Raw genomic sequence first — 144,179 nt, forward strand, 5'->3', positions numbered from 1 at the left:
CTATTGACCTTAATTATTTATTATGAGTTTAATTTAATTTGAAATATCATGGTAGCCGGTAGGTATTAAGACATAATAATAACACAGCTATCCACACATTTTATTTTTCATACACACTAACTATAAAATTATAGTTAACACGTAGAAAAAAAAAGAGTTCTGAAATTTAGTTTTTAATAGCTCATGCTATGGTGAATTTTAACGGAATTTAAAAGTGTCTAACTATATACTATAAATATTTCTGAATTTTTATAATTTTCTGTTTAAACTTTAAAACTAAAATTATTATAGCCTGTGGTTAATTCGATAGTAGGTATGGAATCTTTTACAGTTATATTCTTATACCTGTATGGTTGTATAGCACATAGAATTTATTATATTATTTTCATTATAATCCATTATTATTTATATAAAATTATAATATAAATAGAATAAATGTTTTGTAGGGCGCTGAGAGTTATATATAAAATAAAATCATTATTTCAACGAAAAATATATATAATTATGTATTTTTATGTATTATCATTTCAATATCTACAATCTACGTAAAAGTCAATAGAATTCTATTATGTATACCTATCTAAATATCTAATAATAATCTTATAACACTAACGTATAGATAGGTATCTTCTAATGGCTAATAATTATTGCTGCATTGTTGGTAGATTTTAATGGCAATAAAAAGATTGTATACGTGAACTGTGTATTATAAAAGACATTTCTTTATTCACAATCTGTGAAGAGGTGCGAGCGGGAGGCGGTGATAGAGGCAATAATGCCTGCAGAATCCCCCGTCGTTATAGATTCAAAATGTGGTTTTTGTGTACGAGGTTTTTTTAAATGGTTATTTTACATCATGACGCGTTATTATTATTAGTGGCAGAGAGCATTATGCATCGATAGAGGAATATATTTGTAAATGCATATTTCGCAGACGCGGGCCATGTAACACATAATAAAATAATATCGCGAGTGTCTGCGTACCAATAAATATAATACCGTTAAAAAGGTAAATTCGATGAAATTATATTATAATTCTCACATTTGAAACTTTCAAAAGCATAGTCGTGTATTCAATAACGCTCTAGCACACATTGTGTATGTATATAAATTACGTAGCAGTATCTATATAACATAATATAGATATTGTGTTTTCAGTGAATCCGGTCCAAAGATGAGTAACTAAGTAAACGCGTCTTATATCTATGGTACCTATTATACCTATATTTGTATAAAATAATCAATCCTTTAGATACATCTATTTATACACGTTTTATCTGAAATCAAAAACGATATGGAAATGAGTGATTAAATAGTTTAAATTGATAAAAATGATAAAAAAAAATGTATATAGGAATGCGGCCAATCCGTTTGGAGTACGTGACCGTCATCATCTGTACCGACTAAAGACTTTAATTAGATCAACTTAAGTTACTGGCGTTTCCTGATTTTTTCAATTAGTAAATTTTAACCTGGAATTTATACATTTATTTATCTTTTTATTTTATCACTGACACTTCAAAAAGTTTAATTTAACGCGTCAATCGAGATTATTAATTTTGTTACACATATTACGCAATACTTTGTAATAATTTTAACAGGTCATATTAACAAGGACAATGTGAATCAGAACAATAATAATATGATTATAATATGAATGCAAATTGATCTTTTATCTTATGACGTGTGTGTTGATACGTCTACAATAGGTACTTTTATTTCATACGTGCAGTAAATAGTCTAGTCACTTACCTAATATACACAATTAAAATAGTATAATTTATCTACATATATATATATAGTAGCTTAACGTGAACAAGCCGATGGTGTTAGTAATTTTTAAAATATATATCTTCTATTCTATATATCGAAAGCGCAAAAATCCTGTTTGTTTGTATTTTGTAATATTTATTAAAACTTAAGGAACTCGTAATAAGAAGTGATTTCACTTATCTATATTGTCTATCATTCTTTATCTATATCTTTTATTTATTTTAATCATTTCATTGATAAATATAGTAAAATACATTTTTATTTGATAAATTGTTATCATATCTATCCTATATGCCACGAGAAGAAAATGTTATTTTAGTATAGGTATTTTACCACATTTTTGAAATGTATATTATTAATTTAATGTTTAAATACGCTATATATACTATTTTATTGAATAAAAAAGTAGTTATAGTATTGGTAACTAAATCTATATTATACATATTGATTAAAAGGTTTTTTTTATATGATATATAAGACATGCAGTGGTGTGTACATCATAAACTTTTGGCGTTAGGGAGGTTATACTAAAATAAATGATATACCTATTTTACGTTTTTGTACAGTAAAATTAGTCATTGGAGGGGGGATCTACATAGTTGAACTCCACCCACCTGTGTGTACACCACTGATACATTATATAGGACATAGGTACTTTATCATTGTTATATTATGACCAAGTAATTTTTATATGGTTTATCATACTTATCGTGTGTTGATCCCAGCTATATCTAATATAATATCACATCCATTGAACATTGGTTTATATTTTCTTACAGATGATTTCCCTGAAGTGCATTAATACGACTACAATGCATTTGAACAATGATTCAAGCTTACTGAATGTTGATTTTTCTTTTTTTAATAAAACGTTTTTTAGACTAGTTTTTATTTTTATACTAGGCACACTGCTGTGGTTCCGTCATTTTCAATCATTGTAACAATGAGCATCGATTTTTATTTTATTATTAGTTGTTTCGTTGGCATTGTGTATAGTATAAAATTCAATTCCATGAACCAAATGCACATTATAGCACTCAACAACAATAATAATAGTATATGATATTTCATATGTTGTTGTGTACTAGCTAGTATGTACCAGGTTAGTACTTACCTGTACTGAATAAAGAGACTCCACACACGCCATTATTTAAGGGGTTTGATTAAGCCGATGTAGGATATGTTAATAGTATTTTGAGAAAAATTGAAATTTTAAATTTTAAATATATTTAAATACTAATTCATCGTATGTTAACAGTTACACATAGCAATTTTAATTAAAATTAAGTTTTATCATACAAATAATAGAATCTATCTATGTAATATGGTTTTTCTTATTTAGATATCACTTTTATTAAAAAAAAAAAAAAAAAGTTATGCGCAGATAAATTGCTTTTTCCTTTAATTTTAAAAATATGATTTTAGTGGTTTTTTTTTTTGCGGGAATCGGTATTTAATAAAATGTAGCGAAGAATCCAGAAATCCCTTTAGAATTTATATGTATTTAGATAAAATGTGAAAAGAATTGGAATTATTGTTGCTATATTCAAATCTAACTAGGTATGTTAAAACTTTACAAAATGAATATACTTTCTTATAAAGTTGAATAAAATAAAATTGTATATGTATAGTATAAATATTAATTACTGTTGTTAATAGGTGCAGTCAATGCATATAAATTACAAATAGCACTTTATTGATATTTAAGTTTTCTGTTAAGTTGTAACAGCAAGTCAGAAAAAAAGTTTAGGTATTTATTGTATTTACTTAAGGAATGCATTAACATAATATTTAAGTTTAAATCTTATACAACAGTTATCAATATCATATTTTTTAAATATCACAATATCCTTTTAAAAAATATTTTTAATATTATATAGGTACTATATTATATCGAATTAAAATGTATAACTATAGCAAATAATCGAGATGGATCGATAAAATTATACTTAGAATACGGTATACCGTATACAACAGTCTTCAAAAATAATTATAAAATCAAAATATATCATATACATTCATACATATTATTAAAGTTTTTATTTACCCAAATTAGGGTTTTAAAATGTCATGAAATTTTCATGAAATATTTCATTGCAATGAAAAATAAAATATAAATTATTATATCTTAAAGTTTATAATCACGTCAACTTGCAAGTGAAAATTTTCAAAAGTTGGTTTATTGTGTGAAACAAAGAAAATATGTATAATAAATAATAATAATAATAACCAATAAGGATCCAATTAATAATACAAGTGATAAATATCAAAAATGTTTAGTGCATATTTTTGCATATTTACTATCAATATTTTCTGTATATGATCAATATATTATTTCTAATCAACTATAACCGAACACATTTAAAAAAGAGAAAAAATATTTTTCAATATTTCATTAAAATATTTCAAAAAGAGTGAAATTTTCAAATTTGAAATATTTCAAATTTAGAACCCTAACTCAAATACTAAATATCTCATAAGCATATTATACTTAATATAGTTTATATTAAAATATAGGGATATAATTTAGCTCCCGTGTAGAGTATTTGTATAGGTTTTTTTTAAAAAATATTTGTTGTTAATAATTTTTTGTCTTTCAATGTTGTAGTCGTCTTTTATTTGTATTGGATTTTGAATGACTTCAAATTTGGATAAAATACAATTCATTTTCATTTTTCACTAAACAAGTACCTATATAAACAATTTAACAATTAATTTCAATGTGATACAAGATATTATTAAGTATAAAGTAGTTTTACCAAATTTACTAGCTGTAGACTCAATTTGTTTAGGTAATTATTTTTAAACGTGGGCATGCAGTTATATGCGTGTCCAACATTTTTTTAGTTAACTTTACCCACTTTATATCTTATATTATATAGATAATAATTTACACTTTATAGGTAGGTATACCTACTGTCTCAAGTTAAAAAAAATTGTACATCATAATATAATGTTGCTTATTTATAATATTAACAATTGCACAAACATGTGAGTATTGTATAGTCTTTTATATATCGAAATCGTAATGCAATGTACATTTAAAATGTCTACTCACTAAATACCGACGGACAGTCCCCACCGATCGTGGAATAAACTAATATAATACCTACTAATAATTATTATTAATATAAACACAATGTGTGATATAATTGAATACTGACTAGGCATCTCTCTTCTTTAAATAAAAATATAATTATTTTATACAGATATACTTAATTACTATGTTTGTATTTCTTATGTACTAGTATTATTTAATTATATTTGAATTATAAAATTAATCATAATCACATTGATAATATTATTGTTGAGATGGTTTTCTAGATCTAATTATTGGTCTAAATGTTTTATCTATAACTATTGGATTGGAATTTTGATCTATAAGTATACATGTTTAAACATTTTCTGAATTTTATTTGTTTAACTAGTAGATGTAAATAAAATATAATTATTTGGAGGTGTTAATGATTTACCAATAAGTAATTGATCATTGTATGTGTGTCATTTCTAAATTAATAGTTTTGTCATTCAGTTCTACATTATGCATATTATGTTGTTATTAATATATTTAATAATTTTACCTTTTTGCCATTTATTGTTATTATCTCTACAATCTTTAGCTAAAAAATGATCGCCTACGTTAAATTATGTCCTATTACCACTACTGTTTATTTGTGATAATTTATTGTTGTTTAATGATCATTTAATTTGTATTCAAAAGTAGCATGTCAAATTGTAAACGAGTGGATTGGCCTAATACTTGCTAAGCTGGCGTTTCTCGTGTTGTTGTGTGTGGTGGTACATTAAAATACATTTATTTAATTGAGATTGTGCTGTCAAATATTTTTTTAAAGAAGATTTAATTGTTTTGGTCGCTGATTTAGCACAACTGTTTGATTTTGGATGTAACGGTGTGCCTGTATTGTATTATATACCTAGACTTTAATAAAACGATTTAAATTCAAAACCTTTGAAACATTTTGATCCATATGATGTAATTGTTTTTGGAATACCAAATCATGTTATCATTTCCGAAAATCAGTTTTGTAGGTGGGGCACATACCCGTGTTCCCCATATCACAATCCGCAACTAACGCAAACACAAAAAATGCGTAGAAAACTTATTAACTAATCATGGGTGCAATTTTAAGAGGGATTGGGTATGCTTTGCATTCCCAAATTGTTTCATCGTGTTAATTTAGATTTTAAAAGTAATAGGTATCTACTATCTATAAACATCATAAGATAACACGAAAAAATTAGAGGGGCTTCCTTAGTTTTTTTTTTTATTGAAATTGGGCCCCTGCGTTAATTTATTGATAATTAATAGCCAATATGGTAGAAATACTTAATATTAACCAGGAATATCATTAAGATCTGTTTTCGTAACCATAATATCATAATCATATCATAACTATTGATACGTAATAGCCCATATAGCAGATATATTATATGCACGGGAATGCCATTAGGGCCTCTTTAAATTCGTCGAACTATTAGAAAGTAATAAATTAAATCAGTCTACCTGCACCCTTCCGAGTGTGTTTAAGTGTCTTTTTCATTTATCATTTTATTTTCAGTGTTGAAAAAAATTATTTCATTAGAATATGGGGAGTTCAATTTCAAACAACGTAGCTAAGAAGAAATCGTTTAAATTCTTCCGACACTACTTACAGAACTCATTGACTGTAGTAATTTCATACTCTACTTCACCGACCGTAAATTTTTGAATTTAGGACTTAATCATACAGATAAATTCAATTCCATAATACATATAATCACACCATCGCGAAATGTAAATATGCAGCATTTTATAAAACGAGTTTTTTCTCTTTTGTGGAATATATTTTGTCATTAGTGTTAGATCAACCTAAAAAATATAAAAGAACCTTATTTTTCGAGATCAGCATCTACAAATTATCTAGTATGATGTATAGTAGAAACGTCTAAGTAAAAGAGTCAAGAAGAATACAGGGACAGGATGGATGTAGTGTTCTATTAAATCGTTTAGATTTGATGTAGTTTCAAAACTAAAAGAGTGGAGTATTCTCGAAACAGTTGTAGGAAAATCATCCATCATACAACGAAGCGCGTCTTATGTCAGTTCGAGAGGATTGGTAATTATATCGATGAACAATTTATTTAAACAAGTTAAATCTTCGCCAAAAAACGTGAATGAAAAAAAAAAATTACATATTTTTTAAAATATATTTTATTAAAAATCTAAGAGATGAATGTTTTTTTACTACTATGACGAAAGATACCTTCAATTTTATTAGTCGATTGATAATGTTCGCGACAACATAATTAGCCGAACATTGGGCTCAACAATGGAACGGACTAAATATGTCACCAGAAGATTATTATAATAATAATAATAATATTATTATTATTTTAATAAATATTTATTGTAATTTTATTATTTTTTAGTTATTTATTGAAACCAGGAATTTTCACCCAATACAACCTTCACAAACAGATTTTTTAGTATGTCTCTTTTGCTTTCGCACGATGAAGACGATTTACAACCATCCGTAATTCATAATTTATAAATCAAAATAACACAACATTATTATTGACAAATAATACACGCTATAAAAAGGGAGAACGATAAGTGATAACATTATCCATATTTGATTTTTATTTAACTATTTAATTTCATTGTATATTATCTTATTATTATATACACAGATGATTCACTTTTCCGCCATAGTCAATCTTTTCGTTTACCACTAATACAAATTTTAGTCTAAAGACTTTGGTAACACCTTACTATAAAAACATATGTAGAGTTATTGAAAATTGTAATGATTTTTAAAATGACTTTAATAAAACAAAAATAGTTATTTTATCAATTAAAAGATAAAACTTATGTCTGTATAACGTTAGACGTTAGTTATACAAAATTAACTCAAAAATTAAAATTTAATAATTTAAGTTTTATGGTATTGGACAAGTAATTATATATTTTTTCTAGAATATTGACAACGTGAGCAATGAGTATACAGGATGTTTTTCTGTAATTAGGGCTTTTATGAGGTAAGTTGGAGTATAGTTTAGTACGATTTAGATATTGGTGATTGTTTTAGCACTGGAAGCGTAGTAGATTTCCGTTATTATGGCGAGATCTATTTTATTTTGAATTAGAACCAGAAGGTGCAGTAATTCAGGTTCGTGTTGTTTCAGACCACTCGTGTTCTATAGTATAATTTTAATAGGCTCTAATTTGGAAAGATTAATACTCATTTTTAAAAATTATTTTATTAATAACTGCAGTGGGGAATAATTTAATTAAAGGGTTTATTAATAATTTCATTTCAATTAAGAATTAAGTGATCAGTTTTTATTTTTCTGTTGCTGCTTTATGTAAGATTATGTTTCACGACGACTGTGTTTTTTGTGTGAGGTTTGGGTGGTGGTTTATAGGGGAGAGGAGAGAACTCTTTTGTATCTTGTGTAAATGATGTGTTCTGGAAGGTTCTTACGGTAGGGTATCGATTAATGTTTACATTATTTGTTTTGGTTTTAAATTTTTTTGAGATCGTACATGAGTTTCAGTTTTAATGGCAGAGATTTTTGTGTGTACTGCATCCACGGTAACTGACTAGTTAGTACTTAAAGTAGGTAGTTTATAATTATAAGTAGAAGAAAAAAATAATGGGTTATATATTATTAAAATATCCTTTATATAATTCTTTCATATAAAAGAGACAATGTAGTGGTCGAATCCATACCCTCTAGTTACCCCATTGATGATATTTCAGAATCTTATCACACTTACGACTCACAAGTCACAAGGGAATCTACTGTACACTAAGATATGTCAAATTCAATAGTAGGTAATATCCCAACCAAATACTGTACGATTTATTCAGACTCTATTTAAGAGATAGCTAAGATTAATTATTACTCACTATTATTACAAATTAATTTAGACAAATAATTTCAAGTATTATTAAATGTCTTTTAAAATTATCCTAAAATGAATGATATTCATTTTAACTTTTTATTTTGTCCATAACCAATATTGACTTCAAAGCGATGGAAATTATTATATTATGTAAATAAGTACATATTGAATTGATTACGCATGATACAGTAAAGTTAACAGTTCACTATTACTAACGTAATTTGGCAGCATTTAAAAAATGAAGTTTTTCATACATATGTGTATAATGCATAGGTAAGTATAGTTTATTGTCCGTTTATAAATAATTTGCCCGATAAGCTTTTTAACGCGTAGTGACGCTGTTGTTAAAATAATATAAATAACGTATTTTTTTAGTTTTAGTCTTACTGTATTATGCCTACCAATTAAATAATATATATAATATATAAATATGTTTAAACAGGTAGTGAAATAATAATTAATACGTATATTAAATTGTTATTTGTGTAAAAATAAGTGTTAGGTAGGTTATATACAATTTACCGTAGATTGTTATACATAGGTAAATATAATAATATTGGTACCTAAACTAAAACAAATGGATATAAGTACACTATTTTTATTTCGTATTTTTTTTTAGAATTGTGTTGTTTACTATTTCAATTGTATATTATTATATAATATTATTTGTAGTTTCATAGTATTTTATTCCGAAAGTAATTGAATTGATTTGTGGGGCCTGAGCTTGGATGAGTTGATATTTGATAGTGGTTATAACAATATTTTTAAAATAATAATTGAATTAATATAAAATTCTTATTTATTTTCGTAAATTATAAAAATAGAAAAAATTCAGGGAGATTTTTAAGATTTACATTATACATGACTATAATATGCAATTTTAATAATATACTATATTTTAATCCCTTACGGTTATTAATATTACTGTTATCAATATCAACATTTAAATGGTAACTATTATTTAAATTTTATAATAGAATATTTAGTAAAATTGTCGAAATGTCTATGCTGTATGTACGTTTTGAGTGTAACTTATTAAGTAAGTAGGTCACTGAAATTAATGTATTAAATTTGAATTTTATAATAAATCCATTTTACAGTAAAAACAATTTAAATTATTTCTAAAGGTATATTTTATAATACATTTTCGATATAAAAAAATTATTAGTGATTTATTTTTCTGTTGTGTATTATATTTAACTAGTTTTTGTTGATCAAAAAGTCTTATATTATTTTGTTAATTATTCCATCATTATATCATATATTAATATATTATATAATTATTATTACAATGCATTTAAAGTTAATACTTGCGTATCGTTGAAGAATTGTGTTAATCGATTTCTCGCAAATTTTTGATATTTTTGTGAATAAATTAAACATTATTTACACTTAAAACGATTATCAATTTTACGCTTTGGCAATATATATTTTTTAAAAACTGTATGAAAAACGATGTCTTATCACATTTTATACTATTTTACTTACAAACTATAATTTCAATTCATTATATATAAATCAAAAAAACTTAAAAAAAAAAATGGTAAATGCTTATAAATAGCATAGAAAGAAATAAAATATTTTGAAAATTATTTTATGTATAGGTGTATAAATATATTTTGTGTAGTGTGAATTTCAAGTTTATACAGTTATTTATAATTGAATTTCATGTGAATACATTCATCAACCCACTTTGAATCTAAAAAAATAATTTTTATATTATAGACAGTTGTTTAAATAATTTATTACAGGAGGTGGATTTATTATAAGTACTCAAAATATTAATTCAAATCAAGAATACTAAATATGATTGAATAATAATGATGTATATGTAAGTTTACAAATTCATAGTGAAAATAAAATGTTTTATATACAATTTCAACTAAATACTAAATAAATAACAATATATTTTATCATGTTGTTTTTTTGCATTATTTGAATTATAATACGTCTGTATTTTTTTATATATATATAATATTATATAATTATGTAGCAAATGTGCGAAACAATTTTATTCTATTTGTCATGATGAATAAATACCTGCTAGGTATATTACTAAAAGTAAAATAAATTACTTTAATAGCAATTTAAATATATTATAAGATATACTTAGTATAATAATATAAGCTAACAAACAATGTTCACATAGAATAATTTTTTGTATGCAATGATATATCATTGAATTCGGGTTTAACACATTCATTACAGACTATAGTGACTTACTCTTCAATAGCAAAAGAGTGGTATTCTGCTTTTTAATTATGGGAACATAATATTCTTCTGTGTTTGTCAATAATAGATAAGGTGAGATAAATATAATCATGAAAAGTATGAAACATTTAATATTAGACTTAAAGAATTGGAATTTTTAATACAATGTCATTTATTTTTTTAAAGACTAAAGTTATTGCGACTCCATTTTTCACGAAGGTAAAATTAAAAAAAACTGTAAATCATCATAACTAACCTACATGATATAAACTTTGAATTATTGGAAATGTTTGTGTACATAAAATTTGTTTTTGGATCGAGAGTAAGAAAACCCTTTGTGTTATTTCCTATTTTATCGTATCCGAATTCCGTGCTTGAAATACTGGTTAGAAATAAGCTCTATATTTGGTGTGTGAATGGAATACTGATGTTGTTATTATGAAGTGTTATAACTTCTAATAATATATCAATGATGTTTTACTGGGTATTTCATAAATCTATCATAATTTTATTCGTTTGAACGTATTGTTAGTTGTTACCTCCTTTGACTCGATTCAATGATTTGTGCATTTTTTATTTTAAATAGGTAGGTATTGAAGTTCAGTCAAATTCAGTCAAGTAATGAAGTAAATTGTTTTATTATTGAATCTGAATGGTTAAAATGTTATTTGATATTAATATAAATAAAATAAATCTAATTTTAAATTTATAAAATATATTTATTAATATAATATTGTTTCTAAAGAGAAAAATACGTATATTATAGTCCGTGATACTAAAAAATATAAAAATACCTTAGTTATAGTCTTATAGCCTATAGGTTTGTAAATTTGTAATGATGTATTATGTAATATAAACTCTCAAATTCTTAAACTAATGGGAAAAAAATGTAATATTTGAAGAAAGTTGTAAATATTATATTAATAAAGTTTATTAAAGAATTACGAGTACAAACTAACACGGTTTTGAACAGACGTACAAAGAATTCTCCGTTCAGAATTATTTATTTGTCATTGATTATGCATTATATTTTATAAACGTTAGGATACATTTTAAAGATATTAGGGTCATCAAATATATAATAAAAATAACACTTCAAATACAAAATCCCTTATTAAAAACAATAAGCTTCAATTTATATAGTTGACAACTTTCCAAGCTTAACTGTATTTTATGTACCTGGATTGTGATATTTTATCGTCGTAAATTTATATGAACTACACATTATATTTCGGAGGTGTACTAATCAGCGACTTCCTTAATCCTACTTTTTCATGCCTCATATTACCGACTCGAAAAAAATGATTTATACTATATCATAAGTTTTTATATTTTGACAAAAAAAGAATATGTTTATCATTTCCTTAGATCAATAAATAAAAATACACGAAATATTAATTTTCCTACAAAACATGGTATGACAAGTACTAAGTGATTTCGTCTATTTACGGATCTTTAAAACGATTGAAGTTTGTTGATTTTTACAGGACATTAAACGTATACTTTTGTTTTTACTAACGAACGCCAGAATTCTTTACGGTAAATTACAATAAAAAATAGTATTTTCCGTTAAATTAAAACTAAAGATACTAAAATATATTTTTAAACATATAATTATAATAATAGCTATCGGGAAATTTTACTGGTTATTGTAAGACATCTTAAAATAAACTCATTTCGGACTTTTTAATTTTTAACAATTTTATAAAATTTAAAATTTATTTATAGAGATTAAAAGGTTATATTCGCCAACTGTCGTTGGATTTTAAATTATAAGTATAATTGTAACGTAATTTAAATTATGAATATATTTACTACCTACCTATATTAATTAAGCCTTAAATAAAACTACCTAAATGATCTTTTTTTTTATCTCGTATAAATTTTGTTTTATACATTTTAACTATTAGTTTTACTTATAAGATATTCGCATAAATCCTTCCTTATTTTTACAATAATTTTATATGGGTAGTTGTTTTATTATTTATTTTACTGTTTAATTGACTGCAAATATTTACTTCTAAATCATTATACAAATGTCACAGTAGTGTTAAAGTAATGTAAAATTGTTGTGAATAAGTTATAATAATAATAAAGTTTACACAGTATGCCGTTAAATACATTTTAACTACAGATAATAAAAGTAGATTTTTGGGTGCATGACTAAAAATGTCTAATAATTTAACTGATGAAATATTTACCATCTGTTATGAATTCGCAAAATTTAATGTATTAAAGTACATTAGTTACGTTGTTCAGATAAAAATTTAATATAGATATTTTATGTTTATTAATAAACACTTTCTATATGTAATCTATCACTAACATCTTGTGAAAAATAACAATTGAAGTATTATAATTTCAGAGCTTTAGATTATGAGATTTTACAAGATAATTTAATAGATTAATTTCTTATACAGAGTCTAATTTTAAACAGACATTTTTTAAAAGAAAATCTATAGTATAAAATAAATTTAAAAATGTACCGATTGGAATTTTTTTTAAAACAACATAGTTGTAAAATAACAATCTTTAATTTTTAACAGTTAATATTTAAAATAAAATTAAACAAGAGGTAGAAATTCCAAAATTTAATAATTAATATATCGCTTCTTAAATTTTTTCCTACTGAAAAATTACAACATGGAAGTAAAAAATAAATAAATACATTTAATTGGTATTATATAAATAATAATATAATATTATTAGACATTGTACCTGCATAATAGGTAATATTAAAAATAATTATTTATTTATATAATGTACAATTTTTATTTTTTTTTAATATTAAAATGTAATGACAATATTTTTTAAATATCATTAATTAGTATTGAAGTTTACAAAATTCAATAATATTAATAATTTATAAATAAAATATTTTTGAATTTGAGTTACGTTCGTATTATATTTATTATTTATAAACAAGAAAGAAATTAATAATAAATCATTGCATTTGAAAAACGGTTCCAAGCAGATCTCACTTGAATCACGTCTGATGATATTTTTAAAAAAATATTTTGATTATAGTTGGTACAATTTTTCATGCTTAAAATAATAAGCTATTGGTGAAATTGACAATTTAAAAGTAGGTACTAATTAACATGTATTTTTAATCAATAAATAGGGACTTTGAAAAATAAAATAAAACAAACATTTTGTTTGTACTCCTATCATACAAATATTATATAAGAATAAAATAACGAACTTTTTATAACTGTTTTCATTTAAAATCTATTTAAAATTACTGAATATAATTTGATATTGTACATTACAAAATATAATACATTTGTTTGTAGCAAGTTTATAAAATTTTTCTATGTATACTTAATACAGTTGTTAGTCACATATTTATCTATAAAAACAATAATTTAATACTATTATATCTACTAAATTATTTTAGTTTTTTGTTATAAATTTAAAACTGAATCCATATTATATTAAAATTATATTAGGTAAAAAAAATTATTAAACACATTTACCACTAGAATAAAAAAAAAATGAGTATCAACTATTAAGATATAAAAATAAACATTTTTTATTTAAGTTAAATTAATCTGTTTCAAAACTTATAATTTTCCAGTACCAAGTTTTTAAAAATGTAAAACTATTTTTTCTGTATTTCTTTAAACTTAATTTATTCGTATTAATCATAACTTGTACCTACCACGAAGAATAAAGTTTGAAAATGTCCTTAGTGGTAAATTTGTGTATTGTTTAACGTATTTTAGTTTTAATTTCATTAAAGAAAATTAAATTTAACATATTTTTTTATTACTTATATTTTTTTTTTACTTTCCACATTTAAAAAATTAAATTGTTATTACATAAAAGTATAAATTCTTTTTAATATTTTTAATCTCCTGTATAATTTTCATTACTTTTATTTTTTATTTACGAACCACGATAAACTATCATTGATACTGTATAGTGTTTTCATTTAAATTACAACGAAAACATAAACAAATACTAATGGTTTGTTGTAATAATTATTGTATTTAGTTCAAAATTATTTTTGGTAAAACTGAATTTTAGCTTAAAACATTTTGAACTTATTTTTTAAACATTATAGGTAATTTAGTAAATTATAACACAAGTTATTCTAAAAAGTTTAAATGAAAAGTTTTATTTAAAAAAAGTTTCCCTTTAATACAAAGTAAAAATATTTCTAATATATACCTATAACGGCTATAACTACATAGTATAATATTATACCTAGTAATATTTATGTTTTAATAATTGACGAGTTTCATTAAAAAAAAGCCAATCAATAATGTTCATGTATGTGTGTCTCGTTAACATAAATAATCCGTTGTAGGTACGACGCAAATTACCAAATCAAACTGTTAGTGATCAGGAAAAATATTTTGTTAATATAACGTTTGGTAATCCATCAAACATTTTTTTGTCACGTCACAACACTGGCTACCATGAAACAATTTGTCAATATTTCAATATAATCAGGCGTAAAGTGTATGCAAAAATAAAACGTTAATACGTACAAGGGAATATAATATGGATTTTTCAGGCATTTATTATAAAAAAAGGTTGATATTTATATAATTTCGTTAAAAAAACATGTGTCCGATTAAAAACATAATAACTGTGCACAACAATTATATTTTATATCTTTATGCAGAATACAACTTTGGTTTACAAGATACAGCAACGATATAAATGATATAATGTAGCAAAAAAAAAAAAAAACAAATATAAATTCTAACACGCACTGTTGTACTTCTACATAATACGTGATATAAAATTTAGACCATTATTTTATAGGAAATGGTTTTTATTATGAATTGTGCATATCATATACAATACACAGATGTATACATTTTATTGTGTACATTTTTATAACACAGTTATTTGATAAAAATTATGTATTTTTAATATGAAAGCTAATATTTTATAAATATATCTGCATGGCTCGTTTTTAACATATAACTTTAAATTCATAATATTTTAATAATTAAAATTTTATATTAAAAAAACTGTTATATTTAAATTATTAACAAATAGTGGTAAGTTATATTTATTTTTTGTTGTAATAATTAATAATTATAGAATTTAAAAATTGTATACCATTCTAAAATTAAAGCATTTTATTAAATAATATTTAATCATTTTTCATAGTGTATAAAATATGTATAATAATTTATTTAATTATTTCATACATATAATAAGTTAAAGTAATTTAAATTTAAAAAAAATTATACATTTTGATTTAAAAATAATTCAAACTGTAATACACTTATTACTCGTACATATTATTTATAGTTTTAAGCAATAAATAATTTAGAGGGTTATGATTTGAGTACATGTTTTTGTGACGTTATAATATTTTTATTTATGAAAGCTATTATCGTTTTATATAATTAATTTGTATTTTATTACATACCATTTTAAACAACAATCGAGTTGCGAAACTATATATATATACAATTACAAACATTATTGTATTGCGCAGTGCGTGTATATGAAATATTATCAATAATAGATAACTGGATTGTCTGGATCATTAGACTATACGATTTTATATCAAGACTTAAATTGCCGACTTTCCACTTCCTTAGAATGCATACAATCCCTGGTGATTGTAAACACTTTTTGAGAAATAAAAACTTGTTTGGAATTTACTATTTTGACCCTGCTTTTTGAAGGAAAAAATTTACTATCTTATCTAAAAGTCTCAAACAACTAGGGTAAAGTTTTCTGAGAATTTAATAAAAATATATTTGAATTATTTTTTTAAACATATCAGTTTTCTACTTTTTACTTTACTTAAAAACTTGGATGTTTAAAACCAACTAAAATTATTTAAAATAACTACAGAATGATTGATTAATATTTTAACTAACTAGTTGAATTATATTATTATTCATAACTTTTATACTCATTAATTTTGCTATTTATAATAACTAATATAGGTATAATTTTCATATTAAAAATACGGGGATGCCACTTCGCTATATGATAAGGGCCGAGTGTACTTTATCTTTGGTAATAGGTCACTGTAATGGATGTGTTAATTCGAATAATATTATATGATGTCATTATATACGACGAAAAACCATTCTGAGCCAAAGCCGTTTGTTATTTTATATTTTTAAAGATATTTAATTATATATTTATAATATAGATACCTATGGGAAATAGTAATTTTTTTTCTTATTAGTTATTTGTTTGTTAATTATCTAGGTTCAATTTAATTTTACCAACAATAAATTGCACATATTACATATGTTCATTATTAAAATATTATTCAATATAATATTGCTAGGTATTATTAACGAATAGGTTAATGAATAGGTATGATAGGCTTATAGTATAAAAATATTAAAATTAATATAAATATTTTTTAAATTTAATTGAGTATAAGTACAATCAATAATAATTTACATAATGGCAAAAAGTTTCAAGTCCCTATAAATAATAGTTTTTGAAATATAACAAAATAACTAATATCAATGGTTTTATTTTATTATCAAAATTTGTGAATATTTAAATTTGAAATGTCTTCAAAAAAAGTTAATGTGCATATGCGTTTTTAGATTTTTAGATTTATGTCAGGAAAATGTATGAGAAACATTTTCAACTTAGTAATCAAAATTAAAAATGTTATCCTATTATTTTTAGCTCCGAATAAAATAGATATATATATATATATTTATAAAAATTTGAAACATTTATCTAAAAAATGCTATATCTATGTATATTTTTTAATTACTACAAGTATAGTTTATAGCCCGTTTTTGCAATATTTTCTACTAAAGCAACCTTCAAAGTTGAAAATTGTATAAATTTTACTGATCCGCAGGATGAAACTATAGACACATAGACACACAAAAAAACCCAACTATACACACAGCATCACTCCATTCAGAATATAAAAAATGTTCACTGTATGTTATATACTATTTTACGTCTATAAAAAATATATCATATAAATATTGTCTTTTAAATATTATAAGTTTTTTATAAATTCGTTTTAACAGAACACACGTATATTTATGTTTATTTGATATGTTATTGTAAATATTTCAATTATGATATTTAAAAATGTTTTTACAGTTATACCTTATATAAAATTTTCATTTTTATTTTTTATTTATATATTTATATATATATACTGTGTAATTTACTAATTTAAGATGTTTCTTTACATTATGTAGGATATATTTTTATTTTATGATCATATACTAAACAAAGAAAAAAATATATAGTTGTATGCCTTCAGAAATAATTCTTAATTTGTTGTATAATTATTTATTATAATTCGACTTAACATACTTATAAAATATATTTTATTTTATTTTAGCCGTTTACATTAACTTAATAATAATTATTAAAATATATAAATAACCTTCGGAGGAATGAATTTTCTTTGTCTATTTTGTTTTCATAGTATACATTAACTCGGATTATATTTTGTTTTATGTTTGTTTCCACAATTGATAAGATCATATTTATATTCAAGTACCTATAAATGCAATGTGCACGTATAAAATGTCAACGTCACGCATTTGTATAATATGCATCTTTAGCTATAAAAAAACAACTGGAATAACATTTATTTTGTGAACTGTTTCATATAATACCCCATATCAGTTTTTATTTGAACTTTGATTAGAAAGACTAGAAAGTTATTGTTGTGTATCATAAAGTCCGCTAACGGTTAGTAGCAAAAAGAAAAATAAAACAAAAATCACCGTTGGCGGGTTCCTTGAAAGTTGTCGCCGATCATAGCCGACCATTCACGACCGCTTCCGGCGGCAATTGGCTTCAGTAACGGGATAACCGTAAAATCCGCTCCTCAGTGAATGGTACGCCGCATGCCCTTCGCTATGGTCTTACTGAGCCTGGTGTCCATATCGCGGTGAAAGTTTTTCGAAACTCAATTTTCGATAGGATTTGATTTTTTGCTTCTTATTTTTATTGTGTTTGTTTAACATTTTAATTTTATTATTTAAATTTAAAAAACGCATAAAGATTAATTTAATTCTTGTTCGGAAAAAAAATATTGGAAATAGTTTTTTAGTGTTGTTTTAATTGACATTTTCAAAGTGATATATAACGAGTGAATATTTTTTGTGAATACATTTATTGCATGGAGTATCCAGAAATTCGCTATGGAATAACAGTGAGTCAATTACAATATATACTTTAAATTTTATTTAAAATTATATTAGACAAAAGCATTACAAATGCACTCACTTCTCATTATATATAATATTAAGTTATAAACATACTACGTTCTATAGTTTATCTATTTAAACTATTAATTGAAATGTTTATATTACTATTATACTCAAATGTATTAAATATTAAATTATTAACTACTTTGTAGTACTTATAACTAATTCTAATTGCTAGCGCAGGAAAAATATATTTTTAGAAAATAAAACTTTTTAAACTAAAAATGTTAATATTTAAAAATGAATTACGTTCTACACTTAAAATGTCAAGTCACTATTTATTATTATATTATATGAGTGAAATACATAACCATGTATGTATAATTATTGAATAATTTAAGTTTTAAGACTAATAAATTTAATATTCCCGGAGGGTCAATAAAGAGTTATAATAACTGTTCAATGTTAACCTTTTTATTATTTTTATAATAAACCTGTAATAGTAGAATAATCAACATTATTATAAACAAAAATATTATTATTATTTGATATACTAAATAAATTGTGTGCAATAATTATTAAAAACAAATACGAGCTGTAGTATAAATTTTTTATTTTAAATTTAAAAATTTTCTAGTTGTATAGCATTAACGAATTTTTAAATTAATTGAAGTAAATAAAGTATTATCATCGTTGATTTGATTTAAGTTTTTGGGTTATATTAGATGCTGTTTCAATGATTCACATAAGACATAACTAATGGATAGATATTGTTTGTCATTTTACACTTAATATTTCTAATAGTAAATTTCTTTTACAAATATTTCGATACATTATCTATGATTAACTGTGATTATTAATAGCTATTATTTATCTAAAGTGTTTGTGTTATTCCTACAATAATATCCAGATGGGACAAGACTTGTACAACATATACAAGTACAAGGGTTGGTGATTATTTATATACTTAATAAAATAAAGCATTTTATTTTTAGTGAAAATGTTTAGATATACATTTTTAATCTTTTATATTTTTCCAATTGTAATGAACATAAAAGTAATTCGATTTTTCAGTTGTATTATAATTTTAAAAAAAAATTAATTTTTTTGAAATCTTAAAATATGTTTTGCGTGAATACTTTTTGATTATTTTCAAATAAAAATAATTTAAAAAATAAATAGGTGCAATTAATGTATTAAGAGATAATTACTTTTTTAATAATAATAATTAAAATTATTTAATTATAGTTTGGTACATTTTAAATTGCTTTAAAATTAACTACTGTGTTATTTTCTCTTTTAAATAAAATAATTTAATATACGAGTTTAATTAATAGTTATATGTATATATTTTTACTAATTCATATGAATTTAAAATAATAACCGGGTATACTAAAGGACCAATGACAAACGATACCTATTTAAATATAATGTAGGTATTACGGCCAGGAATTATTACAGAAGTAAAATATTTAACATAACTTAAAATTGTATATCTATATCAATCGCCTAATTTCATCAGATTTTATACTGATATTTATTACTTATATTATAGTATAAATGTATTGTTTTGAATAGATACATATAAATTATAGATAAACAGATGATATTAATTAGATATAACATGCGTATTATATTTTTATAAATGTATACAGAATGAACAAAATATTGTAAACATTATGGAAATTGTGTATTGCATTTATAATTTTTTAACTATAATAATAACCCATTATTTTTGGTCATCTCATATACTGAAGATCACAATAAACTTACTATTTCATTGACTTAATATGTTATTATTTAATTCGTATGACATATTTTTATGAAACTGAAATGCAAAATATGTAATACATTGTTGATTTATCTGTTGAAGGTATATAACAATCATTTTTAACGTATATAATATATATATATATATGTATGTGTGTACATATTATTTTATGTAATATAAGTTATATTATGTAAATAATCATTAAATGATTGTATACGAACACATCTTATAAATGTTTATAATAAATATTGACATGAATAATTGAATACTAGGTATTATAGGTTTAAGTAATTAATTAGTATTATTTATGTTTTTTTTTATTATTATTTGGCCCGAGTGTTTTTATTTGATAGCTTATAGTTTATAGTCTAATCCTTATGATTAAATAAACAAGTAGGTACTCTTAAATTTTGATATGAAACATACAATTTATCTGAATATTATTATTGTATTATTTAAAAATATATTATGTTGTTATATTAGGTATTAAAATAGTTCATTGTTAAGATGATCTGTGTGTGTATGTAAACATTTTGAATTTGATTGAAGGACATTAAATTATTTATTATATGTATTTGCGTAACTTATGTATGAAAACACCTAATAATTTTAAACAATAACCTCAAAAAACGTGATATTAATTAAATGGTTAATTTTTTAAATAACATTTTCGAAGGCCAGAGTTCCGAACAATAGTCAGATTGACCCACTGTTGGTGATTATAATCAAATAACCACCCACCATTTTTCGAACAAATATGGTCTTGTTACTAATTTTATTTAGGGAATGAGCGATGATCAATATTTTAAAATAAATTTTTAATTTGAAATCATAAATCTAAAAAATGTATTTTAACATACTGTGGAAAAAAATTTATTTCAACATTTGTTAAGAAATAAAGTATTGATAACATTTAACATGTCGAATTAATTTTTAATAATGTACTCGAAAAATATACATGCCAATAAACGAATACATATTATATTGATAGTCGAATCAAATTATGATCCTAGACTGAGCTATAATGATTGCAGGAGCTCACTGCCGTTGTTTGCAAATCAACTTTCACCTATATCGTTTTTTTTTTCAATGGCGATAATGACGTAATGTAGACGATAAACACACGTATTTGATTTACGTTGTTGCGTCTGCTCTAAAATATTGACCCTGTAAATTTAATATTAAATTGCAATGTATTGTTAGACAGTAAAATTTAAATAAAAATGTTCATACTATTTTATTCGGACACTTAAGTATATTCACTCTTCCTTTCAAAACTACTTTTACATTATTGAGGTTAAAATTATATTATGCAGAAACGACGTATATATGTTTGGTCTACTTTACAACCATAAATGTATATATGAACCGGAACAAAAATTGATCTAGCAAAAATTGTAAAGAATTTGTTTAATTAATTCATCTCTATACTTTTAACTATATACTTTATTTGTAGCATTATTATTATTATTATTATTTTTGATTAAAACTTGACGAGAAAAAAAATAATTTATATAAATTTAAGTATTAGTGTTTATTAGTTTATAACTATTTTAATATATTTTATAATAATTATAAGAATATAAAATTATAATATACAAGATAATAATATAATATTAATAAACTTATATAACTTAGTTATATTTTTGATTATTTGTAACGTTTATTAATTTTTCAGATTTGATTTATGTGTTAACAAAATGACAAGTTTTATAAAAATGAATCCATATTCGGAGGTTTGGAAATGTCGACTGAGATTAAAGAAATCAGCTGAAGTGGCATCATCAACATTGACCTGAGATTTACTTACTCAGACTAATACTGTTTATAATCTATTAAACAATGATATCCGCGCTGCTAACGGCTTTGTCTTTAATGATATTGTCGCTTGCATCAGCGGACGTAAACTTTATGCAATCTTGTGAGTCTCCTGCACAGTGTCGATGCGATGGCCACGAAGCGACAGAAGTGTCCTGTAGAAATTTGGGATTCACCAGAATACCCGACGACATACCCATCAACATTACTAAGCTGTAAGTAAATTAATGTAATCAATTATTAATTATTATTGCTATTTCTTAAGACAAATTAGAATGAACACGTGGTTGAGTAAAAAAAAAACAAATCAACAGATCAAATGTATTATTTTTAATAATATAATAGCAATTATTATTATTATTATTATTACACGATAATGTGATACAATTAGAAATCAAATCAATACTGTATTATTATTATAAACATTTGTCTATTTTCACGTATATTTTTTATTATTTTAATTATAATGTTATGTGTGCGTAATAATACGTGATTCAGAGATAAAACTAGGAAATGGTTAGTGACGACCTTCGTCCACAGAAATGATGACCTATAAAAACTTTCCTAATGAAATTTCTTGTAAATAACTAATTTGTTATTTTATAATAAAATGTATATAATATTGAGAACGTCATTATAAAATTATATTTAAAAAGCAATTCACCATTTACCATTTATACGACTACAAATTTCTTCTACACTGATCCATATTTAGATCATATTGATTTGTTGATCATTATAATAATGGATTATAATACCACAATTTATTTGTAAATTGATATAATAATTTAAAATATATGCCAACTTCTACCTTAGATTTAACCTGATTATGGTTAAAAATCTATATTATATCTTTAAAAGTATATTGTTAGTTTTGCTTAGTCAATATACTAAACTGCAAGATTTATGTAGGGCATTGTTATACTATAAAACAGTGTCTTAAAATAATAATAAAAACTTGACGTAATTTATATTTTGTTTTTGATATAATGACTTAAAATGATATTTATTTTACAAACAAATCATAATTTTGTTCACGATAATCTAAATGTAAAATTAGAACGTTATCAAATTTTTAAATTCGAATGTCCATTTTGTGTAGTATTTATTATTGATTTTTTTCATGTAAATTGAAATAGGTATTTTAATATTTTTTGACAGAAGGTAGATTCTTCAAGTGTCAATGAATCACATTCCATGCTGCAGTTTAATGATTTATTTTTATTGAATGTCCAAACATATCACATATCATTATAAGACTATTTTACATGCTCATGATTGATTAATGACAGAAATAATAATATAAACCATAGCTGTAATAATATTGTAAAATAATTACGTATGTGTCAAAGGATTGTTATTTTGGCATAATTACAAGTTGAAACTGAATGGAGAATAGAGAGTTAATATTTTGGCAAAACATTTTTCGTATTATAAACTTTAAGCAGAGCGAATTTAGTTAATTTACTATTATAGATATTACAACTTATTTGTAAAAATATGTTTTCTTTTTCAAAAAGTATAGTTTATTTATCAAATATACGTGGTATAGGATACAGTTTTTGTGTTACTCATAAATATGGTTTGAATAGATTTTTTTTTTAAATAATAAAATTAAATGTACCAACCAAACTCATTTTAAAGATAAAATAAATAGAATAATTGTAGATAAACATTGTTATTTTATTTATTTTAAACATATTTTATGAATTTTTATGTGCATTGTGCAACTAGTGTAAATTCAATAGAATTACTGTGGTAGTTTATTAAAATCCACGCTTTCTTCAGTAACAAATTACTGCGATCACATCACGTCTATTCATCCTAAGTCCATTCCTTTTTTTACAGTTCGTTTATTTTTTCAATTCCTAGTATCACATTTATCAAAATCATGTCAAGTAAATGCAGCATCAGTATAGTTGCGTTTTTAAACTATATTTGCAATGTCGTTCATTATTTAATGTGACCATGAATCACGGATGAATTTTATTAATTTGTTTTCAATAAAAAATCAATTAGGTACACTATAGACTATTACACCGAAGACCATCTAAAAATTACAAATTAAATTATTATAATAATAAGCAATTCTATGTTGATAATATTATAATGAGTTGTGTGGGAGAGGGAGGTGTCTTTAATATTATTATGAGCAAGTTTCCTATTAGAATTATTTTTCGTACTCGAAAATATCCAAATATTTGTGTACTTTTATCAGTGTATTGTGGAGTTTTTTTTTGCTCGTGTACTATAATAATTGTGTACACTTGTTTTTGTTTTGGCTTTGTTAATAATACAATTTAAGAGTACATGCCTTTCCCATACTAGTATATATACAGTATACGTATATACCTATATAGTTTGTAAACTGTTGTTATGGTGTGCGTGCATTTATTACGTGCGTAGAGGTTTTTGGGCAAAAAAAAAATCGATCGAGCGACCTTTCGATTTAATTAGCAATAAACGCGTCTGCCTGTAGGAACCCTTAAAATTATTCTGGAACCCCCGAAACAATAAATATCACACATTCAAGGGTTTTGGAATGTTGTGGAAAGGACCAACGCAGTAATACGAGTAGTTGTCAGTTTATACCCATTATCCCACACCATTGCCACTGACTTGTACATAAACAGAATCTATTCGAATAAATTCGAGTTTAGCGTAAATTTATCATTATAATTATTTATCAGTATAATATTTATTATATTAGAACTAAATGATTATTAAATACTTCAGGTAATAAACGAAATCACCTGATACAAGAATTCGGTCAGAAATTATTATTATCACAGCTTAATAGGTAGATATCTGAAAACCATACAGGGTTACCTACTTTTGGGGTTTTGGCGTTTTTTATCGCACCGCTGACTCATTTGCAAAATTCTGCTGGTGTAATGTGTTACTAGTTTCTTAATAATTATTTATTTATTGACTATTTTATTATTACTTATAAATTATTAGATTTAAAAAAATATTTAAACCATGGTTTAGGTACATATTAAATTAACCACACTTGCTGACATTTTTCTTTAGCAGACTTCCAGAGTTGTCATTTGTTTTTCCGTACAGTCTACACCGTTCAAACTATTAGAAAATCGAAAAATTATCCCATTAAAGTAAAAACTAATTAAAATTTTTCTATCAGCTGTTAGTTACGCAAAACATTAATTTTTATAGTAGATATTTATTGGAATCTAAAAAATCATGTCGGAAAAACATAATAATAATAATAAAAGAAAACATTTTTAATTTCAATCAAAAATCAGAATCTACAATACTATTAGAATAAGATTTTTAAAAATAAGTAAATATAATTCACATATATTATACATTTATTAGAATTATACTATATTTTGTATTTAATTCTAACTATATAAACATCAATTTCTTTGAACGTTGCATATATTTTAACACACTTTACAAGTTCGAAACGAAATATTTGATCATTTTATTTGAGTTGATTCCAGATTTGAGTTAATAATAGTGTAATGTATTACATTCGTGTTGTGGGTATTACGTTTTAAACCAATACTAAATCGTTTTATTTTAAAATATGACTCTAAGTAGAGCTCACTTTAAAACAAATGCCTTGGAAATTTTCTTTTGTTTTACTTACTCGTATTTACTTTTTAAGATACAACTAAAAAAAAAACGAAAAATAAAAATAAAGAATAAATTAGGTTTAACTACTAATTCGATTATTGACTACACGAAACTTTTAAAAGACTTCATCTCCTAATAATTAAAGTGTTAAATAAAATATAATCATATATACAACATATCTCTGTCATGCCTTTAGATATAATTAAAAATATTAATGGAAAATGTAGGTAATTAATGACTTGTACGGGGTTACTAATGATAATGTGTTATAAGTTACAATAAAGTAACATATATATATATATAGTAGGTACTTTTTAAAATATTTGCTTTATATTTTAAAATTCAATTATTATATTAATAAATGGAGTAGGTATCTACATTTTCATTTCTGTTTATAAAATCATTGTTTATTAGTTCATAGAATAAAGGTGATATAATATATGTTGCCATGGTCTTTACATGATTTTTTTTTTAAATTGAATTCAAATATTATGTGTTTAATAAAAAAACAGACTACATTAATTTATTACTATTGAAATCGAAAAAAAAAATGGATCGTTTTTTCATATTTTTAAATAATCTTGTCAACGACAAGGTTATTGGAATTGTATGGTAGGTTTTTTTGATTATATACAAACATTTATATGTTATTATTTTATATAATAAGAATATGACTAAAATTTAATCAGTCTGAATACGCTACTAAAATAGGCTAGTTGTTTACATAGGTTGTGGGTAAGCGAAACATTGTCTGATGGATTGTGTTTTGAATAGTTATGATGCTATCAGTGATTATAATATGTCTTAACGTGACTGAATTGGCATATAAATCATATAAATCTTGTTCTTGACCGTTTACGTTTTTGTGTGTTATATGCGTGCGTCTGTGGATAGTAATCCCATGATCTCAAGGTGATACGCAGGACTTTATTTCCTTTAGTGATCATTTATGGTTTGTCTCGATTTTTGGTTACAAACTCGTAATTGTTGAATATTTAAATAAATTGGACGGATAGGACATTATAGTTGATCTATAATTCTGACGTTGGGTCAGATTGTTTTAATATTGATTTTATTTATTTATTATAATATGTTTGGACATTTTAATTAAAATAATATTTAGTTTTTTTGTTTAGTTTAATTATTATATATTTTTTTTGTGATTAACAATTAGATTAAAATGTTTTGAAATATTTTATTACTTTTTAATTTGATTACGGTTTTAAGTGTATGTTTATTTTAATACAAGTGCTATATAATATGGATTACTGTATTTTTAATTTGGTATACATGACGTATATAGTTATCTATTTTATTTCTGGAATTAAAGAGTTTCCAATCCTAAATATTTTATAAATTTATACTTTAAATACTATTTTTTTATTTGAACTTCCATAAATATTTGATTTAATTAAAATATTTAATTTTAAATTTATTTCCTAAAATTATTAGATAATAAAGAATAGTTATCAGTAATTTTGTAATATATTGAAATTAATTTAAAATGTCTGTGCTCGTAGAACTGTATGGTATTTTTCATTTTCTAAGTTTAAAAGTTAATTTAATGTTTGTACCTAATAGGTTTTGAATTCTTGTGATGTCTGTACAACTTTAAATATACATATTTCCTTGTCATAAATAATGATATAGCTCTTTTTTTCTGAATAAATGTATTTAAATTTCCATACCATATTTATGAAAAAGGTGCGAAATATTATGTTTATTTGGAACATTTATTATAAAAAGAGAGCAGGTTAATCAAAAGATAATTTAATTATTAAAATTAGTAATTAGATAAATATTAAACATTTATTGATTTTTGTATAATTAAATGTAATTTAATTGAAAAAAATTTATAACTATCATTCTTAATCATAAGAAAATTATATTATTAATATTTATAATATATTTATACTCGTGCGTGTTTAGTAATTGTTTAAATTTTGATTTATGTATCAGTATACTTTCTTAAAATATTTGTTTCATATTAAATCGCCTGTGTTATTTATTTATTTAATGAATTAAGTCTTCAAGGTCATAACATAATACCTAATGTATTTTGGTATATCGTAGTTACAAAATCAATACCTAATATAGGTTCTATATAATATAGCATTGAGTTTCGAATTTGATTCTGTATCATAAAAGATAATTAGCTCTAATCGAATTAATTAAGCGTATGATGTAGTTTATAGGGTTTAATATAAGGGATTAACTTTCCATAATTGATTATATGTGGGCAATTATTTAAAGACATTAATTATACCTTGTTAGATATTAGATATAAAGTTAATTAAAACTGAAAAAAATGATATTTAGATAATAATGTGGAAGGTAGAACAATTTTAAAAACTAAAAGCGTATATACTTTTAAACAAACGAGATATCAAAAAGTCTTACACGATATTTTACAGTTCATTTTTATTTTTATTTTTTTTTATAATTAAAAATATTTTTTACCATAATTTTACTTTTTTCTTACAGACTAAATAACGTGGAGGTTTTCAATACACAGAATAAATAATATCAAAAACTGTGTAAATTTAAAGTCATTCGTATTATGCAAATTTTTTTTTTTTGATTTACTTATAATGTATTCTAAAGTCGATGCATTGTAACACTTTGTACGTGATATAAGGAAATCGAATACAGTAAAAATAAGTATATAAAATGGGTTGGAAACTTTTAGAATTTTCGATGAGTTCGGCATGAGTTCCTTCAATGTGTTTTGAGAAAACTCCATTTAGGTATTTGGACGACAGGATCACCGGATGTATTAGTTTTTCATGAACGAATAACATAAAATTTGTGCCAAGAAAATCATAAAAACCTATCGTTGTGTTTTATTTGGCACTAAAATGCAATTGTAACGCCTCAAGGAGCTTACGAGTCTCTAAGAACCGAAATGAAAAAAATTGAATTTTTTATGTAAACAAAATATTTTGCGACATTTTGTTGTAGAATCAACATTAAATGAGTTTATTCTTTAAATATGTACTCCAGATAAGAAAACAACGCATTCAAATTTATATAATATATATTTTTTTATCAGCACAAACTTTTGGCTCGACTATAAATTTTCACGTTTTTTTTTTTTTTGGCACTCATATGAAGAATATGAAGAACTGCGTGAAAGGCACTTGATGATGAAAGCAAAATTCATATTTCCTTCGGGAAAAGTTTCCACGTCGGTCGTAAATAACAATATCCTTTGGGTTTTCCCTAACCACCTATATTTCAGTGTATAATCGTGATCGTAAACGACAGTCATCGACTTGAGAGTGGTGTACGTCGAAATCGGATTTGGGTGGACCTTTTTAACGACGCCGTTAAATGTATACAGTTACTAACCATAAAGTAAAAAGTAAAATAATTGCACCATGTTATTTCCTATGTAGTTATGTAGTTTGTCAGCACTTGTTATAAAGAATCGTATAATATGTATTTAAGTCATACAAAGGCTGTGAATACTTTAAAATTGACATTTCTAATTTAAATTGGTAATAATAAGTAAGTAAATAGCTTAATTATATATTCAGCAATATTAAATTGTTGTATTTTATTTATTTATCATAATTCACTTTTGACTATTTACTATTAGAGATAAATATGCTTTATGATTAAAATAGTTAATATTTGAATATTTGTCAATTAATATTATTATTTTTTCAATTTTTTAAAATTTAAGATTAAAAGAAACGAATGAAAATCGAAGAATGTTAGATATTCTGGTGATAGGTATTAATGTTGATCTAATTGGTTTTTTAGAATACCTATGATACATGTACATATTAACTAAATTATTTCATTTTTTAAATAATTATAAATTGCTACTTGAAATAAAATGGTTTAAATATGCACATTATATTATAAACATAAACATATAATAATTATATATTTAAAAAAATATTTATATATATACCTAATTATATTTTTATTTAATCTGTACCTTCTTAATTTATTTTATGAAATTAAATTTTTAAATTTATATACCTTGATGGCATATATCTTAAATTAACTATATAGGTATCAAGGTATAATACTATTTGAATTTAATATGTTACTATAGTTTTTGGATTACAAGCTAAGTGCATAATATAATATAACATTTCTAAATACAATTGTTTTTTTAAAGATTAATTTTAGTTTGGTTATTTTGTTTTACCTAAGAAAGTTTTATATTTAAATATACAGTACCTGAGGGATATTGTTGCTTGTTAGAAATTGTATACTTTTATTATTTTTTAGGTTCTTGAAATAAAAAATAGAATTTTAGAAGGTCTATAATAATTTTGAATTTTTATAAAAATCGTTAACTTTATTTTGATTATTAAATATTTTTCTTGTAATTGTTTACTTTTTCCAATAATCTATAAATATACTTAAATTATTTTAGTTCTTGAAATTTTAAATTTACTTGATTGTTTTCATGCGAATCACGTATTTTGTAAACTTTTAAAAATAACTCAACTTATTTTTTTGATAAAAAAAATAAAAATAAAAATATAAATAATAAATAAATGAAACGAACAATAAATTATGTATTGAAGTAGAGGTTTGAACTATAAAGACTGTCAAAGAGCGTAAATTCTCTCAAAATAATATAAATCGAAATGATGCCATAGTACAAAAACGATGATAAAGAAAACTGTTATGGGGAATAACGAGCAATAATAAATCATTTCATGAAAAACTTGTGTGAGCTCTGTTTTTGGCTACTATTTATCTTGCTCTTAGAGATTCCTTTTCCGTTATGTATTTTTGGGCCGTTTACTATTTTTTTCTGCACCGTTGCTTATGACAGACGTCCGGCATCAGAAATACGATATTATGAAAAAAAGATGATTCTCCTCTTATTGGTTCACAATTTTGTCATGCCAATACCATAAGGTACCAAAGTGGTATTATTAATTTTCAGTGAGAAAGTACACAAACATATAACATTGATAATGTTTAACTTATGTCTATACGTTGTATTACATATTTTCAAGCAAGGTGAAAATCGAGGTTAAAACCACGGAGCTCACACAATGCGGGCAATTAATTATTACAAAGCCAAGGTTTTCTCTACCGAAATTGTTTGGTCCGACACACATATGTCAACCTCTATTACAGTCATATTTGACTAAATAATATTTCTAACTACACTAGTGACAACTATAATTTTGTTAAAAGATATTTTATTTTTATAATAACGATAATTCTGCTTAAAATGTGTATTGATAATGAAAAATAAACTAAATTTGAAATACCTATAATAATATTAAATATAGACAACTATAAATACAAATTTAACGATTCAATATAAAAATATTTTTCTTAGCTTAGTACAACTTTTAAATATTTACTGGGAACCTTAAAAATTAAATCATTAAAACAGCGATTCATTTTATTGTATGTTAAAACAGCATTATCACATTTATCAAACTATGTATATTATGTAGGTAGTATGCTTTGTATAACATGCTATAGAATAAAATTATTAAGTAGTATGTTCGTCATACAATGACAATGTTAAAATGGTTTTGGATTCACAGATATTTTGAGCGGAACTATGAGTGTATTGATGTATTGATTTTACAATGATGTGTGTTTTTTTTTGTATTAGTACACTATAATAGTTGTTGAAAAATGTTTTTCAACTTTGAGTATGGATTTAAATAGCATATTGGATCTAGTTTGTATTTTAAAAAGTTTAAGACTAAAAATTCCCAGTATATTTTTATAATTTGTAAAAACAAACAAAAAAGGAAAAACGATAATTTTTATGCCAAACCATTATAATTCTCAAAAACGAATAATTTTTTATAAATTGTATAATTTTCAAAATATTTTGATTTTTTAAGTTCTTTATAGACAATTTAAATTTTAAATTTTAAAAACAAAATGTATACCTTTTATATATACATATAAAATTAAAAATATATAAGTATATTTTTTTTTATATATGAAGTTGAAATTAAAATTTCGACGAAATTCGTCAAAATCGTAAAATATTGCAAACTATTTTGTATACAAAACTATAGTTAGGAATTTATAAAAACTTGTTTTTTATATCTAAGCTGTGAAAATTGAATACAAAAATCTTCATAAGCAGTTTACACTGAAATCGTAAAATTTAAAAATAAACAAAAATACAATTATTTTTTATAGACATTTTGAGTTTAAATTTGAACAAAATTACCTCTTTAAATGAAAAAATATAACGATTAAAATTGTTATGTAAGAATTCAAAAACATAATTCCTGAAAATTAAAAACTTCCATGTATATTATAATATATGTTATTATTAGGTTTATTAAACACAATGAGATTTTTGATTTATTTTGAAATAATATCTATTATTATACTATGAATCTATTTTGCTGTTGTACGGTATTTACAGAAAGATAAAATTAAATTTCGTGTTATATAAACTTTTACAATAGGATATACAATTATATTATTATAATAATTAAGTTCTACATTATCCAAGAAAAAATTATATCAACCTACCGTAGTACTAAAAGAAAAATAAATATCTATATCGAAAAAAAACTCTTATCACAAAATATACTATGTGATATTATAAGCTGACAGACCATTTTCGCTCAGAATCGTTTTTCATGTACAAAGAGATATCATTGAATTCAAATTTAATATACTATATAATAGCGAACCACTCGACACAGCGGTGAAGTACCCATTAGCCAACCTTTACTTTTATTAAATTAGATTTACTAGTAAGAAAGTGAGTATCCATAGATTTCAAATCATTTAAATGCAATTATAATTTAAATATAATCATTGAGTATTAAGTATTTAATAAAAAGTGTACCATTCAATAAGTAAGTAAAATTGTAAAAAATACAGCGTTACTAACGGATAACAAGTGTTCAAATTTGATACAATCCGAATTGAGTGAATTTTAAAACAAAGATAATAAGTAAAAAGTTTGGATGGATTTCCACTTATTGTTAAAATAATTAAAAAAGTATAGTCATCATGTATTATGATGCAATAATAATCATTGACATTACTACGTATAATATTATGAGTTATGATTAATTATCCAAATCTATTTAGACATTCTATAACATTTTTAGTTTTTTACGTCAGTGTGATCCCAGTCATAATGACTATATAGTCACTCAACGTATGATGAAATGGAGAAATGGTACGAATAATTTGTATTGTATATAGTGTATGCTTAATGCATACATTGTTAACATTTTGTATTGTATATTGTATACTTAATGTATACATTGTTAAAATTGCTTAAAATTATTCGAAAATGTATACAATGTTAATTAATTATTAATAATATCCGTATTATTCGCATTGTCGATAAAATATATGTAGGTACCTACCTATATTTTGAAGATGTAGGTACAGTACTTGAGCAATTGAGAACTAGTGAGTAACTATTTTTGGGTTTTATCCATTACTCTATAAATCTTTGATTTAAAAAACGACCTTGAGAGTTATTATTTGTTACAAATAGGCGAGTTTGTTTGCATTGTTGAATAATATTTTTTAAAAAACCCTTAATTGAGTGTATTTTGATTGTTAATTATATTTAGCACTTATTAATAGATTCGTCTTAACTATAACTCAATTCATTAATATTTGTTTAGAATAAATTGAATTCAACTATGCAACCAGTTTTATCTATAATTTTAATTGATTTATATTTTATTTGAAGTAGGTATTTATGAAAAAAAAACATGAACATTATAATTTTGTTTAAGTATTTTCTTACAAAATGTATACTATTTTGTGTAGTCATCTTTTAAATATCAACGTATAGTATTTATACCTGTATACATATTTTGTTTCGTTCATATTAAATTAATAGTACATTTTTTTAAATTATTTATTTTTTATAATTCCCCCTCAAGGCATATTTTGTAATAGCTGCATTTAAATTAAATATTGTTAGATAATTTGTCTACCCAGTGTTATAATATGCTATATTTGCATGCTCTGTTGATTTTAATATTATGTTATTTTCTTGTTTAAAGGCCGTATATTTCTGAAATTATTTTTTTTAAATATTTTTTAAAATTATCAATTATTGTAAACTGTCATTTTACAAATGTAAATAAATATAAAATTATTTGTACATTAAAAATTATTTTTATTTTACTTTTAAAAGAATATATTTTTATTATTTTTTTTTTACGAGAAACGGAAGCAGCTACCTCCGTTTTATAAGAAAAAGTAACTTTTTGAACTACTTAATGGATAAATTAGAAAATAACTTTTTCGTCAATACAAAAAGGAATATTTTTTATTTTGATTAAAGAACGATTTTATTTTATGGTAGATAGTAGTGTTTAAGTAGTTAACTTACTAAAAAAACATTAATAACTAGATTATGCAATGCGATAATGTTATAAGACAGTTTATATACTTTGAATAATAATATGTGAAATGTGTGTACAATATTATGTTTGTAAGTTTATAAAATATTTTTCACGATCGAAGTAGTTAATTGATTAATGTCTGAATGTTTTTTTTTTTTTATATAATCGCGTTAGGCAAACAATATGAAATAGCATATTTTAATATAAGGCACATAGATACAATACAACCTTAAGTTTTAATTACATAATATAATAAATTATAGCTATTTGATATTTTTCAAAAGTAATTCTTGTAAAATCAAAATAATTTTATAATTTATTAGTATAAGTATAGCTATATAATATTATTGTATTGATTTAAAAAATTATCCGTTTTAATGTAGTGGAATTAAAAAGTTTTAAAAAATGTTCAGTATACCGCTATTTTTCTTTCAAGAAGTGTAGCGTAAAATAAATTCGATTTATTCCCTAATTAATGTTTAATGACTTAGAATTTTTTTTTTTTTTTGTTCAGCTCCATATAATGAAACTATGAGAAGGGGTTTTTCGTATAACGTAATAATGACAATAAATTAATCGGGACGAGAAAAGTTTTTACTCTCAGCAAAATCCGCTTGCAGATTAAATTTCGGCACCAGAGGATGTTGCGGCATTTTTAATTATTACTCTCTCGGTCGCCACTGTGGCCGTTCCCTTGTATATTATACTGACGTTGGTGTTATACGAAGAGAAGGGGACTCGTTATCATAAACAACGGAAACCCTAAAAACCATTGACCCGAGACGTACTGAAATGGGCATTTGGTAATATAATTTTATTGAAGGAAATGTTATACGTGTAGGATTTATCTCAATAACCGTAAGTCATTCTATTATGACTTTTAAGATTTCTTTCTTGCCGTATTTGAATTTGCACGTATATTAAAATATTTTAAATTTATTTTCTACGGACAAAAAAGATTTAGTAAAATAATTTTCTTCGAATATTTTTGTTTATCTTGATAGAAAATAAATATTTCAGGATCCATTATATTATGGACATTTAATATTACATAAATAATAATAATATAATTCCAATACCTACATGGCTAAATATGTTTACAATATTTTATAATGTAATATTACTGATGTAACATCGTTATTATTTTCGAAGTTTTATTCTATTGTTATAAATATTTATAATTATTATTTACTAATCAAAAGTTTTTCTATTTATGACATAAGTATTATTTTTGAAAAGAAAAATTTTAAAATTGTTAGTAGTTATGCTCTTAGTTTTATTTTATTTGCTTATACGAAAATCTGATATTTGTTAAAAGTGCAAAGTTTATCCAATTACAATCAAATTATAGTAAGCCATCGAGACGCCATGCATAGCCAAAGAATCAAACACAATTTCTTGCGTTACATCGTTGGCGTATAGCATTGCAAATAATATTATAAAGGTTAGTGTTGTTAAATTTGTAAACAAAGTGAGATTATACCTACTAAATAGCGGGTATAATAATTTATGTATTGCACAATCTGAGTTAATTTCAAACATAGAATGAGCATTTAAATTTTAAAAATTATAATTTTATCAGTAGTCAAAAAATAATATTATTTTAAATATTAACTAGAGAATTTTTAGTAAATAAAACTTTGTTAATACTTACAATTATTATTAACAAGGTACCTATATCATTGTTTAAGAGTAATTGAGTAAACTAGTATTTTTGTGTGGCTCTAACATAGAAGTTTTGAATTAAAACTATAAGTCTATATTTATAAAGTTTTTAATCATTATTTATCGTAGTTAAATTTTTAATGAACATTACACACGCAAATATAGGTACTTACTAAATTATTTAATGACCACATTTATTATTTGAAAGTAAAGAGTCAAAATAATACTATTTATACAGTGATATTCTTTGATAAACGAATAAAAAAAAATATATATATTGTTATGAATTTAATATTTAACTTAAACATTTTTAATTTCTTAGTTCTAATTTTCTATTAGGAAAATATTAACATAATATTATAATAGAGTTATTAAAATGCTAGTGCAAAATAATTAATATACGAAATTAGTAGGTATGTTCATAATTTGTAAACATAATAATCATTTGAATTAAATAAAAATTTATACAATAACTTATTTTTTTTTTTAAAGTGTATTATTAAATTGTGTAAATTGGACCAATTAAGTACCTGTGTAGAACTTAATTCTTAAATGTATGAAAATGTAAAATTAAATATTTTGAATATTTTATTGTTCTATATAATATATTTTACGAAGTAGATTTTATAATAAATATGAACAATAATTTGTTACGTGTTTCCTATTAAAATTATATTGTAAAAGATAGGGAATTAGTCATTGTATGTAATTGTATATTCATATAATTATTATTTTAGAATTAACTATATTATATTTTAAGTACCTATATTAATATATAATGTACTAATTTAATTTAATTTACAGTGTACCTACTGAAAAAAATTGCTAAGTTTTAAATGTTTAACTAGTAAAAAGTGTGAATAGAAATCTATGTTTATTTCTGATGATTGGTGATAAGTGTCTATGTTTATTTTAACTGCCCATCTTATACAATTTTAGTTAACATTGACAAATGTATAATTTTGCTACCCCCCTGAAATATGCCATTAGTAGACATTTTCTAAAATGAAAAATTAATGAAAATTTTTTTTCCTTGAATTATTGCATATAAGAACAACGTTTTACGTTTCTCCTGTTGTATAATAATATGTTGAAGTAATGTCAACGTTTTAACATTATTTGGGTTACAAAAATAACTCAATAATATTATTTCATGAATTATGATTACAGGATTATCATTTTTTTAAACAAGTATATGCACCTTTTTTTTATAAACTTTTATATACTTAAAATTATATAATGAGATGGTTTTTTTAAAAGCCATAAATGCATTTTAATCCTTGTATATAAAAACAAACAATTACATTATATAGTTTTGATTTTGATGAATAAATTATTTTTCTCCCTCAACTCTAATTCTGTATCCAGTATGTCACTGATAATATTCATATAATATATATGCGAATCTAGTAATTTTAAATGGGAGTTTACCAATTGCTCTTAAAATGACCTTTTAATATACCAATTGCGCTCTGTCTTTTTGGGTCGATATACCAATTGCGTTCAGTTGTTTTCAGGGTTTATAATATTATTCTACATTACACCTAGTATATAAAAATACTTTTATAAAAATATGTATTTTAAATAGATTTATAGGTACTATTATCAGCTTGTAGCTTGTCGTATTTTCCCGTAATTTCGTATACGTTTTGCTTTAAATTAAGTATATTTGAATGTATATTAGTTAGCTATATTTAATTGTGTATATACATATGTAACTTTTTCCGCCGTGTAGTAAATTACATATGTCCATGTAAAAATAAGGAACCTAAAATATAAGTAGCGCAATCGGTGGTACTGACCTAAAATTTAAGCGGCGCAATTGGTATACTGACCTAAAATACAAATATTGTTTTAGGCGCAACTGGTCCATGCCCTTTTAAATAGTGGATACCTAATAATATTAGATTATATTATAATCCAGTTATTATTATAATGGAGGTACTTCATAATGTTTTAGATTTTAAATTAATAAAATTCTTTGATATTACATTAAATTATATGAAACTTGTGTAAATTTGTTTGTCTTTATATATGTATTCTATTATACGTATAATCGAAATAATTCTTATTATATTCGTATGTATTTATAAATGGTACACTATAAATGGCTATCTAATTAATTAATTACAATTTACAGGTAAATTTTGACCGTTTGATATCTACTTTTATAATTAACAGAATGGCAATCTAATAAATTTCATACCAAATACCAAAATTAACTAATATAATTGTATGTTGGAATAAACACATTTTATGGGCAAAAGCGCATTTAAAAAAGCCAAAACTTAAATGTTTAAGATGACTTTGTAGTTACTAAAGAACCTCATTAGTCACTAATAGCTTTTAAATTTATGGGGCACCTAGACCAATTTGTACCAGGGCACACAAATATCTAGCTACTACGGAACTGATGATATACTGAATTATAATAACTGAAAGATAAGCTATTAGGTATCTGTTAATAAATAGGACAGTTTATTATTATTATTTTATTGAAGCACATTTTAATTAGGATTAATATCAAAAAGTGATAAGTAAAATGCAGTAAAATGTTTTTAAAACAAATTAGTTTCTTGAGATATCTATGGAATACAGATCAAAATTCAAAATAAGATAAAAGAGCGAATATTTTTCTGAAAACTGTGTGTGTATCGAATGTTTTTGTATTGATATTTTTGATTCAACAAATTCTCGAGGTCGATAAAAATTAAATACAATTGATATACATTTTAATGTCATCTAGCAGTTTTACTTTTCCTGCGCATAAAACACAATATGCCATTTGCATTCTTATTAGGTACCGAAATAATATTAAAATTAACCCGTTGCCTACTCTCCTCTGTCGTTTATTCACTGGAAATTGAACTGTGGTGGCCACAGTCGCACCGTGCGACGTACGTTTTTTGAACGTACGTGAAAGTCAACAGCGGCGCTAGCACGTTTTCAGCTTATAATAGGCACAATACGGGCGAACGCTTAAAGACGCGGGGCGGGTGGATAGCAGAAAGTTAGAGGTTATTGTACAGAGAAGGTTAAACGCTGGAACAATTAGAGAGCTATCGTCACACCGGCGAACAGGGCGCCCCCTCCTACAGGGATAGGTGTGATGTAGGGATGAAAACGTGGGTAATACCAAAACAGTGCGCGCGTATTGTCGTGCACTTTACGTGTATACGAGTCTCGAATTCACGGCGTACACCCCCTGGCAGTGTGTGTGTGTGTGTGTGTGTGCGCACTATACCTTACCCTTTGCTTCGCGTACACACTCAACAGTATCGTCTGTCAGTAGGACCTGAGGAATGGGGGTGTATTTTGGTGGGGAGGGGAGAGGACAGGGAGAAGGATTTTATAATGGGATCAAAAACGGCTGCGAGTAATTCCGGTTGGCTCGTGGTCTGGAATATTAAACGCTTGTTTCCTGCTATACCGCGTTGTCGCCAATCGCCACGCCGCGCGCCGAGCACAGCGTTGCGGGGCTCTCTTCGTTCAAACGACGACCGTATATATTATAATATGTGTACATATAGGTACTGTTTATAACGTATAATACATTCGCGATACACATACACATATAAGTCATATATTTGTGAGAGGCGTATGTGATTGTGTGCGTCCCGGCGTGTCACGCGTACGTATCGTGTTTATGTGAGACGTAGTTTGCCGTCCTCCCCCGAGGGATCTCCGGCGAAGTTAATACTCTAAAAATAATATCAACCAGCTCGCATGGAAGAGACGACACTGAATATATCATCTATCAGCGACTTTTATACTTAGATATATATTTTGCATATTTTATTCATAGGCACATAAATTATCGTATCCCCGAAGGTCTCCTGCGCGTCGCGCGTCGTCGCCATCGCGTACGTACGTACCTACCTACGTTTATAATGTGTTTTCGGTATATATTTTTATTATTATTCGCGGCGGCGGCGACGACGACGATGATGATAATAATAATAATGATGATAACGTGTGATATTATTGCGTTTGTTCGATGCTCCGCGCGCGCGATGGGTATGGTGATTTTTAGTATCAACCGTTCTTCGCGTGTGTGAATCACGCGTTGAAATTAAAATCGCGAAATTGAATTTTACGTCACGGCCAGGCGGAGTGGTCGGGCGGGCGTGGACGAAACCACCGAGTTGGAAAACATTTAGCTATCTTCTATGCTCCAGTTAAGTCGTTTTAATTGCATTTGCGCGCATTAGACGAGCGACCCCACTGCGACGACGGCGACCACATAACGCGACTGACGTGCCCAAAAGCATGCGTTTCCTTGTTTTGTAAGCTGAAATATATTGTATAAAGTGGCAGAGTAGTAGTACGAAACTCCCCGCAAATCGTCGTCAGAATATTTTAGTATTTTTAGTGTATAAAATAATGTATTATAAATAGTGTTTTTAGTTGACCGTTTATGATAATATTATAATAAATAATGTATATAATAAATAATATATATATATATATATATATATATATATATAGGTAGTTATTATATTGACTATTGTTGTGATAGATTTGTTCTTATGTTTAACCAATAAATTCGTATTTTATGTTGAATATTTTGTTATAAACTCATATATATGCAAACAATTGTATCGACAATTATACAATATTATAGGAAAAACTGAGTAGATAATAAATGTCATAATTTAAATGAAAAATTAATAACGACGTGTTTATTGTAATGCAAAATCAAATCCAGTGAATTATTTTTAAATAATTATAAATACCTGTCGATAATTCAAAAAATAAATAATTTGTTTAAAAGTTTAACGTTTTATATCAAAACATTAAAAACCAATGATTATTATATAGTATCAGATTTAAAGATTGATTAAAAATCAACTTGTATCCAATATTAAATATGTAATTAAATAATTTTATAATATTTTTGTATAAAATGTATTTACTTATATTGGTGTTTATTTTTAATAATTTAAGTTTCTTAATAATCTTTCGATTGAGGAGAGATAAATATGTATACATTTAAAAACATCTATAAATAATTTTAATGAATTGAGAGTAAGAACATAAAATAAATAAAATAATAACATATTTGAGTTATTAATTTGTTTTAGTATAATTAAAAACAAATAGAAAGAAAACAATATTTTTTAAATTTAATGTTATAAATAAATAATTAGAATGTTTATATATATATTTATTTTTTTGTAACACACCTAACATAACTAATAAAAAAGATTCATATTATGACCTGCTATTAAAAATTATAAAGCAAACTATACGTAACGGTATGTAAGTCATGTAATTTATTTTTTGTCATCGTAAAAATTAAATAAATATTAAATATTTTGGTTATAATCCTTGACCTAATGAATGTTGTTTTGAATACAGATGAAAAAAACTAATATTTTTTGCCTTGCATGATATAAATTTAAAATTTTTATCGTATGAAAATGCATTATTATATTTATTAGGTACATATCGTATGACGTCGCATTTCGTTATACGAGTCACTTCGTTAGAACAACGGTATGACAGGTTTTGATACATTAGGCGCTACCGAGGATTACGTATAACTAACCACACGTTGCCGTTTAATTAAAGGTCGAAATTGATGTCAAACGAGTTTATAGATTTTAAAACTTTGTTCTAAAATGCATTGAGTGAATCTATAACAGTTTAGTTGAAAATCTATAACGGGTAGTCGATTTTTTTTTTTTAATCAGTTCTACGTAAATACGGTTTGTAATTTTTAATGTTATCTATCCTTTTTTTGATTAAAAAAGGATAAATAATAAACACAAGGTTCGGCGTGTTTTAATATTTAACGATTTGGAAAGAAATACTTCCTAAAACGAAGATAAAACTGATCTTAAATATAGCAATAGTATTAGAAAAGTATATTTAAAAATATAAAGAATACAATTAGTTTTAATAGAATAATTTATTATTTTTAAAAACACATTAATTGTATTCAATTAACACAATATATTATATTTCATTATTTAGCATAATTCGCTAAGATATTAATTTGATTATGAAGACTACATTCACAGTTATCGGGTGTGAAAAGAATTCAAGTTATCGGTCGCAACTACCAGTTTACATCTGTTTCACCTTATAAGGACTCTATAGTTGCTCGTCTCGTTCTTTATTAAAGGGTACTGACTCCTTAAGAATCTCCCTATACTCACGACTGGTGATATTGCGCCATGTTCAATAGTTGATTCATTATTTTATTAATGATTTCCACTTAAAATTGTATATTTACAATTTAAATCTATTTAAATAAAAACTATTCTTAATAGCTGTATCTGTGTAAGCACTGTAAGCTCTATCCATATGTTTTTATCAATGATGCCTTATTAATATAGCTATGATTTTTCTTCGTGTCAAATAAAATAAACAAAAAAGAGGATATTTCACATAAATTTGGCTCCTTGCTGAGACGTTAAAGTTGTCACCAAAATAAAAGGTCGGATGATAGTTTTAGCCTTTATGCGTTTGCGACATTTCTGGCGGTAGTAGTGGTGGGGGAGGTCATCGGTTTTTATTGCCTTTCCGGCTTCACGATACTAGAAAACCTATAATGGTACAACTAACGCACCGGTGATTTTGAAATTTATCATTATTTGTTAGCAAACAACGACATACATTCAAAAAGATATTTCATAATTATTTTATTTTAAGTATTTTTAAAGCTTTATAATAACATCATTATTTTCGGGTACTATTTACATTTTAAAATAAATTAATTCAAGATAATATTAAGGAAATTATAACTATTAAATATTCAAATTTATAAATATTGGACATTAGTAGCATACCATTATAATAAATATCCCAGTATTTGTACATTTGGATTTTATAAAACAAAATTACATAATCCGATGGCTGCGAAACATATATAATTACACAGCTTTAATTTAAACCCACTGTTTTCTGTAAACTTTGTAGAAATAATCTGCGGTAGCTCGGAATGACCAACTAAATTTTACTCCTCAGTTCTTGTACATTACAATACTTTATACTAGTTATAATAGTACAGTATTCTCAAAAGTTGTTAGGGTAATTTCCTGTTTTCTATAATGTTTAGTTAGTGACATACAAACTGGCACGGTACTTTTCCAAGCTGTAATATCTTTTTGAAATATTTTCAGTCTGTAATTAGATAGTTATAATAATAATAATATTAATAATTATGAAATTATAGTCAGAGTATTTTTTTCGTATTATAAGAGAGGCATTATATTATCACTTATTAAATTGATTAGTATAATAATGTATCTAATATAAGTATAAACAACTATTAGATTTAGAATGTAATTTTTAAGGACTAAATAAATAAATAATTTAAAATGGGAATGTTTATTTTGTATGACAATGTTTTATTCTAATTTGTATTTTTTCAAAAAATATATTTTGGGTAGAAAAAATGTCATATTTTTTATGTTTCTTTTATTTATTAATAATACATTCAATATATTTTTACTGTATCATTGCTTAATTACTTTTTCATCTAACATGTATTTTTATATTTTGTTAATAATTATTATAAAATAAGCATCTCTATTTATGACTTTGTGTTTCTCATACAATATAATATACTTAGTGCATCTTCTATGAATTTATGTAAGATTTTTCATAAAATTTTATCTGCTTTGGCAGTTTTCATAAAATTATTGATATTATAATCAATCTAAATTTATTTTACATTTGAACGGAAGAACATTGGGGCGTTTGAAAAGTTTATAATAGGTTAGCGATTATTGTAAAAATGCCTACCATGATATTATACCGTTAAACTTTATATGGGCATTTGGAAAATATCTAACAGAAAAAGTTTTAGACTATTTAGTATTTATTATTTGTAAACATAATAAGAAATTGATATTAAATAATACATACCTAATAACTGATTTCAGTAAAATTACTCAATATATTTTCTAAAATATAAATTACGAGATGGATATTATTTAAAATCAATGATATAATATTATAAGTATCTAATTTATTTTCTGTAAATTATAAGCAGCGTATAGAATTTATTGATAAATTATTACAATTTGTGACTGTGAATCTTTATAAATTATGTTACATCCATTGAAAAATAAGTGAAAAAACATCGTTTCTTTTATTAACTGAATACTAATGTTTGTTTAAAGCACTTAAATTATATAAATGATAAACAAAATAGTTCTATACCTATTGAAATTTTGAATTTTACTATTATTTTATCATCACATAAATGTAAACTTATAGTTTAATATTTTATTTTGAATTCTTAAAAAAAAATAGACATATTATGAGACATAGAACTATAGAATAGTGCATGATTATGTCCAAATTAAAAATGTTAACATTTATTTTTGAATACAACCAAATTTCTTGGGTATTATAAATTGATCTTGATAAATTGCTTAGAGCCAAAAAGCTAAGAGTTTTGAATAATTATATGGTTATACATCCACAGTTTTGTTTAAATTGTGTTAATTACCTTTCATTATATTATATAAAATAATGTAACGAATTTTCTTCATCCATTAATCATAAAAGGGCTTAAAATGCTTTAGAAATGAAAATGCCTGTCTAGAATATTAACAATAGTACAATAAGATGTATATTGAAATACAAATTGGAAAATAATATTATTAAATTAAAAAATAAAAGTAAACAACACTTATTGTATTGATATTGTAGTGTTGTTTAATATAATTATACGTTATCTAATAAAATACGCGACTGAAACCTGACAAAAAAATCATTCACAGCATAATATTACAGAAAATATATTTCATAGTTTATTTAGTACCAATTCATAGAATGTAAAATATTAAAATATAATATCAAGAATAAAATAAAATACTTATTAAAAGATAATTTTAATTTTGTTTGTTAATTAAATTTGATATAAAACTTTAATTTGAAATGAAAATAGTTATTATTAAAATTACATTATACGATAGACCTTAAACTTTACAAATTATTTAACTTGTACGCAATCAACGGTAAAAAAAATAATAGAAACAGATTTAGAGAGTGAAAAATTAAAATACAAAATGTCCTACATTATTATATTGTAATGAAATAAAAATTATTTTTTATTTAGTTGGTAACTAAAGTGTAGTAAATACATTTTTAATGCGTTTATGGCAGCTATGAGGTATATCAGCATGATTAGAAAGTTAAACAAGCTTTGACCTTAGTCTATAACAATAAGAACAATGAACCAACAGTTCATCTAGAAGAAGCATTCAGAATGTGATTTTGTGAGGCGCAGAAAATTGAAAAAGGTATTATTATCACGTGTTGTGAGTGAAATGTTTAAGTGAAAAGAACATAATATGAGTATTTCGATTCACGTATTAATATAGAATATAACAGTAAACACATTGAAAGTTAACCTTCAAAATTATCTCCATCTTCTCATGGTTAAAATCCAATTTAACCTTAAACAAAAAACAAAAAAAAAAAAATACTGAAATAAACTCATCGACATCCAAACGAGTAAAAATAATACTGTAACAATATAGTCAATGATTGTAATTAAATATTTCTATAGTGTTTATGAAAGACAATAATTATGTTTAGAATTCACTACCTATAATATATTGCATAAGTAGTAACAACTACAACTACAACAAAAGTAAAACTCGATCGTGTCTAGGTCTAGTACATTATTGTATTTTTTTATGCGATGAATATCGTATTTTTTTATTTAGTATTCGTCATTTTTTTATGCGATTTTTTGTAATTAGAAGGGAGTAGAGGAATCTAAGAACTTTAAGTAAATACCTGAAAGTCACTTATTTCTCTATTAGCCCCGCTTTCTTGTGCGTACATGCCCTAAAATTAAGCTAAATGTGCATATTTTAATTGATAAAAAATTCTCTTTTTCAAATAAAATAATAATAAAAATGTCATTTTTAATACGTTTAATTATTTATGATCGAAACAAAAAAAATTATAAAAATATATTATACCTATTCTTTTAGTTAATTTTTATCCGATGAATAAATATCGTTTAATTTAAGTATTAGAAAAATATTGGTATAATATATTATATCGTTTTGCTCAGAAATATATCATTATACAATATTATTGTATGCATTTCGAATAACACAGGTATACGACTACAATACGTATTATGAACCAAACACTGCCTGTAATTATTTTTAAATCATATGATAAAATATAAAATTTAATTTTGATCTTCTCAGTTAGGTATTTCCTATTTTTCATTATTTTTACAAATACTTTAATTATTTATGAATACTATAATATGGTGGATATTGTTTCTGTAACAAAATTTAATAAGATAAAAAAAATATACATATTAATTATATTGAAAATAAGGAAATAGTTTAATTTTTAAACACGAAGATTTTTGTCATTGCTTTCACACATGTTTGCGCAGCTTACCATTGGAATAAGTCGACCGCGTCAGTTGTTCAGTATTTCCCAATTATTATTCCACGATTTTTTCTCTTATATTGAAACGTCATCATTAAAATAGTGACACCTAAAACTATAAATAATTTATTTTGGATACTCGCCAAACAACTAATATTTGACGATGCCTATTTTCAGACACGTCCCTTTATCACATTAATATATAATTTGTCCACTTGTGTATTAATATGTACCTAATTAGAATTGATATTTTAAAAAGTTTGGCATATTGTGTTTTGTGTATATATCTTTGATGCGTGTTAGTCATCGTGTGACTGTTAGTCAAACTCAAACAATTGAGCTGTGCCAGATGCCTAGACATCATACGTCATAATGTGTTTACCATCAGAATTTTCGTCCGGCATTTTACATTACACGTCATTAGCAAGTGTCAAGGTATAAGAAGTTAATTAGACGCAATTTACAAATCCTTTGCTTAATCATACATTTTCATAAAATTATTTTTACTTTTAAAATATTCCACGTTATTTTTTAAATCCTAGTATACTATATTTTTCGATCGAGTTCCTCATAGTTTTTAAAATTACATTTCATCAGCTGACTCAAACTCTGGTGTACGTAATGAACGTTTCCGGCGAATGTGCGCAAGTGTGATAAAAGTATATTGTTATGTTGAAATCCCACAGGAACAAATCTAGATTTTAATCTAAAATTATCTTAAAATTCTGACCACGTGCATCTTTTGGCAATACACATATTATATATTATTATAGTTATATACCTATATTAAGCAATCTAATACACGTAAGTGAGTAAAACCGATCAAGTTAGTCGTGAACACATTATTATTAGTTTCATCCTTTAATCTCGATCCATTTTCACAAAAGTATATTGCACTCAAAGTTTTTGTTTAACTAATAATACTAAAATATACACAATACATATATATTTTATAATATATATATATATATATATATATATATATATATGTATATTATATGGAAACATTATTTTTAGTGTTGTTAATAATTAGGTATATATACATATATATTTATATGTATATATAAATCAGATATCAACAAAAGGATCTAAAGCATTAGAAGTGAACATTAATTTCTTATAGTTGTTTAAAAACTAGGTACTTTAGTTATTATGGTTTTTGTGTTTATCGTGAGTTTTATACTAATCACAGTTGAACGTGATAATCATGACGAAGAATATATTAACTATCAAAATATTGAGATCGACTATCCCGAAATGTTTTTTTTATTTATAGTTATCTTTAACAAATATTATTTATATGTTTAATTATTATTTTTACATATAAAACATAATAATTAATCAGCGTGTTAGTAAGTAGTATAACAAATATTCTATAGAAGTATAGACTGACATTACGCTATTTAATGAACTAAATCTTTTTAAATTTTATTTTAGTTATATATCTCCCACTGATTGTGTTGAATAATTCTAAAGGGAACAAATGCTCAAAAACTACAAAAATTAATCTTCTGCCACCTCAGGTGGCTAGGTCTGAGTTAAAAAAAACTGGAATTGTTTTATTTCCATAGGTAAAAAAAACTAAATTAAATCATTTCACAAATGTTTTTTGATAATATATGTTATACTTTATTTAAATATACTAAATTATTAAAACTTATTATTTAAGTTTTAATATTGTAAAACATAATTAAATTATACATTTTTGACAGTTTTTTCATTTGTTTTAATTTATTAAAAATGTTGATTATCTGTGTAATTTTACCATACTATTTTATTTAACCGCTTTTATAACACGCCATGTCAAATTTTGAAATATATTATTTGCATTGAACGGTTGACTACGTTATTAATATAATATTATTTGTACATAAAATTATACTGTAATGTGTACGAGGTCAAGCAAATAAAATTAACTTTCTGGTAGTGTAAATACAAAAACTGTGAAATACTGTGTTAGTATGGGTGGAGATTCTACATCTCTCTGGAGCAATAAAATAATGATACTCTTTACAGACAAAGGTTAACATTGCCAGTGAACGATTTCCACAGTCGTTTAAACTTTGCGTTTGTTGTCAGTTTTATTTTTTTTCTTGCCCATCTTTTCAACCGTTTCAGTCGTCGACAACGACATGGTACCGTTAAAGTTGTCCATCGTTCCCCGATGGGATATCAATTTGCCATTGTATTTTCTTCTGTAGCTTGTGATTTCCATTTTTTGGAGTTACTCTGGATTTTCACACACAAAATTCTTTGCGCTGTATACAATTTACGATAATGGTTGTTTGGATAAAATACTATAGGAACCTCATTCGGCGAGCCATAACGTTATAATATGTGGCAATGGTAAGTTCGGGGTGGGGTCGGTATACGAATGCGAACAGAAACGATAACTGGTCAAATTTATACTTATTGGGTTGGTATTAGAATATTGAAAACACGGTTTAAAATATATAAATAAATACATGAAAATATTTTCTATGCCATATATGTATAACGGCGCATAGAATTAAGTCTCATGTTTTATGTTTAATATTTTCAAATACCTCCCTACCTTATTTTATTTTTTATCGTCAAATAATAATAATAATTTTTCTTTTTTTAACAATGATGATTCTGTTTTTATATTGGTTAATACTCAATTTAATTTAATTTCTTTCATTTCATGTAGGTATAATATAATATGTATGTATTATTATTTATGTAATTTGTATATGTATCTAAGATTTAAAATATTTGTTTTGAAATAGGTATTTTTAAGATTTACAAAATATTAACATTAATTTCTTAATCATAGTCTTAAAATGTTATCAAACTAGTTAAACATGTTATGCTATGATATATATTTTTTTCAACTAGTATCACAGGTTTTATTTTTTCAAAATTAGTTTTATGTATTACCTTTATTATTATTTTTAATTATTTTTTAATTTTAACAAAATAAAATATGACTTGGAGCACCCGTATGGGAATGAATAATCATATAGTTCATACGAAAGTAATAAACTGATTTGTTATTAAATAAGGAAGCCAGGCTGTAGAGATAACTATATAGGGGGACAGAATTATACTATAATATATATACATAATATTACACTAATGGTTTAAGAGTAATATTTAAAATAAATTTCGTTTGTTCACATTTTGTTCTTATAATTAAAATTAAAAAATATTTTATTTTTTGAGATCCTATTTTGTACAGATCCTTCCTCGCGTTAATCATGTTCTTTTGTTTATAATATTTCAAGAGTAATAACGTATTCTTATTGTTTCACGTAAAAGATTTGTGCATTATATTACTTAAACATTCATACAAAAAAATACAATGTTTAGATCATAAATCATTTGAATTAAGATTTAGAAATTTCTTGACGCAACCACTAAGTAGATACCTATCTAGGTCGAAAGATTACAATTTCCATTTCCAATAAAAAAAAAAAATAACACTAAATGTTTGGTTCATTTTTATTTTCATTTTTTTTTTTTTTTTTATATCCTTAAAGAATGTCTCTAAACATTGCGATACGCGCGTATATAATAACGTGTAATCATACCGATTGCATTGGCTGTGGTTTTACTTTCCTACAAAAAATCTAAAATAAATAAATAATAATAAATAAATAAATAATACATATATGAGCACTTCCGGTTCGCGGTCGGTTCGTTGAAATGCATACAGTCACACGTCGCATAACGCGTAGAATCCGGGGGGGAGGCATGCAAATATGGACGGTGGCGAGAGAGAACGATTGATAGTGAAAGAAGGGCAGAGTGATCATCAATCGTGTCGGTTTTAATGACGTCACTTTCGGGTTAGTGTAGGACTAGGACGACACGCACACACACACGTATAACCGTATAGCTGCTGCGGCGGCGGCGTTGATGGTTAGAAATAAAACTGGAACACAAACCGTGTACGATAAAAATATAAATATAATTATATTACATGTACGTGTGTTCTATAGCGTAGGGATCTGCTGCTAATGCGTTTAATATACAAGCGATATGTACGCGCGTACGGGCGGCGCCGTGGCAACTATATAGCGTTTTCGTTCAACAAATTTTATTAGGTATTGGCCACCGCCGTTATACGCGAAAAATATGATATATCAAAAGCTTCATTGCCAGACGCGCATATTAAAAACGCGCGACTCCGCCGTACGTCAAGCCAATCTTCTAAAATTTCGACGGTTATTATAATATTAATAACGACTTACACAAGACCAACGCGCATATTATTCCTGCGGTATACATTAAAACGGAATAATAATTTAAAAAAAAAATAAATAAATAAATAAATAAAAACGCACATATTTTTCACAGAACGGTCTTTAATCTCTAACGTTTTATTATTTCTACGTATTATTACAGGTTCACCGATGATACGAACCCATGCAGAATTCTATAGAGATAAAAATTACATTTTAATTTATATTTAAATAAGTTTAAATAAGTTTTAATTCGGTGGAATAATAATGTTTGAATTAATAAATTAATTTAAAAGTAGAAAAAAAAAGTTATACATTATAATATAAGATATGTCAGTTTTTGCTCAGATTTAAAGTTATTTTAAATTCAAAATTCAAAGTTCATACAAAATGAATACTTAAATATCAAACATAATGTTTAATTCAGATATAAACTGATTACAATTATTGAAAATGAAACTTATTGCAAAAGACTTTGGGGAAATGGTTATACTTTATGGCGTAAAGAGATTTTTATCTCCTAAAATAATTTAAAAATATAAAAATTCACAGACATTTTTAAAATATTTTATTTCATTAATACAATTATTTACATTTTTTTTCTCTGCGGGGTTTTTGGTTTTTAGGTTAATGTTAGAATATATCACTATAATGATAACCATAAGCTTAAAATATACGGTACATTTAGTGGTTGGGGATTTTTTAAAGTTGCTAATTATTTATTGTCATTGTACAATACGTTTTCCGATTAAAAAATTAAACTTTTAAGTATAAAATTATATAGCTATTTAGCTGAACTATTTAAGAAAATTTGTAATAAATAATCTGTCAAATGGATTTTAATTTAAAGGCAATTATTTTTCTGTGATAATATTAGTTTTTTGAATGATTATTTATTGCTAAACTACCAACCTTCTACATACTGAAAGTATATTCTAAATATAGGACACAATTTCATCGAACGAAATTGTACAGTATTTAGCGATTTTATTATATTATAAAAAATTAATGCATAAAACATAAATTTGGTGCTAAAATAATTTATAGTTAAGCATAAATATTTTCAAATATTACAACTACTAAGTTCCTAAAAATTTCAGTTTTTTGACCCCAACCGTCTGTATATGAATGAAAAATTAGTTTTAAATTATAAAACAAATATAATGGACGTGCATAGCTAGAAAATCCCTTAATTTAAAAAAAAATGGACACGCAAAAAAGCAATTCATTATTTGACCTTTTTTCCTGCTTTGCTAAAATGTTAATTTGAAACAGAGTTTCCGGTTGTTGAGAGTTATTCAAATGTCTGATGAGTTAACCGCTATAATTATATTTATTAATATTATCGCAGACAAAAATATCGTGTACAATTAATTATATTACCTTCTTATATTTTTTCTATTCTATTTTTAGTAGGTATATATTTTATCATTTTAATATATGGGATTTTATCAATGAATTTAATAGGTAATTATAAAAAATAATTGGTCCCAATAAATAAAAGACAAAAATACAGTTAATTTTATCGTTTAGTTGCCTTTAAAAGTGGCATACTATTATAGTTTGATTATTTAGAAGTAGAATTAAGTTAAGTGAGGTTTAAATTCAATCAGATTTCGAGTCAATAGTACTATACAAATATTTTTCATTAGAGTAGAAGTGTTAGCTAATATTGGATATTAATAAAATAATAAATATTTTATAAACTATAAAGTAATCCGAGCGTAGGAATTATGGATGCATTAGTATGATAAACAAAAACACTAGAAAATCAATTTTTGAATGTTTTCGATACTATAGTATATACCATAAAGTATGATAAATAATAAAAAAAAAAAAATCATTTATTATTTCCCTGAAATTTGGCAGGAATATAAAATGCCATTTGAAAGTTTTCAACAATTCATTTATTTCAACGTAAACATTTTTGTTTTAACGTTTAGTTGTAATATATATCTCTATAAATTGAATTAGGCTTTCTAAAGCACTAGTGCGCATGTTCTAATGATGTGTACAAAATACCGATATTAAGTGGGTATTAAACCGTATAACAATAAATAAATAATATAAATAAATAGGATATAGAACACGAATGCCTACAAAATTGTCCATGTCAAGATAATATACTGAAAGCGATTTCCTGTTTTTAGACATCTTATTTGAAACTCTATTAAATTGAGTCTCCGAAATAACTTTATGACTTTTACGCGAAAATGTACTCCGGCAATACAGCAGAATTGGTCTTGTATAGGTGAATAATGACTCTGAGTTTAATGAAATGTTTTTGGCACAAACTATTTTGACCAACATAAAATGTAACTGCATTTAAAGAACTAAAAGGATTATTTTAATCTCGTTAATAGCTTTTAACATTGTTTATCCGAGGTGTTACTATTCAAGATTATTTATAAACAATTTAGAATACACAGAATATAGATCTTTAACTATCAAATTATTTTTTTATAGTTTCTTAGACTTAACAGAACAATATAATCAAATTCACAATGATAAATGGAATATAAAATTTAAATTAAATCCACATATTTTCGATATAATTATTGTGACATAGTTTTATACGCACACATACGCATTGATATTCATGATAAGTTAATAGTAATTATTTCAGTTATAAAATAATGTATCCATTTCTTATAATATACATAATTGATTTAAAATAATATGCATTTCAATTTTACGAAGTATTATTAATATTATTATGCAAATCAGTGAATTCAAGCATACGATTAATCCAATCTTAAATATAATTTATAAGAATAAAGAAGTATATTAAATTATAACAATAATACAATTATATATTATACCTTACATTTACTTATGTATAGGCTTTAATTTATTTTTAGTTACACTCAAAATAATACAATCTAATAAATGATTTACTGGTTGATAAATTTAAAGAAAGATAATAGTTTTTTCGAAAAATATTAACGTTTTGGAAATATTTTTTTTTATGTACCTAGTTTTAAATTGATAAAATAAAAATTTCTAAAAAAATTTGTATCGATCAAAATTAGTTCGATAGAGTTTTCTGAGATAATACGCGTCTTATGATAAACCAATAGTCATATTTACGTTTTAGATTGGTTATTGTGTTTTGTATTAAATATTTTATAACAAAATTCTAAATAACCAAATCAAATATTATGAACTACAAGGACTCTTAGGTAATTGGCTTTAAATGTATTATTAATACGTATGTTACTAATCAGTTATTTATAAATCGTACGAAAAATTTTCTCTCATAACTAAGCTTTCACATTTATTTTCTTTATATTTATATTTTAAATTTATTCACAAGTTTATGAAAGTTTTGTAAACATATATTCTAAACTCTTTTTCATCATTTATTTAAAATTTGTGTTTAATACAGTGTGATTCATCAAGCATGTTCATTACATTATTCTAACTCTGATTTTTGGAATTTTTAAATATACCTACTTCATGACTTTATTTTAAAATAAATACTTAAATTTTGTATATATTTTAAGGTTTGTCTTGCAGCGATGTCAATTATTTTTTTTCAAATAAAAATCACCCTTTTTTAATAAATCGTTGTTAAATTTTTTTTTATCCAAATCAAAAAATATTAATCAGTATTTATTAACTTATTTAATATTTTAAATTCACTATAATATGTACATGATGGTATGTTTTGAAGATATAAGAATAATTTGAAAATTATTGAAATTAATATTATTAATATCAGTAATTTTGTGTATTAATTGTACAATTTTTCTAAGTATTATTAATAGGTAATAGATTAAATATCACATTTATTTTATAGTTTTGTATAACCATTGTTAAGGACTATTGTTCTTAGAGTATACATTTTTATAATTTGGAAACTACTCATTGGATTTTTTAAAATAAATACGTCATAATTAAAAAAAAAAAATTATTTGTTTTATAAATTAATGTGAAATTGATTAAATATCATTTGAAAAAAAAGAAGTTTGAAACACCACAAACTACTTAAAAATTAAAAAAAAAAAAAACAGAATGCTTATAAATCCGTTTAAAAGAAAATACGAGGGTGAACCCCTGTATAATGTTACGATATTGAAGCACTGAAAGTTGAGTGGAAATTTAATTACATTTATATTTTTGTAATTACCTTTTTTTTTTTTTTTACAATTGTATTTTTCTTCGATTAACGACTTATATATTTTGAATTATTCAGGAATATGAGCTGGTTTTCATTCTTATCGCGTCTCTTCTGTCAGTGCTTTTATTCTGCAAACAAAAGCACAAGGCTATGAATTTATTTTCAAAGGTTTCCGTCCCTTGCTACTGTAATATAACTCGCAGTGCATTGTCGTGAATTAGTTTCCTCAACAAAATTACTAACCGATATACGGACTTTTACAGCTATTTCTATCCCAGTTTTCATTAGGTACGGTTTTTTTTTTTTATTATTATTTAATTGTTGACGTGACCTTTTCTACTCATTCGCAATTTGTTTACTCGGTAGAAGGAAAAGTTCTTCCGTAACACCAGCTGCCTTTGCACTATATGCTGTGGCGAGTTATAATAACGGTAGTAGTAGTAGTAGTAGTAGTAGTAGTAGTAGTAGTAGTAGTAGTAGTAGTAGTAGTAGTAATAGTAATAATAGCAGTAGTAGCTATACTAGCATAGTAGTAATAAGAGTAATAGTATTAGTAGATGACCTGCGGTAGTGGCGGTGGCAAGAAAGGTCTACCGGTGGGTACTGAAAGTATTTCACGCGGAACGACCGATAAACGACAGACCAACCGCCGGGCCGTATAAATGTCACCAGGTTTTAAAACTTTGTGCATTTTAGATCTAGTCCTGCAGCTATTTCTATATTATTATGCGTTTGGTTACGTAACCACGAAACTAATGGACCGGATACGGAAAATTGTTCTCTGTCTACGTGTATAATATATAACACAGTTGTATATGTAGCATTTTTGTGTTAGCATTTAGCAATGTCATCATAGTTCCGAGTTATGACTCGTACTGTATAGGGTAAAGACATGGTGCAGTTTTTGTGCCAGTTAAAGGTTTAATTAGTCGTCCCGAATGTTTATGTTTTCTCAGTTAATGGTTTTTCTGAGCGTAAAAGCAAAATCGATCTGAGTTTATTAATTGGTAAATTGTTCATGTTCAAAGATCTGTGAAATTTTTTTTATTATCGAAAATCGTTTGAATCAATATTATTTTATTTTTTTGATTATCCTTTTGCCAATATAAAAACACTGATCAAGTATGTATATTGAGTTGGTGTTACCGATAAAGTTGGAATACTCTATTTTTTCATTAAATATTTTTCTAAAAGCGCTGTAAAATATAAAAGTATTTATCAATGGTTAGGAGGATATTATATCTACACGAACATTGAACATGCATACAGAATTTATTTCGTAAATGCAAACAATAAAGTATTTTTAATGTAGCATGGTATAGTGTTTTAGCCAAGAAACTTAGATTGAATAACATACATAATAATACAATATAATATACTTAAGATATTTTTCATCATCGTATTATTTCCACGTCAGGATACACGTTGTCAAAAACATTCGAGTCTCCAATGGAATTTTAAATGAAAAAATACTTGTACGAAATGTGTCAATAATCTTTTTTCGCCATCGTACATGTTTGATGTTTAAAACTTTAAGAAATTGTTTTATCGTGATTCTTGTAAAATACTTATAAACAAACAATGTATTAAAGCACAATTTATTTTCTTACATAAAAGTATACTCTTTTTTGACAAGTTTGTTGTTATTTCTAATAATATACAAATATAAAACAACATAAAGCGACTTAACATTTTTAGTTTACGAAAGTAACTTAATACTATAACATAAGAAAAGTATTGTACTATAGTTAAATCATATTTTAATTAATTTCTCATTAGCTTATTAATAATAACAGTTTAAAAAATTCTGTGTACAATTAAATAAAAACATTCAAAATAAAATTATCATTTTAGATTTTTCTATTTAATTTAAATTTAAAAACAAAAATAATCACAAGATTCGTCATAAGATTAGATATCGTTAAACAATTGATGATGGTTTATTTAAATTTTATTTTTACTGAAATAATCTGTATTATTGTTTTTAAAATTATCTATCTAATGATATTTATTATTTACGTATTTAACTAATAATTATTTTAATCATTGCATTTCACAATATTTCAAAAAATAATAATTTATTTGTGTGACTATATTTTTATACAACTAAACTATATATTTACTAGGTATGGCTATTTTAGTGAAAACGGCAATGCGTAAATTTGAGAACCGGGGTCTTTACCGAAAAAGATCATTTTTAAGCTTTTATCCTAGATATGCACTGCTAATAACGAGTGACACGGTGCATTATCGTGATGTAAAACCAACCATCTTTCCATATTCCCGACAAACGCGAGACTACTGTTTGTAGTTTTAACGACTAAACCTATATATAGAAAATTACGGCTACTTTTAATCCGAGTAATCAGATTTTTGATAAGAAAAATATTTTTTTTTTCTATAAATAAATGTTGGGAACTTTTTGATCCTACTACGTATAATAGTATTATCTACAGTCTTAAATGTCAATTTAAAAATAATAATTATAAGCTGTTTATCAAACAGTATATTTTGACAACACGTCACCTAAAATCGAAATGATTTATTTTTATATTTATTAAAAATATAAACATATCTACCTACCTCTGAGAAATAAGCTACCCATTAGTTTAAATGTAGTTCATGATTTACCTGATTTAAAGGGTAAACACTTTGCAGGAAGTTTCACCATTTTATCCGATTTTCAGTGCCAAAAAAAAAAACTTTGTTTCATAATATTATTCACTTATTCACATTCGCTACAAAAATGTAAACACATTTATAAACACTTGTATCCGGCTATACCTACAATTTTGCGTTTCCGTACATTTAGCTGATACAACTTCACAGTACATAGTACAATAGTGCACACTCACTATTGCATTATAGTAAATAAACACAAAGAAAATTTGATGTTTTGGAGAAAATGTATATTTAAATAATAATAGTTTCACTTTAAAAATTTGTCCGTTAAAATACAAAGTTAGAAAAGTTTTTTACCAAGGAAGTAATAAAGCAAATAAGTATAGAGAAATGAAAGTTTTAAATAGATAAATGTTTGCAGACATTTTTCATAATTTTACGAAATATTCTTGTATTATATAATTCATGTTATTTTTGTGGAAGAGTTATAAGAAATAAATTATATTTAAGTCAAATTTCTATGGTTTTGTTTTCCAGTATAATTTATATACTTCAGTAATATATATTTTTTGTTCATATATTTGTATTACTTCTGCACAATACAATCAATGTATAGATTATTTCAATGTTATAATTTTTATAATTTACATTAATTATTACTGATTTACTTACTTTAATGTTACATATATTAAAATTATTAATAACCAGTGTAATAGTTTATTTTGATAGTTTTAGATTAAAAATATGATTCCAGGAAAATTTAATATCGTCGCCGTATTCTGTTTTTATAATAACTTTTAATACATTTTCGTGGAGATTACGCCATAACAATAAGTACCGCTATGTTATAAAGTAGGTACTCTATGGTTTTATAGAAACGTTTTTAACAATTTCTCCTGTATAGGGTTGGATGCGCGGTATTATATTTTATTTTCATAAAAACGTTTAAGAAAAAAAAAAGTAAAACTTTTATTACGATAGTTCACCCTGTATACGTTATTACTATAGGGACTTAGGGAATAATATCCCCCTAAGTTTTGAGTATTTGAGTGCATATTGCACAAATAAATATTCATGTATTTATATTGAATAATAAAAATAATGTTCTTTTAGGCGAATCGATAAAAATATATTTATGTCTCAATTATATTCTATACAAGAACAAAATAATAATAATGTATATTGCGCATGTACAATATTAAGTTAATGCACCGTTCGTTTATTTTAAAAAGATTAGGATTTATGTCTTACGATCGAGTATAATATTATATTGTGTAATTCTGTGTTTTAATGTCAACTATACACACATTATACAGTACAGCTAGGTAATATTATTGTTGCAGTAATTCTAGTTGCTTACACAAATATTGACATTTCCATTTAACTTCGAAGCTTTGGTTAAATTTTGACGTTATGTTACCGTGAGATTTGTTGTGATTTCAATTGTATAGGAACATATTATAATATTTTTAGTTTACGACAATTAATAATATTCGACGTGTATATTATATTATTATAGTCAATGTAATGCATCTAATAAAAATTAAAAACAATTCGTAATATTACTTATGTCAGTAATTAAATATAAAATATGAACGATTAGTGATGATCTATATTAATTTGTTAGTTGTAAAATTACAATTATGTATCACGATAAAATTGTTTTTCTCCAATTATATTTGTGTATATAATATGAATACGATGGTTGTTTATTGAATAATCGATGAGTAATAATAAAAGAAAGAAAGACGTTTTCGGTATAAAGATAATAATGACACAATAGTGTATACTACATTTGAATATTATTTAGAGTTTGGAAATTCATTCACATTTATGTTTCTTGCACTATGACATTAACGTAAACAACTACTAGTCATTGGATATTATTGTTATTATTTTGTTCGAGTATATAGTGTATAATATATTGTATATTATTACATAGAGAGATAATAATAATAATATGTGGTTTCAGTGTCAGATAATATAATAATAATTATTATTATTATTATCATGTTAATGACGACGACGACGGTTTGCGAACACTGCTGGTGGGCAGCGTAGACGTCGTCTGTCTGAAATTGAATAGTATTGAGTAATAAATACCGAAACGGTTGAGAACGGCGAAAACACGGCGTGCTCTTTATTTTACTCGTTTTTTATCCTGCGGATGATACCTAGCCGATAGCGAAGATCCCTAAAGTCCACGCAATCCCTATATACCGTGATCAAATTAACTACGACCGTTCAGATCGACTGGTATAATTTATACGGTCGAAGTTATTACCGTGCGAAACATTGGCGAGGCCCTTCTGGTCTGTTCCGATCGGACAGCCGGAGCGCACGCGCGAGCGTATTTTGGGTGCAATAACCTTTTGGGGAGAATTTCGGATTCGGCGGCGGCGCCGGCGGTGGCAGTAGCAGTTGCTGCGTGGCGGGGAGGGAGGGATGGGGGGGAAGGATCATAACATCGCCAAAGGGGTAAGACCGACGAAATGTATATGCACATATACGTACATATTATCAACTGTGTGTACGCTCGTGAACGGGGTAGGTACGTTGAAAGGAGCATTAGCAGTAAATTTGCTCCGTTTCCCGACCGGGCCAAATGTATCGGAACTGATTTGTACGACTGCTGCCGCGACGACTTATCGTCTCCGACCTGCACTACGCCACCTCCGGCCGTGCGCGGTTGTTCGGAAGGACCGCCATAATAATATCGTCATAATAATAAACTCGGTGCGTGCGTGTGTGTGCGGGGTGTGTTCTGGCGATGGGTAAAAAAAAAAAAAATAATAAAAATATATTCCGTTGATATATAATAAAGACGGAAGAAAACGCGCAAACTAGTCTCTAATAATAATAATAATAATAATAATAATAATAACAACAAGAAACAAATCGAAATCGATTTGAAATTCCATATAGAGTAACTGCTGCAGCTAGTGCAGACTTCTGGCGATACTGTGCGTGTGTGTGTGTGTGTGTGTGCGTATCGAATTTCGCGCACGCTCTTCTTCTCACTCACACACACTCACTCTTTTCATCCCCTTCTCATCCCTTTTTCGCGAACGGGTATCTCTACCTCAGCCCACGTATCTATCTCTCGTTTAAAGGGTCTTCCGGCATAACGCGCTATACTATACTACTACTACTACTACTACTACTACTACTACTACTACTACTACTACTACCACCACCACTACTACTACTACTACTACTGCCACTACTACCACTATACTACTATTACTACTATTACTACTACCACCGCCGTCGCCGCCGTCACAGATGTGCCACAATGGCCACACCACCGCCGCCGTTGGGTCTGTATCGATCTGCAATAACCCGAATGTGTTTTGGTCGCATCCCGAAGACCGTTTTGTCGCTTTTGCCTTTTGCACACCCCTACGCCGTATCCTAAACGCGAATAGGTCGTTTAACTTGGCCACACCGCACCGCGTTCTCTCCCTCGTCAATTCTCACCCCCGAGAAAGGTGACGTTTGGTTCGGATCGCATGTGTGACAGCATAGAAAGCAGCTTCCCCTCAGATAAAGCAAAATGCAAATCGTAAAAATTTCTTTTTTCCTCTCCCAGCGCCATAATGTATATATATCGCATCATTAGCAGTTCTGCAGTTTTGTGTAAACTATTATTATTATTATAATATACTGCGGACTTTGTCGGGTGAAAACACGCGATGGCGTTTTTTATGCGGTAAAGGGTATTGTGCTGACGAAAATATATCCTTCTAATAGGTATCTTATGCAGACTAATTATGTGAAAAATAGGTTTTGGAGGGGATAATGACTTAATGTCCCCTATGTTTTTGAAAATTCAGCTAAACTCCCGTAAAGTATACGATGATCCTTCAGTAATTAAATATTTGCAGTCGCCTACATAATAATATTATAATTAAATTTATTTTAAATAACGGCACCTACTTAAAATCGTTCAAACGTACAAAATAAATAAAATAGTATATTTAAGTGTGATGTATATGATATTCTTGTAATGTTTTTTTTATAGAATCTCGCGATTTTTATGAGATCCGAACCTTACAGTTTGAATTTTTTATAATATGTGATATCACGTGGACTTGTCGCTTATAATATATATACATATATACATTAAATATTTATACACCGATAGATATATAAATAAACGGTGTGCACATAATTTATGATTATTAATATTATTGTGTTACCATTAAACGTGTGTTGTGGTGTCGGTAATGAAGTCGTCGGCGAACGTGGCGAAAATACACCAAAGTTCAGGTGCAAAACGATTTGGCAGTCAAATTTTACCGACCGGACCGCCCGAGTCGCCGAATCCGTACGTTTTTTGTTGTGTTGTTTATCTTACACATTATTATTATTGTTATTCTACGTGTACGCCATGTGTGTTTGGCTCGCATAAATAGTCAGTTTACGGTTCTCGCCCAGTGCGTTATTCGCGACGGTACCGACCGCCCGCGCGTACATAATATATGATTATTATGTTTTGTACTTATACAGTTTATATACGCGCATACCATTTTAATATGTTTGCGCACGCGCTCATGCATTATGTATTATTTTATATGCACACATATTTCGTGTGTGATCGATCGACCTGTCTATACCACCGAGCCGAATAATAATGATTAACGTGATTCTATATTATTCGATTTTTGTCGTACACGCGTAGTTATACTGTGCCGCAGTGGAAGCGAACAATCGTTAAATTGTTTGTCCTTTTGATTTTTTTTTTTTTTTTTTTTGTTCCTTTTCCCCGACTGTTGTCAAATAGTGTATAGGGTAATATATTATAATACGCGGTGCTTGAATCATTTAAAATGCTAGTCCAAACGAGAATAATTCCCAACGCCAACGATAATATATATTATATTGCTCTCTGGTTTTTTTGTTTTTTTGTTTTTTTTTTTTTATTGACTACATGATATTTGTTTTCCGTTAAATTTGTCCAAACGGATTTGTCCAAAACCACTTCTCTGATGATAATTTTAGTGCCAAGAAAATTGGATACCCGATTTTAAGTTATAGTTATGTATTTAATTAAAACAATTGTATGCAAAAAGAGATTAGTGATGTTGTGTAACTCGGTATTGTATTGTTAAAAACTTTTTTATCATACTAACATTTCATGATGTCACCAGTTATATATTTTGGTATAATGTAACTCGTGTTACAGCACAGGCTGAATGAAAATGACTATTACTAATTACTAATTACTAAATTATTTAAAAATTTTAAAAACGATTATAACTTTTTTCGTTTTATAACATTTGGCAATGGAATACACAACTATAATAATATTATACGCTATTGTTTTAATAAATAAATTAGCACAATAATATTTAAGAATAATAATATATTGAGTAATAAAAATCGACGTGTTGAAATAAAATATCATAACGTATAACATTATGAACTATTCAAAAACAATTTTCAGTTATGATTTACAACAAATGATATTTTAAGACTGGAACATTCGTTTTTGGTTAAATAAGCATTTCATGTTACTGTTGCCAAGTAAAACTCACCTTAATTTTAATTTTACATCACAGTTGTGGTATGCTTAAATATAAGCTTATATAGTGGGCGAGGGCAACTAGGTAATTAACGCATTTCTGTAACAAAATGTTTTCTTCTAATTATGTTTGTTTTAAAAATATATAGCGATATAGAATTATAAGTATTATATTTCAAAATTTTTCCAATTTATTTTGAACTGTATATATTTTTATGCATTTATTAAAAAATACAAAATAATGATAATAATAGTTTGTGCTATACGAAATTTATTAAACTGGTATTGTTTAACATTAACTACATTAACTATATGATAAATTGTAAATAATATGTATATTATGTTATGCATTGTATATGTATAATTATTTTATCAATACTTCAATTACACAGTTGTCAGTAAATTTGGACATTTATTGTATTACAATAGTAATATATAATTAATGTATTATAATAATCATTAAAGTTGTAATTTAGCCATTTATTACACTTAAGTAGTCTTTAATTTATTTTATCATCGATAGGAATAAATAAAATTAATTCACAAACTAATATTTTTTATAACTGTTATTGGTTAATAGGTAAGTTAAAAATGCATTGCTGTTACACATGATGTGGATATAAACTTATGATATTAGACAATTTAACAAAATTAAATTAGATAATATTTGTAATATACATTATGGGTTCATATAAAAAATTTACGCAATATGGTTACAAAAACGATACTTGATTTCGAAGATAATATAGATTTTCAAATTAAAATTCTTATTAGTAGGAGTTTCATAAGACACCATCTATACAATCTCTTTGTGTATAAAATCTTATTATGCGGAAATAATGTGGAATTTAATAAGTTATAAGCGTAAACACACAGTAAGCAAGTTAACTTTATAAAAAAATAAAATACCTTATCTCAGTATGTTTATTATAATTACAAATTTATAGTTTATAATAAACTAACGGGCAATTAAAAATTATCAAAAAATCTATAAGATGTTGACAACTCATGGTAATTCATAGTTTTTAAACAAAAGAAAATTACCTATATTCAATAGTACAATTTATTGCAATAGTTATTAAACAATAAATTGTTTTTTTAAAACAAGCAACCATAGGAAATACAAATATCCTAATTACTTTTACTATATTGGGATTTTTAAAATTGGTAATGATTCATGTCGATTAAAATGAGATAATCAATTTTCGTGTGCAATGAAAACAAAACAAAAAATAAAAATATTATTTGTTCACATTTTGAATACAAATTATATATTAAAGGTGTTTTCAATGAGTTTATACATTCAATTATAATTTAAATACATTGGTTATTTTATATAGCGCTTTAGTTTTACGATATTTATGAGTTATACGGTATATTATACCGTATAATTTAATATGCAGTCCATATTGTACATTACGTTATCGTCAGATAAAACATACATTTATTAGGTACCTATCTGTAATTGGTAATGTACTGTTTATTTATTCATCAATTAGTAGACAATATCAGTAAAAAAAATAGAATAAACTATTATAATCTACTTAAACTTAAGTAATTTAATGTACAATGGGTTACAATTAATATTTAATATTTTAATTTATACGAATACAAAGTATCCCGTACCTTATTTAGTTTACCGTTATTATTATGATAAAATATGTAATTCTTATGTATAAATGTTTTTAATAAATGGCGAGTAATTTCAAGTTAATACGATATTTCAACGGTTGTAAGACCGAAGTCACAGATCGTACAAAACGAATTGTGTATATGTATTATTTATTCACTCTTGGATACGTATTTATTTTATTTTTTCTTGACATCTAACAAAAAAACTATTGTTGTATAACTACCGTTCAATCTCTACAATATAACTCTGTTGACCTAAAAACGTAATTTATTACAAAGTTGTTCCGAAATATCAAGTTCCATGTGTTATACTTATATTATGCTGAAGAACGTTCATAATATGATAATCTATTTGATTGCTAAACAGATTATACATAATCATGTGGAGCTCATGTGCTTATTTCTCTCAGTTATTTACAGAATTACTCGTAAAAAAAATACAATTTTATTGATGTAAGTTTATGGGTTATTTTTATTTTTGTTAAAAATAGCCTACCTATTTGGTGAAAATAAATAATTTCTTTTTATGTATATTATGGACATTATTATTGGATTATATATGAAAAAAAGAATGTTGTTTGCCTACGTGTTTGGTGTGTCGATTCACTATAATTAAAAATAAATTACAGATGATTTGGGTTAATTATATTTTGATACATAATGGATTTTCATTTTCAATGGGGTATTCATAAAATAATCTCATAAACGTTATTTTTTTTTCATATTAAAATATATTTAACATATGTGTTTATTTAAATGGCTGTTTAATGGTAGTATTATTATTAAATTTAATTTCTATACATGAGATGATTTGATAACATGTATTGTAACACATTTTAAAATCGATATTTTTGCGCGTCAATAAAATCATGATAATTCGAATAATGTTTACAAATGAAATATTTCATACAAATGTTATACAATACAATCAAATGTCATGTTATATGACTACCAATGGTTTTTAGAATATCTCTCTGTTTACTTCGATGTTCAAAAGTTTAAATGTATATAATACTCTGTCTGTTGTGAAATTTATTGCTGTTACAGATGTTTTCAGAAACTTAAAATATTTGATAACTTAGTACAACTATAGATTTATAAATTTTAGTATTATTTTAAAATGTCAAGTTATTATTTCAAATAAATTACATATTTTAAATTTTTTTTAAATCGTGTTGTCGTCTGGAGAAATAATTTATTATTTTAACAAGAAATATTGACGGAGCGTTAAAATCTATTGTAGCATAATATCCTATAACAATATTATTTGCATCATGTCCGATCATATTATTATTATTATTGTAACTAGTTACTGTAATTTATTCTTTAATTTAAAATCATAATTTCCAAATTTAGGTTTTTTATTATCCATCGGTAAGGTTTTAATAACCTAACCTGAGGTTTTAACTAAAAAAAATGTACAAAACACATGATATAATATAACATTTGCATTTGTAACTGTGGTAAACAATGATTTGGATGTGTTAAAAACTGTAATAAAAAAAAACACACTGTAAAGAGATGGATATAGAGGTATGGAATACGATAATATTGTTCAGGATGCACGTACAATTTTGGTGGTTGCCAAGCATAATAAAAAAAATTTGTTTGTTTACCGTACGCAAAAAAATATGCTTTAGTGAGGGAATATGTGCGGAAAAGTAGGGAAAATATAAGTAAAGAAAAAAATATCTGGCCCACCAGCTCAAAATAAGATTACATCCCGGGCAATTTAACCAAAGCGGCTGGTTTATGGGTTGTGGGCTACGAAGAAAAAAAAACCTTTTAAATATTTCAACGGGCCGGAAATTCGCCAAAAAGACAATGGTATAAAGTTCCTCTTGGCTTTTTCACCGTCCCGACCGCGCAAAAACACACCCGAACGCGTATACCGTTGTAAACAATCTGTGTGCATAACCTCGAGATTAAAAACTATTCGACCGACGTTTTAATCCGTTTACCAGGTAATTGGGTTGATTGATGTATTTTCAATGGCATAATATTATATTATCGTAATAGCCGATCTGCGACGCTATACTGCCGGTCGGTATACGTTCCGACCCATTTAACCACTCCGAATTTATCTCTATTTTACTATGAATATATGTGGTGTATGGTATATTATATATTATTATGTACGCGCATGCGTTTTGTTGTGCGTACGTGTGTATGTGAGTGTGCGTGTGTGCCCGTGTCATGTCGTCCCTCTGGCCGGAAATTAAAAATAGTGTAACTCGCCCGGATGATTTACTACGAAAACTAAAGGGAGTTGACGAGTGGAGTGAAAGAGATAGCGGTGGAAAAAAGGAACGGAAAAGAAAAAGGAGAAAGATATCGGAGAGATACGGTGCCTCTGCAGCCGTTTGCGTCACAGTGTAGAATTAAACAAATAAAATTCTTTTCGTTTTTTGTTTATTTTTTTTTCCTTTTCTTCTTTCCTCCGTATTCCACGACGACGACGACGACGACGACGATGACGACGACGACCGTTTCTCTCCGTTTGCGGACACTTATCGTTACATAATGTCTATGTATACGTATATTTTTGTGCAGTGGTTTTGCGGCGAGGTCGTTGGCTCTCCGAATAATCTTAATGGAAAACGCCCTTAATTGGATTTAACGCTTTTGCGTGAGACAGATTTATGGTCGTGTTGTCCTCCAAAGGCTTATAGAGAGGATGGGTGGTAGAACGCCCCCTACCCCTCTTACACACACACACACACACACACACACACACACCTCGCGCGCACACACACATGCATCCCGAGTTTCCACCGCTTCCACGTCCGCCCCGTTTACCTATCGGTTTAAACCAAATTTTTGGTTTTGGCGGGCTCGCGTGCATGCCGAAAAGATTTTTGCGGTCACTGCACGTGCATGTCCCCTGCCCTCCGGCCGCTCACGATGTTGACAGTAACCGCGGCGATTAGCGGTCTCTGCCGAAAATGCAAAACGATTTACTACGCCAATATACACGTGCCCGCGAACCGATCGTCGTAAATATCAATTACAACACGGAGCGTAGACCAGCGCCCGTGTGCAATATTATTGGTCTCGACGGCCGCCGGTCCTCATTACGAAATAATTATTACCCGAGTCCGCCGTTATCTGCGGTCGTAATTCATTTTCCTTCCACTCTCGACACCGCGTTCGACTACGTTGCCGTGGAGGTGGTGGCGGTGGCGGCGGTCGTCGCCGTCGCCGTCGCCGTCGTCGTCGCTTTCCGAGTGTTTCTTTCGCGCCCACTCCGGACACGCCAACCACCTCCTCCGCATCACAACGCTTCCGGTACTACTACGACGAGCCTTAAATACCTGCTACATCCGCCGTCACCGCGAGACTTTACGAGAACATTCCGAAAGGGAAATTCACCCCGGAAATTAGCTGACTCCATTATCGCACGTGGTTGAAAAGTCGAAAATATTTTCCGAATCCAACGTATTTTGTGTCACCGATTTTATTTTTATTAAATCTACAAAACTATTACATTTTTTTCCTAAGAGCGTACCTGCAATTACATATCATCTAAGAGCTGTTAAGAATCGATAAAATAAAATTAAGAAAAGTACACGAACCGAAAATGTGTTCGATCATTTTTTTAGGATTTAAACTATAAAATATATACATATTTTAAACATTTATATTTATTGTATAATGTGTATATACTTTATTTAAAATAAAACTATGGTGTATTATTGAAAAGCGGTTATGTTACCCACCTTTATAATCTATACTTAACATAATATACGATCCATAATATATTCGATTATCTTAAAATAATAATACAAATTAAATAGCCTAATGTAGAATTATGTTTTATTTATTCATGAATATATTTTATTTATTAATTTCATGAAAGAGGATACTTGAATTGTAATGAGGTCAAACTCATAAAACAGATTTTTTCGAACACAATGGTAGGCCAAATCTTGTATTCCCTTATACGCAGACGGTTTCGGACTTACAATATTATTATCTATAGTGTAAAAACCTAGAACGTTATTCTATCCACGCCCCCCTAAAGAAATGTTTAGATTTAAACAGTTGGCCCTAAAACCATATTAAAGCCGTATGCATGACTCGGATTATTTAAATGACATTTAACAATTAAATGGGCGTACACTTTATCAATATTTTCATCAGTCTGGTTCATTGTTAAAGAGCCAAAATTTAAATTTAAATAACTATCTGGATAAAATGATTTGAAATATTATATTTAAATTTACAATGCCATTCAATATAATAATTAAGAAATTAACTAAAAATTAATTATTAATGTTGAACTAAAACACGTTTAGTTACTCGAAGTCTAGTCGAAACATTTATATTTGATATTAATATATGTATATTATAAATCTATTGTAAATATATGAACGTTTTTAAATTGATCAATTAAACATAATTAAAAATTAATTAATCATTGAAAAAATATATTTACTTACTGAAATAAATAACTTTTTTAAATGAGTTTTAACATTTCGTTCTCCTTATTTTGTTTTCCTTGTGAATACTGTGTTTAATTTATTTTCCTTTAAAATTAAATTGCTTAAAATAATGAGTATTAAAAAATACATCATCATCGTTTATTCAATTTTATAAATTCGATTTAAATTTTCAGATGTTGGAACACAATTCCATAATATTTCAATTGATATAAATGACTGATATAACTATATAAGTATACTGTATAATAGTTCTAATGGTTATATATACTTAAATATAATATTGTTGATAATAAACCATAACACTAATTCTAAAATCTATACTAAGTATGATCAAATTAAGACATAATCTGTAGTATATAATTGAAGAAATATTTTCTATTGTGATTACATAATTGTTTTGTGTAATTATTGTAGTATTGTTGAGTGCTCATAGTCTTATAAGAACTGTACGATTATCCGTAAAAATTTAAAAATATCAAAGGGAAAAAATAGCTGTTTCATAAGAAATCTTGATGAGTGATGACTTTTCGGATTCATCAGTCTAATCACTTTTTTAACCCTTAAGGCTAATAAGATTCATCAACACGGCTGGCGTTCATTTCCGATATACAAGTGTAGAGATGCTTCCTTCTTCAAATAAAAACATAAAAGTAGCGCAAGATGAGTTTTGGGGACTTAACGTTTAGTATTATAGCCGCGATCCTTATTACGAAAGTTTTTATCGTTTTTCAGCATATTAGACGAGATAAAAACTGAAAGTAAATTTAAACACGTGCACAAAATGTGTATACTATTTCGTTTCATTTTGACATAGATAATTACTTTTGAAGGTAGTTCAAAGATCTAGAATTCAACATGTAACTAAATATTTTAATGAAATTAGTTTTTGTGTATAAATTGTTGTTTGAATAACACATGAGCTATTTAACAAAATACATTTGGTTCTACCTAATAAAGTGTGTCTGAAGTACTCTACTCTTAGGTGTATTAGTGCGTGTTGGATGTGCAAAGACATACAAGTAAAAGCAGAAAATATTTTATGGGTGTTTTAATGTTTACCAATACAGTTTCCAAGGATTTAACTATTTCAGCCTAATATTTTAATAACAGTTTATATATTTTCTTCAGACGGCAGGTCACTACGACGAAACGGTTAATCATTCACACACTGATAGCTACAAATAATGGGCTGGCCCTGTTGTTTTTGTTGTTAATGATATAGACCGAATGAAACAGAGACATTAAACCTTGTGTAAGCCAAAACTCTCACCCCTAACCAGGTTTTGTACTTAAGCTGAAAAATTGCAATTCTCTCCACTCGTCCAACCCGACCGTCAAACAATAATTTATTTCTTTTTTGGTATTTTTTTTTTTTTTTTTTATATATATTTTTCACCCTTTACTCTATATCATCAGTGCAGCGTCTGACTGGTTTGAGTGGTTTCGAATTTATCATCGTATTTGGGTACTCCAGGCGTATATATAAAAATTGGTCGATTATCGTTTATTGTTTTGAAGGGAAATAAAGAGAATGATAACGCGTTGTTTTTATAGTACTGGAGCTCGAGGATTATCCGCCGATGATTAATAGCTTCGTTTCTTTTTATTTTATTTTTTTTTCGTAAGCCCACAATAATTCATCTCTGCAGCGACTTAGTTTTGACGTTGAGTGTCTTTGAGGGTTATTGAACTATGTGTTGAAAAATGTATTCAATTTTTTCGTCCAGATATTTGGATTGTGTCACTAGCAACAAATTTTATTCAGCAAACCATCTCCACCCTTTCTTTCCAATCAGCCCATCTGCGTGATATATACCCGGGAGAAATGCTTTGACAGACTATTGTGTTTATGTGTGTGTGTGTGTTATTTGATAACTTTTCAGTAAGTTTTTTCTGCCCCGTTAAAATACACCCGATGACGAATTTATTTTAACTCTATTATACTCGAATTGTTTAGTGACTATAAAATACACATATTTTAATATATAATACTATGATTATTCACATAGACAAAGTCGAAACAAATAAAATCAAATATTCTTGTATGAAAATCCACTTTAGTGTTTTTAAACGTCTACTTAATGGTATTTTTCTTTCTTAATGCATACAAACAATACTTAATACCGTATCATTTGGTTTAAATTGTATAACAATAGTTAAACTTGAACATTTAAATAGCAATCATTATTTACGTAATCGCTTTGAACTATAAAAAATAATGTTCCAAGTGATAATAAATGCGACATTTCTACATTTAAGCAGAATTTATTAGAAAAACCGGGCGTTTGTAAATTTAATTGGAAGAACATAAAAATACTACATTTTTATAAAAATATAAAATAATATACTTATTTTATATCATGTATGAATTTTGTATTATTGATCTAAAATTACTTGGTAAATTCCATCAATAATTAAAAAATTGAATGAGTAAGTATGCGCCCAAAGATTAATGCCTTTAAAGGCGAATAAGTTCATTGATGATATTATTGTAGTCCATTCAGCAAATGGTATTTCAAAATGCATTTTGTTGAAACATTAAGCCGGGCGACTGACAAAGGAATTAATACATTTAATTTCCATTCCGAATCAATAAATTCAATTAAATAGTTAATAATTATTTAAGTGAACAAAACTTTAGTTTGTCCTATATTGAGAATTTTGAAGCTTATTTAAATATGAACTATTTTGTTTTTAGAGATGTGGCCAGTAACAATATTACGGAGATAGATGAACATGTATTTAGCCGACTGACCTTATTGGAAGATCTGTAAGTAATTTAATATATTTAATAATTTTTTATTATAAAGTTTATTATTTGTATGAACTATACAAATAATTTGATAATAAATTTAAGAATCTTTAACGAGTTTTAGTTTTTAAACGTGAAATTATTATTTAAACACATATACGAAATGTATCCATAATTAATTGCAATATTAAGTTAATAGGTAGTTATGCGTCTATAAATTACATACTCGTATATGGGTTTTCTTATTGTAAGTTGTGTTTCTACATTATCGTTATTTAAAGTAAATTTTGTAGAAGTGCTTAAAATGATTCATATGACTTTAGTTGGAGATTTTTATTTAGTAGATACTTTAAACAGGTCATATTTGACATTCTCATTATTATTATAGTCATTAGTTTTCTTTAACAATAAATTATAAGCATAGAAAGGAGAAAGAACTACCAATATGTATGGCATACTCGTTATTGTTAACAAAAATGATTTCATTTGTATTGAAATATTTAAAATACTAATTTACTAATTTAGAGACATAGTGATAATTATGATAGTTACATAATGTGTTCTCCAAAAATACTAGGTATAATATTAATAATCTTTTTTGAAATTTTTAAGTACAAAAGTTTTTTTTAGTTTAAAATTTTAATATTTTAAAAGCATTTTTTTAAATGACCAAAAAAATAAAAACAAGCTTTCTAACTATGATTTAAAAAAAATTCAAAAGTTTTAAGTTTTGTTTTTTTCAAACGTGGCAAATTTTATATTTTTTTTTATAAAGAATAATGATTTATTTTTCAATTATATTAACTTATCAAATCTCAAATACTCTATTTCGATATATTTTTAATAAGGACTCAAAGTTTGATTAAGTGTTCTGCACGCTTAAGAAAAAAAAAAAATATAAAAAATATGTGAACTGAATAATATTTATGGATATTACATAAATAACTTGTTTTAAATTTTACATATTTACATTTGTAAATTAAAGAAAAAATATTACTATCACTTTAGAAAAACGTACATTGTTAAAGTATATACATATATAAATAATTTCAATATGGTCTTTTCTGATACAAATGGTTTGTAATAATGGATACAATATTAGTCACTTTCATGAATGTGCTGACGTTTTTCAGTCACGTCGTGTCCGTTAAATTTGTCAGCTTGAACATTTTATATTCTTGGTCCACCTTAAAAGGAATTTGGTATAATGTTGCGGATAAAAGTACAAGTTGATTAAATGACTATTATTTGTGGAATTCGGATTTGTACGGGACTTTTTGAGTGTTTGAAGAATTGTTAACCGTTTACAAAATGGTTCATTCCAAATGGATATGGTCACAAATCACACGAAAAAAATTTGTTAACAATGCTTAAAACCAATTTTTGATAACCCTTAGCATATATTTTTTCTAAGAAAATAAAAGATTTTATTAAAATTAGTTTTAAAATAAAAATTAATATCATAATCGTATTAATAGAAAAAACTATGAAAGTCCATATCTTAAAACTCTTTTTTTTTTATTAAACAAACTAACCGCGGCATCTGTGGCCATTGAACGTAACAATACATTTTACAATATTCATAATTTATATAATATTAAATAAACATATAATAATATTATTGGAATAACAGGACATTTATTTTTTTTTTTTTTTTTATTTATTTTTTTTTTTACATTTTTTTTTTTTTTTAACAAGAAAAACGAGAATATCACTTAATTAAGCTGAAATTAAATATTAATTGTTATATAGAATTACAATTTATTAACAATGTGCGTTTCTGTTAAAAATTGTATAATTCTGAAGACGTTGATTGGTTTAGGATTGAGTGCTTCAGCGAAGTGGTCGGAGATTTGGAATTGTCTTCTTTCCTTTCCATAAGTTCTACATTTGGTTAAAATATGTTTAACTGAGAGGGTAACTCCACAATAAGTACAAATAGGGGGGCTTCTTAAAACTTGTATTAAATACAAATTTGTATAAAATAAATTGTATACTTTAGTTTGAACAAAATGAAAAACGTATTGGTTTTACAACGTTATGTATAAACAAATAAAAATGTTCATGAACATTTTGTTGGTCAGAAGGAGTGGTTCAAAACTTACAAATAGTCTTAACTATCGATTGAAAATAAAGTCTAATTTATACTTCGATTTTTAAATTTCTCAGTCGTTTCTAGTTTCTTTTACAAATAGAGAAAATTACATAGAAGTTCTGAAGAAATTAAGAAATTTAAGCAACTTTAATTTTAACGGAACTTTGCACCCAGCAGATTCGTTTTTAAAATGTTATGGTTTACTTTTTCAAACGCTGTATCACAAATCCATTGTCAAATCTAATTATTTGTAATTTGTATCCACAAAAGTGATCTTGATCGATTATTTATTATAAACTGCGTCACTACATTAAAAAAAAACTTAACATTCAAAGCACTGATTGGTTCATTTAGAATGTGTGATGTAGTATAATATAGTATTATTTTATGTATTATATATTTACGATTTCATTTTGTATCCATTTTGAATTTGTAATATGAATTTTGTAAAATATTTTACTACCTATATTAATATTTAACGGTTTATAATATACTATATTTTTTTTATACCAAGTTTTTATAACTGTTTTCTCCTTAAAACAATAATTATCCAAATACCTAACTAATAAGTAATAAAGTATATTATTGCGTTTTACATAATATGCAAATGTGAAATATTAAATATTTGTGAATAATTTGGGATGATTATTAAATTTCTAAAATTATTTTTTTTTAATGATTTTTATGGTAATATTAATGTATTTCTATAAAATAAAGCTATTATTATTTTTTTTCAACTTTTTTTATTATTAATTTAATTTAAAATGTAGTTTTTTTTCGTTCTTTATATGCTTAAACTGTAGAATAAAATAATATTTTAACAATTATTCAACTACATGTTTGTGGATATTGTTCAATAAAATGAATATAATATACCTACATCATGTATACAATGTAATATGAAACTATATTTAATGATATATTTTTCACATATTTGGGTATGTATGTAAAATTTACATTTTATCGAGTAATTTACAATTGTTTTTTGTTTCTTGGTATGCTACACAAAAACTTTTATATTTCGTGAAAATCGTTTATAGTCACTAAGTAAAGGAAAGAATGTTATATGTCTTCTGAGTTTTTTGTTGCTTTTCGGAAAAAAACTGTGTTGGTCAGAAATAATGTTTTACAAATTTAAAGATATTGATTAAAAACCATTACTTAGAAATATTTTTACTCAGAAATTTCCATGGTTAATATAAGCATATGATAAAATTATATAGAATGAATTTTAAACAATTATGAATTTAATACAGTTGTGGGTTAAAAAAAAACTCTTCTAAAAATTGTTTTGTTCTTTTGGCAAATAATTTAATTTGTTACTGTTTTTTAATTTTAATAAAGACAGATATTTTAGTATTTTAAATATAAATGTATATATATAATTTATAAGTTTCGAGTAGGAATTTTAAGTTATTTAATACGATATTTTAGCAAACTTATTGTCAAACCTATGTTACCTTTTTAAGTATATTTTTGTCTAGTACCTGTGAATTCTTTTTAGAATATTTACTTTACTTACTATTTCAGTAGTTCTACATTACTCCTTTGAAATAAGTCATTAATCATATGCTAGTAACCGACATTGTGAAGTAAAGTAATTTAATATGCTATGTAATGCATATTAAATTTTAGACATTTTAACATTATTATATAATTTATGGTTTGTTAAAATTAACAATAAATATACTATTAATAAACTGTTTTAATTGATATGTCAAATCCAATTAATTGTAATTCACTTAAGAGTATGTTTCTTTAAAAAATAATTCTTTATGAAATTATATTCCTATTAAAATTATTAAGTTTTATTTTGTCAATGTAAAAACCCATAAGCTCAAAAAATTCATTATTTCACGACAGAATTCTAAGCAAACCGTAGAAATGACGTATAGTAACTCGCATATCGTCATTATATAGCTAATAACATTTGCATTAAATTTTAACGAGTTATACTTGTTAGTTTTCAAAATGGCCAACACCGTCTAGGGAGTCAATTTAACATTTCACATTCAACTTATTCATATAAATGTTCATTAACATCATGTATATGCACTGTAACGTTTTAAAACGTTTTATAATATGTCCCACGAGAAAATGACCGAGTAGTGAACGAAAACATAGATGAGAGTGGCAATCGTATATATAGTATACATATATATATGTGTGTGTGTCTGTACTTATATATATATATTAGAAATTCACGCCCATAACCTAATCAAAACGACCAAACGTCTCCACCCCCAATCTAAAAACATACCCTAATCTTTTTTTGTGTGTATATATATGGTTCTAAAGTCTTGTAGAGAAATATAGATTTATACGAAGTGAAATAAGACTTTTATAAGAATGAGTGTAGATACTTGAAAGACTACGGTAAACGGAAAAGTTTTCTTTACGATAATATTACGATATGATGAACATTGAACATTAAGCTATCAAATTGTATTCAAGATATAGTTGATTGATTGAATCCGGAAACGTTTTAAGTAAAATCATCAAACACTTTTCGTAATTCATAACGGCATTCGATTGCATTGCATATATTACTCAAAAAATTATATACATTAATATTATAAATTATACTTGTATTATAAACGTCAATACTTGTAACATAATATAAGTGGTTTTTAAAAAGGTATCACAAGCAATTGATATTCGTTTTTTACTATCGAATATGGATAAATGACTATTGTAATTAATTAAAACAAACAAATAAATAATTATAAATTGTATTGTGATTCGTATTAGTTGTGATAGTTAATAAGTTATTCGATGTATACAAAGCTTTACGTTGGTGTCGTGTTAAAACTAATAATTTTGACACTTCATAATATTGTACAGTTTAAAAGTATATTTTAGTAAACTATAATATAATAATATAGTAAATACTATAATTATTGTATTCTATAATAATATTAACTTAAAACACGATCATGAGTTAATTTAAAAATCGTTTTTAACTTTACCTACGGCCGTGGCATGCCCAATAAAATAAAATTGCTTACATATTTTATAATATTTATTGGTTATAGGTAATTACTGAATTTATAACTGCGCATTTTTACATTATATACTATAGTAACAGTTTTGAAAAAATATTAATTTTAAAATAATATTTCGTATGTAATAATTGTGAACCTATAGTACCATAGCATCAAGCAATGTATACGATTTACTCGTTTCTTTATTCATATAATATATTTAAATTTTTGTAATATGAATATATGCAAGTTACTAAAAATGTAAATGTTACAAAATTTTTTGTAAACCTAAGACATTTTATAATACCTAGAAAACGACAGAATATAATTCATAAATCATGTATGCTTGTGCGTGTTTATTTAATAATATTTGCCTTAACTATGAATTATAAGCTATAAAAGTGACACCAATGTCATAGTAAAATATATTATTTTAATATAAATATTCATAGAGCTAATGGCCGAGACGTTAATGCAAAATACAGGTTAATTAAAAAAAAAAAAAAACCTATGCTTTAAATCTATACACTAGTTAATGTTTTTTTTTTCGTGAGAATAAAATATTAGATAAACAAGGCTGGGAAAATAAACAAATTTAAGTTTGGAAATTAAAATTAAATATTTAAATTCGGAAAGATAACTATTTCAATGTATATGAAGTCTTACATTTTGTTTATTTAAAATTGTAGAAAACACCAAAAAATTCTTGTTTATGAATGAATTAAAAACTTATGACGGTTACATTTTAATTATATTATAATGTACAATTAAATAACACAGATTTTTATAAAATTGTTTGATACATTATTATTATTATTAGTAGTATTACTATAAAGTTAAAATAAAAATTGTATCATAAGTTTAACGTTCTTTTGTTCACATTGCATAATGTTTAGGTATTATAATATTCTTATAAGTTTTTCATGTAGAACTAAAGATTAACAATAAATCGTATTTTTCTCTCACTCTGTTATTAATAAAAATGCTGAACGTTCGATCTTTCATCAGTCACAGTGATACAATTTAGTAGCACTTAGTTTCTATTATATTTATAAATCTCCTTAAAAGTGTCGACTTAAGTTTTATTGAAAACAAAATAAATTAATTTTTACACAGTGATACTTTTAACATAAACACTTATTTCCTTGAATGATTAGAATTTTTTTTAAAAATGTTTTTATATTATTTAAAGTACTGATAATATCACATTTATTTATGAGAAACATATTATTAAATATTTAAATTGTATATTGACGGGGAGGAGAAAAAGTATTTATAAACTTTCTTATAAAAAACTATTTTTTCAACTCTCAATACTTGAATATCAAAGTTTAAATAAAAGCATTGTGTTTCAAATAATTAATAATATAAGCAATCATTAAAAAAAAAAATTAAATATATGAAGAATTAACAGTATGAGTTTATAATAAAATATTATTTTCTTTTTAAACGTACTGCCACAAAAAAAAAAACTGCTTCAAACAATTTAAACTATTCATAAATTGTATCTATATTTTAATTTAAAAATAAACATTGAACATGACAATGATGTTCAATTTTAATTTTGAAAAAAATAGCAAATGAAAAATGTATTATTTTATTTATTGCCAAGTGTTTAATACGTTTTGATCTTATATTATATTATAAATCGTAGTGTTTTTAATAAGTTAATATGGATTTTTTTTAGTGATTCGTTGTAATATTTTATTATAATATTATAATGCATACACACTCTGCTAAACTCTATTTTAAGAAAAATCACGTTGGTGTGAAAAGCAATCTAAATTTATAGTTATATCGAATAAAGACTATAGACATATACATTATATACATATTATACATCATACATTATATAATGTATTCAATATTGCAATGCTTCAAATGTGTAGAAACGGACAAAAAAGTTTTTAATAGTTTAATAAATTAGGTATAGTTTCTTTTTTCAGTTCTGAACGATTTTATATATAGGTAGTATCTAGAAATATTGTATTGCTTCGACAAACATAAAATTTTATTGTATAGTTACACAGTTTATTAATGTCCTCAAAATCATAATAACCTTCTAATATATTTTTTATTCGAGAACTTTACTTCTATCTCATACTTTGATTGTATACTTGTAACACCACCACTAAATTATTTGGTGAAGTTTTTTTTTGTTTGCTTGGGTATAGAATTTATATATATAGTTACTTTTTAACATCAAAACCCTATTTTACTGTAGCTTTTATTGTACGAGTATAACCTAACCTGTAAGATAAAATCAAAAAAGGGTTGTTTCCTATTATTTTTTTTTAATATCTAATTCATGCCATTATAAACAAAGATATAATTTATAATATACATTTAAACAAATACTTGAAACCTTCGCGAATATCATTAAAAATAAACATTAATTTTTGTTTTTTTTTTTCAAATTTATGTTAATAAATGACATAAAATGTTTTTAATTAAAAAATGTCGTATTGGAAATAAAACTAATATATATTTGTAAATTATTTGAATGATTTATTTAATATCTATAGTAAAATAATAATTATATTTTTACTTTCCGACGTATTATTATAGAAACATATTAATTTATTGCTTATTTCTTAATTATTAATAGCAATTTCAATATTGGGGGTTTTTTTTTTTTTATTAATTTAATATTATTATATAATTTATCAGCAGAATAATACAAATTATATTTAGTACTGTACTACTGCTTAATACATGTTTATTTCAAATGTAAATAAGTAGTTACTTAAATGCAATATACTATTAACAAAAATAATATTTTCTTATATAAATACGAGAAATGTGTTATATTTGTAATAATTATAAAGTATACATTAAGTAATAGGGGTAATACTCTTAAAATTGTGTAAAATATTTTTAAAAACACATTTACATTTATTATATATTTTCTATTCAACTGCAAATTCATAAAAGATAACTTGACATTTTCTTTGAATGTAATATATCATGTGTAATGTATAAATCACAACACATTATGAAAATACCGAAAATGTATTCATGATGTATTATATACATTATCGTTATTATACATTAAATTACCTACATGTCTACTGCTGTATAGTGTTACATATTGAATGATAACTAAATAATTGTTTGAACATTTATCATGTACTCATAATAAATGCATAAGATCAAAGCATAAAATATGTAAGCAAAAAAAAAATAAAAATAAATAAGTATTAAAAATGTCAAACTTGGAATCTTAAATATATTATTTTATGTTTTTACTCATTATTTACAAATTAATGTATTTATGATATTTATTGCATTCAAATGTTTATATCATACTGGATATTTATTTGATCATATAAAATCAAACTAAAACGCAGCAATAAAAGCATATAATACTATAATTTTAGAAGCACTGTGAGCTGTTATAAAACTATTAAAATCGTAAAAACAAAGAAAAAATGTACCAACATTTTCAAAAAGACACAATATCGTTTAAGTTTTTTTATTATATTACGGAAAATTAAAAAAAATTAAAAAGTGTTAAAAAAATAAATATTACTCCAGTGATTTGAAAATGATGATAACTATTCAGAATTGTTGATAAATAATGTAAATAACAATAATTGTAATAAATAATTTATAAATATATTTTGTTTTGGCAAACTTAAATGATGAAGTTTAATAGTTGAACTTGATGTAATAATAATAAAAAAAAAAATGTTTAATTAAAATAATAATTCTGAGATTTGTACTTAACAATTTTAGGTGTCCATTTGAAATGATTAATAATTTCAATAGGCTTATATTTTATAATTTTATTCCAATTTCAGGTACTTGTTTAATAGTTTTTTTTTTTAATTTTCATAATAATGGATTTCGTTAAAATGTTGATAAAAGTAATATATGTGTATAATTTTTTATGGTAATGAATAATCTATGAATAATTATTAATGGTATAAAGTACGTTGTAAATATTAGATCAATGATTTTATCACATGTCAGTTTAAAATAATTATATCTAAATACGTTTCTGATATTTATTTTCATTGTTTCAGGGTATTAGCTGATAATCCTATCAAAGAGATTCACCCCGGAGCATTTCTAAACAATATACGATTAAAGCGTCTGTAAGTAGTTTTAAAGTGATTAATAATAATATATCACAAATAATTCATGCACATATAATATATAATGTATTTAGATCTAAATCAATTGTTTTTTGAAAATAATTTTTAAGAAATATTATGAAAGAAATATATCATTATTTCCATACACCCTGAGCATGTTTAAATCGTGGAGGAATGCCAAACATCCATTCTAAGCATGACAAATTTTATCTCAAATCTATAATAAATTCTTAAAATACAGTCCATTAAACTTCTAAATCGTTCATTGGTAATTTTTTTTTATTTTTGTCAACTCGATTTTCTTCCAAAGTAAATTTATTTATGCCTTTTATTCTCTCATTCGATTAACAAACACCTCTCCACAGAAATCCAAAGGCAATTATTATCAAAAGACTGGATGTAGTCCAAAACTTTTCTTTTTTTCCCAGAGCTATTGAAACGGGAATTTACGGTTGTGACGATTTCCTTTTCTTTAGAAATAATAGAATTCATAAAAAATCGAAATGTTTGGTTAAAAAAATAATGTGTATAATATGAATTGAAAACCATTACGCAAAGATGGACTTTGACGATGTACAAAATAAAGTTTATATAAATATAAAATGTAACGTATTACCACTATTTTTTTTTTTTATATATATAGGTCGTTCCAGAAATGTCAACTTGTCCGGGCGCCATGTGAAACATTCCAGAGTTTCAGACAACTGTCGTCCTTGTAAGAATAAAACTCGCATAGTTTTTTTTCGTTTACCATGTTCTTTATCCTAAACGCATTAGCATAAACCTTATCATTGTCGTATTAAAGCTTTTGGGTTCACCATTTTTGCGGGGTTTCACCTAAATGTTTGGTTATTACAGCCTGTGGCTGTGAAAAAAAGTAAAGAAAATATACAACTCAACGATGACCATGAAAAACATGGACTATCGTCTTTGGTGGTATTTTTTCAAACATAAAATTGATCACATAATGTGGCAGAGTAAATATTATTATATAAATTATTACTGTTGCAAGGAAAACAATGCAATCGAGTTATTTTTTTTTTATTATTTATTTAGGTTATTTTTGAAATTATTTTATTATCATTTTTAGACAACTAGATCAAAACCATTTGACTGAGATCGACGATCAGTGCTTCGACCAACTATCTCAATTGAGGAATCTTCGACTGGAAAATAACAAACTCACTAAAGTTCCTAAACAAGCGTTAAGCCTAGTCCCTACCTTAGAAGCATTGTGAGTACCAATTCATATTTTTACTTATAAGTATCGATTATTGTATGGTTTTAATAAAACAAAAACCAAAAACATATATTTAAACTAACCTTGGAAATGTATTCATACATTATTTAAATACATTTTAAACTGTTTTTGCTTTCAAATGATAGTAAAAGTTCGTTATACAATGCAAGCAGTAACATTTTTAAGATTTTTCCTCCATCCACTCACCCACAAAGTTGTCTTAAAATTATGATAATTTAATGACATAAACCCAAGATATATTTCCAAAATCGCATGTATAACTCACTTTCTGAGAAATTAAACATGTTATGCTACAAGTTAAAACTAAATTAAAACTAAATTTTAACATAATTATTACTTTATAATATTATTCATGCATAGTAATAGTCGTTAAATTCTATAATATAGAATTGAAATTAGTATTTTTTAGACTTAAATCATTAACGACTTCATCTGGCATAATTATGTTTGACATTCGGGTGATATACCAACGAACCCATTTATCATCAGTGCATGGCCTAGTTAGGCTATAATAAGCTAAAATAATTGTACTTAAATACTTCATTAAAATATCTATTACTGTCTATAACTGTGTATGCACATTTGGAATATTACCTCAATTTATTTATCCAGAATAAACAATTTTTATTTAAATATTAAGTATCATTGTTATTTGACATTCAACGCCATACTCCCTACTGTTATGTAGTTGTGATTTTTTTTTTTTTGCTTTATAAAATCACCCACCTATAAATTTATAAGTTCTTGAAAAACAATGTCAAGAAAATGTTAATGTCTAACATCCACATCGATATCTATACCTCCTCTCCGAGAAATACGTCACTGCTAGTTGCTCACTGGATGCGGTTGGTATATAATATTATTTTGTTAAATTTAAAATTGGAGCAGTAAGGCGATATGCTTATGCAATAATGATGCATTCGTGCGTAGGTATCAAAAATCAATAGAAGTAATAACTATAATATTATTATAATATATTATTATTTCATGGTGTCTTACAAACTTAGTTATGTTAAATAAAAATGTCAAGAATAATTTTAATATCTTAGGGAACATCTTGATGGAAAAAAATTAGTGTTCCGTTCAATTTTTTGTATGCATAACAAAATTAGTTCCATACTTAATGCGAGGTTGTAAAATATGTTAATCCTTATACATTATTAATTTACGAGATAGGTATATTTACTTTTTACAACTTGAGCCAACAAAGGCTATTTTAGTTTATAAAATCGTTTTTAATGTTTTATCAAGTTTCTACATATTGCATTAAGAACTCTATGAATAGATTAAGTACATACCTAATCGCCTTAGTAGTATTACTCATCAGTTATATTTGTTAAATGGTTTTTCGGTTTATTTAAAATTTAACAGTATTTTATTTTCTCATTATTATGACTTATACATTTAACATTCATTATAAATGCTCATCTTTGTAAATACTATTCAATTAATAAGCGAAAATATTATTATCTTTAGTAAATACACGAGTAAGAAAAAAATAAAATAAATTAATTTATTGATTTACCGTGGAAACTTCTTGATAATTTTAAATATTTTGTAAAAATAAAATTGCACACTGGAAATTAGGTTTATATGAATTCGACTATCGTATCTCTTCAAACTTGCATATGATTCTTGGGTGTAAAAAAAGAACAAGATCAGGTTTTATTGTTAGTACACATGTCGCCAGTTTTGCGACTCGATAAAAATCCCCTTAGGGGCCAAGTGGCTGCGTTGCGTGACGAGAAAACTTTATTATTTAGGATTTTTTGTTGTTATTATTTTATTCAGTTGCATTCCTATTTCTATCTTTTTATTTTTTTTTCTCAAAGGCCGTTACAATGATGATAAAAAAAAAAAAGTGAAATAGAATTTTTGTTGTAATTTACTTAAGGTTTTTATATAACAATTCAATAAATTAAATGTTATTTATGATTTTTAAAACACAATATTCTATTGAATGAAACCGTTAACGTAAAAATGAAAAAAAAAAACAAAATAATCCAAAACAATAATTTAGATTTATTGATACATCATCCGTAAATAAATATAAATTTAAAGGATTTTATCCGTGTACTGACTGTTTGTTATGTGATTATATAAATATGTTTAATTAATATTATTATAAATTTTTTATTGTATCATTTGATTTTTCAAGTTATAAATATATTTTAACATAGATTTATAGCTTTAATACGTGGGTATTAATTATTCGAACTCCGCAGTAAATTGATTATTCATAAAACCTTAAACCATTTCATTCATATTTGTATACATCATGTTGTGATCATAACAATAAAATAATTCATAATCATTGTTTATTTTTATTTTAACAAAAGTTATTCGATTTTATTTGTCCTTAGAAAGTCCTCATCATACAACGTATTATGTTCATTCCATTCATAGAGATTATAGTATACACAATACAAATAAGTAATAACTTCAATCGACCTGTTTGGATATAATTTTCCAACAAAATGCGGTTTCTTCGTTGATAAAAATATACACAATTATATTATATAAATATAATATAATATAATGTTATTACCATTTTTAGTTATCGGTAAAATATCATGTTCAGATTTTTGATGTACCTGATTTCAGTTTTCAAGAAACTACCGAGCTTAACACGGTTTCTATTATTTTCTCACCAATAATAGGCATCCACAATTTAGTACGAAATGCATTGTATTGACAGAACTCCATGACATGATATTGGGTTGGTTATCCGTACAACTTCTTAAAGTTTCATTTAAGAAGTCCAAATCATGTTTACTGTGGATGATCAGTTATATCTACTAACCTAATATACGTGAAGGATTTCTATTATTCCGCTTAGTGTTAAGCAATAAAAATAAAAGAGCATTATTACACATGAAATTAGGAATGACGTGAGGTTATAGTCTAAATAAATAGTAAACCTGGCCACAATGTAGATACTCGTAAAACTACTTTGATATTATGTTGACTTTTTTTTTTAAGTGATCATTAATTTGTTTGTTTTTTTTTTTTTTTTTTGAACGGTTAGGCATTGTTATTTTTAATTAAAGATATTTATTTACAGATAACACTTTATGTACAGAACATTTTATTTTTTATTCATATTTTTATTTCAAAAATATACATTTATTAACATTTAATCCTAATTCCATTACCCAATTCTGGGGTAACCAATTAATATTTTTAATAGGGCCATATTTTTTTTTCCTTTTCTGTAAACAGTATGCGGCCCGCGAGCCACCATTTGTTAATCCCTGACCTAATCAATCACATTTCACTTATGACATTGTGTTGTGTAGATATAATATTTTGAAACAATGAAATTTAGACATTTTAAAGAAAAAAAAAAACTAGAGATTATAGTAAATATATACTTATTTGCATTTAAATTGCACGTTGATTTGAAAATAAATGTATTTATATAGTTTTGTTAATATTATATGATGTTTTCTAAAAAAAAAAATAGCAAATAAAAAAAAGAATCTAAAATTAAGAATCCTAAAATCTTTTCTACACAAATAAACGTTTTCAAATGTTTTTAAGTGTTATAACACTTATAACACTTAAATGATTTTTTAATTAACTATATATTTTATCTACGTTTTAGCATTGCCTTTTTGTAAAAGAAAAAATATACAACTTTTTTCGTTGGTTGGATATAATTAATTATTATAGTGATAATTTTTCGATAAATTAATTGAATGTATTGTATTTGTGTAATTAATTGATTATATTCTATCGTTGTTTATATGATTACACATTAATCTTAATATTTAATTACAGAAACTTGGGAAGTAATTCAATTGTAGATATTTCAAATGACTCATTTTCCTCGTTACCCAATCTGGTCATACTGTAAGTATATATATAAATATTTTTATTTGTAAATATATAATTTCTAAAATGTATTATATATTAGTTTTAATATTATTGTATACAATTATAACGGATAACTCAAAATAAAATATTTTTTTACAAACAATAAATCTTAATAAATAAAATACTTTTATTTACACTTATAAGTTATTGTTGATATCACTTTTCAATGAAAAAAGTATATTATAATGACGGGAATCAACTATAGTTCTTTATTAAATGTGACAGCAACAATATAAAACTTATACAAGGAACTAAATAAATAACAATATATTATGCAATATCATAAGAAGTTTCGATACGTTTGATTTTCGTATTAAATACTGATTTTTATTTAATGAATATCGTTAAAAAGTTTGTTACATAAAACGAATTTATTATTTTATATTTACCATACTTTTTTTTTCAATTTTTAATATCATTTCTCGATAATATACTTACTTATAATAAGCACTATGGAAATTAACAAATATTAAATGATATATTATACATTATTATTTAGTTTTAATGTACATTTCTTAGATATAAAAACGTTTAAAATTGTATTCCACTCAAAGTATCATTAATTGAAACAATTTTTTTTCGCGTTGGATTATTAATTTCAACATATAAAATACACATATTTAGTTTTATAACCCTATACTTAAAAGTGGTTTTTGCTTGTGACATAATGTTAAAAACTATAAATAAAACAATATTTATGGTATATTATTTTGAAGTATATTTTTGACCATTCTTAACACGTAGTATTATAAGTTTGCCTATATCGTGATTTAGTGTAATAAGTTACTGTACGGACATTTTATATGTTTTTCGAATAATGTATTAAAACCTAATAATATATTATATTTTTCTGTATTATAAAAACCATGTATTATAGTTTTTGTTTCGTGAATACACTTTGTTTGGTTAAAAAATAGTAATAACACAATGAATTATAATATTTTTAAAAATATTTATAAAACTAAATATTTATTTTATCATAGACATGCCAATTACTGGACAAAAATATAAAATACAAATGAACACATTTTTAATCGAATAAACACATTAAATTAAATATTTTTTATTTTAATTTGCTTAATAACTAATCCATATGTATCATAAGTAAATTGTGCTAGTTTAAATATATATATTTTTTTACAAAGTTCTTACTAAGTATCATATTTACAGGCTACTTAAGAGAAATCAAATCGGATTCGTGGATGAAACTGCGTTTGAGAGCCTTACTTCTTTGAAAATATTGTAAGTATTAGTTATCAATATTTTTAATTGTATTATGTCATAAAAATGTCTAGATTAATTTTATAGCAATTATTATAATTCATTTTCTACGGCACTGTATTTATATTTCATTTTTATTAGTACGTGGGCACGTCTATAATTTATAATTATAAATAATAGAGCCAGTGAATTTTTATTTATGTCAAAACTAAAATAACGTTCGTTATGTTGTAAAATTGAAATGCATTAAAAATATTACAGAACATATTATCCTTCACCCAATATCCTTAGTTTCTTTTAATTCTTGAAATAAATTATGGTTTTGAATTTTTTAGGTTCATTTTTGAAATGTTTTTATTTATAATTCATGTAACTAATTATTACATGCATACTATAAATGCATAGACAAAAACTTGTAATATTACAAGATATTAAAGGTTTTTAAAAATGTTTTATTTGTTTTTTTCGGTAAAAAAGTAGGTATACTTTTACTATTTTTGATATGATTTAATCTCTATAATATAATATACCTAAGCATATTAAAAAAAAATATATATATTAATATGTAGAAATAATTATATGTTAATTATAATAGTTAATATACTTATTATTATTTATCAAACAATATAAATAATATTTATTAAATTATCATTTGAATACTCGTAAGTTTTAACTTTAACTTAATAAATAATAAAATGTAATTTATTTCTGGTAAACTAAGATTATTTGATAAATTCGTTTTTCATAGCTGAGAATTGTATTGAAGTTACACATTGTTTTGTTAAAGTTTTTACATAAATTATTTTTGTTTCGTAAAACTTATAATAATATTATACCTAATATTATTTTAAATATAGTTCAAAGTTCTTTTATATAACACAAATCCCAAGAATACAAATGCATTGTTTCTAGTAAGGTAATTACACTTATAGCTTACAGCTTACACCAATTTATAGTTTAGAAAATCTTTAATTGTGCCGAATAACAGCTGGTGTTGTTTTGGAATATCTTGTAAGTGACTTTTAAAATCTTTAATGTTAAAAACTAGACATGAAGCACCGGTTGCAGCTGTTCCTACCCAAGGGGAGTATCGTTAAGACTAATTAATATAATTTATTTATTATTTTGCATAATTTAAAGGTCGCTTTCAGATTTGTATTATGCTTTTGTATATCACTTTTTACAGAAAAAAAAAGGCATAATAATAATAAAAAAAATATATATATATATATATATATTGAAACCTTTATACAATAACAGTAATTTCTTGTATGCATAATTTACGTCGACACCTTTTGTATACTCGTAGTATATTTTACTGAAAACCCATTGAATTAAATTAATACGGTGCCTAAATTTATACAACAATTAACGTTGGGTAATGTAAAATCCCTACGTTCTACACCTTTAATTACAATCGATTTATTTTATCAAGACCGTTTTGTACAAATTGTTTACTATCATTTTTATCTTATCTAAAAAAAAAAAAAAAATCCGGAGGCACTTTGAAATAATTATTGTTTTTATTGTACTGTTAGATAGCGATATCGAGCAGTGAGCTCGGCGACGGCGGCGGCGGTGGCGTCGTTGTTAATGGCGACGGCGGCGGCGGCGGTGGTGTGGTGTCAGTGGTGGTCAGTTGGCTGGGTATTACTTTTTGTGTAGTCGTTGTTAAGTGGGCCAAAATAATTTTGATTTTCCGCTGACTGCTTTCCGGTTCATTTTCCCGGAAAGCCAAATAACGCACAACGCCGAAGTTCTCGAGAGCAGAAAAAACATTTGCTAGATACACCCTCCGGGGATTAATCGTTTCAAATCGTCGTCTGGAGTGATAATAAAACCGAAAAAACTCCGCCTTTTATTTCATTGGTTTTCACGTGGAGGACAGTAAAAATAAAAAATATAAACACAGCGCGACACTTGCGACGAACCCGTGTTACATTATATTACTATGGCGGGCGGTAAAGCTAAGCGTGGGATATGCAAAAATATTACGACCACCACGGTTAGAGGCAGGTATAGGCAGATCTACAGCTGCTGTTCGTTTTTAAACTATAAGGTAACGCATTTTGTCGAAAACTGGTTTTTGGTTAAAAATCCTAGTTTTTCGCGGTTATCATGAAAAGTACTGAAAATTCTATACTTTCGACCATCCAAAGTTGATACTAGTTACACTTATTTCCTATCGGAGCGTATATATTATTGAAGTTGGAAATCCAAACATTTTCACTGCTCCAAAAGTTGATGACAGACAGACACAAAAAAAAACACACACACACACACACACACACACACACACATACATAATTCTAAAATCAATACATTTACGCCCCGTTCGGGATCAGTTAGGGATACTAAGCTAAATAAATTGCACACATATACGCTACGACAAAAAAAAAGCAATTTGTTGTATAGCATATAATCATAATAATTACAGCACTTCATCGATGTCGGCGCATTATACTCACCAGGCGTATTAAATGGATAAAAAAAAAAAAACTTTTATCAGCCTCGTCAATTTGCCGTCGTTGAATCCTTGTAAAATCACACACACACGTTTCTTCCGTTCCTAAAATACACAATACTGGCGCGTCGTCGTCGCCGGGGGAAAGCTTATTTCACGGCGTATTTAACCGAACCGACCGGGTCAATGGGTTGCAATCGTCTTGTCGTCGGTCGTCTGTCTTTCGGTATCGCTTTTTATTATTATTATTTATTTTCGCGCTGGGTCGAAGACCTCTCGTGGAAAACGTCACCATCACCACCGCCGCCGCCGTCTTACGCTGCACATAATAAATCGGAGGGCGTTTATGATTGTTGCGAGATATTTTATCTCAGCCGTCGTCGTAATATAATAACAATAAAATCGGATTTTACGAGACGAAGGATTATTACGTATATTACTATATACGTTTCATCTTCCATTTTTCTCATTTTTCGCGTCCGTTTATATAATACAATATATTATATATAATAATAATATAAAATACCGTGCGTATGTAACGCGTATTAAAAATCTCGTGTGTATTTTCCAGGGAACTCGACGACAATCAGTTGGATACGATCCCGGTCGCTCTTGCCAAGTTGACATCTCTTCAGGAGCTGTAAGATGATTATTATTATTATTATTATTACCATTGCGAATATTTTTTAATAAATAATAAAATAATATGTATAAACCACGTTTATATATACGTGCGCACACATGTACTAAACTCGCGCCTTTAACTCATTGAAGTGTGTTAGACGGTTTTTGGCATATGAGGCACAACGGTACTTGTCCACTTGGGTTGCGGTTTTTGCACCTCGTTTATAAGGTCGCCTCCCCTGCAATTTTCCCCATCACGCCATAGTCTGGTGTTTTAAATTCAGAATTGTCTGTATTTTTTTCACTTTCAACGACATAATTATTCGAAAACTTTTTCATTCGCAAAAACCATTTATAAAAATAAAAATAAATACGCTGTACCGTGCAATTCGCATTTACGACATATACTGGAAACCATGTTTCAAATGTTTGTGTATATTTATTTTGTGTACCTACTCGTATATTTAAATGAATGAATAACACAATTTGAATGGAAATTGCTATTTAATTAAAGACTAACAGAATTTTTACGTATGATATTATTTTTATAATGGAAATTATAATCTTATAAATGCATATACTGTTAGAGATTTACGACACATTAAAAAAAAAAAATAATAATAATCATAGATCTCATAAGGTTCATGAAAATAGTAATAATAGTATATAAATATAAAATAAACGAGAAATAGTTTTTCTGTAGCTTTAGAATATTTGGCTATCGTTAAAATTGTTATAATTTTTTACTCAAAAATATTTTAATATTTTAATATATATAAATTAAAATGTAATAATATTAATCTAAGAATTTCATTTTCATTTTTATAGCTATAAGTTTTATGTACAATAAATTTAATTTGAATGTATGTATAGGTGTGCTTGAAAGTTATAAATTTATTTGAGACGTAAAAATGAATTAAACGCATATAATTTAATACTACATTTTTTAGTTTTTAATAGCTTTTGTACAGAGTTTTAACGATTTACTAGCTATTTCAAACGATGGAATTATAAATTTTTCTCGGTTTTTTCACTTAAAAACCGAGAGTAAAACCGTTTGAAACACCAATGCTTTATCTTTTTCAACACCTTCGAGGTCCGAAATTTTTTTTTATTTATTATATAACGTAATGTATTTAAAAAATACCATTTAATATAAAGATAATATATTTTTTAATATCTTTCATGTTGCCAAAATATAAAACCGAAACAAATTATTTATTTCTCATCTTTACTCGTTATCTTGAATATAAAAATGAATAGATATAGACCTATACAATTAATGATATTACGTATTTAAACTGTTTTAATGTCATATTTATACAAACATTTTTTTAGTTCGATTGTTAATATATACCTAAACTAATAACACATCTATGAATGTTTATAAATTCACTATTTGGAATACGTCCAATAGTTTTGGTTATAGCTAAAATTAATAAATAATTATTGTTAATCTTTGGAATAAACTTTGAATACGTTCCAAAAAATAATAAACGAACTAATATGAAATTGCTTACGATGTGCTTTATAAGCTTGCTACAATAAAACTATTTTGTGAACAGCGTAAATATTTTTAATGACACGGTATCATGAAATAATAACAATAATATAGAGTAATATAATTGTTAAATATATATATGCATAACAATGAGTTTTGTCTTTTGTATAAAATAAAGTACTTTTGTCTGCAATATTTCTATTGTGCTAGTTTTAATTTATTTAGATTCGAATCAGATAATTATTATATAATCTAATTAAAATCGAGAAATAGTATTTATCAAATGGAAGTATTAATATAGAGTACCGATATTCATTATTCGCGTTTTTTATTTAGTAATGTACCATTTTAAATTAAATAATTACATTGAAGTATAAACATAATGTATTTCAAATCGATTATAGTTATATTTTATTTACATCTATGTCGACAAAATAGTTTGATATGTCTATGTCTAATATCCTCAGGATAGATTTATACGTATTAAATGTAAATATACATTAGAGAAAAAATAAATATCAAAAGATAACACATACATCGAAATAAATACAAATATTAGAAACGTTTCAGATACGTATATCATACTATATCATACAGATATAAATAAACATATTATTGTACATACATTGGGAAGAAAAGAAATGTGTATTAAAAGTAAAGTGGGTTAGTGCACTAGAGTCGTAAAGAGATATTATGATATGTAGAATACTATTATGGAGAGTAAAAAAAATGAGAAATGAAAAAAAAAAAAACACTGTAGAAAATAAGGTCCTCAGAGTAAGTATAATATGACGTTTATAAATAACATGATTTTATGAAAATTTGAAAAGAATAGTGTTAGGATTTGTTATAGGTATTTCGGGTAACATAAAGTCGAGACATGAATGAATGGCACGACGGTCTTACTATACTGCGCAAGTTATCTTCAGATAAATTTTGTACTTCATGATAATGTATAACGTATATAATAGATGATATACGGCTTAGGTTAAGTTGTTGTAGAATAAAGTGTTGCATAAAATAAAAAGTGTTGTACTCGAAACAAAAAGGTCCTGTCCCCGTTGCGGTAGCCTCCCGAAAGACTTATCAAAACATTATTTCAGATCTTCTGGTAATTTATGACTAAAATAATACGATATTGTTAGTATGGGGTAAAATTCGTATCATAAAAATCTTTTCAGGACACGTGTTATTTACAGTTTTTGTAATAAAACGTAAACGTTTGTTTGTCATAACTTATTATATCATCCATAATATAGGGTATGGATTACACGAATTATTGTATTATACATATTATATAATATGTATATCACATATTATAGTATTATACTGTGCATAATATCGCATACGGTGCTGAGGTATTAATAAATAACGACAATATTGATATATTTGCGATATGTTTTAGGTCGTTGTCTGGCAATAATATTAAGTTTGTGCCTGAAGGCGTGTTGCAACGATCACAAGGTCTAGCGTTGCTCGAGCTCAAAGGCAACCCTTTGATTGGCGTACACCCATATGCGTTCGCTTCCCTGCCGAAATTAAGAAAACTGTGAGTGTAACCGCTCTAAAAATTTAACACGTTTTTACGTCCCAGTGTGTTATATTTATCCACGCTGTGTTTTATCATTATAAAAATAATAATTTTATCGCTGTTCCAGAGTATTGTCAGAGGCCAGAGAACTCACCGAATTTCCGAATCTCAACGGGACGTCGGCACTCGAAGTGCTCCGAATCGACCGGGCGAGCATTTATTCGATACCTGATACGTTGTGTACCACGTGTCCTAAACTAAAAAGCCTGTAAGTGATACTACTCCGCGCAATGCAATAACGAATCAATAATATTATAATTTATTGAATTTTCGTGTATGTTACTTTAGTGACGTCAAATCGAACAGATTATCTAGGATACCGAATCTCAATAAGTGTAAAGAACTCAGAGTGCTGTGAGTTGATTTTTGTTTTCACACGTATTTACAATGACGTTTTCATAAAATATTTTATATTATATTATTGTCGATTTAAATGTTATTCATTCGACAAAATAGGTTGAAAAAATACAAATTACCATTATTTATTTTTCATGATTAATATAATTTCAAGAGGGTGATGTATCGTGTGTAACAATATTATGCACGATCAAAATACAATGGATAATTTATTGTAATTTGTTATCAAGACGAACTATATTCAATGTAAAATTACGCAATGCCTAATTAAAGTTGATTATTCGTTTCGTTGTAATAGCTATAACATATTATCATATTGCACACAAATCATAATGCATAAGATTTATTCGAATTTGATTTTGCAGAGATTTGGCAAATAACCATATAGCGTCATTGGACGGATCGCTGTTCCGTAATCTGACTCATCTCCACGACCTGTTACTTGGTCATAATTACATAACTTCGATACCCAGAGACGCCTTTCATGGATTAGTTCAGCTTAAAGTCTTGTAAGTGCGACGATTACACTACCACTAGATGTCGCTGGCACGTTTAAAACAGAAATAAACGTTGCTAGTTGAACATCTCGACCACGAATAGTGCTCACAGATGGCGTAATAATAATAATATTTATAATAAATTTTTGTTTATCCAGGGATCTGGAATCCAACAAAATAGACCGTATTGACGACGAAACGTTTTTGTCATTTACCCAACTGGAAGATTTGTACGTATCCGCTGATATAAAATATCGTATTAAAATTATTTCTATCAATTACGTTTATTGTATTTGAAAATGAGTAATAAAAAAACATTTACAGAAACGTGGGCAAAAACGTATTCGAACATCTGCCTACCAAAGGACTGGAGAGATTGCTACATTTGAAAACGTTTAACAACCCGAACCTCAGACAATTTCCGTCTCCCGAACATTTCCCCAGAATTCAATCTTTGGTGTTATCATATGCCTACCATTGTTGTTCGTTTTTGCCCCTCCAGTCCGACGACGATTCACCGCCCTCTTCCCAGACGAGTCTTCACGAATCTGTCATATTTCCAGCCAACGAAAACGATTTTGACATGACTCTCTGGAACTCCAGCATGTCTGACATATGGCCTCAATTGCGTTAGTATAAACACAACAGTATTCATTCGAAATATTTAAAAAAAAATATATCTACAGAACAAAGCTTCGTGATTAAATTAATCTGAGAAAAAAAAAACAAACACAATTATTATATTGTGCATTATAAAAAAACTTTTAATAATACAAAATACATAAAATAAAATTCAATTGTTTTAAATTAAAAGCATTTTCACAAAATAATATTATGTAATAGTATCTAATGTCATACTATAAAATATTAAATTAAAATGAAATAATTTTTCTATAAATAATTGAATTATACGTTTATATATATATATATATAAATTTTTATTGTACATAGAGAAAATATACAGAGTTTAAGATGATGTATAAAATGTATAATAAAAAATAAAAACATTAACCACCTCTATGAATTGCTTGTGGTAGTGGTGGAAAGTTAATATAACATAATAACATAATACAGCGTATAAAAAAATTAACTATAAAATATAAAACAGTCCATAAACTATATTAAAAAAAAAGAAGAAATAATTATAAGTTAATTATTCTTTATTAATTACATTAATCTAACTTACTCGTTTACTTGTATTATTCTTTTACTTATATATTCGAAAATATAAAGATAAATCTTTATTAAGTCACACCTTTTGCAATACAGAAATTCTAAAGTATTTTGTCATTTTTGTTATACAAATTGTGATATCATCAAATTGAAAAAAATGGTCGTTGATCGATTTCGAAATCTTTTGCCCAGCGTCCTTTTTGCAATTTTATACTTTCATTCTAAGTTGACTGTGAATTAAAACAACTTTTCACATTATTAATATTTATGTATTTATTAAATGATAATTAATGTCTTGACGTATCACTCATCGTACTCAAATTTAGTTACGATAACTAGTGGCAATACAATAAATATAAATACCTATATTCGTGATATTTAAAATTTATATTTTCTAAATACATAGTATGTAATGTTATTTTAAATAGATGAATAATATAATTATTAATTTTAATGATACTGAGCTTAGACAACAATATTAATATTCCTTAGTTATGAAAATATTTACATTAAAAATTATTCATATTGAATAATAATAAAGACAACTTAATTATCAATACTTTTTTATATTGTAAAATAATCATTGGCAGAAGGCGTTTACAAATAAATATTTATAGGTGGCTAATATATACAAAGAGTGAGAAATAACACTGTTACATGATTTTTTTTTTTTTTTTGATGTCTGCTCAGTATCCATATTATAATAAAAATGATAATAATATGTATATGTTATTGAGACGTATTGAATTGCAATTTATAACTGACATTCGTGTGAAATCTAATATAGGTACACGGTTGAAGTACAACAGAAATACACATTTTGTTATCATGTTTCGTAACGTCAAAATAATTTATAATATTCTCCGAATTTTCAATATTAATATTCAATATAATATAAACTTTAGTTTCTTATAGTAATTTTGTATTTTGTGTATATTTGGTATTATATAAATATACAAGCACGTACTTTTAAAGTTTTTTTTTTTAAAAGGAAAAAGTTATTATATTTAGTTCTTAGAGTTTTCAAACCTGAATTTACAGATATTATTACCTGAATATCATATTTAAAAATTTAATTTAAATAACTAAATTATAATTTTAATGATTTTCACTGAATATATACTAACATAATTATTGCTGATATTACAATTCTTAAAAACTGAAAATCGTCTGTTGAATAATGAAATTATGTTTGATTATACCTCGATTTTAATTTAACATGATAGGTATTATAAAGTTATTTTGTTTATTTTAAATAAACAAAGACATTTGGCAAAAAATCCAAAAATTTTTTTTAATTTTCTCATGATGTGGACAGTAACTTTTTTGTTAATTCGTGATTATCATATATAAATATGGTTTACTCCTACGTGTTTTCATTCTTGTTCCAAAATCATTATTATATGGTATTTTTCAATTTGACAAAAGTTTAAACTGTATTAACTTTAAACTGTGATAAGCATTTTAATTTATTTATGTTTAACTAGTTCCTTATTAACTCAATTGTATAAACTTTATATTATAAAGAATTTAACCGGATGATAAAATATGATATATTGGTTTTGAAAGAGTTAACAATTTTTTTATTTTTATAACAGTTCATCAATTCTTCATACTAAAAAAAATATAATTGGATATTATTTTTGAAAACAAAAAACAATACTTATTGACTTATTTTACAAATAAGGTTATATATATCATGTAAGTTAAATACCGATAACCCGACATTTTTAATATATCATGCCTAATCATTCTCTAATAAAATTATTATCCTCTTAGTAAAATACCTAGTAGTTATGATTAAGATTCTAAGTGATTTAACGATAAATATATTTATTTCACGATGATGGTTTATATTACCTGTCATCACCTTTCAGGGAAGTAGAATACTATGAATTTTAACTTTGAGGGTGAAATCTGGTAGAAAATTTGATCTGGTTGGTACTTTATAAATGTAAAATTTTTGTATTTAATCATTCTGCTGTATTACTAATAGTAAAAAAAAATAATTTTATAGCTGTATATATAAAAAAAAAAGTATACTTATTAATATGGCTGACAAATCATTTTCGTTCAGAATTGTTTTTTTGTATAGATACCATTGATAAATAATTGAATTATAATTTAATACATCCATTTAAGTAATCTACTCGACATGTAATGTGTAATCTTACCAATAATCAAGTAATAAACGTTCATGTAACACATTGATAAAAACCATGTTTAATTAATGGTTCGTTTAAATTATTACTTCATCAATATTAATTCAATAAATATAATATATTTTTTTTAAATATTAAGGCAATCATAACTTTAATACGTACCAATAGTGTTAGCTGGGAGTGGCATCAATACTTAGTCTCTGTACCGTGTCTGACTTGTTTTTTTTTTTTCGCTACAATAACAGCAAATAAAATGTCAAATAAAAAATTCTATTGAAATAATACTATTATCTACTTGAGATTTTTTCAAGTATTGTAGAATAAAACTTTTGGAGTTATTTAATTTTTTATATTTAGAATTGTGCATTTATTGTTCAGTAAACGCTCGCCATCTGCAAATGACATTTTGCGTTATACTAAAAAAGTCATCCACCCCCTTTTTAAATAATTATTAAATTTAATTAATTCATTCTCATTTTTGTTAATATCTAGTCAACTGCAAATTATATATTTATATGAAACTATTCATGCATTTATTTTTATATAAATATAAATTTAAAGTTGAAAATCATTATAATTTTACAGAAAATTTAAGTAAAAAATTTGGGACGCAAGTCAATGATCTGTGGGATTCATTTGGTTCAGACTTCACGTATCCCGGAAATTTACCATCGTACATGGAAGAGTATTTTGAAGAACAACAATTAGAAGGAAAGTCACAAGATGTAATGTCGTCAAAAATTAAGTGCTTACCACTTCCTGGTAAATATTTATATTAATCCATAGTTATGTGATATAATAAGGTAACGATAGGAGATTTAAATTAAATTTTTTGCTATAGGTCCATTCTTGCCATGTCAAGATCTATTCGATTGGTGGACATTGAGATGTGGAGTATGGGTAGTGTTCTTATTAGCCATGTTGGGCAACGGAACTGTGGTATTCGTGTTAATATTTGCCAGAAGTAAAATAGACGTGCCCAGGTTTCTTGTATGCAATTTGGCCGCAGCCGATTTCTTCATGGGCCTCTATTTAGGTACCGTATTAAAATAATATAAAAACCTGTCCAAACACTATAATGCAATTTATCTATCGATTTCTAACCGATTTGTTCATATAATGATCATTTTACAGGTATATTAGCTGTCGTTGACGCTGGCACTTTGGGAGAGTTTAAAGTGTTCGCGATACCTTGGCAAATGTCTGCAGGTTGTCAGATAGCTGGAATGTTGGCAGTGTTAAGTTCAGAACTTTCGGTGTACACACTGGCCGTCATCACACTGGAAAGAAATTACGCGATCACGCACGCCATGCATCTAAACAAACGCCTGTCACTTAAACACGCGTCGTACATAATGCTTTGTGGTTGGATTTTCGCCGGTGGGATGGCCGCGTTGCCACTGTTCGGCGTTTCGGACTACCGCAAGTATGCCACGTGCCTGCCATTCGAGACTACCACTGGCACATGGAGTTTGGTGTACGTAGTATTTCTGATGTTTATAAATGGCGTGGCATTTTTCATACTCATGGGATGTTACTTGAAAATGTATTGCGCCATCAGAGGCTCCCAGGCCTGGAATTCCAACGATTCGCGGATCGCTAAACGTATGGCGTTGCTCGTGTTCACCGATCTGCTGTGCTGGGCCCCCATAGCATTCGTATCGTTGACAGCTATTTGTGGCTTTCACCTCGTCTCGCTGGAACAGGCCAAAGTGTTCACGGTGTTTGTGTTGCCGTTGAACTCGTGTTGCAACCCTTTTCTGTACGCCATACTGACGAAGCAGTTTAAGAAAGACTGCGTGATGATATGCAAAGCTATCGAAGAGTCGAGAGTGACCAGAGGCATCGGAAGGTGTAGACACAGCTCCAACTTCAGTAACAGGCAGACGCCGGCCAACACCAACAGTCTAGTTGATAGGTCGTCGCGAGACAATTATCCACATCCCCCGTGCAGCTGTAACGTTAAATTGTTGGATGACAAGTCCGTGAAAACAGAAGAGACGTTCTACGATTGGCTGAACATCAAATTCAGAAGGATAATGTCGTGTTTGCAGCGAGAGTCTGATTCGGGCAGACAGTACATGAGGAGCGACCGGTACGCCTACCAAATCGCTGAAATACAGCAAAAACAACATAAACGTGCGTCGTCGATGTCTTCTAGTGAAAATTACAGTTCGTCGAGATCGGATTCGTGGAGACAACACCACCACCACCACCATCATCACCATTGTGGTGTGCCCTTGAGACTTCTTGATCCAAAACAGAGACGTGCCAGTTCGTGGATTGTGACGAGGAAGACTTCACAAGACTCAAATCTATCGAGCTCGAGAAATGACAGTTCGGGTTCTGCCAACACGGCCAGCACTAGTGTAAGCACAAGGGCTTCCAGGTCCAGCGTAGGTTGTAGCGATCACAAACCAAAGCCTCGGCTGACTCGCCAACCGGCCGTTTTAGACGACCCTGAGCTGGTCGTGGGCGGTTCTCCTAACAGATTGAGTGTTCGATTTTTGGCGACTATTCCTTCGGCTGCCGAGACAAGCATTTACAGAGCAGACACTGAGGACGAGGATGATGAAAACAGAATGGACGATTCGTTGAGGCCAGAAAATTCACCAACAACTACTGCCAGTGAAAGGACTACACCACCGGATTCTAAACCATCGTCCCCACACAGCTAAAATGCCACTATTTTTTTTATATTTAGTAGACTTTAGATAATTTCGTACATACATTTTATAGTCATACCAAGTAAGATTCTGAGACATAGCCATCTCGATCAAATATAGAAACAAATGATAACGTGACACGTGATAATATCCTCTAAAATGTAACTCTTAATGATGTAACATTCATTATTATTATTAATACTATTTAATAATAGTTGATCCTTACCACACGTGCGTAAACAACTAATAATTAAAATATTATATATTCTAATGTATATTATATTAAACTATTATGGAACATTTTTATAAAAATGTATTACCTACATCATTTTAATCTTTTAAATATCGATGAACAAAAACGCCGAGTCTTAACTTATGTTTTTATAATATTAAATTTATAATATATAAGAATATTGTCTTTTAAATTACATTTTTTTTTTTTTTTACTTTATTTGCCTATTACATAGTGTGGGCAAATATTCTTTATAGTCTATAAACATTCGTAAGTAAGTAGATCATAATTATAACATATTATTGGTGTTTTAAGCCAATATAATATTCGGTTTGACGAGCTTTAGTCGATCGGTTTAAAGACGAGTTATATATTATAAATGAATATAAAAATAACAGCTCGAGCCAAGACAATACTCTATAGCAAATTAACTAAAAAGGCTGTGTTTTAGTACAAGGAATGACGATATAAATTACGTACCTAGGTTATTATATTTTAATAATAATAATGTTTTTTTTTTTTACTTTAAGTTTGTGTAATATGTATGTTATAAATAAATATGGTTTTGCATTAAAAGTATATTTCAAAGCAATTGTACGTGTGCCTTAAATACAGATACTTATGACGTAGTGAAAAAATAAACTTCTGTTTTGCAGTTAATTATAATCCGTGAATGTACAATAGTGAAAATATGTAAATTTGAGACGAGGAAAAAATAATTCTGTCGCTACGTTCATAATATTTATAAATTATAACAGCAAGAGTATAATATACTTTTTCTAATGTACTCATTGACAATTGCTTTGTGGGATACTTTTCTGGCAAAACTGTATGTTCGCCTGTTCCTGATTCGTGTCATTTTTGCCGGTTTTTTGTACATTTTACTATAATATTTTATGTAATAAATTATTATTCATAATTTTGACATTCTATTTTTGATGGGTGCTCAAAATCAACATACTTTGTGTACGATTTATTTTATTCCTTATTTAATTTGTATCTAAATTAAAATTTAAGTCCCAGCATAATATAATGATATGATATTGATGCGGTCCATCTCAATATAGTAGGTTAGAATCAAACAGTTAGGCAGAAATATTTCGAAATCGTTTGACGCTATAAAACATTTTACAATACATTAACAACAAAATAAATGTATAATTGTTGCTTAATATTATAAGTAAAAGTAATTCAATATTTGCTTAAAATGTTATAAAAAAAAAGAACTGATTTGGATTTGAATTATTACAACTAATATTGTTTTGTTATTAATAGACAATATTCTGGCTTTAGCTGGCTTGAGTGGTTACAATTTTAACCACTAGGTACTACGGATATATTGTTCCATCATTTTAAACTGAGTAATGCATGTTCTGGTTTTACAATGATGTGTTTTTGTTTTTTTTTTATATACCTATGGATGCCTGTCATCACATTTTGAGTACAGAAAAATTAAAAAAAATTTCAATTTTAAACTCTGAAGGGTGGTTTCTATTACATAATAATTTAGTTCATATTAGAGTGTAAAAAAATCGAGAAAAGCTTTTCTAAAAGGTCAATTACCTACTCGTGCAATACCATGCTCGATAAAGTCGTATTATTTTAATATGTTGTAATTTAAAAATAAATAACTGTAGATCGGTACTTAAAATTGATACAGTATATATTATTTATGAGCACTTACTAATCATGATACAAATAATTATATAATATATTTTTTCTTACTGAGCCGTAAATAAACATAAATATTTAAATTTTTTTTTCTTCATAAATGTGATAAATTTTTTTTCTTGGAAGAAATAATTTAATTGATTCAAATCATTATAGGAATTAAATGATGAAATTTAGAAAATAAAAATATACATTAAACAACCATAAGTAGTTTATTCTATTTTATCTGCAGTTTTAGGATAAGTAATTTGGCCACAGTTTTGTTTTTATCAATTTTATGATATCAAACATTGTTCGAAACTTTATTTATTTCATAAGTTTAATCGTTAAACTTTCTTTTATACTAATTTAGTAATTAGTATACATTTTAAATATTAGAGATGGGAAATTTTAAAAGAGTTACCGTTTTATATACCGAGAAGCAAAAAATCTCACCAGTAAAAAGTCAACTTAGTAATAATAATTTAAGAGTGTTATGTATCTTTTACGTCTTGATATTAATAATTAAAATCATTATATTGCTACTTCGTTATAATTTTCCGTGTTCATTTTTACGTTTAAAATTCTGCTCAGTACTAAAGGTTGTTGAACGTAAATTTGAATAGTGAAATCGTTATATTTCAAAAACCTTTGAATAATATTTTAATTAGTTCTGCGAATTATACGCGTAGCATAGTTAAATTAGTTTCCGTACTTCTAATATTATGTAGTGTGAGATCCGTGTTAAAATTATACGTAATATGATATGTACGTAAACCTATTATGCGGGGCAAATTCCATTATGCGTTTCCTTAAACCAAATATGGATTATTATCTAAAACTTTTTTTATTATTATCGAAAACTACTGAAGTGGTGAAGTTCTAATTACTGTACCTATAACATCTAGTAGTTTAGCACCCTACAATATAGAGTCTGCACCGCCAAATGATTGGAAATTAATGATGTTGTAAAAAATATGTGTTTAAATGCTCACAAAAAAAATATAACATAACAACTTAGTCATTTTAATATTAATATAACAGTAGGTAGAAGATACCTGACATTTTAAAAAGAGTAATTATTGTTAACATAAAATACCATGTTAATAATTAAATAATGTAGACGTGTTTAGTTTTAAATTTTTAATCTTTCTTATTAATTTGATTTAAAAAAAATATTATTAGATAACGACAATTTTCAACAGACAAGATGGGTTAGGTTAGGTTAGGAGAGGTTTGAAAATCCTAAATATGTCTATGATTATAATTTAATTTTAAATTATGTTAGGTTTAATATTGAGTGAGGAAAAAACTGATTTTTAAATTAAGACACCTACTTAATTTATTTGTATGTGCAGCATACTAATATCATATTATATAACTGCAATATTATGGTATCAGTATAATTTTGAATTGATTCATATTATGTGTAAATATTACCAATGACCTAACCCGTGTCGATTGGTGAACGTTTTACATTACAACACGAGTTGTACAAATAATTTTAAATGCCTAAGACCAAGGGCGGGGCGGTTTCAAGACGTAGGCCAAAAGCTTACCATCATTCTGTGACCCAACAATTTCTAATTGACATGTTTCACACATCGGACGTGTTTCGATTATTAATTCACTTAGTTTGCATAATTTATGCTAAGACGGCTACTGTACACTACATTTAATGTAGGTACCTAATTGTGTTGAAATATTGGCTAAATAAATGCATTATTATAATATATGGCGTATTATTATAATAAGTACACACTCAGCGCATGTGCATTACTCGTAGCACGCGTGTCAATACTTATTTACTTTGAAACTCCACTTTAATTTGGTTTTAAATTGAAACAACTGCAAAAGTACAAATAGAATTACTGTTGTGTTAAAATTATCGCATAGTACACTATTATTATAGTATGAATTCGAAACAGTAGTTTTCAATTCGTTAACCCTCCGAACGTTTGTAGTAGCTGTGGTAGCTGACAGCGAGTGAAGACAACTACAACACGACTGTTCTAGAATAATTGCATTATTCCTTTTTAAAACTATAGACGATGACATTAACATACTGCAGATTAAAACCAATAAATTATTTACGTGTTATATTATAATATAATATTACCTAACGTTAATAAAAACAAATTAAACTCGTATATTAGCAGGACAAAATCCGTTTTGAAAAAAATAAAACACGGACTTGATAGGCGCCATGCCTTAGTTTTCCGATTAAATTTAATATTGAAATCCGGCCAGGTCGAGTCATATAATTTAATATACTGCCAGTAAAAGAAGCTCCTGTATATTTAAATCACAATAATTATTTGTAGACAGGGAATCTTAAAGATTCAGTGCACTGATACCTTATTAAGTATTCCAGTCAGAGTCACCTGGTAGTATAGGGTTTATGCAGCAAATATTAAAGTGTGCCTTATATAATACTTTTGTGTAGAATCATATTTTCATGTTAAGTCTGCAACGTTTTAATAAGTACAATTGATAATATTTAAAATCGCTCTAAGTCGACGCCTAAATTAATCGTATCGACACCATATGACCACGCAACCTTCAGTTTATCTAAAAGATGCATAATATTTATTTTATAACCATAATCAATACCTATCTAGTTAATGTTTTGAATTTTTCAATATAATATATTTATATATTCAAGTTCATCGAAGATATAGCATGTTTTTCTTGTACTGAAATAAATAAAATAATTTGTCTAACGTTTATCTTGTGAAAATCGATGGAATCATTTACGTCTTAGATATAATCCTGCTAAATAACTGAAAAAACAAACTGATAGATACTTAAAAAAATAAGGAGCATAGTCTAATAATAGTTTCACAAACGGACATTTTTAAGAATTTTTAAATTAAGTTTTGATATTTTATGTCCTTAATATTCAACGAGATTTCTTCTTGAACAAGGTAATAGACAATAGTAATAATATTACATAAACTATATTTTAAGTACATTATAGTTTCAAAAAAAAAAAAAAAAAAATAGTTTATTCATACTCATAGCTGATTTTAATAATCACAAAAATAAAAACATATCAAACATATCATTATATTGTTATAAACTATTAATTTATGATAATGTTTTATTTTATTTTGATTTAGATTATTCATAATATTGTGGACGAAACTAGTTGAATGAATAAACTATACATTTCAATAAAATAATAAGTTTATCTAAATATAACCAGCAAGACAAAAATATTTCCATTTATTTTCATTTTTCCTTAGATAAATATAATTTTAAACTAATTGATTTATCGTTTTGATATACTAGGTGTATTATATTTTAGTAATGGAAAAAATATACAACTCGATATTTTGATTAAATAATGGTTTGAACAGAATTTATTAAAATATAAGTAAAATGTTTGTGGATTTTAAATATGACAATTTTACTAATATATTAGAAAAAACGTTCAATAACCTTTAATACTTAGCAAAGACTTTTAAAAGTAAAAATGAACATAAAAATTTAAAGTGAAGTGATAATTACTATTGATTTACCATTACTATGTATTATCCGAATGAATTTTTACTGCCGAGTTTTTTAGTTCTAGAAATAGAAAACAGTAATTTTTAATCGTTGATATAGTGAATACTACTAACCAAATGCTAAAAGTTAAAAAATTGTTTTATTAAGAACTTCAAAACAATATTATTAGATATTGTAAATTTTTTAAAAACGGCGAAATGTTAGATTTTATTTTTTTATTTCATCGTTTGAACTAGTACATAACGTAGTTAAACAGTTTTAGTGTTGACAAAACAAACGTATAAACAAACAAATCTATAAAATAAATAATAATCACAATCGAAAGTTCAAAATTTAGATTGCATTTGACAATTATTTATATTTTTTAAACGTTTTAAACACGAGCTGTTCACAAAAGAGCAACTGGAAAGTCGATATCTAGTATTTCTCCTAATCACAAAAATATTTTTTATAGTATACCATAATAATATTATTATCCAACAAAATATACTATTCTTAAATATATTATTGTTAATCGCTTTTTTTCTTAATAGCTCATCAGAAATAAATAATGATAAAAAATATAATCTTATACTTTGTAAATATTATTGCATAGTAAAGAATCTGTGATAATTTTTACTCAATTAAAAAATAATAATAATTAAGTTCTGAAATTAAAAATGTTCTGAGAATGTTCAATTATAGAAACTTTTTTGAAGTTGTTTTAATTTTTATAACTTCATGGCTTAATAACATAAAAATATAATTAATAATTAATAAATAAAAGTTAAAAATGTCAATAAAACTCTTTAGAATCTAAAGTTTAAATCATACAAATTAATACATGGAGAACATTGAAAAATATATGTTAACGAATATTTGTCATATTAAACAATTATATAATATAATACTATTACGTAAATAGATTTAAGCAATTGTTTTAAATTGTTGACAAAAGTTTAAAGTAGGTAGGTACTTATGTAGTTAAAACTTAGCGGAGCAATGGTTCTGTGGTTGAAAAAAAGAATATTTATTAAATGTAGGTATTATATTTTAAAATGTAAAACAAATTCATTTTCAGATACATATTACGAGCATAGTATTATTTTATACGACAAATATATGATACAAATGATTTTCGTTTCTATCGGTTTCAAAAATAATAATTAGTATAGGTACCGGGTACATGGTAACCAATGATTAAATATAGTTATATAATTTAATAGAAAATATATCGTAATTATTTAATTAGATTGTGTATATTATACAATGTATTAAGTAATTTTTAATGTTAATAAACAATAATATTTATTAAAATAGAAAGAATTAGTACGGGTTTTTTTTTTACAATAGTTATATTGTTCAATATTAAATATTATCTCACAAGTCAATAAGCATTAGAATACTCGTTGGAAATCCGAGATTTCCAACATCATGTGATATGTATAACTACAAAGTATTCTTTTCTCTCCCTCACTTAAAATATAATCATAGTGTATTGTTGTCGTAAAATGCTATTATTTTCAATTCTCTTGTCGGACAAAGGTATCAGTGAATACAAAAGAGGAAATGAAACAATATTAAAAACTAACCTGTTTGCTCTGACGGAAACAGCACTATAAGATAAACATTTTTATTATACACAAACACCTTTTCAATTACGAATTTTTCAACTTTTTTTATTTTATTTTATTTTTTTAAACGCTTCTCCTTAATTTAATAATACTAAGTATAATGGTAATTATTATTGTAGTCAATTTTCACAATAAAACACCAAAAAAAAAAAAAAGTGCCAATTACAGTTTTAATTTGATGTAAGTATTCACCGTATTTGTCTTTCAATCATATTATTATGCGCACTCAAACTATTTGTCAGAAATGTAATACCAATTATTTTTTATACAGTGTTATAATGTTTTGGATTAGAAATGGTTTTACACAAACTGTATAAGTTAAACCTAAACAATAATTTAATCAGTTATATTTAAGTCATGAAATCACAACAAATATTTGATATGCTTATGTCTTATGCATAATATCATATGCATTAAATATAAAACTAAAAAAAAAAATAGTTTGTTCGATAAAATAATTGAGATGGTTACACATTACATTAATTAATTTCTTTCTTGTTCAAGCCGTAGTAAACTCTTTTTTGCGATATTAGTTGTAGATTTCTGATAATACAGCAACTACAAGAAATAACATATTATAACCAAATATTTTAGTATTTTTTTCTGCTTATAAAATATACTTTAATTTTTAACAATTTAATACATTATAATATGTATGATGATGAAATATTTAGAATATTTATTCGATCCATCATAACGTTTTGTTAGTCAAATTAATCATTTATTCATCAAAATATGTTAAAACAAGACAGAATAATAAATACTGTTATACTTAGATTTGATTGAATTAATAAATAATAGTATTATGTGTCTAGATAAGAAAATAATTTAACAACTCATAGTATTCATACAGTTCATCTCGTTTTTTTGCAAATAAGTATACATGCTATCTATTTATAATGCTTATAAATGTATTGGTATTTTTCGATTAACGTTATTACTTATAATTTTCTGATGATCAAAATTCGACTACAATTCTTATTTGGTTGAGTTTTTGTGGCCAAACTCATTATGATCTGTTTATTAGATTTCTTGCGTTTCAGAATTTTTTTTTTTTTATTACAGAACATTTTCCATCTCGAGTTAAGCATATACATATTCAATTTTATATTAATTTAATAAAAAAATTAAATGTATTTTAGAAATATAGCAGCTTAACTCGAGATGGAAAATTTTATGTAATAAAAAAAAACTAACAAACGCTAGAACTCATATTTACCAATTTTATAATTTAAATATTTATATTTTATATTAGTAATTAATTATTATTTATATGCAATCGTATTATGGTAAATACGTGTTTAAGAACTTTAATATATTGTGTAAATAAATTACTGTTTTCACATGGAGTAGTTGCGGTAACTATAAATTAATAACAGTATTTCAACGCATAATCAGGTAGTCAAAAATTAACCAAAAAGTACTAATATAACTATAGGTTTGTACTACGTATATTATTACGCCTTAAGCTCACTCAAAAAAAAAAAATAATAATAACGTTAAAATGTATGCATGCATTGACTTTGTTTTCCTCAGTGGATGTGAGTAGCTAATTATGTTTTTATTTTCATTTTTATCAAAATACCGAGGTAAAAAGTTTAAAGAACTAATTGGAGAGGGCTTTGTGAAAACAAAACATTGCAAAATCTAAAAATTTGCATTTCAAATAATAATTAAAATCATCATTTCACCCAACCGCTTTCGTTTGCTTTTTAAATCATAAATTTTCATTATATATATTATATATACAAAAAAAAAAATAAAAACATAAAAATTTACTGATCCCATCGATGAATAATTCACGAAAACTGTGCATAAATAATTAGTATTAAGTCTTTTAACTAATTAAGTTATTACTGAAGTACTACGTATTTTTTTAATATGCAAATTTTTTGAAACTTTTAGGAAAACTTTTTTTAATTATTGGTTCAAAGTTGTATACCATTATTTTAGCTTGAAAAGATTAACAAAGCATCCGGAAACGTCAAAGTGCAAAGTGAGACTCCATAATTTGAAAATATAATTTTATCTTTTCTGGACATAAACTTACGTGGTATTCTTTGGATATTTGTACTATATTGCAATGTAAGCGGTCACGTTTTAGGTTCTTACATTTTAGTTAAATTTATGTGTTTGTGTTTTTATTGTCAAAGAATTTATCCTATCTTAGTGAGTAGGAAAAATAGATAAAGTCAAAGGTGCAGTTACTATATAACTTAATGTATAAAACTTTGTTTTATCGAATAGAATTTATTACCTTATACTCTCACATTTAAATGTAAGCATTATTTTACACCATTGTATGTAATACTCAACGCATGTTCTAAGATTCTTTTAAAAAATATATATTATTTTTCAGTGTTTTGAAAAATAAAATAAATGATAGTTATCTATATATAGTTGAGTTTATACTTATAGTAATGATGCGTTTATTTATTTTTTTTTTAAACTTTTTTAAATAAATTTAAAACAATTTTAGATAAAGTATTTTATAAAATGTATTTTTTTTTTATTTTATATATAATATCTGTATGCTGATTCCTAAAAGGACTTCTACTGACTTAGTTTCCTCTAAATTAAAAAATATATTTTTTTTTTCTGTAGTAAAAAATTATGAATAAAATAAAGAAATTACCTCGATAAATTATTTTAATAAACATATTTATAATTAATTTTCATTACATTATGGTTTACTGTTAATAACTTTATAGATATTACATTTGGTGTGTTATTGAAACATTTGAAACCGTTAGTTAATCAAAGAAATACATCTGAAAAATAAAAACGATTTACCGTGCGCTCCATACTAAATATCATGTATTTACACGTAATCACATTCGCCTAATCACTGTGTGCGATCACCTGTTGGCTGTTACCAATAATACATAATATTATATAAATATATTTTAAATAAAAAAAACACGTAGCGTACGTGTACAATAATGATAAAAAAGTATTTTTTTTTTTTTTTTAACACCGATAAAAATATAATAAACACTCAATATAGAATATTAGGACGTAGTACCCGCGTATGTGTTGTCTTCGTCTTACACGCGTACAACATAGCAAATATTCGTTCACAAGTTTCAATATTGTGCTGTTAGTTATTTTGATAATAGTGTGAACTAACCTATTATAACATTTAAAGGTAAGATTATTATCCAGGGCCCCACGGGGAAGCCTTTTATCGATATTATTATTTTTAAGTAAATTATGATCGTTTTAAAAAGATCATAATACTTATTGATTAATGTCATTAATATATTATTATCATTTACGGTATGATGGTGCATGTTGCACGTGAATTGGATCGGCGGCGGCCGTATATGGCGGATACGAAGGAGTCCGGCCGACTATATACGACTCGCGATTACGCATATTATATTATTGTATGCCCACTACCTACGAGTGTACGACGACGACGGCGGCGACGTGAGTAACGCGCCCGTAACAACGCGATGCAATATTAATAGGGGTGTGTGCAGTACGACGGCCGTATACAATATTGCATTATACACACACACACACCGTGCACGGTGTACGACGCGGATAAGGTTCAGACACTATGGGGTAGTTGTTTCGCCCTCCCCCCCCATTCGTGATAATAATAATATATACATAGGTGTATGCATTTTTCATATAATACATGGTATATACATGTACATATCGGTATCGGCCGTATATATATATATATACATTATACATATATAGTGCGCACGTGGGGCGACCGGAAACCCTGACCCGTGTGTGGCGGCCGTGTGTCTATATATTATTATTATTATTATTATTATATTATGCCGGCGAGTGGCGACCGTGCGCGCGCGTGCTCTTCCTCCAAAGTATTCTCTCGTGTTCAGAATTTTAACATTTTAAACAACCGTCCGGACCCGCCGGAAACGGCGAATTTATTTTTTTTTCCCGCGCTTCCAGTATCGCGTAGTAGCTAGTTGTATTACAAACGATGATAATAATAATAATAATAATATACTCGCGGGTATCGCCCGGTTCGTCCTGCGATATTATGAAATATTATTATATATGGACCACCGTGCGTGTGCGTTTGAATAAAAGCATTTCTAAGTATTTATTACAACAGTCGTACGCTTTAAAACATAACGTCATATTACATAATAATATGATGGTAAAAAACACGAATGACGGCCGCAGGGAGCTAGTAAATAACGACGATGTTCTTTATCGTAGCTATAGTCACGTAGGTAGTTGATGGCTTTCCAGGGATGATCTCGTGTGTTCAGTCCACCGCGGGGAAAAAAAAAGTTCAAACCAAATATTTCATCAAACAACGCATCCCGCGACATTAATCTAAAACGCAAACACAGAACTATTTGCGCGTAGAGCATTATTATTCCAAACTTAAAAGTGTTGAAAGAGACTTTGCCGTCACGTCAATGCCGGTAATAATGTATACATTGCACAAAATAAAATCCTTGATGATTCCCGGAGTTGGATTGTTAAAAAAAAAAAAAAAATGAGTTTACAGAAGTTTCAAAAACATTTATATAGATGGAATCCAAAAACTAAGACAAGTAAGTTGACATATAGAGTTTTTTTTTTATAATTCAATGCAAATAATTTAAAATTTAAAAATATTTTGATTGCCCAATCACCAAGTTCCAATCATAAACTCGTTAAAGACAAAAAAAAAACCGTTTTATCTTTTATTGTTTATTATAAAACACTTGTAATAACTTGTACGTTCAATCATTTAGATTCAATCACAATATTTAGGTCTTATGTACATAGTTATGAAGTTTTCTCGATTGATCGTATTTAAAAAATAATCCCCGAATGAAATAACTTAAGAACTTTGAAGCAAAACCGTTTGAACATAATGCGTTATGAAATATGAATCAGCATACAGTTGAACTATGGATGTGGAATGTTTTTTTTTTTTATTTGTTTTTTTTATGTAATACTGTGTAAATAGGTCGACTCGAAGATATATTGCATAAATACAAAAATTTAATAGACAACATCAATCCCGAGAGAGATTTCCTACTTATACGTGCGCATTTCATTCGCAGCGACTTCTCGCTATAATGAATCAGCATAGGAGCTTAGCGTATTCCTAGAACTAGAGCACCGTGACGCAGTGGTTTATATTTACTATTTACATTTATATTTATTCAAAAGTTAAGTCACGACTTACGTCATCGTTGTAATCAAATGTTTAGGAAAGAACAATAAAAGAAAAGAATGAAGTTTTTAAAAGGCAACTTTCTGTATAATGAATCAACAAATCCGCATATAGCAGACCGTCATCTTTATCTGTCGATTATTCGATGTAAGTGATTCCGTATAGTTCGCAGTTTCTTTTTCGTTCCACTCCAGCGACATAACAATCATTTGAACGAAAGGACTTGCAAGAAAATACTTCAAAAACAGTAAAATGTTGTAGCGATATATCATTTATGTTATGACGTTTACAGCTTCTATAATATCCATATCGGGAAAGAGTGAAGTCGATTGTTATATTTTTTGGCATAAAATATGTTATCGCAGCCAGCAGATTGTTAAAAATAAAATTAAATGAAAAATTCAGCATATTACTAGTTGCGTCTAAAAGATAACTACGAAAAAACGTCTAATCTAAATAGATGCGGTCTGTGTTTGTTATACATGAATTGTTGATCGATATTATATATCGATCATTTTAAGATAAATATTATATTATACTTATAATATTATCGTTTTTCACTTAATAATTCCAATTACTGTACGAAGTACTAATAGCTGTGAGACTTTGTGCAAAAGTGCAAAAAAACTGCATGTCTATATTGTACATCCAAACATTTTTGTTTTGAAACTATACAATAATATACCTACATTAAAATAAGATATAAACATTTATATTATAATCATAGAACAAATATAATTAATAGAAAAGAAACTAAATTAGAATTACTATGATAAGATTATAATAAAACAAAATAACAAATTCGAATTGAAAAACAAAATTATGACAAAATATATTAAATGTAATTAAAATATCATTCAAAACCATTTAAATAAAAATAATACAACATATTATTTGATCTAATTGTAGTATATAACGATGCTACAGATAGTTATAATTATATGTAGGAATTGGCAGATCAAGAAGCAGCCTCATCTACCGACACTCATATTCTAAATTTAAGTACTTATACAGATTTAAAAAAAACTTATACAGATGATTCTATTTCATAAATGGCATAATCACTGCACAAAACGAAACACCAAATTAAACACAATAAAAAATAATATCCAAGTATGGAGAAACCCCGGCTTAAATAGAAAAGATGAAACCCTCCCATATGTGAAACATGTGGACTGGAGTTCACTGTCAAACATATAATCATTGATTGTTCCAAGTATGCAGACTCAAGATCAAAACACTCCATTCCATATCAATTTAGTGAAGCTCTACAACCTGACCTCCAATCAAATATCAATATAGTCAACTTCTTAAAGGAAACCAAACTGTACAACCTAATTTTAAAATGTTTATATAAAATGTGAACTATTAAAAATTAAAAAAAAAAAATGATGTAATACTTATAACTAATGGCCTTGTAGCCGATGTTTCTTTTCGTTCAATAATAATAATAATAAAAAAAAAAATGATGTGTAAAAATAGGAAGTAAAATTAAGTTTAGAATTATGTATTTTATAATGTGAGATAATATTTCATTTTATATTTTATATTTTTAATTAATATTATTATTAGGTAACCATAAAATACCTGGACTAAACTTAGTATGTGCCTCAAAAAATTTCAAGCCATAATTAGGAAAAAAAAATGTTTGCCATGGAACGCAATACCCAAGAACAGTGGATGTATGCTTGGATTATAGGAGAAGGCAGATATAGGATACTTAGTCGCGAAGCTTAGGTTTTTTTGTTTTGCACTATAATAATATATTTTATTTGAAGTAGTATTGTGTACAAAAATCAATAATCAGAAATACAATAGCATTAACCTAACCATACCCTCAGAGACATTTAAGGTTGATAACCCCGGAACAAAGGAAGCATGGCAGAAAATTTGAAATGAAGTACCACTTATATACAAATTAAGAAATATAAAACCTTTCATTAAAATATGGAAATTTCTCCTTATTTAAAAAAATAAGAGATAAAGTATAATAATCATCCGAGTCAGAATAGGACGCACAATCCTTCCTCGTCACAAAAGAACCAGATCCAATATGCGACAAGTGCAAGAAAAACATTGCGATACCCAAAATACACACAAAAAAAAAATCTTTATTATACCAGGCGTACTCTAACATGCACTTAACGAAAGAAACACGGGAGCAATATATTTAACCGACTTCTATTTTTCAAATGAAAATCGCCATTTTTTCCAGTACATGTAATGACTATCAGATCCAATTTCTCCGGGTGAAGACATGCCTGTTTAATGATTTTTTTTCTAACTACTGTAATCAATTTCAACCCTAGAATAGTGTTGCCAATACTAAAATATATTATATTTATTTATGTTATGTTATCTCATACAAAAAAAAAAAAAATTAGTCTAATTAACAACATTTTTTCGATGACAATTAAAAACCTAAAAATATTATTATTACAAGAAATTAATATTAATACAGTTCTAAGGGACATTTATTTTATTAAATATCGCTATCTAAAATAAATTCGAATCCGATAGGGTTAAAGAAATTATTTTTTTGAAAATTTTCATGAATCTAAACCAGAATTCGAACTAGTAATTTTTGAGTATTTTTTGAGTTTTTGACTGTGAAATATATTATGATAATGTATATGTTTGGAAAATATAAAGGCTAAAATTATAATATAACTTTATTAATAATATAAGTGTATCAATATTTTATAAATTGTAAAAATTGTCGGAGTATAATAATCACTTCATAGATGCAATTTTACATATATTTTTAAATTTTCAACTAATTTTGAGATTTATTGTTTTTTATGTATTTAATTGCTAAGAAACTACTCCATTGAGCTTTGATTTGAATACATAAACATTTTAAAAAAATTTTAAATTACCTTCTTAAAATTGAATAGTAAAAATGCAATTTATTATTTAGGAAAAAAGAAGTTTATATTTCCCCATAGTACTACTTATATAATTATAAAAATTAAAAACTGTATAGTCATAAAGTATACTTAAAATTTTCAAAAAACCAGAATTTGAATAAATGAATATATAGATGGAATTCACAAAACGATATTGGAAATATCATACTACCTTGTAATACTTTAATACTTTTTATACTAAATACTACGAAATCGTTAAAATAACTTTTATTCAAGTTGTATAGAAATCGTCAATGTTGAATACAATAGATAATATTTCAGTTTATTTAAATAATTATTTAGTTTTTCCTACATTTCAATATTATATTTATAATAGGTACTGTGAAATATTATTCTAAACACTAATATAAAATAGACCGTTGTGAAGTTTATATTAGTGTTTGATATTGTGAGTTTGTTTAAACATTAAATTTGTTTCCTTTTTTGTAAATTATTATGACATTTTTATAACTGACATTATAAATTATAATACGTAACTTTTTTAATTGTTTGAAAATTAAAAAGAACGTTTAAAAGTACTTCAATAACAAAAATAAATTAAAAAAATTAAAAAAATAATAAGTACAATGTTTAGCCTTATTTTTAAAATATAATATGTAATATTATATTATCATACTTTTAAATATTCCGATATGACTAAAGAAAAAAAAATAGTTGATTTCATAAAAAAAAATATAATTGTAGATTTTTCATAAAGTTTTTTTTTTTAGATACAATAGAAGTTCTAAAATTTACCTATTAAAATTTCTTTTTTTAGTAATACAGATAGGATATTTGTCATTTTATAAATATTCGGAGAAAATTCAACAATATATTATATTTTCATAATAAACAAATAAAAATGAATATATACATTTTATGAATTATGATACAAAATAAATAATAATAAAATACTTTAAAATTGAAATAATTGATAACGGTTATAAAAACGTCAAATTAAGTTTTTATAAATTACTTAATACTACAAAAATATAAACGAATAACTAATAAGCTAAATTTATAATGTTGATAACACAAGTTACGTTGTTATTTTGTATCTTATATCGTGTACAATAGATTGATTTGTTTAGTTAGAGAAAATAATATTTGTTGGATAGAAACTTATTTACCCAAATTTTGTTTGAATAATTTTCACGAAGGCAATTAGTTATAACTTTTAAGCGAATAAAGTAAAACTAACTCGTTGTTTAATTTACTTGTAATATACCATACAGTTTTCATTAAATTTAGTCTTTTGTTATCATATTGTTGGTTTTATAATTGCATTAAAATATAATTTGAGAACTCTCAATTCCGACTATTACAAAATGTAGCTAAACCTTCTTGAAACGAATGTACTCAAACCTACGCAACCATCGAAATCCTCTCATCTCCGAACTTGCCATCCCAGGTGTCCTCGGAAGACAACTGAATGGGAATGGCGCCGCAACCTGCTAATTGATTAAATAAGCCCGCATGACATGCAATTCCAACAATGAACGAACTCTTCACGCAAGACAAAACCGTATGACCTATTAAATACGCCATCACTTTTACTTATTATAAACAAATTAACTTACAGATGGCGAAAAAATTATTACAATTTAAAATGAATGAAAAATAAATAAATATAATATTTATATTATAATATTATATTCTGTATTTTGAAAGACTACAGTATACAGTACCTAAGTTGTTTGAGTTATTTTTACACGTAGGTACACTTTTTGTTGTATACTAAAATGTACGTCATATCTCTACAGCGTAATGAAACTAAATGATAATAACGTTGCATTTTTTGAAAAGAAACGAAATCGTCTGTTATTTTTCAGTGAACCAAAAATTTACACAGTTGAAAAATAATATTACGATAAAACACGAAAATAATTAAATGATAGAAAGGTACTATTTTGTTGTGTTATTCTGAATTTTCTATTTTTTAATACATTAGCGATGAACGCAAAAATAACTCTTCAAAAACTTTTAAAGTATTATGAATTATGTATTATAATGCATTTATGATATTATATATTATTTAGTAATAGATACCTCGTGGCTCATTTATGGGATCAGTTTAAATAATGTGCATCTGCTATACATACAAGTTTTGATTCAACTTGTCGGTTTGAATCATAGAAATATGAAAATACCGTCAGCTCTGTCTATTGTAGTTAGAAACAATATTGAAGCCGATAAAATATCTGATATTTCTTATCTTACCGTCTACAAGTGAATGTTTAGAAAACAAAATAGCTATTCTAAACCGAAAAATCGGCAGTAAATTATTAATTATTGTAGCACAATATTTAGTCATACGCGTTTATAGATATACGTAATAATTCAACTGTAAAATACAAAATTATAATTTAAAGTGTTATACTCTTACTCGTACAATAAATATTTCATAATACAGTAGGTTATTATTATGTCAAACATCGCTATCTCGAACTATATTGAAGTCCCCTTGACATTAGCGTTTTGCTCTCGATAATAACTCGAAATAAAATTAATCGTTTTTGGTTATCTCGAATACACAAATAATATTTTTATTAAAGTGAGAACAAGTATTAAAGCAGTATTTATATATTCATCAGTACAGTGATTTTGATTTCACGTGTTTGTAGTCAATATTCATAATCATTCGTATACAATATAGTGAAATAGAAAATAAGCGTACACTACAAAAATGATAAATTATTTATTCATTATTTTAATTTATTGATATGTATGTAGTATTAGTATTATAACTTATAAGTATTCAATTTATTTCCCGATTTTTAATTTTTTTTGATAAAATTCGATATCTCGAAGTTTTTGATATATCGAACTTTTTCCCGTTCCCATTGAGATTCGACATAACGAGAATCTACTGTATATATGTACGAGTATAACTATTATAGGCAATTATAGCAGTTGATAAAAATATATTTTTACTACCGTTATCATGCGATAAGTCAACTGTATATTCTTTTTTTTTAGTTAGCATTGCCATCTACCGGCCTACCGCTAAGCTGTTGCCTTTGCAGATAGATCGACGATTTTCTATAAAAACCAAATATATTTCGAACGAAGAGACGATATTGCTATTATCAACCGTTAGTTAAATACACAATAAAAATGCTGTAAGCGACGTTCGTCAAACCTGATTCGATTATGAACGTCGATTTAAAGTGATGCCACCACCGTATCTTAAAAGTTCGGTTGTTAGATTGTAAGACAAACAATAAAAGGGGTGCTAAATTTTAACTTGGGGGTGCTAAACAAAATGTAACCTCGACAACTGTTTTCATGACTTACAAGGAAGTTCAGAATTATTCCAAACTTTAATTCCTGGTGCTGAGGTGACGTCATTCCGGCATCCTATATCCTTCAAAATGATTAGTTTGATTTAAAATTTTCACAAAATTTTTCTAACCATTTTGTAACCAAACATAATCCATAATTAGAGATCCCTGATTTATTTTTAACCAATTAAGAAACATCTTGATTGATATAAACATTGTATATAATATAACATAAAATAGAAATACATAAATATTTTTCATTATTGATTAATTTTTTAATTTTGATATGTTTTACGTACAAAACATTTTTTTTTTTAATTTATATTAAATTACAAATAGTATTATTACATTTTTATTAATTTATTATGTTAAATATATCACACAGAATACACATATAATACCTTATATATTTCTGATTATATTTATAGTTTTAAATTCTCCAAATCCAACTTTTTTTAGTTTTTTGAAAGTAATAATTATCGATTTTAAGAAGTTTGATGCGTATTTATAGCCATGATAAAATAACCTAACCTTATTAAATGGGATAAAGGATAAAGGGTAGTTTATAATTGGCTTTTTTCAGAACTAACAATTTCCTAGTAAAACTGTATTCTCGATGTTAGTTTTTATTTTATTTTATTTTGTTCATTGATAGTTTTTTATACTATTGATTAAAATAATTAAAAGAAATTAATAACATAATCAGTCGATATAATATATAATATACACCTATTTATATATTATCGTTCTTTGTAGTGTCAATCTAACCTATTGTAATGTAAATATTATGTAATATTATTTGATAAGTTTACTTTTTCTTTTATTTCTGTACAATATACAATACGAATGTTAACTATCTACTCCATCACAATCTTCGGCTTAGAAGAGTAGATATATTCTTTATTTAAATGTAATGTATTTATAGAGAAATTAATTAATAAAAAAAAATATATTTAATAAATTCTGAAAAATCTATGTATATAAGTCCTAGCATTGAATTTTCAAATCTTAGGTACAAATATTAAATTTATATAACGCATTACAATTGTATTTTTTTAAGTTCATTGAATAAGAGAGTGGTTGGTGGAAGAAACTTAACCGTATGTAAGATTGTTTTGTGTTTTATGTATTTATTACAAAATAATTTGTGCTTTTATAATATTTCTCATTTTATATTATGTTTAAAGTTAAGAACTATTTATAACATTTAATGTTTTAATACTCTTAATTTTCATTCATAACAGCTGTATTTTATGTTGTATACAAATAATACCTATAACGCATTATCATTGGGGTCTTTGTAGGATACGTTTAAGAAAAGACAGAATCGCAATAACATGTAAAAACAGAATTATCACCAATAAACAATATTCAATTATATAACAGTATACTATAGTAGATATTATATTTAATACAACAAGAATAAAAAAGCTTGTCTTAAAATTGAAATTTTGAAGAAATATTTAGTATCTAAGTAATTAGCATGCAAATACCGATAGCTTTAATAACTCACTTGTTTCTGGTTTAAGCGTGAAGTAAAAATTTAGTAAGGTGTGTAGACAGGTACCACACACACAAAATATAACCTTCCACACTACATATCAAAAATTCATATTTATAAATATGAATATTTACACGAACGGTTCCAAGACTCCACCAACATAATATCAGAAATTCGCAGACGGTACGACGATGACAATGTCGACTCGTGGTTCCAGTTTCTGTATGTCATGGTACGCCGCCGTGCCGCATGTTTATTTCGATGCACGTAACGGTGTATAGTTTGAATCTGATATTATAATAATATATTTTAGTAACTCACCATCGCCAGCAACGACTTGCAGCTGCACATAGGTCTGAAATGTGTAATTATACCTATAATAATTTCAAAGTTAAAACAACGACAAAAATAGAGACGTAATTTCGGTTTTTTTTAAGGTGTGCGAGGTCAGGTCATTATGAAATTCCACCAGGTCATATAAAAATATATGCACGTATATGTACATTATTCCGCTTCCAATTATTTCCATATATCATGAACCGAAACATTGCATCAACATAAATCGTAAAAATCAATTTAAAAACAAAAATAAATATAGCACGATATTTGTTTATAACCAATGTGATTTAAAGTTTTAATCATAGTTGATAGTATACCAATATTGATACATGTCAATATAAAAATTAAAATATAATTTAATTTTAATCATATTAATAATGGTGCATTATTTCATCAGGGTGAAGGTTAAATGGAATTATTTTAAAAAGAAAGGGTGCAATCGCACACCCCGATCCCCTAAAATGACGCCCCCGGAGAAAACCACTGAAAACTATATTGTAAACACCTGTATATGAAACGTTACGGAAATCAAAGTCTTCATTAATACGATTATCAAATAATAATTGTGTATTTAAATTTCGTATTTATTTTATCCCATGTAGATACATCGTATACGCGATACGTGGTGAGTGCCACATACTTATACTTACGTTTATTAATTATTGTTTATTACTAATTGTGTACAATATTATAATATCATGAACGTTAACAATATATTATACGTCAACTAATTCCATCTATCGTGATCCTAATAAGTGTTTCAGTTGGTATTTATAATTAATTTTGTTAGTTTAATACTTACATTATAGTTATATAGTTTGTATAATAAAATATACCTACATTTGTAATTTATTTAGTGTGTAAACTGTAAGGAAAATGCAAGTGTTGTATTTAAGTTGATTCTCAACATCGTGAACACTAATACAAATTTCCGTAAATTTGTGGTTTTAAAATTAAATTTATTACTTAATAGTTAAATAATTAGGATCTAAAATTAAATCTATCAGATAATAATATTAAATACAACGATATAATATAATGAATATTACACGTTCGTCGTAATACCCCTGTAAGATGAGATCAGACACTATAATATTTCCTGGAATGACCTGGACTGCTTGAGATCCTTTAGTCACCACTCACCTACCTATAGTTGACTTTTCCTTTTTGGTTTGTACACAAAGTCGTTACTAGTTTGTGTCGTGAAAATGAAATTATATCGTGAAATGTTTACACCTTATTTACGAGATTATGAAATGATAAAAGTGTATAAAAAAATTTATCTGAATCAAGAAACTTATTATTTAGTATTTACCCTTTTGAATATATTGCTTTTATGTGCGATAATGTATACATTTTTTAAACATCCATTTTTTTGCGTTATATTTCGTCTGTCGTCTGAGGAAATAGGTATGTACGTTATTGCATATAGCATATGCGTTCTAATTTAAAAAGTTGAAACGCCGTTCTTCAGAGATTCGGTTATCGGCTAATGTAAATCCGGACAGTCTGTCTGGATAACTTACTAGTATTTATAAACTACACGACACCCTACTTTATTTCGAACATTTACATATGCATATTAAAAAGTTTAACAACATTTATTTTGTACGCAGTCAAAAGTTATTATACCGTCGAAACGACTATTCGAAATACGCTAAAAAAATTATACTACTTTTAAAATAAATTGTACGTAATTTTTTTTTCATTGATTGGCATTGGTCAAGCGAAAATGCATAATGACCGGTTGCTCATTTTCTACAAGTGAAATTAGTGTATTGGTACAAGTGATCATCATAATAATAATACAATATATAATAATAAATTATACAGTATTATAGTATTACAATGATAATAAAAATAATAATAATTTATTTCACTGGGAACTGTAGTCGATAATAATTAACGTTCTTATATTCATAATTATTATTTTTCTACACTGTATGTGGTATTATGATATACATTATTCATAAATATAGTAATTTAAAATTCATAATGAATAATGAAGTTTCTGAAGAGTCGTTGATGCATTCATTTGGAACGTATTTTTTTGTCATTCATAATATTTACACTAGAATGAGTTAGATGAAGGACTTAATTTGTTGATTTCCTACAAGCCAAACCTGAATCATAAAATATAGTCTTTTTAGGCATTTCGAAAATGTAAAATGATAAATAATTGATAAAAAGCTAAGTATAATATCTTTTTGCGGTCCGTGGAAGCTTACCAACGAATAATTTACGTTCTATAGTTCTATATTACAATATATTTCAAAGTTTATAAAATAAAATTACGATTTATAAGATTGCGATCAAAGTATTGCCCTAGCGACTGACCTTTAATTCAATTTTCGAGTCTATTGGCTTCGGTAAGACACCTATAACATCCTACATCTGGTTTCCAATCGATTGAGTTTAATTTACAGCTTTATTGCTATAAGTATGAAAAAGTACCTACTCCGATAATGTTCTTTTTGCACACGTAAATGTGATGCAATAATATTATTATTGTCTCGTCGGAAATCAAAACCGGAAACAGTTATCTTATTTTTCTACTTGTCAAAAGTTGTGAATCTCAGAGTATTATTATGTCTCAGTAATACGTTATGATGATAATAATTTGTAATTATTTATGCATAGCTCGCATACAATTTTATGTTCCGCGAGTTAAACGAGACGACATCAATAATACTTTCCACGGTTTAATTTTTCTTATAGTATTTATCGATTTACGATTATTTAAATACGTGCGCATTTAAGTGTTTTTTTAATGACTAACATTACATTGAAAATAACAACAGAGATCGACGATAATAACTATTATAATATAGGCATCGAAGTAATAATGAATTTTGAATTTCGATCACGTTTAATCATATTACAATTTTTGAATACGATAATATTGACGTTTGGACGTATTATAGTGTTAATTTATTAATAATATTATTTTATCACTCTATATTTTGAATATTTGATTGAATATGCGTGTTTTATTTCATTTATATATCGTATAATATAAATAATACCTATCAATATTATAAAATATGACAAAATACTATTATCGTAAATTAGAAATTCCAAATGTATTTAAAAGGCTTAAAATATTATTATAAGCGCGTGTAGCACGAAATGGAATAATTTGAATATTTTCGGAAAGTTTGAGCTCCATTAAATATTTTTAATGCGTGGCGATAATATTATAAAGTCATTCGTAATTATTGTTATACTGTTTAGGGAATCATTATTTTCCAAGAATTCTCTCGTGCTTTTGCGTTTAATGAGTTTTGCGTTTAGTATGTCTTCCGTCACTGCACTTTACAATTTCGTAAAATATAATATTTTAACAGAGAGTGAGAGAGAGAAAGAGTGATAATATGGTCCGGGAAAAAGATCGTTTGATATTTCAATTAAAAAATTACATGATAACGGTATAATGTCGATTGTTCAGCAGAATATACTCACCCTGCGGTCACGTCCATTACGTTATAGCTACGCGAGAAGAAACGACTGAGTCCATAATAACGTATAAAACCCTTAAACTTTGAACTCGGCCGGCTAGGTATCCGTATCATATCATTTTATGTGGATACTTTGTTCGAAGATTTCCTTCCGATTCCGCTCGATACGCTGCGGTCCAAATGCACTTATTATTATGTTTATGATCGTATTACCTAAGAAGTAAGTATAAGGTACCGGTTATCTCTTATATACTTTACGACGCGTAAAAGTCCCTTAAAGTGGTTATCGTCTGACAGCGACTCGCCGCCACCGAAATCGTATTCGAACAATATAAAAACAAAACAAAACAAAACAAAAAAAAACAACAACAACAACCGAGAGAGCTCTACACAATGTGCTTCGTTTTGACCCACATAAATTCGATTAAAATCCCAGTGGATTACCGTCGACAAAATCTGTGTCATAAAAAAAAAAATCCAACATAGGTGAGGTGGTCGAGGCGTGCCTCGTAGATGTATACATATATACATATACATACATAAATAGTGATGTAGTTATACTGACGTACGCCACTACACAATAATATAATGTACACCTCTAAATATAGCACTATAAAACTTCAGCGGAGTGAAGTGTCTTCTCTTGCCTGTCAGTGGAGTGGCCGTCGTGCAATATTTTCAACCACATCGTTTCCCCCCCGCATTTTTTTTTTTTTTTTTGATTTTTTTTTCGGTGCGATCCAAGTAAAATATAGCCTGCAGATTACACGGGGCTAAAATCGTGCTCACGCCGTTTCAATATTTAAATATACACGTGCGCGAAACAACATCTAATTTTCAAAAGGGTCAACCTGCTCGACCGCCGTGACGTATTGTTTCCCGACATTAATATACATAATACATAGCTAGCTACGGCAGTAATAAGTCGATTTGTGATCGAAAATACAAAGGTATACAGCGTAAGTGTTAATTATTATTTTATTTGTAAAATTGCTGCAGTGCGCCGCGTTCTTACTGCGACATATATACCATTATATCCTGTACCACCGTATCGATCCCTTAAATAGCACAATTGATCTGTTCCGGGAAATTGTTTACAAGCGTGAAGTAATAAATGTCAGGATTTATTGATAACCAGGCGGTGTGTAGAATGTCCCAATACGCAACCATGACACCGGCTGAGTGTTGTTGAATAGGAGGTATTGAATGAATGGAGCAGGCGGTATATTCCGAGAAAAAGGTATTATTTTCGAATTGATTTCTGTTTTAAAATTTCCCATAATAGATAGATTAGGATATTGCATATGTCAACTATTATTAAAAGTATTTTTTTATTTGTTTTTTTTATTTTTTTCTACTCTCTTTTATACATAATATATAGAGCAAAACCTCTCTAAAATGAAGTCTCTTGAGACCAACACATTTTTTTGTTATAAAGAGTTTTCTGGTATAAAGAGGTCAATTTTAGTACCGTATTTGAACCGGGACTATTGAAATTTTTCGTTATAAAGAGGATTCCGTCTTAAATGTAGGTTTTACTGTGTACCTATACATTTCATATTGCATATATTCTATTAATTAAAATAAATACAGTACCTATTTGATTTGTAATTTTTATATTTCCAATGAATAATAACTTTTGTATACATAAAATAAATTAACATTTATTTATTTTTTATGCATGAGTATTATAAATATAAAGTTTTAAATTATATATTAACACTTAAAATCTTAAAGTAACATATCAATTAAATTGTATAGGTTCAATAAACAAAATCGATAGGTGATGCTTAATACAATAAACACGAGAAACAAGATGTGCAAAAAAATATCCAATAACATTACACAATAATAATATATTTAAAAGTATTTAACATTTTTGCAAAATATACCTATAACTAGTATAGACTATGGCCATAATATTTGTACATTTTTATCGACTATGAAAAAATAAAAAAATTTATTTTAAAATTCGCTACCGTAAAATATAGTGACGAGAAAGTATTATGCCCTTCGACCGTATAAACTAAGTTTACCAGGTTTATATTTTAATTAGTTTATATGGTCGAAGATAATACTCACGGAAGTATAAATATATATCTGTGATTATGCTTTATTATAATGTAATAGATATTATATTTTATGGATTATATCTTTATAAATCGTAATATAAATTATAATATCATTGGATGATGTAATAAGCAAATAAGTGTTTCTTTTTTTTAAAAATATTTTTATACAATAAGTTTAATGATTTTTTGGGATTAAGGGTGGCTGGAGGGGGGTGTGGGGTACACGATTCTTAAAAAAAAAATCTAATGAATTGATGATTTCGGAGAACTTTAAAAATTTAAATGTATAAGGACGAGAACGTAACTTTGAAGTACATGTTGTATGAACAAAATTATAGTGCACGATTACTTAAATTAATTAACGCACTCGATGTTAGTAATAATATTAAAAACTAAAAAGTACGGAAAAATCAATAACAAATTAGTTTATTAGTAATTACTTTTTTGTGTATTTAATTAAAATTAATATTATTGTAACAGTATAGTATTCTACCTGGTACTGTATGATTAACATTGTAAATTAAAATTATGATAATTCGCTGGAGTTAAGCATTTCATACTCCGTTAAGTTTATTTTAAGTTGTTGTTCTAACAACCATTAAATTTACCGAAACATAGTTTTAGACATGATTTTAAATGTTGACAAAATTTAATATTTTAATATTAAACGAATAATATCGTTTTTAGATATTTTTTGTAATCATCAAAGAATATTATTCGTTCAGGCACAGGGAATTTTTTCCATCGCTTATATTATTATTATTATTATTATTATTATTATTAACTTAACACGGTGGTAAATAAAAAATATCATAATGCAAAGAGAAATAATTAAGAATCTTCGTTAGAAATATAAGCTGGAAAGATTGTCGCTGTTCACAATCATTTTTTATACGCAATGATTTATTATCAAATCAAATTCTAATTTAACACATTCTTTACAATATGTTGTACTTACTTAAATGACGAATGCACGGTGATGTACACTCAAAACCTACTATATAGCAGAGAAACGTCTCAGGTTCTTTTCCTGTTAAGATTTTACTCAAGTAAAATATTACCCTCAACAAAATATCTCTTATACCTTTTATAAATATAGATGATAAATAATAATTATACATTATTTATAGTGTATACATAATACATATATATATATATATATATATATTATTTCAACCATCAATGTTTTTTTTTTTTTTAAATTATTTTCGTGTTGATAAATTATACCTACCTCCTGATGTTTGCCTATATATCATTATTGTCTTATTTTTACGATAGACAATTGATGGTGTTTATATATTCCGCTTTATACTTCATAATTAGCTATTCATTGACGATTAAAAAAAAAAAAAATAAATAAAAATGTAAAAATTATTAAGCCTATAAAAATATTGATTAATTATAACGAGTATTTTAAATATACTTTTAAGTAGATATCTTGTTAATTTATTAATCAATAATCCACCATCTAGGATTATAAAATATTAAATTATAATCTACTTATAGTGTTATTATAATATGTTTATGTATGACTATCGCGTTGTAAACGTTTTGTAATATACGAGATATTTGTTCAACAACCATTTTTTACTATGAAAATTGATTTATCAAAATTGTTGGTTCATTACATGCCACAGTTTTGTTTTCTATGATTTAAAATTCATAAAATATAGTTAAATATTTTGATTTATAACATTATATTGTTGATACTCGATTAAATATTAATATTGATCAGAAACAAACATAATATATATTTATGTCATGCATTTGGGAATTCAATTTATTATTACAATATTACGCATATATAATATACAGTAAAAGCTCTTTATAACGAAACTCTCTACAACAAAAAACTCTATATAACGTAAATATTACATTATAATGTTTGGTTTGATTTATAACCTATTATATAATTCTTATACCCTCTCGATTACGAAAACTCTCTATAACGTAAGAAATCTCTTTTGGTCCCTTCAAATTGGTTATAGACAGTTTTCACTGTACGTGTAAAAAAACTGTTTATTTAATGGTTTATGGAATGTTTAAATAGTGATTTTAGATTTTGTATTGAATTTTTAGTGAATATTAGTGTTTTAATTTTAAAACTATTACGGTCATGTTAATCTATCTTGCATTTTTGTTCAAAAAAAGTTTGTGTATTATGAAATGCAGTACTAATTGTATTTTCCTGCGTGCCACATTTTACATAGAACAAACATAATCATGCAATTGCAATTATTATTTAACTTCGCAAAGTTTTATCACGAAATTCAGATCACTTTACGGACACAATGTAGAAAGAGAATGCTATTATTGTTTTTATGCATTTTGCGTGCTCGTAAAATTTTTCTCCCCTACACACACACATACATAATTTGCATTTTGCATGTATAACATTATAATACATAAATTATACTTTGCTAGTTTAATATCAATTTTACTTTTGAAATTGTTTCGAAAAACTAAAATAGTATACTAGAAATAAAGAAACTATTATGATGTACCTATTTATGTAACCACGCATATTGAATTAACGTATTATAATAATAACTACTAGGCCTTTAATTTAAATGCAAAGTGAATTTTTTTTTTTTTGAATGTTCTAGAAAAATGCATTAATAGTACATATTATTTTGAATCATGTAAGAGATATTTCAAAAGAGAAACTTATTATATGTTGAAGTTTTTAAAAATTGTAGTTAATTTTATTATTTTTAGTACATATTTAATATTTATACATGTATGGAATTGAACAATTCAATTTCTTAAGACAATTTTGTTATATGATACTTATGTTTAATTTAATGTTTACAATTTAACATGACGCATAAAATAATTGAATGTAAAATGTAATATAGTCTTGGAAAATACTTTGAGATTTTATGAATGCAGTTTCAAAATGATATTTTTTGAATTTATTTTAAAATCTACAATGTATACAATGTATATTTTATTATAAATAGGCTTATAGCATGATTACTTTAAAAAAGAAAAAGCCATAGAAAAATCATAAAAATATTTTTATTTATTATTGTTTTTCTGCTTTCTTCGTGAATAGTGTTGTTAATTTGATGAATTGGTATTAGAAATCGCGTTGACGTTCATTAGAGAATAAAAAGATTTAAAAATAAGAAAAGAAAAAGAAAAATTAAGTTAAATAACTGAAAATAGAAAAAACTTGAATAATTGAAACAAAGGTTTAAGGGATTCTTTCTTACACATATATGTGTTAGAGAATTAAATCATCTATCAGACACAACTATTAATTCATGCTAGGTAATACCTTACTTTTAATCTTCAGAGGGATCTGAAGGTCGTTTATTTGAGAAATTGATAAAGCACACCATTTAATAAAATTCGTATATAAACTATAATTTATTCATATGAAATATATAATAATCATAAACCTTAAAGCTAGCAGTTGTATACAAAGTGAAACCTCGATAAGCCAAAATAAGTGTCATTACTTTGCGAAAACTACGATTACTCGAAAGAAAAACTATGGATATAAATAGATCTATAGATCGAATATTCTAAGTCCCAAATATACACAGTTAATGATGGATAATTTTTATAATCATTTGCTAATCTGATTGTACGCTCCGATAATTTAATCTGATCGCGTTTATTCCGTTTATTATTGTATTTTTCATTCGGATTATTATTACTAAATTCGATATTGTTAGTTGCATTCATCGGTTACACGTGTACGGTGGTATTGTCGGTATCGACTGTAAAAATAATTAATTATTTAATCACATTTTTATCGCAATTTTTAGTAATAGTTCTAAATCAATAACAATAACAATACACACTGAAAATATATACTTTAAATATTAACTATATAACAAATAAGAACTAAAATATATCTCTTTAAGACGAATTTTTTTCTTAAAACCTCAATAACTCAAAAACCTCGATAAGTCAAAAAAACTGTATTTCCCTTGAATTTCAATTTATCTAGGTTCCGCTGTATATACTATGCTGTAGTATAGTAAAGTAACACAAACAAAGAACTCTAAACACTCGAATCCAAATAAATACAACACCGATTTAACTCGTTAAAAATAAAGGCCCGGTTGTCACTCCCAGGATTCGGTAATGAGCACAGACCTTATATTAGGTGGTTAGGTTAGTTTAGGTATAAGGTCTATGGTATTCAGAGGTATTGCGAATATAATTGGTGCGCATGCACTGATGAAAAAGACAATACGGCCATGCCAACCTAGGAATGAAATTTGGCTTATCAAAGGCCTCCGCGTTTCCAAGAAACTAGCTTTCTAGCTCCTTGCCGGCAGTGACCCTTATTAGTCCATCCATTGTCTCTGGCAGAACATAAAAAAAGTCACACGTCTTGAATTTCATTGTCACAAATACGTGTCAATTTCTACAATACGAATCGTCCCTTTTATATAGTGATGATGATTTATATTTGGGGTTACCGCTGTCTACATGCGACAATGTGATCGTTATTTATTTATTATTTTTAATCAGTTATACAATGATGTGTGAGCATATCATGACAAAAGCAAGATTACACTAAATAGCTTCATTTGAATATGCTTTCAATTATCAAATTATTAGATAAAATATCTGACTAAAACGATTTTTAAATGGTCTCAATAGGCTCAATAGTATTTTTATAAAGAGTAGAATTCATTTTAACAATAAATCGTATGTCCGATAAATTTGCAATAACTGTATTAATATGTAGCATTTTTCAATTAAAACGTAAAGATAAATTTTGACTTTTAAATTAATAAATAACGCACTTATAATTTTAAAATAAAAACGAAAAAACATCACTGACAATTTTAGTTTAATTTTTAATAATCGTAAACAATTTTTGAAAAGAATAGGAATTGACGATGAGATTTAGATACCAAGAATAAACAATCAAATGAAAAATAAAGTCAATCCACCGAAGATTATTTTAGTATCGTATAGTTTATTTCTTTTTTAGACGTCTTAATTTTCAACCTTCAATATAAATTTGATGAAAAATCAGTTCGAGTGTTTGATTTAGATATAGTTTTATTTCCTTCTTTTATTCATAGTTAAGAAGTTATTAATAACAAAACAGAATTTCCAAATAAAATTAACAATATGACTGATGGTATAATTTTACGAATTAATAGCCTTCACATCTGAATTTATCAGAAGACCTTATAAAAAAAATATTTCAAAGGAGAGATTCAATTATAACGTACTTATTCAAAAACATAAATTCCAAATTCATCTTAGAAGCTTTTGAAAAATGTAATCCCGAAACCTTCCCAATTATTCATAATTTTTTTCATATACTACTTGCATTATCAACCACTTCAGCAACTACAGAACGGAATTTTTTTCTCTTTGACGATTAAAAACTTGGATAGTATCAAGGATATCATAAGAGCGTTTAAAAAGGATTGCATTAATTTATTATTATGTAAATGATAATATATATATTATAATATAATAAATAAATTTGCAAAACCAAAAAGATGAAACGATTATGTTCTACATTTAATCATTTATTTTTTTTATTTTTTTATTAATAATTATTTATTATATTATTTTATCTATTTACAAATTACAATTTTTATTTTACTAATCTAATTATTATACTGATAAATGTTAATCAAAAATACGAAATAATTTTATACTGTTTCGATTATTTTTAATATACAATTTTCTATATTTCATAAATCATAATATATATACCATTTGAAATTAATTTAACCTAAAAACGTTTAAACTTTTTTTTTATTTATTTAATTGTACTAATAAATTAGAATTTGAATAATAGTATATTTACCTATTATTTTACAAAGTATTTACACTATTTTTTTTTCAGCTTTACGCTGAAATTTTATCCAAGAAAAGTAGCTTCTAGCTCCTTTGTAAGTATAGTCTATATCCATGCCTGTATATAATATAATGTAATATGATGATAACGTGTGTGTGTGTGTGTGTGTTTTTTTTTGTTTCAGATGTCATTCTTAACAACCGTAAAAGCACTCCAATCTTCAATTTCAAGGATTGATATTGGTAGAAAATTTGATCTAGATTGATTGAAATAAAATTCCGTTCTTTTCACAATAATCTGTAAAATAACGAATAAAAAAATATGAAATTTTACAAATTATTTGTAGTTAAAAATAAATACAATTTAAAACTGTATTTAATTATACCTAAATATGTTTTAATAGTTGTTTATAACTTTTCCATTATGGAATAAAACAAAAGGTTATTCAAAGCTTATTTTATAAGAATTTAAAGTTTAAATTTTTACGATACTACCTATCGAACTACCTACCGTATTCTTAAAAATTTCTAAAATTTTCGCAGTATCTTGTCAATAAAAATCATAATTTGTTCTTAATATGTAATCCATGAAAACGCAACGCAATATTTCTCAAAAGTTGTTTTTAGACACTGTGATTGTTATTGAGTATAATTGCATTCAACATTTTGATAGTATACGTACTATATTTAGTGTTTACAATAAATTATTATACATAGGTTCTTAACATAGTATTATGATTTATAATTTTTAACAGCATACAATTGTAAACAATTTATATTATAAGGTTGGAAGTAACATAAAAAAAATTAACTATAATATAGTTAAAAGTAACTTAACTAACCATTTAACTCGTTAATTCTCAGTATTGAAAATTCGTATAACTAAGTTTTGTTATACATTCAGCGATATTAGTGAGTTGTTTACACAACCTCTCTATGTGAAACCAAATTGATAGAATCGTTTTATAAGGTGCGCATAGTATCATTTGGTTACGTTTTTTTTATTTGTGTTAAATAAATTATAATTACTTATAATTATTTATGTAGTACTAAAAAAACATTAAATGTAGGAATTTGAAATATTTTATCATAAAGATTAATATTTTTTTTATAATGTTCTATTCACAAATATTATATTCAAAATATTTAGACTAATTTATTATTATGTGTTATCTACACAATATAATGTTTATAAATATATTATCATAAACATATCGCTTATACGTTGGTATTGATAAAAAAGTAAATTATAATAATAATATATTATGATATATAAAATTATAAATTTTAAATAATGATTAAAAATATGTTTTTTTTTAAATTATAAGGTACTCTTAGAAAAAGAGGCTGATTCATCTCCTCTAAGAATCTTTTATTTCTATGTAATTATTGTTATTGGACGCAAATAAATTCAATATTATATTTATTATTGTCACACCACTTCACTTTGTATTTAAAAATGTTATTTTATCATTGAATATAATATATTTTATGGCTAAAAAAATAGGAATTTTGTCAATATTTTTTATTTCACTATTTATATTATTAAAAAATATATATTTAGCATTAAAATTTAACAGTTATTTTTTTGTCAACAAAATAAACTTAACGCAAGTACATCAAAATATAAGATACCTATCCTGTTATTGTGATATCCAAAAGTTTTACTTCGAAATATTTTCAAATTCAAATTACGATAAAACTTGGCATTTGTTACGATTAGTTGCATAAAATTAATTTTACATAAAAAAAAAAATATTTGACATATTATAATATACAGTTTATTTTCATCTCGTCACTGTAATAGTGTAATAAGTAAAATCAAATTGTTTGATAGGGGTAAAATGGTTTTAAAATAACCCATCATATTATTATTTTCAAAAGAAAAAAATATCTGATCTCCCACGTATAACTAACATTTTTTTTATCAATTTGGTATTGCGCATGCGTTTAAAATATTTTTTATTTGTCCTATACTTGTTTGTATGTAAAAATTACGAGAGGTGGTGTAAATGAACAACACTGTACAATACGCGAATATATTATTATTATTATCTATATAATGACAGAATTATTTTTTTTTTTCAGTTCAACAAAAACGTATAAAAATGAGCTCTTTACACGAATACGCGGAAGTGATACGATGCATATTATATACACCTGTCACAAATGATACGACCTGTATTATAGATACATATATATGTATGTATTGTAGCAATAAAAAAATAATTACGCAAAAACAACGGAAGAACGATTTTGTTTTTTTCTTTCGTTTTCATTGTAATCGTAAGCACCATTCTTTTTTTGTTTTCGTTTGAAAAAGATTCATAAAAGCTCCTCGTATTAAAAACAAATTAAAATTGTCTATTGGAAAATGGAAAAGCTACTATGTCGAACAAAATGAAGAAAATATGGCAACATTTTCTGTTGCCTTTTTTTCGTTTTTCCTCAATAAAAGTATTATATTTTTATTCACATTATTATACTTATTGTAGACAACGTTTTTCTCGTTCTATTTCTGTGATAAAATATCATTATAATAGTAGTTCGTTATTTTTTATAATACATTTTTCTGATCCCCATTGTATTATCGATTATTATTTTCTCTTTTTAATATTAGTGTTTACACATAAAAACGGATTGTCATATTGCCAAACAAGTTTATCTTCTCGCAATTATGTAATTTTGTTAGCATTGTTTGACATAGTTTTAGTTTATTATTATTTTTTTTTTATGTTTTATTCTTACTGAATGAACATTTTTCCCAGTGAAATCTGTATCATAACTTATATTTTAATAACGTTCTCGTTAACCATTACACTGTCATCGTAGTCGCATCAAAACGTGTGCGTACATAAATTAAATTAGGCGTTTGAATAATATTTCATTTTAATAATTTTATACTATTGTGTGCACACATGCGTAGATATTATTTTCAAAATAGTTGAAGAAATGTATGAAATAATAATAATAATAAAAAAAACAAGCATTGATTTGCCAATACGATTTGTTTTCTGTCGTCATAGTAACGGGGAAAAAAATTTGATGATGTCGGAGAAATATTTGTATATATTATATTTAATTATTTATTATATTAAATCTACTTTAAGTATACGCAAATATAATTTATTATAATATTATAACGTATTCGTATACTCTGCAGTGTTATTGGTTCTGAGTTAATTTTCACACGGTATATTATATTTTGAATATAAAATTATCAAATCCCCTCGACACAACCCACAACACGTGTAACTTCCATATTATCATATAATTATGACGATTTATCTATGTGCAATATAAATTAATTTATATAATAATCTTCCTGTGTTGGACTGCGGCGTTTATAGAGACAATATGTTATTATTTAAATTTTAATAAACGACAAGTATATAATAATGCCGTAGGTACTTGCTGCGTATGTCTGCATGAACAGTTAGACATCCATATTCTTACACGTGATGCACACACTATAAAATTAAGTTTTCGAAAGTTTACGCATAAAAACTTAAAATAACGTTCATCTTGTCAGTGATTTCAATTATTTTTGTTATAAATCATAAACATGCATATATTAACATTTAACTTTCATTTTCCAAACTAAGTGTTTTTACTTGGCGGTTCCTTAAACAAGTAATCGCATATATTTTTTCCTGCTCTCTTCACATTTACCTATCGCACTATTTTTGTACGCATTGTATGTCTCTTAGAAAATAAAAAAAAAACTTTCCTCTTACTTTGTTTAATCCCTAACAATACACATAAATAGATAAATAATCACACAAAAAATATTTATTTTGCTTATTACATTCCTATCGTACATTATTCGTCAATATATGAATTAGATTCACCGTATACTTTTGTTGATTATGACCTTCTGATTTGTTTGTTCTTTTTATTTTCAGCCTTTTAATTTAGCCATTTATAATAACCGTACTTGAGTTGAAGTATCTTTGTTTATTTGACGTAGATTTTTCATAAACAGTTTAAAATTTCATTTTTGAAAGATTAATTAGGTGATATTAAATTTTCTTTGATAATACAATTATTAAATTATTAACTCTCCGTCATTATTACCTTTAGCCTTTTAACTGAAATATTTACTATACATATTTATACTTGAGTTTAAGTGTTTTTATTTGGAAAAGATTCTTCATTAACAGTTTTATTTTGTTATTTTTTAGTCAAAAGATAGCTATTTTGCATTTTTACCGAATGTTCTCATTCTTCATCATCATGGGTTATCTGATTTTGTTGCTATTCCAATGAAACCTGTTTATAGTAAACGGATCCCATGAAGTTTTTTTTTTTATCACTATACGGCTCGGTTAGAAAATCTTCAAAAATAAAAAAAAACGTGATATATATTTATCATCGTATACATTTCTTCTACTCGGACATTTTAAGATACATATTTGAGGATCACTATAAGTTGTAGGTTATACGTATTGTACATACATTAGTAATATTATAAATAGTAAAAAAATGTTGTACTTATACAGTTGTAAGATTGATGTTATAATAATTATAACTGTAACTATAATGACTATAATGCCAACTATTTAAATTTTGTTTTATTTATTGATTATCTGGAATATGATTGATAGATGCCTTCGGATATCGATGACATACAATAATTTAAAAGGATAATTTCATGTCGAAATTATTTAAAAAAGGAATGAACTGACATCCAACCCATATCGATACATGTCCAGTTCATTAATATGAACACTTCCATATTGTCTTTTGTTTTTTTCAATATGTGTAAATTTTCTGTTTTTCTCAATTAATTTTTGTTTATATTTGGTAAATTTATACTTGTTTATCTCTGTGAAAATATTCAATAAAATGAATTTTATAATTCTGTATGGCGCAGTATCTATTTTTTTAATATTAAAACAAATACACTATATTCACTGATAGTGATAGCGTCAAAATTTGTATACAATGCACATCAATACAATATATGGGTTGGAAATTATAATTTGTTTATATCAAGTAACCGAACTAATAAAAGCCAAATATCAAAATGTGCACATTTATATATATATATGTTTACGATTTATTATTATTATTTCATATAGATTCAATTATATTATTTCTTTTCCGGTGGTGGGTGATATGCGTATGTTGTGCAATTGTGTATTCTCAGATAGTCTTTTTCTAGATACTTGCTTCTTCAGCAGCCAATGGATTACTGTTCTGTTCTGAATTTCTGACACATATAATAGCTCTTTTATATGTAGTTAAAATAACCATGATAAAATATCCTATCCACTAAAACGAGGTGGTGGTTTACCCTGAAGAGTCCTTTGTTTTTTTTTTTTATATATATAACCCTACCACCGTAGGCACTCCGGTAAGTACCTACGTCCGGTTTGAAAACAATAACATTTTATATGAAGTATCGTGCAGCAATGCAGGACCGTTAATATTATTCTGTATCAACTAAAAACTAAAAAGACAGACGAAACAGGCCAGAAAAAATAATGTTTAAGAAAATTATATTATAAGCAAGTAACTTTTATACACGAACACTTTAGAATGTATATGTTAACTAACGGGTGTTCAATCGCATATTAACTACTAATACTTTTTATATCATATAATATTATAGGAAATTGTATTAATTGTATATCATTCATACCGCATAATAACATTATATTTAAACGTGTAGTTTCAGATATTTAGTATGTACCATAGATACAATACTAAAAACAGATTTGTAGTTCTTAAATAATACTATTCGAAAATCGAAATGTCAACATTTGTCGTGTTTCTACTTTCCGTAGCTGATAAAATATTTACAAGTCCTTAAATAAATTCCACATTTATACTTATACAATTTTCAGATAACTAAAGTATATAATATATATATATATATATATATATATGCATCAGTGGTTTTGACAAAACATTATAGTGCATTATTATCATTATAGTTTTTAGAACACTATAATATCATGTAGTTGTTTTTTTTAAAACTATAGTTATAATATTATAGTTAAAAATAAATAATATACTACACATAAAATAATAGTCCAAATTTTATATTTTTGTAATCATTATTATTTATTCTGCTTTATAAGACGTTCGACGTTTATATACAATTATTTATTTGAATTTCTATATTTTGTCATAGAATAATAATATTATAAGAATTAATAAATTATTGATTAAAAATATATTATGTATATATATATATATATAATGCATTTTTAAAAATAGTATTTTTGAATGACTAATATTGTCTTTCGCAGCACTGTGAGTCAGCATGTAAACATAATAGAAATCATTCACTAAATTTCAAATATAAAATATCTAGTAAGTTATAACTTATAATATCTTGTAACATTTATTAATTATCACAAGTCTTAATAATATTATACACAAATTACTAAAGTCAAAGTTTGATAATTTGATTACCTATGTAGGAGATAAAAAAATTAATAATATAATTTTTAATTTGTAAAAGTTGTTTTATTAATTAAGATAAATATAAGATTATATTCATTTTTTTTTAGGCCCCTATTTTTCGTTGGCTATGGCCACTTTGCTCTCCTTAATCTGGACCTGAGAACATAAATGAAGGAGTTATTAAAATTAAAATTTCTTAAAAATAACTATTTACACTAAAAATGCAATGTGTTCTTTTTTTTTTTGCTATTTATAATCATACTTATACTATGATATAAGTTGCACGTGATGTTTAAAAGAACGTTATACCCTCATGTCTCTGCCTTACATACATACATCATAGTAAATTCTCGTTCAAAAAAACATATTTTATGTCGTTAGCTTTAATATTGGAGTCAATTTACTTATTATCAAACTTAAAGGTAAGAATATTATCAAGGAAATGTCATATTCTTTTATAATATTTATTACTAGGGATAGGGACTTTGTGCTCTAAAAAATCTTTAAATATGATATTAAAATATGTATTTAATATATATATATATATATTTGTAATTAATAGGACTAGGGACATAATAAAATAGGGTAATAAATTGTTACTTTTATCGTTTTTTTTTTTATCTGAATAGTAATTTTTTTTTTTTTTTTGAAATCTTTAAGTCTGAGGGTCCTCCTCTTTCAAATCTTCTTCACTGCAACGAAACATATCCGAAGTTTAGCGATTTCGGACGCCGATGCTTCTGGTGACCGCTACTGGCGCTACCTACCACTATGAGTATATTATACGTAAATTGAAGTTCGAACGATCGGAACGGTAACGCGACATTCGATTACATTTAAAACTACGTACAATAAATAGATGTCGAATGAAGCTAAATCAGGCGTGAGTTTACTCGAACCATTGATCGAGTGTTTGACAAAAACGTCATTTCTGACAACAGCCACTTGCTGAAACATTGTCATTCGCCTAAAAGGAGTTCAAAAAGGAGCGCTACAAATCAATACGTATTAGACAACGGTGGCCAGGCTCAAATCGCGTGTAAGACGGGACAAGGACGTTCGGCTTTAAAACATGAGCTAAGATACGGAGGAAAAGATCCATAGTCATGCGCGCACCAAGACCTACGGAGAAAACGGGATCTACGAATACGATGGTCGCCGAGTGTAGTTTCGATTGCATGCGGACATTGTAACAGATCGGATGACTTTGGTAGACCGAGCGAAATTATAAAAAACCGGTGAAATTTCATCGGCGCGAACTTGCGTTGTATTTAAACGACCGATAGTGATATAATCGTTCCACGGCAAAATAAATTGAGTATAAAAACAAATTTACAAATCGCCAAAAATGACTATTCACTAGTGATCACCGACGAATGATACATATTCCGAAATTTGTTTGCATGAAGGGAGACAATGTATTTTTAAAAAAATCTCTTCCAAAAATATAATCAATTATTTTACCATTGGTTTGGCATGATTCGATGCATTATTCTAATACTAACCCACTTAGTCAGCAGCTTATTCGAAGTATCTTTTCGTTTCTATAACGGTCCTGTTTAATTGGCCGGTGACCACTATATTGCCATACAACTATTCCCATAATAAATTATTATCACGTTTTTATTACAAAAATTTTGTATTTTGTAATTTGTTATACATATATATATATATATAAAAAAAAAAATCATAAAAATCATAAAAATCCATTGTAACGTACACAACGATATTGTTGGTGAAAAATCGTGATGGAGATTTGTGTTTATTAAATTAAGTCTATTTCGTATACATATCAACTAAAAAACCGATGCGTCTCGAGAGTGTGACACATACACGCCAACGGCGGTGGTCATGGTTATTATTATTTATTAGCACGGTAAAAGCGCTTGCTAAAATAATAATATGTCGTTCTCGATAAATAGATTCACTCCTCCTCCATTATATTAACATCGTCGTGTATACGTTTTGAAGGCAATTTACCATACTCGCGCTTTGTGCACTTTGCAGTATATTTATAATATATTTACGGTGGTTGTTCGCTCGGTTCGCATACGATAATGTTATTTCACGCGATATTAATCACACACACACACGAGTGCGCGAATCTACACGACATTTTATTCATAATAATTGGTGGCGTTAAAACGGTATCATAATATTATAATGGGCGAAATTAATTTTATCGCATCGCCGTAAATCAAATCGTCGTGCAATACGTGGGCGACAACTATACAACTTACTACAGTCGCTGCAGGTACAGCGGCGCGAAAACGATTTTTGCACAATAACAATATTACAACGATTTTATTATAATAATATTATATACGTCGTAGACATACGTATTATGATATAATATATTATGTATACGATGCGTAGGCACCCAATACGGGTTTTTCCTACCTGGGCGGCGGCGTACCCCCCCACGACGGTAATATCTCCGTGACGTGCCACCCCCGTCGTTGTCGGGGCGCACGACTCCAGCTGTTTGACGCATAAATATATCATTTTATTATCATCATAAACACGAACGGCGTACCAGTATTATAGTTTTACATTATTTTATATACCTAAAAAATTGTTTTTTTTTTTTCAGATTGAGATGTACACGTCTTGTCGAACACCGTCGAGCGTTGTGTCTTCTTCTGTTCAATAAAGCCATTAATCGTACACACCGCGGCTGCCGATGATAAGATTGCAACGCAATTATTATACACATATTATAATAATAATAATATCGCGTACAAACAGTGAACGGACATAATGTCATACGGGTGGCGGTACCGTATCGTATATTTATTCAAGTTGTAGTCATTTTATATGATATCGGCAGTATTATTCATATGATGTACACATTTAGAACTGTCTGTCAGGCGGGTATTATAATGATTTCGTTTTGAAAGGCAACGCGTAACAAAATAATATCACGATGAACTGTTTTACAAAATATTATGGCTGGTTAGGAGTAATAAAATCATATTATATTATAATTGTGTAGTAAAATATTCGTCAGTGAATATTATGGATAATATAAAACTAAATCATCGGACCTGCCATTATTCGTACGCATTCCGACTGTGGTAATTCTAATATTATTGTTTTACGGATTATTCGACTGAACGAGTAATGCAAATATAGTGCAACCCTCGACGCGACCAGAAAACGGCGCCTCCGAGTATAATATATATTATGTAAAACGTGCAAGACTTATGATGTATTATGCGTGAGAAGCACTAGCTCTGTCTGAAAGCTCGAACTCGAGACGCATAAATAAAGTAAAAAAAAAAAAAATGAATTAGGCCACCTCAGGAGCAACATTGATCGGTATTTACGCCAATCGTACGTTATATTATATTGCTCTCCGTTGGATCGTGTCTCGCGAAGATTTAATACGATTTGCGCGAGACCGAATACACTGAGCGTTGCGTATACCTATTATATTATAGCGTACGGACGAGAAAACGATTTTGATTTGTTCGTATTTCAACCGGATTCACGAATACCGCGCGTAACCAGTGCTCCATTTGGGAAAAATATTAAGTATAGAGGAGATCAATCCAACAATTTAAAGACTGCGTTTCAAGTGCACAATTACTTAACACAGACCCGTGACTAACATTACTTATACCACTTTTCAGCTACACGGATATTTTAATTCTATCTTCACACTAGTCCACAGAATAGATAATGAAAATATGTACTACAAATTATAGGCAAATAACAGTGTGATATTAAAATAAATTGATAAGCAAACTATAAAAAAAAAAATATAGGACCATAGAAGTGATAATAATAATTAGGTTTCGGATTTATATGTATTTATGAAACCAAAATATGTATTTACGTTAGAAAAATATGTACATAAATATGTGCTAAAAAAATCAAAATATTTATTTTACTAATATGATTTATTTATTAATATTTAATTATATAATATATCCATATGAGTTTCTAATGAAACAAATTATATTTTAAATAGTAAAATTATTTAAAAAAAAAAGTGTTACAAATTATAAAATAGAAATAAAAAAAGGTAAAAAAAAAATAAAAATATTAATTATCTTGATTACAATTTATGATAACAGCAATTTTTAAATTTTTAAATTCAAAAGATCTTCGATTTGGTCGTAAAATTTCCTTGTACTGACTAAATGATCTTTCGGCTTCCACTGATGTTATTGAACTGTATTGCATTTTGACTATGTCTGAAGGAGTAAATTATGTCTACCGTAGATTAAGTTCAATAATTGGTATTATTTTGTTACTATGTTGTACTTTTGGAAATTTGGGAAATGGTTTGTATTGAAAAATACAATTGTACATAATTAATAATTATTAAAAAAATCCTAAATGAACAAATTGTCAAAATATGTAGGAAAAAATAGAGTTACTGAGAAATATGTAAAAACATGTACTTTTGGCAAAATATGTAAAAATATGTAAAATAAAATATAGTTAATTTAATTGGAAATCCCTTGAAACGAATTTATCACTCACTTAAATTAATTTATCAAGTCACAGTAAAAATATGTATTTACATATAAATCCGAGCCCTAATAATAATAAGTTAATAAACTATTATCAAAAATAATTTTGATACCAATAATAATTGTAATATTATAAATCGAAATTCACATTTTAATTCCTAAAAACTATTCAGGACATAAGTTTGTGCCTTCCCCCCGTTCCTGTGAAAAAATAAAGTCGGGGTACGCAAAAAAAAAAAGATAAATAGTAGGGGCGCACCCCCACACACACACACAATTCGAGCACTGCGGGTAACAATAATAATCGTCAAATCGTATATTATCAGTTCGGTTTACTGTGTTTATTATGGCTAAAATATATGAATGCTGCCAATATCTCACATGAATTACACCGTATTATTATTTAAATATCGAGGTTAGTTTACATAATGACTATATTATAGGATATATTATATACTGCGCAACAGTACGGACTGATACCGTAATAGCCAAAGTTTTTTTTTTTATAGCCGTAGAAAAAACAGTAATATTTCACTGTTTTAACCGCAACCACGTATTAATATTTCTGTAGAGGTGTATAATACGATATGAATTATATCGATGTATCATCGACATTAAACTAATCGTTAGTTTTCTGCGTTTTAACAATACACAATATTATTACACTATGTTATATTTTTTATAAACGATTCCACGACTTTTATACAGATGTCAGTGAAGTGTAATAATAATTAAATTAAAGAAAAAATATATTATCGAAAGAATGTCGTGTGATGAAAAATAGTAGTAATAGGTACATCGATAACTCAATACTATCTCGACATATATATTTATAAAATCATCATAGTATCTAGAAAATAATATTATTATGTTTTCAGCTTTTTTTGAAAATAATAAAACCAAAATGATTCTAAGAATAAAATATATATTTTTTATTTATTGTATATTCGTATGGCATGATAATAGCTCTATACAAAAGATACTCTGCAAATTGAAATACGGAAATACATATGAATGGTATGCAACATACAACTGAGTTCACCATAATAATCCCGATCATAACATTGCATTTCAATATGTTGCGTGATCAGATAACCCTCAGAATTATTTTTTTAGTTCTTGACATAATATATTGATCAATTATAAATAATAAAACATTAATTCCATAATAATATGGTATAGGTAATTTAGTTGTTTACATTACAGTTAGAATTCGATCACACACAGCCCGCATAAAATGAATGTAACGATACAGTTC

At 26.1% G+C, this 144,179-nt stretch overlaps 1 protein-coding gene across 1 annotated transcript; it reads left to right on the forward strand.

Annotated features, from left to right (window-relative positions):
- The first annotated feature begins 18,722 nt into the window (after window positions 1-18,722).
- Window positions 18,723-101,693, forward strand: LOC132924477 (leucine-rich repeat-containing G-protein coupled receptor 5). The gene is made up of 18 exons (XM_060988827.1): window positions 18,723-19,034; window positions 22,479-22,833; window positions 71,873-71,944; window positions 81,034-81,105; window positions 81,749-81,820; window positions 82,196-82,339; window positions 86,150-86,221; window positions 87,416-87,487; window positions 90,502-90,570; window positions 93,461-93,604; window positions 93,714-93,854; window positions 93,935-94,000; window positions 94,369-94,512; window positions 94,659-94,730; window positions 94,825-95,129; window positions 98,421-98,597; window positions 98,677-98,871; window positions 98,970-101,693. Exons 2-18 carry the CDS (start codon window positions 22,643-22,645, stop codon window positions 100,511-100,513), a joined length of 3,552 nt encoding a protein of 1,183 aa, XP_060844810.1. The 5' UTR covers window positions 18,723-19,034; window positions 22,479-22,642; the 3' UTR covers window positions 100,514-101,693.
- The last annotated feature ends 42,486 nt before the right edge of the window (window positions 101,694-144,179 follow it).

Source organism: Rhopalosiphum padi, chromosome 1 (genome assembly GCF_020882245.1).
Source record: "Rhopalosiphum padi isolate XX-2018 chromosome 1, ASM2088224v1, whole genome shotgun sequence".
In the NCBI taxonomy this organism is placed as follows: Eukaryota; Metazoa; Arthropoda; class Insecta; order Hemiptera; family Aphididae; genus Rhopalosiphum; species Rhopalosiphum padi.

Excerpts from the sequence above, each read along its gene's own strand:
- LOC132924477 (XM_060988827.1), top strand. The coding sequence starts at position 22,643 with ATGATATCCGCGCTGCTAACGGCTTTGTCTTTAATGATATTGTCGCTT. Across the intron at positions 93,855-93,934 it reads TGTCCTAAACTAAAAAGCCT|TGACGTCAAATCGAACAGAT; the intron begins GTAAGTGATACT and ends ATGTTACTTTAG. Across the intron at positions 94,731-94,824 it reads TTTACCCAACTGGAAGATTT|AAACGTGGGCAAAAACGTAT; the intron begins GTACGTATCCGC and ends AAACATTTACAG.